Source organism: Lepisosteus oculatus, chromosome 6, assembly GCF_040954835.1.
Source record: "Lepisosteus oculatus isolate fLepOcu1 chromosome 6, fLepOcu1.hap2, whole genome shotgun sequence".
Classification (NCBI taxonomy): Eukaryota; Metazoa; Chordata; class Actinopteri; order Semionotiformes; family Lepisosteidae; genus Lepisosteus; species Lepisosteus oculatus.
Genome location: NC_090701.1, coordinates 58,491,209 through 58,635,387, shown reverse-complemented (window position 1 = coordinate 58,635,387; position 144,179 = coordinate 58,491,209). Strand labels below are relative to the sequence as shown.

At 37.3% G+C, this 144,179-nt stretch overlaps 1 protein-coding gene, 1 long non-coding RNA gene and 1 pseudogene across 2 annotated transcripts; 1 reads left to right on the top strand and 2 right to left on the bottom strand.

Annotated features, from left to right (window-relative positions):
• Window positions 1-29,413: 29,413 nt before the first annotated feature.
• On the bottom strand, window positions 29,414-33,883 carry LOC138239475 (uncharacterized; annotated as a pseudogene).
• A 7,569-nt stretch (window positions 33,884-41,452) lies between these two features.
• On the bottom strand, window positions 41,453-106,963 carry cdh2 (cadherin 2, type 1, N-cadherin (neuronal)). Its single transcript, XM_015353840.2, has 16 exons — window positions 106,760-106,963; window positions 103,895-104,003; window positions 61,908-62,128; window positions 57,192-57,365; window positions 56,431-56,586; window positions 55,526-55,670; window positions 54,265-54,437; window positions 53,184-53,321; window positions 51,316-51,501; window positions 50,776-51,029; window positions 50,322-50,464; window positions 49,342-49,575; window positions 48,791-49,024; window positions 48,436-48,575; window positions 46,631-46,795; window positions 41,453-42,767 (listed from the first exon to the last, which is right to left on the bottom strand). Exons 1-16 carry the CDS (start codon window positions 106,814-106,816, stop codon window positions 42,561-42,563), a joined length of 2,736 nt encoding a protein of 911 aa, XP_015209326.2. The 5' UTR covers window positions 106,817-106,963; the 3' UTR covers window positions 41,453-42,560.
• A 297-nt stretch (window positions 106,964-107,260) lies between these two features.
• Window positions 107,261-113,750, top strand: LOC107078151 (uncharacterized). The gene is made up of 3 exons (XR_001479140.2): window positions 107,261-107,374; window positions 108,643-108,717; window positions 112,796-113,750. It is a non-coding gene; the product is annotated as an uncharacterized lncRNA (long non-coding RNA).
• The last annotated feature ends 30,429 nt before the right edge of the window (window positions 113,751-144,179 follow it).

Genomic DNA, 144,179 nt, shown 5'->3' with positions numbered 1-144,179 from the left:
TTGTACATGCCTATACAAACTGGAATAAGAAGCAATCATTAACCATTACAACAATATCAGTTTCAGGCTCCTTATTACTCATCACAATATTCCTGTTAAAGTGTCTAATATAAAAACTGCCATATATGATAATATATGGTATTTCTTTCGCTACATACCCTCCTGGCCTATGTATATATATATGTATATATTGCCATATATGATAAGTATTTGAACCATTGCAGAATTCATATAGAATGAGAAAACATAAAAACAACATAAAACAATTCACATTCAAAGATTATATACTGTATCTATTCTAACAGCTGTAGCAATGTGGAGGTTTTAATTTACTGTAACAACCAGAAATTGGAACGGTTAATTGTGAGAGTACTTGACAACATTTAGTAATCAATCAAACATAATACTTTACAGTGTAACACATGGATTCTTGTATTTAATTTATTCTAAATATATAATATACAATTTATTAACATGACTCCAACATTATGCATAAAAACAACAAACATAATAGAACATATCTTTGAGACAATCTGCTGTGATATGAAAGGCTGATTGTTCATTCAGGGATGACAAGGTTTATAACTTCAGGGTTAAAAGATATTAACAATAACGTGTCATGGTATGCCTCAGTTTTAATCAGTCTCATATAATTACAACACATTCATATTCTCAGATATAAGTAAATATGGAATAATAGTTCAAATTTTGATACTTATAATGTAAATAAAGGTTTTATACTTAAAGATCCGTTGGCCAAACATCCTTAAACTTCCTAGTTAGAGGACAGAGTTGGGCCAAACTAGTCCGTGGTTGTATTTTGCAGCTGCTTGTTCTTTGCTGGGATTGTGCCGGGTGCTATCAGGTTCTATCAGGACATAAGTGAAAAGTAAGGGCCTTGCTCAGGGGCCCAACAGAGTAGGATTCCTCTACTGGCAGCGGGATTTGAACAGGCAACCTTCTAGCCACGGGCACAGATCCTAAGCCGTAATTTGACCACCACCCTCTTCCTTAGAGCCGGGGACAGGAAGTTACCTTCTTGCTGTGCTTCGAACATGTAGCCCCTTGCCCTCAGCCTCTCCAAGCTGCATGGGAAAAAAAAACCTTTCAACTATCATGCCCACTGTTCTATACTGGTTCCTTCCAATGTCATGGCTCTCTGGAGCTTGGACACAAACATGCGAAGGCCACTTCCTGTCCTTCCCCTCTTCCTTCTTCACCCATTCTCATACCAACAAGCATCGGCAAGCTCTTTCTCACTATCATTTCCTTCACCACATCCACATTAGGTTTACCGAGCTGACCCCAGTCTCATCCTGATGTCTAGTGATCAAGCCCTAGAGTGGTGCCCTTTCCAGTACCTACCTTGCTTATATCTGAACTGACCAGGTAAAATGCACCACAAGCACCACATGCACTGTCATTGAAGAACTCATTAAAACTGTTAATGGTGTACTAAGGACCAATGGACTCTGACTTGATGTCTACTTGTTTTACTTGATCTTAGTGCTACTTTTATTATAATCATAACCCTATTCCTAAGAGCATCAAAGACTTCACACACTACCAGTACTGTTTTCATTTGGCTTAAACTCTGCCTTAATAAAGATCACCTGAAGAAGGCTCCACGGCCGAAACGTTGTGTTCTCTTTCTTCTTTTTTTCAGCATGGAATAAACCTATTACTTGTTCCTTTGCAGCCTACGCATGCTGACGCAGCTACCCACCTTAATAAAGATAGTTAACTTTGCCATATATTTTAATTGCAGCAGTTGCTGCTAACCAGTCTCCTCCAAGTTTCTCCAAATCATTGAGAATTATGCTATTGATCATTGCTTTAATGTTTATTTCTGGTACACTAAAATGTATCTTTTTATCAATAATGATTCTAATACTAAGCTGTCTGTTCTGTGCTGATGTAATCAAGAAAAAACCTGGGTGCATCAGAATTTAACAATGTATATAAACAACATTGCCCACATTAGATTTAATTTCTATTTTCTTTGATTCTGAAAAAATACTAATGCTTTTATCATCTCCAGAAGTAACATATTTTTAATTTATAAGCCAATTAGATTCCACATTTCATTTTTTCAAACCTGTGCAGCTGCTGAAATTACTAAATCTAAGGTCTATAGCCATATTTTGGTTACATTATATTGTCTGCTTGTTAGATGAAGAGCTCATTCTAAGATCTTGCTTTTGACTTATAAATTTATGAAAGGCTTTTTCTTCTGCACTTCAACCAGCTATCAGTTCACTCTCCAGCTGTTCACTCTTTACGCTCAACTGATGCTGTGTTTCTCAGAATTCTTAGGACATGGTTGCAAACTGTGTGCAAGAGCCTTTTCTGCCTGTGTGCCAGGGCTGTTCAACACACAGTCTCAGAAAAGGATAAGATCCTCATCGAGGGATCATATTATCACTGTGCATTATTGCTGAAATTAGTTTATATATCTTTTGAATATTTAACTGTTAATATTACTGCAGAATTTATTGCACTGTGTCTTTAAGGCAAGAAAACACTTTTACTTTTAAAGTGTTCTTTAATTAGAACTGCCATTGCTATTTTTATTATATATTATATACAAACCTAATTTACAGGTGCAAAATGTAACTTCCTCTAACCTAAAAGCCAATAGTAGTAAAATAAGATTCACCTTATTGTGTTTTGCTAACATATATAGAAAATAATGTATAACTTATTAGTTTAGTCCTCACTTGCAGTGCATAATATATCCAATTAGCATCACCAGCTGTTCCCATACAGCTTGTAGAAAAGCAGAAGAAAGAAGTGAGGCTTCTTGACAGCAGAGCATTCTGATATTTTTAACCTCATATTATGACAGAATTCGCTCAATGGAATTACAGTAAAGTTATGATAGAAATTTGGGAGGAAGGTTACATCCTAATCTCATACACTTCCACTCACACACACTTATGAGTCTTGCACCCAGGACTTCCTTTCACATAAGTCTATCACAATAGCCATTATCTCCCCATCTACACTCTTGCAGCAAACAACTTTGCTATCCTTGCAATATTAATGGAGGTTTGGACAGACTATCCCTTAGATAGTCAACCCTCACTAAATACTTTATACTGTATATATTCATCTTTCTCTTGCACTCATTAGAATCTAACCAAACTACTGCATAATGATCTACCAGAATTATTTGTGGGTGTGATTTTGCTTCCACTCTACATACTGCATTTTAAGACAGTGTGATGTATACTGAGCATCAAAAGAATGCTATCACTCTATTTAAATGTTTGTTTTTTACAAAAATAAAAAAATAAGTAGATCTTTGATTTAATCTTGATTTAATTTTTTGGCATAATTTTGATTGATTTGTCATTCATGCCTGACTGTGATCCACTTAAGACGTTTTAACTGTTGCATAAGGATTATATCAATTTGTTAGCGAAACAGCTGACTAGGTTGTTGTGAGGTAATTTAATTTGCTGAATGTCAACCCTGGTTCAAATCAAGAATCAAATCAAGAAAGATAAACATTGAAATGTATCAATGTAATGGAATGAAGTCCTCTTTTAAGAATCAAGGTTTTATCTTGACCACCTTGCTGATTGACGTTAGCAAGTGTGGTGCAAACATGCAGAACGACATGTTAATTATTGTGTACAGCAGACAGATGTGGAGGTTCTGGTGTGATGGATTGGGCAGGATTGTATAATCAGTACAGAACCTGACTGTTAGTAACTGTTGGCAAACTGACTTAATCTTGTTGTTTTGATCAATTTCTGGGATCTTGCTTGCATTCATGCAGGCTGATCCTGAGGAAATCCATCACTGATCATACACTGCTGCGGGACAAGTTATGTTCTCTCACCGCTTTAATAATGGCTTTCTTGCAAGATACGAATGTGGCAGTCAAACTATGGATGTCTTACTTTCCAGAGATGAGTGACTACCAACAAACATCTAGGATAAAGTGGCATCTAGAGTTCAGAATATTGGGAGCAGACTCGTGCATGTCCAGGCTCTAAAAGTCAATATCCCACAAGACAACCTAACGCAAAGCATGTGTCACAGATGTGCAGCTTGTATTTATTCTAACAGTGGCCACACATACTGGCCTGTGACTTTTCACTGCAGACTCCTTGTTGATTACAAATGGTAATTAGGATGATCATGTTAATAATAATAATTGCTTACACTTATAGAGTGCTTTTCTGGACATTCCACATAAAGCTCTTCACAGGTAATGGGGACTCCCCTCCAACACTAGTGTATGGTGTAATACAAACCTAGCAGTACAGTTAAAAAAACAAACTCTCAGACCCAGGCCCACTCCTACTCAGTCCTGCCACTATAGATAATAATAATAATAATAATAGCTTACATTTATATAGCGCTTTTCTGGACACTCCACTCAAAGCGCTTTACAGGCAATGGGGACTCCCCTACACCACCACCAATGTGCAGCATCCACCTGGATGATGCGACGGCAGCCATAGTGCGCCAGAACGCTCACCACACATCAGCGATCAGTGGGGAGGAGAGCAATTAATTAACCAATTAATTAATTAAGCCAATTTATAGAGGGGGATTGTTAGGAGGCCATGATTGATAAAGGCCGCTGGGAAATTTGGCCAGGACGCCGGGGTACACCCCTACTCTTTTCGAGAAACACCCTGGGATTTTTAATGACCACAGAGAGTCAGGACCTCGGTTTTACGTCTCATCCGAAGGACGGCGCCTGTTTATAGTATAGTGTCCCCGTCACTACACTGGGGCATTAGGACCCACATGAGCCGCAGGGTTAGCGCCCCCTGCTGGCCCCACTAACACCTCTTCCAGCAGCAACCTTAGTTTTTGCCAGGAGGTCTCTCATCCAGGTACTGACCAGGCTCACACCTGCTTAGCTTCAGTGGGTTGCCAGTTGTGAGTTGCAGGGTGATATGGCTGCTGGCCAGATAGAAGAAGACTGTGCAATAACGACACTTAACTGTTGTGCAATACTAGTAGATGCTGCCAAGAAAGCAAATAGGGTATTGTGTTCTCATAAGAAACCTTTTTTTTTTCATCAAGGGATATCATCATATTCTTGAATGTGTGGGCATACATACTGTCATATCAAACACAAGTTGGTCTCCATGGTACTCCTTTGAGTTCAGTGCGGTTAAAGAGCACTTTCATATGAACAAATAAAAGCAAGCCAGGCTTAAATCTAAACAATGAGACAGCCTAAACTTTACATTTTTCAATTGAATTATTAAATTATTTTTTTACTGAATATTATACATAAAATGTTTAAAGTACTATAAATCATTATGAAAGACAGTTTTACATATCAATCACATTTGACATCCAGCCTTTATTGAAGCAAATCGTCACATTTACAATTACAAGATTTTTAATTTTATAAGCTTTGGTGAATGTTTAATGTTCCTAAATAGTTTTCACAGATTCATTTTATTTTGTTTCAATATGAAATGTATGAGTTCACATTAAGGCACACATTGGGGTAAGTTTGTCCCGGAGCAAAGTATTAGTTCCGTAATTCTGGTAAAAAGAAAGGGGTAGAACAAGTAACACAATATGGGTTGAGTGAGACACAAACCCTGCTAACTAAATTAATCAAATGAAAAAGATAGTATGATAAACTCTTTTTCTTCTATGTGTGTCAGTGGAGATTATATGCAATTCAAATTGGGCATTCCAAATGTGTGATGGAAAACAGAGGGGATGTAATTAGACTTTCTAAATTAACAAATAAAAATAAAAGAGCAGAGCTTTGTTGCACATTAACAGGTTGTAAGTATTAGGCAATTATTAATTGTTTTCCATAATAATTTCAGTTTCTACAGTTTTCACTCCACAGCCCCTGTTCTTCTACTTCCACATAAGCGACATTAAGAGAAGGATTAAGCAGGATGTTTTCATTTGCTAAACAAATGAATTTGTCAGTGAATGCAAATAAACTGCAAGGCATTTTACTTGCAGTCACATCACATAGAAAAAGAAATGCTTGCATAAAAAGCTTTGTAAATTACTTAAAGTTTTGGTAATTAACATTTAAGCATAAGGTAATTTACAGCTGGAGACAATTCAACAGTCCTACTAAATCACCATTAAATGCTTTATGAGAATCAAGCAAACAGTGCATCTATTTATGAATTCTTCAGAATTGTTGGGAAACATTTCTTCCATGGATGGGTAGCTTGTTCAATATTACAATAATCCTTTGATTAAGTGAAAACATGCCTCCTTTTCTCAGATTGAAATTCTACATGATACCCACCAGAAGAAGCTTTGGGAAGATAAGAAGGGGCCCATCCTCTTCCTCAATTGTTCAATACTCTTTTTTAAACCTAAAGGTTTAACATCTAATATATGTAATTCCCTCCATCTCCTATTTTTGCACTGCCTTCACTTCCAGGTTCCCCCGGTGGAAAAGTGAAGCTCACTTCAGTGCCAGCTTGTCCCCTTCCAGCATGAGTCAGAGGAGAGCCCCAGACACATGGACCTTTCTACCTCTACTTACCAGTCCTCCTCCTCTCTCAAGGCCCTGAGGGCTCAGCTCCCAGTCATGATGCAGCGTTTCTCGAAGGTGCTCTTCCTAAGCTTCAGGGATTCCTTCTGCTCACCTCAGAACTCTCCTCTCACTTCTATGCATTGAGGACTCCGTACCCAGTCATGAGGCAGCACCTTTCGAAGTGATTCTCTATGAGTTAGGAGATGTCATTCTTCATCTCCATGCAGCTCTCTGATCATCCTGCTCAGATAGGAGTCCTCCAGCTACTCCGAAACTGATCTTGGAAGGGGTATCTCACAGCAGCGCAGCAATCTTCCTTCTCCACCCCTCAGCGATTAGCTCCCAGTTGTGAGGTAGAGCCTCTTGAAGAGACTCTCAGCAAGTCAGTGGTATTTGTGTTTTCAGGCCCTTGGAAGCTGCCAAGCCGACCAGCCCACTACATCACTACATCACTATCTACACTAGGTCCACTACATCACTATCTACACTAAGACCAGTATGGTCTTGGAGCCCCTTCCCTACACTCTACGAACTGTGACTTGTGCCCTCTGCTTTATGTGTCACTGTTGGTTCTGAAAAAGTAATTTGGCATTTAGTAGCTAATTGATCTGACTGTTCTTGAAAGAATCGGCTTGGACACCATGTCTGTCTTAAGTCTCTAATGCATTTCTCTGTGTCCGCACTTCCTTTAGTTTGTTTCTCAATGTATTCAGAAGAAGTCCCCTGAGTTAACCTTCATAGTCTTTTAGGATTTAATATGGGGTCCCTTTCAATGTTTAAGACTAAACTGGTTCAGTTCAGTGTATTTTGAACCCAGGAATGTGTTCAGTTACTTTTCTCTGGACTAAAGAGTAACAACATATTTTTGGCAATTTAGTGATCTGCATCCCTTGATTTAAATTCTACACTTTTAACTATATATTCTAACATTTTGTTTGCTTTTTTTGTGCTTGTCCATGTCTAGAAGATAAATAATGTCAACAGAAACACGTACAACTTTATCATAAGAAGCCTCTTCAAGTGTTTCCATTTTGTATTTATGGTTTAAGATTTTACTGCCTGCATTTAATTACCTGTACTTGTCTATATTAAATGCCATATGCCAGGTGTTTTCCCAGTCTTGAATTCTATTTATTTTTTCTGATTTTGTGATGAAAATTCTGCTGCTTCTATATTGTTTGCTAATCCTACAACGTTTGTATCATTTGCAGACTTGACTAGTTTACTATTAGTATAAATATAATATAAATTAGGAAGAGCACTTCTCCTAAGTGAGATCCTTGTAGTAATTCAGGAATTACCTTATTTCCAATTTGAACATTTATCATTTATTGTATCTGTACTGAAATTGTGCGATCAGTGGGTCATACCCCTGCCTTAAGCAACCACTGGAAGATATGTCAATGGTTTCTAAATTGTAGTTAATGTTTAATTGTAAGTGCAATTACAAAATATTACAATTTATAGGATTGTATCAATTGATACAATTGATAGAGACTATTTATCCCTGGATATTTATTAATCATGAGTGCTTTCAATATCTGAAAAACATCAGCATCTGTTACACTAAGAAACGTACTCGTACTCGTACTCTTACTCTTGGGGTGGAGTGGTGGCTCTGTAGCTAAGGATCTGCACCTGTGGCTGGAAGATTGCTGGTTCAAATCCCACAGCCAGCAGAGGAATCCTACTCTGTTGGGCTCCTGAGCAAGGCCCTTAACACCAGCTGCTCCAGTGATACTGTACAATGGCTGACCCTGTGCTCTGCCCCCATGCTTCTCTGCATGTCTCATGAATACCAAGCTGGGGTATGTGAAAAGGCAAAATCCTAATTGCAAGAAATTGTATATGGCTAATACAGTTATCTTATTCCAGCCATCTTGCCAATTTGCTTATTCAACCTTTTGAGGCTAGCTTACATTCAAGAACCTTACTTTTTCAAGTCATGTTCTACTGCCTCTTCAAAGAACAATGATTTAACAAGACAAGAATGGGTCTTAACAAAGGTATATCACTTGAAGCACAAGCGTGGTAAATTCAGTGCTTCTGTCATTAGACATTGGAAAATGGTGATAAAAGGTTAGACACAGGAAATATACCTGCTTTCGTCATGACTGGCAGTTGTTATTCTAATAAAAGAATTTATTCTAGTTCAATTTCAACACCGCAGTTGGTTGATAACATCCGAAAAAAGAGAATCTGCTGGAATACAGATCTTGACTAATGCAATATAAATACCTCATAGATTCTCTTTCTTCTCTATATAGCCATCTTGAACAATGTTTTTTGCAATAAACATCTGGCATTGCAGTTGGATCTGTTATGTTTATTGCTATTGTTCTATTTCATTATTGAAATTTGGTAGCCCAAATGTTTAGTTTGGTAGTGTTGGGGCACAATTTGCAGATCTTTACTGGATTGCATTGTCTTAAATCAGCCTTGTTTGGCTAGTACTATTGACCCCTATAATTTGCTGGATGGACTACGAGACTGCAGAGCTGTCAGTGACAGTTATAACACTTCATTCAAAGTTATCTCTGCTGTAGGCACTGTCAAAGCAGTTACCTCTGACAGTAGATAGCCCTGATTCCTTTCATGATTTTACAAGTATCTGAGTCATGAAACAATTGTTCTAGACAATTAGCCATTACAAATTGTGTGGGGCAATTTGAAATTAAAAAAGAAACCTGATTTAATTACATTTAGTTATAACACTAGCAAAATGAAAGAGTGGGTTCAAATTGTGTCGTAGTTTGTCACAATTTCTATAATGATGATGAAGTTTGTTATGCAGGGAGCAATGAATTATCCATCCATCCAATTTCAGTAACTGCTTTATCTTTAGAGGGTCGCAATGAGCCAGAGCCTAACCCAGCAGGTGCAATGAATTATCATAATTTCAGATGGTCTTCTTAAATTGGCTGTGTATGAAAAAGACCTTATTAAATTTGTCCTTTGCATTTTTCTTTAAACAACTAAATGCATTTTGATTAATTCAAAAATTAACTGTTCCATTAAGCAGCAGATCACATATTTCTACAGGACATACATATTTTTAATCTAAGGTATTGTCAAACTGTTGTTGAATCAGAAATGCAGTAATCTATTCAACAGTAATTATGTAACACCCATTATTTAACTATGTGTTTTGATTAAAAAAAAGGTGAGAACAAGAAATGTGTACAGGATAATTCCACACTGGAATATAAAAATAAAGAATGAAAAATATTCATTGCATTTATGTATTCATTGTCATCTTAAAGGATGTTTTCATACACTACCATCCCCACTAAACAGCAGCCCAGGAAAGGAGGTGAGAATTTACTTCAATTGAGTTTAGAGGGAGCTTTCAGCAGGTCTGATTTTGCAAGCTCAGAATAGAAATTAGCCAGGGCACAAGTGTTAAGATCCGTCCATTTTTTAAAAAGCATCTTGATCTTTAATGAGTAACATCTCCTCAAAAGGTCAGGTGTCCTACAACACAGTGCCCCTGGTTACCATAGGGGGCCGTTGGACTGGAAATTATAGTTGCCAAGACCACTTGAAATAGAAGCTTCTTTACTCTTTCCCGGGGGTCTCCCAACCCAGTACGGATGAAGTTCAGCCTTACTTGGCTTCTGAGGTCTGACAAGACCAGGTTAAAAGGTGATAACACTGCTGTGAATGCAGCACCAGAAGAAGGCTTTACAGACACATCATTGTCTTTCATTTTACTTTTAGCATGGAACTTAACTCTGGTTGTTCTCTTGCAGCTCTAAACTCTTGAGAACAACAATAGTTATACAGTGGTGTGAAAAAGTGTTTGCCCCCTTCCTGATTTCTTATTTTTTTGCATGTTTGTCACACTGAAATGTTTCAGATCATCAAACAAATTGAAATATTAGACAAAGATAACACAAGTAAATTTCAGATCATCAAACAAATTGAAATATTAGACAAGGATAACACAAGTAAATTTCAGATCATCAAACAAATTGAAATATTAGACAAGGATAACACAAGTAAATTTCAGATCATCAAACAAATTGAAATATTAGACAAAGATAACACAAGTAAACACAAAGTGCAGTTTTTAAATGAAGGTTTTTATTAAGGGAAAAAATCCAAACCTACAAACCTACCCTGTGTGAAGTGATTGCCCCCCCTGTTAAAACATAAATCAACTGTGGTTTATCACATCTTTGAAAAGCTGAGTTCAATTTCTCTAGCCACACCCAGGCCTGATTACTCCCACACCTGTTCTCAATCAAGAAATCACTTAAATAGGACCTGCCTGACAAAGTGAAGTAGACCAAAAGATCCTCAAAAGCTAGACATCATGCTGCGATCCAAAGAAATTCAGGAACAAATGAGAAACAGAGTAATTGAGATTTATCAGTCTGGAAAAGGTTATAAAGCCATTTCTAAGGCTTTGGGACTCCAGCGAACCACAGTGAGAGCCATTTTCCACAAATGGCGAAAACATGGAACAGTGGTGAACCTTCCCAGGAGTGGCCGGCCGACCAAAATTACCCCAAGAGCGCAGCGACGGCTCATCCAAGAGGTCACAAGAAACCCCACAACAACATCCACAGAACTGCAGGCTTCACTTTCCTCAGTAAAGGTCAGTTTTCATGACTCCACCATAAGAAGACTGAGGCAAAAATGCGCTGCGTGGCAGAGTTCCAAGACGAAAACCACTGCTGAGCAAAAAGAACATAAAGGCTCATCTCAGTTTTGCCAGAAAACATCTTGATGATCCCCAAGACTTTTGGGAAAATACTCTGTGGACTGACGAGACAAAAGTTGAACTTTTTGGAAGGTGTGTGTCCCATTACATCTGGCGTAAAAGTAACACAGCATTTTAGAAAAGGAACATCATACCAACAGTAAAATATGGTGGTGGTAGTGTGATGGTCTGGGGCTGTTTTGCTGCTTCAGGACCTGGAAGACTTGCTGTGGTAAATGGAACCATGAATTCTGCTTACTACCAAAAAATCCTGAAGGAGAATGTACGGCCATCTGTTCGGGACCTCAAGCTGAAGCGCACTTGGGTTCTGCAGCAGGACAATGATCCAAAACACATCAGCAAGTCCGCCTCTGAATGGCTTAACAAAATGAAGACTTTGGAGTGGCCTAGTCAAAGTCCTGACCTGAATCCGATTGAGATGTTGTGGCATGACCTTAAAAAAGCGGTTAAGGCTCGAAAACCCTCCAATGTGGCTGAATTACAACAATTCTGCAAAGATGAGTGGGCCACAATTCCTCCACAGCGCTGTAAAAGACTCATTGCCAGTTATCGCAAACGCTTGATTGCAGTTGTTGCTGCTAAGGGTGGCCCAACCAGTTATTAGGTTTAGGGGGCAATCACTTTTTCACACAGGGCCATGTAGGTTTGGATTTTTTTTCCCTTAATAATAAAAACCTTCATTTAAAAACTGCATTTTGTGTTTACTTGTGTTATCTTTGTCTAATATTTCAATTTGTTTGATGATCTGAAACATTTCAGTGTGACAAACATGCAAAAAAAATAAGAAATCAGGAAGGGGGCAAACATTTCTTCACACCACTGTATATTGAAACATCTACTCCCTCCATGTTTTCAAAGTTGTTGCTAGTAAAGACTCCTAAAGTAGAGCTCTCACACATTGTTATAATTGTTCTGAGACATATTTAGAAAATGTCTTTTTATTAAACACTTGCATAGCATACACCCATATCCAGGATAACATTTTTTGTTTTGAACTGTGCAAACATGGTTAAAAGCAGGATCAGTGATGAGTATGTGGTAATATAGGAAATATATTAAAAAGAGCAATAAATTAGTGGATAGTGATTGGTGCTTTTTTCTAATAATCAAGAACACATTTCTATCAATATTGTTACAAAACCATGAACAACAGCAAGGCCCGGTTAGTTCGAGTTCACTGGTATTTCTTATTTATTTTATCACACTAGTGCTTAACTAGCTCTCACAGATTAAGAATTTAGTCTCTTAAGAGTTATATATTTGTGAACTGGACTCATAAATGTGAATCTCCGGAAAAAGAAATATGATTATAATAGCTTAGCCTCACTGTTCTGCCAGATTATAAAGTACTTCCTCAGGTTTTAAACAAGATAGGAAATCCAACAATTGGGAGGAGGCCATTCGACCCATCTTGTTAATTTGGTTGAGAGTAGCTAAATGATTGTACGATCTCGTCCATCCATTTCTTGAAAGATGGGACTTCTTTTAGGATTGAGAAGTTAAGTTATATATGACAGTTCTAAGAGTTTTGAAAAATGAAGAAAAGATATTCTCTTGGGCTGCTGTTACTTTTATTAGTTTTAAAGTGGATGGATTGGTAATTTCCTATATGCTACATCTATATCTGCAAGTAAGTATTGACATATTGTATTTTCAAATTTTTCTACTTAACTTTTTCTAAAGCAGCAAATTAAACAAATGTGGAGGATTGAATGACTTCTATTAGTTTGACAACTGTTTTACATTCCTGTGTTTAAGTCCAGGCTATTTTTGTGTCTGCTATGGTAGAAGGTTTAAACTTTATAACCATTATCAACAAACAGATATCCAGTACCCAGGGCTTAATGAGGCCAGATAGTTGGTCAGACATTAATCACCTCCTTGATTACAGTCTACTTATAGAACAGCTGATTCACAGTCAGCACCCAAAGCATTTGTAACACTCAGTCTGTGGAACCAATGAAATGACTACTGTTAACATTACCAGAACATCTACAATAAATGCAAAATACATGCAAAATGATTTTCACTACATTAGAAAAATAAGGGAAATTATTCTCAAGGTCTTTGAGTTCTCAGTTAATCAGTTAGCTCAGGTACGTATCTTTGACCTTAATTTATGTTAGACGTATTAAATTCCTTTCATTTTCAGACATTCTCTGGAGTTTCCTGATGTAGATCTGCAATTGTCAGTGCTATTTGTGTTAAATCTGTGTCCAAAACAACTCAGAAGAGATTCACGAGGGAACAGTTTGGTTTCTGCCATGTCCACATTTTAGCATGTCACCTCACCTTCCCTTCTGTTCCCAGTAGGGGTTTGCTGTTGATTGCTGTCTCAATATCAGATGTATTTGTGAATTGTGACAAACTGTCCAGATGGCCAGGTAGGTCTCAGTTGACACTCGGATGATCCCATTTGTGCAATGTAACCTTGTAGGTGAAAGGATGCAGAAGTGTCTGGCACAGTTAAGTGCCGGGGAGGCTGTTGCACACCTTTGGGAATTTGATTGACAACTTTGATAAATCTCCACTTGGATTAGAGTGAGTACAAACCAATCTAAAAGATTAGCATCTAAAATAACTTAACTATGCTTCTATTGCTTTACAAATATTGTCACAGTCTTAAATAAAAATAACACATGGTTTATTACCATACTATTAAAACTATTAAAAGCTCTAGTGAGGAAATCCAAAGGGTTAAGAATTTTGTACTCCGAGAAAAGAACAACAGGCACTGTTCTCATAAGCATCCTTAGCCTTGGTGAGGAGCTGGCTGATACCTGCAATCGCTCGTGACTCTCTTTTATCGGGTAATATTCCACTGCGAAACTAAATGTTCTCTTAGTTCACAAACAACTGAAACTGTCTAAAAAAAATGTTTTTCTGCTGGGATATCTGCTATTGTTTTGGCTTTAATTTTAGTTGTCAAAGTTAGACATATTAGATGATTTACACTTCTGCTGTAGGTGTTATTTATCTAAAATTGAGAACTAGGGGTCTAATTTAGGAAAACCTGTTTACAAAAGACACTGCCCTCTGACAGATTAGTTTGTGCCTGGTGAAAGTCATTTAATATCCTCCAGTAACCATGGAAATCTGTTTCACACCTTTGATGACTGCAACAGCGGTACCTATCTACCGTGAAATACAGTATCATGTTTTATTAAATGAATAGACTTACTACAAATTCAATTTACTTTCAGAAGGCAACAGAGGGTATAATAGGGATTATTGTTACTTTTGAGACCTGAGAGCAGGAGATCTTTGTGTACTTTCATAATCCTCTCATGAAGAATATGAAGCTTTTGATGGAATTATCAGTTTTGATACACACTCTTTGACCCCATTACAAGCTTGGTGACCAGTGCCCTCCACAATCTAGAATATGCTAACACACATTTCTTTTGCTACCTATGAATAAATATGAAAAGTCTGTGAAAAACAAAAAGCCCTTTTTTCTCAGAGTGAATCCACCCAACCCATTCAATAACTAGTTAGTCCAATACAGGTTCACAGTTAACTGTAGCTTAACCCACCACCCAAAGGGGAACACACACATTCACTTACATTCCCCTACAGGAGATAATTTAGAGCCTTCAATTAATTTAGAATCTTGCTGGATTAAGAAGGAAAGTACATGTTCTGCATTTTTAATTCAAGCCAGGGTGACAACCCTGGTAACATACAAAAGTTAAAACTGGGCAAATATCTGGCAAATATTTATTATAGACTTGGCAGAGGATTTCATGCAAAACCATAAACTATAATTATAAAATAGGAAAAGCTGAGCTGGAAGACATCCTTATGAAAAAGGTGTTTATGTTGACACATCTCTTTCACCTTCAAGACAATGTGGGTAAGTAATAAAAATGAAAATCAAATGTTAGAATATATTGTGAATACTGTACAAGTTAAATCTACAATCTTCCATGTTATAAAAAAAGATACTGCTGGAATCAGAAGAGAAACTGGATGCATTCAGGTATGTAAAGGAACATCCTATAGTGACAGGGTGAAGGAACTGAACTTGTTCGCCTTGAACAGAGAAGACTACAAATTCAAAATCCTCATTGTATTCAAAATCCTCATAGGCACTGACAAATTAAACTTGTGAAGCACACACCAGACGAAATTAGTGGAAACTATGTGGGTGTGTCTTTAAAACTGAGAAAAGGATGCAGTTTTTTACACAAAGGCATGTTAGGCACATTGCTGAAACCGATATCCTGGAGTTTTTAAATAACTAGTTGGATGAGATACTGAGATCAATTAGCTACTAGGAACCAAACATGCTAGCTGAGCTGCATCACTTTCTCATGTTTGTAACCTTTTCAGTTTTTCTGGTGTTACCAAGTAACAGTGGAAACAGTACAGAGCAGAATGTTCTGCACCAAAATAATTCATAGATCACTCACTCATAGTTTTGTTTAATCTTATTTCAGTCCTAAATTGATTGTGTGATGTGCTGAACATATCTGTATTGTTTTCTTTTGAGGAGAAAACAGGTAGTCATTTGCGACAGAACAGTTTTTAGGAATACAAGTCTTTGAACTGAATAATTTAAAACTCTGTGTATTGTAACTTCTCAAAGTCCTAAGGTTAACCTAAGGTTGCGTAGGATGACAGCAGCCAAGTTCAATCAACCTCAGCTGTTAGTAATTTGGTTTAGCTTATTCGTGATTTGGTCTGGCCTCTCTTTGCCCAGGTACCCACTACCAAAGTACCCGACTACTCAGTGAGGTCTTGTTTTTATATTCTAATGGATACTCCTGGTTCTGTGTCGGTGGTGTGGAAAATGTTACAGGGGAACCTGGAGACAATGTTACAGGTTTAATGACAGTTCCCTTTTCATTACCGTGGAGTTTTCTGATCACAGCGCAGGGTATCAGCTGTAAAGGCAGAGAAAGTGCAGGCTTCCTCTGGAGGCAGAGGAGGGGTTCATGTTGTTTATTTTAGCTGATATCTATAAGTATGTGATACTGTTGTTTGTTTTAGTTGATCAGTGTTATTTTAATTAATTTAAAGCCAACGCATTTTAATTATTATATAAGGGAGAGTTACTTATGTCTTTTAATCATACAATACTTTTATACAATACATACTATAGTACATTATACAACAGTATGGGGTGGATTTGGTGATATGAGAATTTGACTATCTGCCACAGTTCTCTGCACAGAGTCCTTGCAGATGTCAAGATTCTACTGTATGTAGTTCATTAGTATTGAATATAGCTTTTAATATTGTATACAGCATTTATGTACTGTTTAACCCGCTAAGGCATAATTACACATTAAATACATCTCAAATGATCTATAAAAGAGAAACAACCCCACTGTTTCTCATCAATGGAGTAAAATGTGGTTTTGTTTATTGCTTTTGTCCCTCAGAGCTACTATACAGACTCTGTACCCTAAAGCAAAATAACTGAATGAATAACTATAATAGAAAATGATTGAAACTCAGTAGACAGTGAAAGTGACCCAGTGGCCTCTTTCTTACATAGGCTTTAGTACAATCCCGCCATTGTATAATTAGAAAATAATGTTCTTTTACAATATTCTCCCTCTTTATGAGAGAAGCTGAGTTCCCTCACCTCTGAGACATGCCTGAGAGTTGATTTTCACTGGAGAATTTGAGAATGTAACAAAAACAAAGTTGCTTATCTGAAACCCTAGAGGAGAACTGCTTCCAAGTCTGGGAAAGGGCCAGAATCAACCATCCAAAATTTTGATAAAATAAAGAATTTCAAATATCCATTAAAGTCTAATAAGATGGGGAAGAAATTGGTTCCATATGAAACAAACTAAAGCCTGGAAGTCCCCCAAAGTTGTCATGGTAACAGCTGGCATAGTTTACCAAAAAATCCTCTTTATATCTTCCTTACATGGATTAGTGTATAGTGTAAACTGGTGTTTTCTTAGCATTAATGTTACTGATTATCATTAATGGCAATGTGAATAATAAAAAACTATAGCTACATTATATTCTAGCTACAACCATATACTGTGATCAAACAGTACAGAAATAATTGCTTTAATCTTATCTTCTTCACTCTTATAAATGTAGTATTTCTGAATATTTTAGCATTAATTTCTTTTTTAAAGAGCATAAACTATAAAATCTGTTGTTACAGCTCTGATTGTTATCAAAGCTTTTCATTGTAACTGTAAACTAGCATTGCACTCCTTCCAGTTTAGTACATGCCACTCAACATCTCCAGTAAAATTACAGCTTTTATTTATGACAATGGTTTAATTTATTTGTTCTAATTAGCAGATAACCACATAAGGAATGTAAAGCAGCATTATCTTTTCTCTGTGCTGATGTATGAGTGGGACAAAGACAGAAGCAATTTAATTAATTATTCTACTTACTCTTTTCTCAGAGGCGATTGCTCAGGATATTTCTGTAGTTTCATGTTTTTTTTGTTGTCGGTGTTTGCATAATGTGAAGTGAAGTTTTCCCATGATTGTGATTACCTTGCATTGTTGTTAGAGAGAATTCACCCAGGCCCTAGCAAGCAGAATATTTAGAAAAAGACAGATAGATGCATATTTAAACCTTTTTAGTATTTAGTCATGTGTTCATTGGTATTAACATTTTTGTACCTCTTGGTTTCCTTCACATGATCTAAAACAGTAATTAAAAAAAAAATTTGGCAAAGATGCATGGAGGTTAGTTCAGCTGCCTTACATCTCTTGGGACATGGGTTTGATTCCACACTGGACCTCTCTCTCTGTGGAGTTTGCATGAATTTTTAGCTTGATAGATGGATGATGATAAAAAGCAGATGTTTACTATTTTTAATTATACAGCTGTATTAATGATGCAAAAGGGAATTTTCTAACACATGTAATTGCCATATGTTCTGAACTTTATGATCTCCTAATTTGGAATTACCAATTGCTTATCAGTTCAGTTGAGAATTAGAAATGCAGTCTTCCGCTCACCTGTCCCCACTAAATATTTGACGTGTTGCGAGATCGGCAGCATCTTCTAGCCGCTATATCACCCTGCAACTCACAGCTGGCAGCCCACTGAAGCTCAGCAGGTGTGAGCCTGGTCAGTACCTGGATGGGAGACCTCCTGGGAAAAACTAAGGTTACTGCTAGACGTGGTGTTAGTAGGGCCAGTAGAGGGTACTCACCCTTCAGCCGGTGTGGGTCCTAATGCCCCAGTATAGTGACGGGGACAGTTTACTGTAAAAAGACTCCAGAAGAGGAGGGGTGTTATCCCAGCATCCTGTCCAAATTTATCATTGGCCTTTACCAATCATGGCCTTCTAATAATCACCTTCTATGAACTGGCTTCATCACTCTGCTCTCCTCCCCACTGAGACCTGATGTGTAGTGAGCATATCGGCACACTCTGGCTGCTGTTGCCTCATCCAGGAGGGAGTTTCACATTGATGGTGGTGGAGGGGAGGCCCCATTGCCTGTGCCATTATTTAGCACACTGACTAATGTCACATGTAACCAGCACAACTGGCTTTGTTGCTGCACTGAAAGCCAAGGAAACCTACAACATCATTACTGGTCAGGAGGTCAAAAAAGGATCATTCTGGCCCAGGTGACACATTATAATCTCAGTTAATACTGTTCTTGTTGCATTCTGCTTTAATACTCTGCAGGACTCCAAAAATGGTTGTAATATTTAATTTAAATTGAATATATAACTGAATGACTTAAAAGTAAAGCTAACAGGATTCTGTTTAATTCTGTTAACTTTTAAAGCATTTTTAAGCATCTTTAGAAAAAAAGTAGAGAGCAAGAAAAATCTTTTTTTCAAGATTATTACCTTATTTTATGTCTCTCAATTAAATTAGACAAAAACAGTAGTTGCATACTATCTGGTTTTAAATGTTATATTTACTTTTATTTTCTCATGGTAGGAAAACAGAGCTGATCTAGATCGCAAGTTTATAGATTATAAGGGGTTAGCAAACCCCTGTTGTGAAACTGCTGGATTGTGTTTTCAAACAAAAAGGAAGACAGCAGCTATGTGTACTTTGTGCTCAGTTACATGATATTGGTTTTTAACAAATCCTGAGCATCACCATGAGAAAGAATAATAAGACATTTTAAAAAGTCAAGAAGATGTTGTTTTCAATTATTTCTAGTAACTAAGTAGACTTTCTCAGCAATTAATATAGTGCATTTCCAGTCTGTAAGTGTGTAGTTCAAGTTAATTACATTTGTTTCTCCTAAACAGTTCTGACACTGTATACTGTTTTTGTGCAGCTGTGAAGCAGTCATGCAAGCTTAAACACCTGAAATGTAATCTGTTTGATTTTGTTTTTAAAGTAAACCATCTTTTATTCTATAAAGGATAGCACAGGTCACAGGTGACTTTTTAAAGATTAGCAGCAACACAACAAAACAGGAACATTGATGACAGAATAATCAGCAGACATGTCTTGAAACAGAGGATTATGAGAGTTTAAAACTAGTGGTTGATGCTGAGGCTTGTGCTACTTAAAGAGTTAGATGTTATGTATTTATAGTTACTAGCAATGAAACAGAGGAGCATGATGAAATGGCCTCATCTCATTTTAAGCCATTTTCATGTTCTAATTATTGGGATCTTCTATCTAAAGATATTTGAGCATATTTCATCAATAGGCTCAATGTGCTACTGATGTTTGTCATTAAAATTTTCATTTATTTCTTTATTTTATCTTTCATTTTGCATTACTTGGCCCCCATTTCACCAAATCAGCCTAATAGTGACCAGCCTATAGTGAACTACAGCTTACCATGAGAGACAAAGTGCTTTCTTGTATGACAATATTATATCATCCTTAAGACAAAAAACACAGCACAATTATGTTTTGCCTGATACCATTCATACATAGTTTTCAAAATTACAATTCCTGAACCTGTTGATGGTAAACATTTTCCTACATGAAAAACATTCCAAAAAACTTGAAACTATCTTTGAAGAGATAATCGCTTTCAACTGGAACAATAAATTATTCTTTAATGTAACAAAACCACATTCTAGGTTTTAATCTGACAAGGCCGTAAGCAAGTGTCATTAAGAAAGATTAAGACTAAGATGTTCCTTATGATCTTGGGTGACTAAGCAAGAATACGAATTCAGATCTTATTCTGGGATATAAAACTGAAAAGGATTTGCACATTTCTCAGATCCAGACTACTTTTTCACCAGAGAGACAGCTTTTTGGAGTCTCTTAGTGTGTTCCTAGAAGTGTGGGAGAAATTCTTTTAGTTTTCTGTTTGGAAAGAAAAAAAAAAGCCACAGTTTCTTTAAATTAAGATGTGTGGGCAGAACTGTACTGGACATGTGGAGATGATAGAAAAAATACAGTCAATCAGCAGAATGCAATCCACAACAAAGTAATATTTCTGAAAGTGCACTGAAAAGAAAATTGCTCTGTACTCTTTCACATTAAATGGACAGTCAGGAAAGAACATCTTTGAAGTATTTTCCAATTAGAAAGCAATATGAAATGCTTAAGACATGGAATACTTCATATCTTCCAGAGACAGTTATAGTTTTATTGATATACCTTGTATATATTTTTGTATTTTTAATATTGCAGAACTAGCCTGAAGCTTAAGAACATTTTTTACTTGCTGGTATGTATTTTCATAATGTTTCTGACACATAGTGAACAAAGCCATTGCTCAATTGTTCTGTTGAGATGCTTGCAGAAAGTGCTACTGGAGGACAGATAAGCTACAGCATATTTACTACATGAATATGTGGAGGGATATGAAGCCACTCTCCTTCCTCCTGTTATTTTTTTTTATTATTTAATTTTGTATGAAATCAAATGTTGTAAAAATAACAAGGTTAATGATAATCAAACATCCCTGCTTTCAATTTGGGAACTTGCCAAAAGAAATAATGAAAAATGTATTTCTTTACTCTTTAATCATTAAATGTTATGCATAATTACTAATTATTATCTCATGATAATTTTGTCTTGTATGCTTTGCTTACATATTTCAAAATTGTTATATCGATTTGATAAAATATGTAACTTTACAAATACAAACTTCCATCCAATAAAAACACACAGACCCTTAACCACATGTATGACTTCCTTGCTTAAGATCAGTCTGAGAACAGGAGATTTATAAGCTTCCCAAACCTGCTAAAAATACTTTTGGAAGGAAATGTAGTGTTAAGATAAATACATCTAATGCATCAGACTCTATCCAACCCTCTAATTTAATGACTATTCTCAGAAGTAGTGGGGGGAAGTGTCGTTCACTAAACTACAGCTGATACAACAACAAAACAATTGGAGCTCTTTTCTTTTTAACCCCAAATGTATAACTATTCACTTGTAGACTGTTTGTATTAAGATATATTTTATCTGTAAATGTTTTAACAAAATAACATAGCTGTGCCAAATAGAAACTTTCCATTATGACCTTTATTTTGTTTTTATGAGTTACTGTATGTGAAACTGATGCACTGTACTAAAAACTAAAAATATCAGCAGTCTGACAATATAATATATACAGTTTTCAAAGATGATACAAGTAAAGTAATGCACAAGCACTTAATAGCTGTTTTTCTCACTCTTTACAAACTATGTGAATTCCAGATGAATTAAAACTTTAGCTTTGCATTAGCAGCATGCCAAATGAAAATCACATTGACTTATACTTAAATAAATCTCCCTGGCTGTTTTGAGGTCAAAGACTTTGATCCATGTACTGCTTATAATACTGTAAAGCTGGGCTTTCAAACAGCTTATGTTAAGATACTTTAAAGGTTATCAATAAAATGTATTGATATTTTACCTACTTGTAAGCATCTCCAAATGATTGTAACATTTTATTTCCAAAAGCAAGATCACATTCTAAGATGTGATTTGGTCCTTAAACGAAGATTAAGTGTCCATAAACTCCAAAATGTAAATCTATGTATAATGTATACTTCTTTTTAAAATCCCCTAGAATTAATTTAACCAAACATTGAGTAATATTAAAACATATGGGGATCTTGACAAGTAAGAAAATGTATTTAATGTGATTTAATATCATAGATATAGAAATTAATGGTCCCTGATGGAGATGAAAGCCAGACATGCATACCAGAAGTAAAGAATAATGGTCAGAGAAGCATTATGTATGCTACAGCAGATGATACAATACGTAAATCAGTGCAAAGAAACTTTGCTCTTCCTATTACACAGTACATAATACAGAAAATGCTTTTGAACCTTAAATATAAATACAGGGATTAAAATAGGGGCAGAGCGGTGGCACTGTGGCTAAGGATCTGTGGGTTGAAGGTTGCCGGTTCAAATCCTGCAGAATCCTACTCTGTTGGGCCCTTGAGCAAGGCCCTTAACCCCAACTCCTCCAGGGGTGCTGTACAATGGCTGACCCTGTGCTCTGACCCCAAGCTTCTCTCCCTGTCTGTGTGTCTCATGGAGAGGAAGCTGGAGTATGCAAAAAAACAAAAACAAATTCCTAATGCAAGAAATTGTATATGGCTAATAAAGTGATCTCTTATAATTTTCTACCATGATACCAGTCTAATTCTAAATAACCAAAAATGTTTATATTTAATAATTAAGTGTTTTAATATGGAATGGTGTATGAAGTACAAAACAAATCTAATAATCAGTGTATGTGAAAAAGTGACCCCCCTAGTTAGGTTAGGGTAATGAGAATCAGGTGATGAAATAATTGGGTAACAAATAAATGAGGATTGAGCTTGGGCTTCTCTGTCCCATAAAATGGTTGGAAATGTTGTGTCTGGTCTTTAGTTACAGGTTATAGACAACACATCATTGTACAATCAAAAGAGCTTTCAGAGTACCTAGAAAAAGAGCAACTGATACTCCTCAGTTTAGAGAGGGAGAGACTTGACAAAGGGAAAATATTCAGGATCACAGTAACCCTACCCGTAAGCATTCATCCTGCCAAGATGTCCCCAAGAGCAACCAACAAAATAATTCAGGAAGTCACAAAGTACTCCTGATTAACAGCTAAGGATCTGTTTAGATGGATGTGCTGCTCTCGCTATGGTAAATGTCAGTATTCATATCTCAACCATCAGGAAACAACTAAACAGAAATGGTTTTCAAAAGGAGGAGAGGTAGGATGAAACAACTGCTCCCTAAAAAAAACATTGCTGTCCATTTCAATTTTGCAGACTGGATATTTCACAAGATTATCAGAAGAACGTTCACTGGACAGAGTAATAACATAAACTTGAAATATGATTTTTGTAATACAGGCTTCTGTTGTAAGACCCTCATCCTGACTTCAAGCACAGTGGTGGGAGTTTCATGGCTGTGGGCTGCCTTGCTGCCTCAGGACCTGGATGGATTGCCATGATTGATGGAACTATGAATTAGACGCTGTACCTGCGGAAAATGTTATGCCATTCCTTTGTCAGCTGATGCTGGATGAAACTGGGTCATGAAGCAAGAAAATAATCCTCAACATATTGTACAAGCAGATGTACAATTCAATGGCCGAAGAATAAATGTCACATTTTGTATTATCCAAATGAATGTCACACCTACACCCCTTTGAAATGTTATGGCAGGACATACAGGAAACCGTCACCAATTCTAAGCAGTTCTGTAAAGAAGAATGTGCCATAATTCCCAAATGACGATTACAACAGTTACAGAAAATAACTAGTTGAATTCATTACTGGTCACAGAAGTACCACCAGCACCACCAGTAACTATAAGTAAGCGTTCACATGCTTATTCACATGAGGATATTCGCTCTTGAATCGTTTTCTTAATTAAATAATCAGAATATATCTTATGTCTTTGTGTTATGTATTCAAATTTAATACATTTAATAATACATCATCTTAATCTTTTATTAAACTTTTCATGAAGATCTAATTATGTTTCAGGACTAAAATATACAAAATATAGACCAACCTAGGGGGTTCAAAAACTCTTTCTTGGCATTGTAGATAAGGATACAAATAATTGGACTTTTAAGGACATTACAGTTAGGACAATAAAGAGTGATTTAGATAAGATTCAGAATTTGCCAGCTCAGACCTGCAGAGTGCACAATGAGAAGCACAGTCACATAATCTTTAATACAAATAGAGGTCTTTTTATTAAACTGTGCGAGTAGAACAGGATACTTTTAGATTTCACACAGGCACTCGTTCAGTGATTTAGATGGTACAATATGGCCTGTGTTGTCACCAATGTGTCAACTACCTTTCTGATTTCTAAAGCTGCCACCTACAATTATGATACGATTCTTTAGCGGTGTAATATTATAATTTCTTTGCCAGTGGGAAAAAAAAATCACTTCAGATGTAAAGCACTGTAATGCATCCCAAGCTGAAACAATGTATTTTAATATTAAAGAAAGAAACAGTGATTAGATTTACAATTGGCAAACAACATGATTTTATCTCAATCATTAAAAGTCATTAGAGCAAATGTTTTTTTCAATAGACCACTTTTTCTTTCATGTTCTCCATCTAAACATTGTTCAAAAATCTCTAACATTTGTTAATGTGTTAAATTTGTTTTGATTCTGAAGGATAAAAAAGTGTTTTTTTTGTGGTAGCGATGTACAGTACCAGCAGTCCCACTACAGAGTGATGAGGCAGTGAGAAATTGCTTCACCAATTTATTCTTACTCTTAGAAATTGTGCATTGGGATCTTTAATGACTAATTATTTACCTCTTACAGCACATACCTGGACACTGGTCCAGAAGGAAAGGTTCCACCCACTTCAACCTCGTTTTATTTAGAGCACATACTTCACTATACAGAACTCTATGCAATCTGTCCTCAACTTGCGAATTAAGAACTTTCTTCTGGACTAATTAGCTCTTGATTTGTGACTAGTTTCTGAAGAACAGATGCAGGCGATAATGACAATTTCACAGGCACTACAAGAATGAGTGTTTTTCCAACCACATCCAATGGGTCATATTTCAACTATCACACCTGAATGACGATATTTCTGTAACTTACTAATTCAGTACATGGTTGATGCCGATTACAAATTTCAATCAACCTTTCAAGCCTCACATAGACAACTGAAATTGATTAGTTTGTTATTAAGAACTTGGCTAAAACAAGCTCAGAGGACGCATGGTTCCCCAGGAGCCTGATTGGGAATCAATGTCGTAGAGGTCTTCTATCCTATAGTGCCAAAGCTCAGTCTCGCTGTATTATAATAGTATGCTTATTTTTAAGTATGGTTATGATTAAAATGATTCATTAATTCTATTCTCATTCCAGAAGATCAAACAGTTTTTGTATTCTGTCAGAGCAACAGAGAGAACTGTATATGGGTTGTTTAAACTGATCTAGTGTGTTTTGAGAAACATTTCATACTAAGACCACAGACCTTGCAATTACCAAACTGAATATACCCTTGCCAATACTTGCCAATCTTTAGACATTTTTATGTTTCTTATTAAAAAATGAATATCAGAATATGATCATGCCAACAGTATAGGATTTCAGCAGTAGGCTGGTTTTATACTGCCTTATGCACAATGCGCTTGTCACAAATTTCCATTGCATATCTGCACTATTCTCCATATTTTATTTACAAAATATACAGGTAAAATATAAGATGCATTTCATTTTTTATTCATGAAAAAATAAAAACAAATAGCCCTATCACTTTATGCTACTAAAATGTTTATACATCAGTGATTGACAGGGCTGCAGTTGTATTCCAGACATGGACTGTAGTCTATTTTCAGAAGCATTTCTCCTGTTTTACATGTTGGATTCAGATGCACATCGCATGCATATAAACACAATTACACTTTATGTGTCCACAGGACCTAACATTTTTATGACAAACCATTTATGATGACATCCATTTATTCCAAGAAATGACAATCATGAATGATGCATACGTTTAGCTTTACCACTTTCCAATGAGTGTAAAGTTTCATTAAAGCAGATACGTATATTGAACATATTCACCTTTCAGAAACCTAACTTAACTGTTAGAGCTTTTTATGGTATATATTCAATGAATAACCCCAAGCTTGAGTTTTAACCTTACTATACTGGGTGCTTTATGTCATAGATGGAGCAAAAGTATATGCAGAACTGTTGAATAACAGTGAGTAAAGCCTTGATATCACTGTCAACAGTAACAGTGAAACTAAACCCTTGACAGCAGAAAAACATTCTCATTAATTCAGGCAAGATAATTAAATGTGGCAATTATAAAAATTGAGTCCAAGGATTAAGGTCAGTGTATATCCCAGAATGTTACTTGTACCTTGGTGTTTGTAAACAATTTGAAAGCATGCAAAAATAAGTAAATATTTCTGCATTTCTCTTGCTGGTAGGGCATTAGAGACTTTACTTTCCTGACTTGGAACAGAAATTCATATTCTTGCCTTGGACAGATGAGCTTTACTCAAATAATTAATATTCATGATGTCTGTGCTTAGTGCTTTAATGAGTAATGCCATGTGCACTTAGAAATCTTATTTAGAAATTCCACTAGTTTCAGATGTAGCAGATTGAGTATTAGGCATTCCTGGAACACATCATATGAACAGAGCACTCTAAAATGTTTACATTCAATGGGGTGGGGAGCTCCCGTATTCTATGTTATCTGGTTGCTAAAAACTAATCTATAAATAATACTAATTCTTTACATTTATAAAGTGCTTTTCACATAGAAGGGGACCCACTTCTTTCACCTCTGAAAAGCCACTAAAACCTTGGTTACACATGCGAGTAGCTCATGTGCCAGGAGCCCTACTACACTATTACAGATTAGGAGGGGAACTGAGAAATTAAAATGGCAGCACAGGGTCCCTACTCACTGCACTGGGGTAGGGGGCCAGCTTCTGGTCCACCAACACCACTCACTGTGGCAACCAGGACTTCTTTGGAGGACATTTATCAGAGACTCTTTTGGCCATTCCATGTAAAAAGCAAGGAATCAGCTTCAACGGCCCCAGTAGTTTGTTCTTACCAAAACCTTATTCTTACAATCTTTCTATGCAAAAACATGCCTCCTGTCCTCAGTTTCTAAGGTAAAAGAATTGCCTCCAGTACTTAGTTTTGTATTTGTGTTTATCGGTTCATGTTTCACTGTAGATTCTCAAATCCAAGTGGCTGACTTTTTTATGTACGCTTGAGGATTGTGAATACCAGAATCTGTTCCCCTCATAATCCTCACTTTTCATTACTTAAAAGCTTCAGTTATTTTAGCATGCCAAAATACAAACTTTATCTAAGCCTGGGAATATATCTGGTTGCTCTAAAACCATGATAACTATCCTCTCCTACCATACATACGATGATTTTGTTTAGTTCTAATTGTTTCAATAAACTTACATGTACCAGAAAATTTATCAATCTAATTTCTAGGTTTAGTTTTTCTATACTTTTAATAGATGGGCACTACATCAGCCAATTTTCCTGTGAGAAAGAGCTGGAAGGAGATTTGAATGGTTATAAATAACATTTCTCATCATCAACTTTCTAAAAACTACTATGTGATTATTTTTATGAGGGTTAATGTTTTATATCTTCATCATGAACTTATACTGAATGTGTACTGTATATACAGTCCCTTGCAAAAGTATTTTCACAAGATTTTTATATTTTAAAAAATAATAATTTAATACCTGAATGCTCAAACTAAAGATGTCTGAGAATAAGATGTTACTGTCATTTTCAGCACAAATATGAATGCAAACGTACATAAAAAAGGTTACAAATGAGAGGATGCCATTCAGCTCATCTAGGTAGTACCTGATTGGCCCAAGAATCTCATCAAGATGTTTCTTGGAGGAAATATAGTATGTGAAAACTATACAAGGTTCCGAATACTTTTTACAAGACACTGTTTATTCTTATGTATATTTATAAGTGTTTAATACATACCTGTATGCACATCCAGTCTTCTTTATTTGTTGGGAATAAGTTCTCAAACTGCTGGAGAATAATGAAAAATACCTATACTAGAAAACAAAAAAGTTCTTATAATACATAAACCATTTGTATAACTAATGCACCATGAAAAAGCAGCATAAATATGCTATATAACAAAATAATGGGACAGAAAATAAACTGCACAATTTTATATTGTAAAGGAACATTCCAAAAATGAACATAAAGCTGAACATAAAGACGTCTAACATGACATCTGTGCTCAAGAGCCATGTAATTGATAATCACATCTTGAACATTCTGATAGTGTTTCTTGCTTTGGCCATGATTTGTTCTAGTCACTGCCATAGTTATTCTTTCCCTGTCCCCAGACTATCCTGTTTAGCAACACGTGGAAGTTGTCTCTAGGTAGGTCTGTGAAATGACTCACAGTTTGGAAAAAAATCTTCCAAACAAGAAAATGTCTTAAACCCAATTTTAATTGAATTTAGGATTCAATCACAAAACACATTCCACCACATTTTAATGTTTTGATTATACTACATCACAGGGTTATGGTTTGACAGAAGTTTGCTTGCAGACTTTATTTTAACAACAGTATTTAAAAACATGACACCATCAGTTCCAATAATTAAGAGTGTACATATTCATGGGTAATAGTTTCCATAACTGTAATATTTTCATGCATAAATCAGTGTATGAGTCATAAAGGCTACTTTGGGGATACTGTGTTTGCAATACAGAAAAGAAAGAATGTGGATACACATTACAAAAATCAATATTTGAATAGCATTTGCATTTACTGCACCAAATGCCACATACTGTACACATTTGAAAACTGCTGCTGTTGGGAGACATTGGTGCTGCTCTAAAGGCCCTTTGAATAATATGGTGGCTATCGCTTGCAGTGTCAGTTTGACAGGACCAGGGAGACATTAAGAATGTTTAAAGTTAAAGTGGTGCTTCTCAGTAGTGATGCTGATTTTTTTACATGTACATTGGCGTGTGGATCCATCTTTTGAAAGTGCACTACAGAACTCAGTTGTGTAAAAGTAACATGAGACATTAAAAATTAACAACTGCAACTTATCGGTGTTTGTGTTACAGACAGCTATATCATGGTAGAGTGAGTACGAGTGTCTAAATGTTAAAAATAGTAGACACCCATCCATCCACGTTCTAATGGCTTTAACTAATACAGGGTCATGAAATGCAGGAGCCTTCATGGTAAGAAACAGGTGCAAGGCACAAAACTGGACAGGATGCACATACAGGACACACACTCACACCAGGGCCAATTTTCCCAGAAGTCCATTAACCTAACAGCATGTCTTTGGACTGTGGAATGAAACTGGAGCGCCTGGAAGAAACACACAGAGAACATACAAATTCCACACAGGTCTGGAATCAAACTCAGGGCCTCAGTGATGTGAAGAGGCTATACCAACCACTGTGCCACCAATAACTGTGACACCAACTAAAAAATAGTGGACATATGCACCCCAGATTAAACTGAAGACAGAAACAGGCCCCAAAGGAAGAAAAAATAGAGCAGTTGATAATGATAACCTCACCAGACATCACAGTTTTGCTTTAGTCCAGAACCTAAAAAACAGTTAAAACTTGGAAGTTCAAGACTACAGTGTCTTCACATCCAGATACCAATATCTTTCAGGAGACACAGACACCAAAACCACAGGAAAAAGAAGACAGTGGCTGTTCAAGACCTTGTATTCTTAGTAACACTGCAATGGAGATATAGCCAGGATCTAGGGTCAACAACAGTCTTACTTGAGCCAAGGTGCCCAGCAATGTTCAAAGAATACACAAGCAACTAGCAAATGCAGGTGAAAAGTCAAATGTTTTCCATGTTGGGAAAAATACACTGACAAAGAGTACATGTTTAATACAAAATAAATTCAAAAGTATTCTGGAATAAGGCTGAAGAGCAAGACAAAATTAGTCTTCTCAAAGTTCTTAACTGCACAATGCAAAAGTGAAAAACTGCAAATGTAATGACTGAGGCCATGATGTGCTGAAAAGGGCTACAGCCTTCTTGGCAAAGGCTATTTGTATAATAGACATGATAGATTACATACAGTATGCATTAAAGTCTATAGCCATCGGCTAAGGAGAAAGAGCTTAAGAGAAATTCCAAAATATTTAATTTGGAATGGAAGATAGGAAAATCCAAAGTAAAATCTGCAAGGGAGACAGAAGGTAGAGTCAAAGAGAGCCCAAGGGAAAAACAAAACATCAAAGAACCAGGTAAATAAGTGCTTATACCGAATTGCTAGGTTATTAGGAACAGAATTCAAGAGATAGAAGTTAATGCATTAGGAAATGATTACAACATAATTGGAATCACTGAAACATGGCTAACAGACTGATGGTGATGAATACAAACTTATTGGATGCACAGAACTACAGAGAGACAGTAAAGATGGAAGAGGTAAAAGTGAAATATCAAGTAAATTGAGTATTGTGGGAAAAAAATGAACCTAGATGCATACAGGGTTTCAGAAACTATAGATCTGCCTAAGAAAAAAATAAAACTGCATTTTGTTTGGAATTTTCTACAGACAAATACTCATAATGCCTTAAAATGCAGTAATCATTTACCAAGGATGTATGCATAAAAGATGTACTATGGGAGATTTTAATATTCCTCACACTGATAAAAACCAAAACCAAGACATCAACAACTGAAACTGAAATAGTAGTCATGCTATCTAGTTTTGTTGTCATAGAACAATGCCAGTGTCGATTGAGTCTTTTCTGATGGTTAGAGAACTATTATAGAACTGTGACCCTAATATAGTATACAGTGAAATATATTAACTATTAAAAAGAAGTTCAGCACTTTTATGCATATGGTTTAGCATGGTTTTGGAAATTACTTAAAACTCCTTGACTTGTCCATTTATTTAGCATTTAAGACTGATCATGATACACTTGAGTAACTACTACAGAAGGACTAAAGTTCACGAGAGCTGATTAGGCATAGGTGACTCACCATGCTGTCAAACCTAGTGGAAAAAAAAAACAGAAAAAATCAAGAGAAATACACTTGAACTTGAACTTGAACTTTATTGCCATATGTAACCGGTACTGGTACAATGGAATTCTTACTTACAGAAAGTCTCTCGATTATAAAACAAGTGTAAAAAACAAAACAAAGTGCAAACAGTGCATCAAGACAATGTACAAACAAACAATAGACAATGTGCAAGTAAACATGCAGACAGTTTGAATGTAAACAATACAGACGTGTAAACAATGACTGGAGACGTACAATTAATAAATTACAATGAGGTAGATGGTGATGGTGTAGGTGTGGTCCGAGGGGGATGGCTAAATGTGTTCGCCAGTCTCACTGCTTGTGGATAGAAGCTATTGAAGAATCTAGTGGTAAGTGTCCGTATGCTCTTATATCTCTTGCCTGAGGGCAGTGGGGTGAAGAGCTCATGCCCTGGGTGGTGACTGTCCTCTGTGATGGCCAGAATTCTACCACGGCAGCGGTCCTCATAGAGCTGTTTAATCTCGGTGAGACCGCAGCCGATGATCTTCTGGGCCATATTGACCATTCTCTGCAGTGCCTTTCTTTCTCGCGAAGAGGTGTTGCCATACCACACGGTGATCCCGTTGGTGAGGACGCTCTCGATAGTGCAGCGGTAGAAGTTCACCAACACATGTGTTGGCATCCCCCATCGCTTGAGGCACCTCAAGAAATAAAGGCGCTGCTGAGCCTTCTTCATGATAGAGTCAGTGTTCACAGTCCAGGTTAGATCTTTAGAGATGTGAATTCCCAAAAACCTAAAGCTGGTGACTGTTTCCACTTCCGTTCCATCAATACTGAGTGGGCTGTGAGTGTGTGGCCTGTGTCTCCGAAAGTCCACTATTAGCTCTTTCGTTTTCTTTATGTTCAAGTCCAGGTTATTGTTATGAGACCACCTAAGCAGCTGTACAACTTCATCCCTGTAAGTGGACTCGTCATCATCACTGATCAGTCCTATTATAGTGGTGTCATCGGCAAACTTGATGATGCGGTTATTGCTGTGTCTTGCTGTGCAGTCGTGAGTAAATAGGGAGTACAACCTTGGACTCAGACAGCAGCCTTGTGGGGTTCCAGTGCTCAGGGTGAGTGGTGTTGATGTTTTATTGCCTATCCGCACCACCTGTGGTCTCTCGATAAGAAAGTCCAGCAGCCAGTTGCAGACAGAGTTGCACAGACCTAATCCCCTGAGCTTTGTCACCAGTTGACAGGGTATGATGGAATTAAATGCTGAACTGTAGTCCACAAACAGCACTCTCACATACGAGTTCTTAGTGTCCAGGTGTTCCAAGGCTGTATGCAGAGCCAGGGAGACAGCATCATCCACTGATCTGTTGTTCTGGTAGGTGAACTGCAGGGGGTCCAGGGACTCTGTGATGGAGGAGTTGATGTGTGACAACACCAGCTTCTCCAGGCATTTCATCACCACAGATGTTAATGCTACTGGGCGGTAATCATTCAGGCATGTCACTTTTGTCTTTTTGGGGGTTGGAACAATAGTGGTTTTTTTAAAGCAGGTGGGGACCATGGACTGTGACAGGGAGGAGTTAAAGATGTCTGTAAACACTGTGGTCAGCTGGGCTGCACATGTCCTCAGGACGCGAGGTGGTATCCCATCAGGCCCTGCAGCCTTACGGATTTTCACCCTGCTCAGAGTCTTCTGCACGTCCTGCTCTGAGAGTTTCAGAACAAACTCGCCCTGCACGCTTGGGGTCTTCTCGGCAGTGCCCGTGTTCAGAGCATCAAAGCGGGCATAGAAGTGGTTCAGCTCGTCAGGCAGGGATGTGTTGTTCGTGTCAATCTCCTGGCTGCAGCCCTTGTAGCCTGTGATTGACTGTAATCCCTGCCACAGCCTCCGGGTGTCAGCGCACTGCATTTCAAGCCGCACTCTGTAGCTCTGTAGCACAAAAAAGTTATTATTGCTGAACTCACCAACACTGGAGACAAGTATCCATTTAGTACTGAATCAAGACTTTGAGTAGAGTGATGTCAGTATGGTACAAATGTTTAGAACAATTAATTAATTGTTCTGCACAACACGCCAATCTAACTTTCTAGCCGCTACAGAACATCTCTTGTATTGACTACAAACAGATTTTGGCAGGTTCCACTTGTCAGCACGCCCATCTCCATTTAGCACGGTCATAGATGTCTTCCGGGGCGACGTTCACTTTCCGCATGTCTTCAGTGATCCGATCCATCCACCGCTTCTTGGGCTGCCTCACGCCCATTGACCCTGAGGGCTCAGTCTCATCGCTGTCCTTGCCATTGTGTGCTCGCCACTTCTCATCACATGTCCATACCATCGCAGTCTTCCCTCTCGCATCTTCTCCGTTATTGGCGCCACCCCCATGCGTCGACGGACAATGTAATTGAGGACGTGGTCAAATCTTGTTACGCCGAGACACCACCGGATCATCCTAATTTCCATGACATGAAGGACCTACTTGTGCCTGGAACTTGCTGGCCAGCATTCCGATCCATACAGAGTGACAGGGTGGACAACGGTCTTGTAAACTTTGGCCTTGTCGGATTGGCATCCGGCGATTGCAGAGAACGCCGGTGACCTGGCGCCACTTCATCCACGCTGCGTTCACTCGGGCCCTGGCGTCTGGGAGGGTGTCGCTGTCGCTGCTGATGTTGGAGCCAAGGTATTTAAACTGCTTCACCTTCTTGAGATCTTCACCGTTGATGCTGATAGTTCCATCCGTTTGAGGACTGCACTCCATGTACTCGGTCTGTTTGGTGTTCAGCCACATTCCTTGCTCGTCCAGTCGGATCTTTTATCTCTGCATTTGGTGTTGGAGCTCTTGTGTAATGTGTAATCGCAAGGCGTGCCAGATGAGTTTATGTGGGACCCGATCAAACGCTTCTCCAAATCCAGGAATGCCATGTGGATGGAATTGTTCTTCTCCTGGTGCTTCTCCAAGAACAACCGGGCAGTGTGGATGGCGTCTGTCGTCCCACACCCTTTGACAAAGCCACATTGGTTTAATGTGACACTGATCGTCTTGCGGAGTCTGGCAACGAGGACCCGCTCAAAGATCTTCATCGCATGGCACAGAAGGCAAATTGGTCGGTAATTTGAGCATTCCATGGCGTCAACTTTGCCCTTCCACATGGGCACCGTGGTGCTGGTTGCCCAAATCGGTGGGACTGCGCCTTCGTCGGTGATTCGGTTGAAGAGGCTCACGAGAATGTTGGCTCCTTGATGGCCGAGGATTTTCCACACTTCAGCTGGGATATCGTCGGGTCCAGTCTCCTTGCCATTCCTCATCTTCTTGATGGCAGCTTCAACTTCCACGGTGGTGAGGGTCCAAGGATGGGGTCAGCGCTTTGAATTGGTGGGTGAGGAAATTGTTCATTGCAGATCCTCGCGAAGCGGTCGTTCCAACGCCAAAGGATGGCAGGCGGGTCTCGCGGGACCTGGTGGTCGTCGTCCTTGACTTGCCTTACTGTGTTGAGCTGTGGTTTGAGCTGGCTAGACGGTAGATCTTATTCACTCCATCAGAAGTGTCCAATTCTTCATACAGCTGGTCACAATGCGCGGTCTTCGCCACAGCCACTGCCCGCTTCGCTGCCGACTCGAGGGTCTTGTAATGTTGGTAGTCCAGGTCGTTGTGAGATTTGAGCCACGTCTTGAATGCCATCTTCTTCTCCTTGCTGACTCTCTGCAATTCTTCGTTCCACCACCATATTTGCCACATTAATCAAGTTCTGGGAACTCATCTCAAGGCCAACACAAATCCTTGTTTTGCTCATGTACTAACGGTATTCTTGCAAGGTGAGAATTATTCACTGGATGACCTACTAGCCAGACTGTATTGAATATTTGCGGGATGATACGTGGCAGACAGAAACAGAAAACGGGCACATGCTTAAGCAATGTCTATGACAGGAACTGAACAGAATCTCAATAGACAACATCAGCACTTGGTGCAAAGCATAGAATGCTCTTATACAGTTTATATTGCTTTAGGGGTGGAGAGGTGGCTCTATGGCTCAGGATCTGCGCCTCTGGCTGGAAAGTTGCCAGTTTGTATCCCACAGCCGGCTGAGGAATCCTACTCTGTTCGGCCCCTGAGCAAGGCCCTTAACCCCAAATGCTCCAGGGGGCCCCATATAAATGGCTGACCCTGCGCTCTGACCCAAAGCTTCTTTCTCCCCAACTGTGCGTCTCATGGAGAGCAAGTTGGGGTATGCAAAAAGAAAAATTCCTAATGTAATAATTTGTATATGGCTAATAAAGCAATCCTATCTTATCTTAGGTGATAGTTACACATGTTACTAGCTTGTGACTTCCACAGCAGGTCCCTGTAGACAACAAATAGTAGTCAACATAATGAATTTATTATGCGAGCTCTGACAATAAAAGGAACTTGTCATGATATATTTATTAATTTGCTGGGCTCAAAGTCATTGATGTTTCTTTTGATGCTATTTATTTTAAAACTACAATAGAGAACAAAACAAAGATTTACATCTTTAGAAAAACAACTATGAAGGAATGAGAAAGTTAGCACAATGTCATGGCATAGATGTGGAACCTGTGGAAAATGGATGGTAATTGTTTAAGAATATTCTGTTTCAATCAAAGAACAGATTAATTAAATTCAAACAGTAAGAAAATTAAATTAAACAAAGCATGGTCACAAACACTTTAATAAAATACAAAATATGATGAGAAAGAAAGCACATTAGAAAAGGATTGAAAAACAAAATCCTTTTAAAGAAAATCAATATCACGAACTGCAAGCTTAGGAAAAAAGGAAAGGGATATTAGGCAGGGAAAGGGAGAAAGAAAATATTGCAATGGAAGACAACATATATTTTAATCTTTGTAATACAAGAACAAATGAACAATGGGGGATGAAGCGTCTCAGATTATAATGGAAAACTTTCAGAAGAAAGAGATCTGAGGTATTACACAGTAATATTGCATCCTGGTGTTTACTAAATCTTTTACATGCCTCAAGTAGAGAAAAGAGAATTAACTATTAAAGAAAATAATTGGCATTAAACAATACAAGCATAAAGATGTAGAAGTGTTACAGTACTAAAAGTGCTCAACACACCAGGGCCTATTTATATTCTACCAATTCACTTAAGGAAATGTGATGTACTTTACAGGCCAATACCAAATCTCTTCCAAGTCACTGAAGACAGGAGTAATATGCATTGATAGAAAATTGCTAATGAAGCTCATATTCATAAAAGGGGAGTCAAAACTGAATCAATATAAGACCATAAGTCTTACTTCAATTACATGCAAGATTATAGATATCAGAACTAAATTCAAGAATCATCTATTTCGCAATAAGACTCTAGAGGACGGTCAATTTGGATTTTCATTATCTGTTATTAAACAATATAAGTCAATTTAAAAAAATCTAAGCTCAATTGAAAACTTGGAGACTAATATTAGGGTATTTAATATAGCAATTATAGTGTTGTACCTTGCTCAAGGGTGCAGCTATTAACTACTCTGAAATACTACTCAATGTTGTTGCCCCTAATGTAGATAGTAGGTCTTGCTTACCTAACTTAAAAGAGTTCTTTGAACAAGTAACAGTAGTACTTGATACAGAGCATGGCATGAGTATATTTAAATTTTCAGAAGGGTTTGATAAAGTTCTTTATAAAAGGTGTACATATTGTAGGCAGCAGGCCTTCAAGATAATGCATATATTTTAGTTGAGAATTGGTTAAAGGATAGAAAACAATGAAGAGGAGTAAATGCTCATATTGGGAGATAATCAAAGGAGTAACTCATTTGAGATTTATATTAGGATCATTATCTTTCTCATTATCAATGACCAGAATCCAGTATATTAAGTAAACTAGTCACGTTCACTTAAAATGACTTGGAATTGAAAATGGCCAAACCATGTAGCCAGCATTGTTACTACCTTGGAGTCTGATATTTCCCTCTGAGATGACAGATCCACCTCTTCTGGAAAGCAAGCTTGCTTCTGAAAGTGGTATAAAATGAAGTTTTCTATATTCCCCCTGGACTACAATTTCTAAACCAGAGTCATGGCATGGTGACTGGGTACACTGCTGCAGAAACTGCCACACTTTGCATGTGATATTAAACCAAGATCCTGACTACTCAGCCTACACTGGTGTCCAAACTAAATTCTGCTTACCTACTGTTCACATTAAAAAATGACCCTTAACTCAACTAGTGAAGCTATTTGTCACATTTTCACACAGGCAGATACACATCTCACAAGGAGACTGAAGGATTTAAAAACAAAGTGACGTACTGTTAAAATTGCAAATGATCACTGACAACACAGTGTGCAACTTTGATTACCATGTTTCAAAAAACACATTCCTGTTCTGGAATCAGTCCAGATAACAGTGACCAGATATTCCTGGGCTTAAAGGAATATGTGCTGAACCGATATTCAGTTTCAGAGCCTCTTTTCATCTGGAGCAAACATTGCAACAGGGCGACATGATTCAGACATTTTTTATGCAAAAGCTTGTGGGAGTCTGGAACAAGCTTTCCAGCCAAGTTGTTAAAACGAATACCCTGGATTCTTTCAAGAAACAGCTAGATGATACTATAAGGTCAATTAGCTTCTACCAATAAAATTAGCTAAATGGGAGAAATCACATTTTTATTTGTAGCCTGTTTGTATGTTAACCACCGGTATTGGATAAAAAAATGGGCACACCTGGGTTTACTCAATACCTGGTGAGGAAAACCAAGTATACTGAAAGAAAGGGCTCCCTTGTGTGAGACTCATGCATTAAGCCAGGGTCAGTGACCAACGACATTCATGCCATTATCTTATCATTATCTTAACACGCAATAAGTCCAGTAAGCGACAAAGAATTTAAGTAAAAAACTAAGCCTGACTCTTCTGTAATTCTCTACAGCATGCTATCCAATGAAAGCTTTGTCATAAAAAACAATTCACTTGGTTTATTTACTGCACTATTTTAAGCAGGGGTTTCCTATTATTTTCACAGAAAAGCTCACAGTCCGTGCCACTGAAGACATTTTTCACACTTAAGTGTGAAGTTAAACATTTTGGACAAAATGGTGGTGCTAGAAAAGCAAAGCTAGATTGTGCACATTTGCTCATTTCAGCCCTTTTGGGGAGATGGATTTGGATTTGTCCAACATAAACATAGTGATTTGTTGTAAAAGTCATTTGTGGCAGATTAAGTGTCCAACGACAGGCAAACATTTCAAGGATGAGGTGGACAAGGCTGAGTCTATCAAACGGGTCATAACGTACAGAAAACAAAGCGCTTACTAATTTCTGTGGAATGTTCTGGGATCTGCAAAACTTTTAAGGCTACTGAAAGGTATCATCATAACCTGTTGGAAGTTCTTCCAGTGAAATAACTGAAGAAAATGTGTTTTTTTTCACTTCTCTCAGCTGTATCACCATACATTCGTGAACACGAATTTTCCCCCTTATAGCCAGTTTACAACTGAACACTCGGAGGTTTGTGTTGCTTAAAGTGCTCGGCAAGGGAAAGCGGGGGCAAGGATCACTCCAAATAGAAGAAGTGTATATTAATTTATTAATCTTTGCTAATATTTTAATATTAAATATTAATTACTCAAGATTAAGGCTATTACTTACATTAAAACAGTATCAGTGGCACACAAACCTGTCAAAACAATTGCGTTAGCAAACACTTTGCACACTCTTTCTGAAAGGTTGCTAAACCTTGCATTAAGCAAATTACATCCCAGTATGCTTAGTATCATGTATAAAAATGCTGTACAGGCCTGGTTACTTATAATTATGTCATGAAAGGCTGCACATCAGGTCTCTGTGACTACATAATTGTTCAGGCATATTTGAGAAGAGCTTCAGTGACCAAAACATCTGGACATGCTGATGTTTCATGAGCAATAGTGTCTACGATGTCAGCATGGAGCTCAGAGCGCAAGACATCATCGGCAAAGAGCAACAGTGGGTGGAAGTGCAGACTCCAGGAATTGTGATATAATGCATTGATACTTCAAGTACAAGTCAAAACAGGCTAACAACTGCATAGCAATTGAAAAATTCAACATGAGTTGCGAGAAGCCAGTTTCCTCAAAAACGGTTTTCAGAGAACACCACAGCATGGGAAACCTTGCTTGGGCTGCAGTGCACAAACAATTCCTCACATCTGGAAATGCACACCTGTGAGTACAGCGAGGTTAAGACACCGGGTAATGGACTACCAAACAGCAGAAAAATGCAATTCATTTCAAAATACTTTTCATCCCCAGGGAGAAAATTTAATGTGGTCAGATGCAATATGATCAATGCACTTTGGTCAGATGAATCATTCTGGTTTGGTTGCATTTGTTCTCTCGAAGTGAGCTCATTGCTTTCATTGTAAGGTAATTCTAATCACTAACGAACAGTTCTGAGTGATGTACTTAAGGAGTGATCTAGCTTAACCCCAAGTAGCAACATCTTTCCTGCTGGTAGGGGTGTCTTCTAGGATAACAATGCCCCCCATGCACAGAGCATGTGGTCACACCATGGTTTGATGAGAATGATGCCGAGGTTATCAATTTTTCACGGCCTCCTCACAGTCACCAGCTCTAAGTATTCATGGGGCATTCTGCAACAGTAAACAAGACCACATCTCATCTTCAGGTGCGAGGTGACTTTTTTTCAGGGAGATATGGTCTTAACACTGAAAATGACATTCAGTTTGTAAATACCTCCCATCAAAACTACATCTTCAAATCACATCAAATAGGAGCAGCAATGACAAATTTCAACACAATGTTAGACATCACTATTAACCTTAACACTGTGGTTAACATACATTAACTAGGTGTGGAAGTTGTAATAAACCATTTTGCGGTTTTAAATGTTTTTGCAGAGTACTGTATAGGTATGAGATCTCACAATTTAAATTATATACTGCTCTTAAAAAGTGTGCTGTTAGCCACTTTGTCTGCAATTTCTCTCAAGGACCATGTGTTTTTGCCCAAGGCTGCTAACATCAAATTGCCTGATTAACTATTGGATCAGATGTGGTGTCAAATTCAGAGCATTTTAATCATTTGCTTTGCACTAACTTTCTAGCCTTACACCCCATCAATACAGGATCTGCAAAGAGTTGCAAAATCCTGTGACCACTCTAAAAGTTATCTAAAAGCTTAATTTCTCACAGAATAAGCAAACATGGACATAGAAGCGACAATATGGTGGAGATGCAGAACTTTCAAAACAAGTAGATATATTGCTAAAATAACAGTCAACTGGAAAATTAGCTCTGATGGGCTAAATTATCTATTCTCATGAAGTTTGTTCTGCACATAAGTAAGAGTATTAACTATGAATTATGTAAAAACAATCAGACTGTAAAATGTGCATAAAGAGCTAAAACCAGAGTGGCTTCCATAAAACAGCATTATCCTGTCTCGCAGACAAAGCATACCCCACTCTTGTACCCTTTATTTGCTTTATATATATAAAGAAAACAGGCATGTACTTATTTTTCCAGGGCAGACCAGTTTAATAGAACTTGCTAGTCTATTCCTTTCACTTTTTGCATGCACTGCCTTTATACTGCAAGACTTACCAAATCTTTTCTTCTGCATGATGTGGTATTTAGTAACATTTTATACTAGACGCATCACATCAGATGTTCTGCTTCACAGGGGCCAGAGGTAAAACAATTAAATCTATTGAGAAAATCATAGGAAACTGCTAACCAGCATTTCACATTAGATTTTGCAGTTTTGTGTAAGAAGACTGCAATCCACAATCCATTTTTTATTCCATTTTGCGTTTCTTTCAATTTGAAAGAAATAATGTAAGCTACCAGAACACTTAAAAACTTGTATTAAGTGTTTAAGAACTTAAAAAAGGGTATTAAAATATCAAGACCACTTTTTACCATTTTTAATACTGTTATACACATTAAAATTGTATTTGGCTCTGAAAAATGCAGATCACTTATCAGTTGGAAATCTCAGAATATGAAGAAGCATGGTTGTTTCTTTAAACAAAACGAATGTATAACCTAACATTTCCCATCTCATCTAGCATTTCTTACTGAAACAGAACAGGATAAATCGGAAAACAATATTAAATTTTAATTTTGTAATCAAGTTCATTTAAAATAAATGTTCATCCTTTTTACCATTTACACCACAACAAACGTGAGACCAGCAGAAATCATCATTTAAAAGGGAAAACAGAAAACCAAAAGAACAATCTTTTGCAAATAAGGCTCAGAAGCATGGAACTTTTCATTATATGTAAAGATTAAAAAGTGATGTAGAGCAAAAAAAATCAGAAACAGTCACTAGCTCCAAAATTAGCATTTTATTCGGATGGTTGGGGTCAGAAACGTATAACTCGAATTCTGGTACATAACATTATCTGCAAAGCTGCTGTCCAACTTTTCCAGTCTTAAAGCTGTTTCAGTTATTAGTGCTGCCGGTGTCATAACACCCCCTTTTTGGTACAAATTCAAACAGTTGTGCTGATAAGATTTGTTTTTACAAAAGGCTATTTCCTTCTATGTCATCCATTCATGTCAATGTCTGTTTTTGTAAATACATTTTGGATACCTTTTTATAATGAAAAGATAAAAACATGCAAAAAACTTGAATTTGTAGTCCAAATTATACATATACAAGGTCTGAATTTCTTGCACTTCATAGACTACGCCAAAAAACATTATGTACACGCATTTTTTTTTACAGTGAAGTAAAAATCAAAGTACCAGAGGTTGACTAAGGCAAAGAAAGTGTACATGGATTAGAACAAAAAGATCTTGTAAAATACTATACCACTTCAGAAAAAAAATTGATTTCGCTACAAATCAATGATTTGTGACTCCCTTTATTTGCAACCAGCTGCATAAGTTTAATTTTTAGTGAAAAAACTATCTAAAATTCTAGCGAACTGTACATTGCGGTTTTCAGATTTCTCTCCATCCAAGCTAACAAAGATTACTCAATTCTTCTTCAGGTCATTTAAATACATGTATTCAACAAACAGCAGTATGGTGTAACCAAAAAGCATGTAGAAGCATACCATGTTTTAACATACTTCCTTAGTTTTGAATCACTCCAAAAGTAAGTACCATTAAAGCCTTAAACATAAAACTAATTATTCAGATCCAAAAATGTACAAAAAGGCACATAAAATCCCAGTGCTTCTGTACTGTGAAATTCAAGTGTAACTGAGCGCTCTTAATATCAACGATCCCAAACAGTGTCAGTTTACCAATGTTCCCTCTGAGCTCAAAATTTGATTGCAGCCTATGCCAAAGCCTTCAACAAGCATATGTGCTAGTAGACTACAAAGTTAAAGCCTAGCTTTTTTTTTTGTTGTTGGTTCTCTCTTCAGGAATATTGGTTTTAGAAGCTGTCCTTGTCCCATACAAAAAATGGTGCCACTCAGGCATTACTTAGTCATCACTTCCACCATACATGTCTGCGAGTTTCTTGAACCTTGGCCCCCAGTCATTGAGGTAATCATAGTCTTGGTCGCCTCCACTACTGGAAGAGTTGAGGGAACTCAAAGAGCCTGCTGTGGATCCACTGCCTTCGTAGTCAAACACCAACAGGGAGTCGTAGGGAGGAGCTGTCGGGTCATTGTCTGCAGCCTTAAGTCCCTAGGAAAAAAAGCAAACCAGGGTTTCATTTCTTTAGAAAGCCCAGATTCAAAGTTAAAATTTGTACCGTTTAACAAATCAACTGTTACATTTGTAAGCCAAAAACCTCTTTCAATGGTAACTTTTAAAGTAACAGGACAATCCATCTGTTCTGAATAAACTAATATTAATTCTACATATGTACTAAAATAGTTCAACTGAGTTGAAGATCTCAATTGAAAATCTCTCCTAATTTTCTATTACCAAGAACACTGACATTTTCAGAAACACTGTAACCTGTATGTGTGCAACAAAAATATGCCACCACAATTTTAGGAACTAAAGCATATTATTGAACGCACTGACATAAAAATACACAATAGATAACTAAAGAAGATCTTAAAAGATCCCATAAAAACAAACCACAAACAAGACTTTTTTCAACTTATCCCTTCTGCCTTCTGCAGAGAAGACTTCAATCCAGCACGCAAGACAAGGTCTGGCCAGCACACATTTTAACAATGTCAGGCTACCCAAATACAGTCAAACTGAAAGATTAAGAATGTAGTCGGAGAAAGATGAGCACAACCTGACAGAATGCAAACGCTTCAAACAGACGAATTTTCCTCCCACCCTGCTGCATTTAGATACAGTAGTTACATAACTACTCTTTTAAAAAACAGCCTCATTCAGAATGGAATTATTTCCCCCTTGCTAGCTCTAGTTAAATGTTTGCTCTAGGCAGCAGCACTAACACTTTCATCCAGGATGTGAGTGACAGATCTTTCATTACAATTCCAAGTCATCAGTGCTCTAGTGTGTAACTTTTCCATTAAATGTGGTTCAAGATTCTGCAAACATGCAAACTCCAAGGTTAAGTCTGCCAACTAGTTTGTAATTGCATTAAGACAGTGTGGTGTGTGCATAAGCAATAAATTCAGAAATCTGCACCAACAATGAACACCTTGTGTTATTATAGTACCCCAGGTATTCCCACCAACATTCCAAGTACAGCATGTTTACAACTGATATAGGTGCCTAATCACAGCTTGAGTCTATCAGGAAACATTACTGAGAATAAAGGGGATCTAAGAAAAAAATATGAAATGTAACGCCAGTGGAAAGAAAATCCAAAATGCATGGTTGCTATCAAAAAGGCCATATATGTTCTCCACTGGACTGTTAATTTAAAAAATCTGATCAGCCTTCCAAACAAATGAGCTGAGCAAGATTTTTTCACATGATAAAAAAAACAAATGTGAACACTATCCAGTGTCTGTAGCAAACTTGGTGTTTTGATGCTGCATCTCCTTGGGCAGGTGCTGATCACTTAACATGTAAAAGAAACTTGTTGATAGTACTGCTATTGTTCAGTAGCCCAGCGTGTACAGAAATATAAATCGTTTGTTGATCTTGCATTTTTGCAGCAAGATATTACTATCTGGCACTCAACTGGCCCGGCAAAGCACTTTAGTGGTATCTGACAATCCACACAGCTCTTGCTATGGAAATCAAAGATGTGCTAAAGGAGAAAGTGATTTTCTGCAATCCCTTGTAAACTACAACAAGTGAGCGAGTCAAAAATGACACTGTAAAAAAGATTTGCAAAACTTGAAGCAGTACCACCTACACAAAAGTATCAAAAATGTACACCAATGAGAAGGTCCAATGCTTCAAAAGATGTGCAAAAAATGAAAAAAATTAAAATACTGCCAGGGTGATCCATGAACATGAATTAAGAACTAAAAGCACATCGATGAAAGAAGTCTCATCTTGAGGTAATTAGTGAAGTACAGCAGGGATATGTATTATGCCCGCTTCTCTTCCTATCCCTATAATGTAGATGCAAAATGGAGGGGGGGGGAAACAGCATGAGAAAAGACACTGAATAAATGGCGTTAAAGAGGAATAAAAGGTTAGGATAGTGGTGTATATTTTAAAAATCCTATAATGCACTAGACATAGAGCTTCGATTTTTTTTCAAAGATTAAAATTCTTCTGAGAGCAGGAATATAATCTTGGATAAGCTTTTTACAGTTTGAGCCTCAACCGTAAAAGTGATTAAAGTTTTCAAACTTCCAGGTTATGGAAGTCCTACAGAATTACAACTCAAACAGAAGTGAACAACAAAGGTAAGATCAGGTGCGCTTATGACCAACACACTCGTGGGTTACAGATGACTGGAACGAAATAGATTGCCACTGCTGAAGCTAGATTTCTGGAATTCTTCTTGAAAACTAAAAACTGTAGATTATGCAAAAAAACTCTAAATGTAGCCCAAATTCAAAACTTGACAAACACCTGTCAGGTGCCATTTAATGAAGACAATTAAAAAAACTAAAAATTTACATAAAACAGGTTGAAGAGGTTACTTATGAGGTAGATGTAGTGTGAAGCTATAAAATGGCAGTGCTAGAACTAAATAAAATTTAAATCAATGTTAATTTTGGATAATACAGAAGCAAGACCACATTTAGAATATTCTGTACTATTGTGAACAATATTACCAAACAAAAATATAGCACTGCTCAAACATTTAAAAATAAAATAAGCCCAGGAATGTTTAATGTTTCACGCTGCCAGGCTGACAGAACTGAACAGAAGTTTTATATTTAGTTTTTTGACGGCACAGACTACAAGGGGACCCAATTCATGTATTCAGAATCCTCAAAGGCATTGAGGAAGTCAATACGATGGTTTTCAGCATTAACATCAGACCACATAGATAACGAGCTAACTGATCCAATTATAAGCCCATTTGGTTGCTAGAGGGGCCTCTCTTATTTGCTGCTAATTTTTTTTAAAACCTAAATGAGACTTTGTATAACCATAAAAGAAACCAAATTAACAATACAGGTCAGAATGTTCATGACAAGAAAATTCTTAATTTGAAAGCATCTATACTGAATGGTGAAAAGCATTCACAAAACAAGAGTGTTGCCCTTGCTCAGAGAGATCTGCTCTCACATACCACTCTGCGAGACTACAAACCAAAGGCATCGTTTTCTATTGAAACTAGAGAAAAAAACATGACAGTTCTGTTCTAAAAAATTCATCTTTTATAGCCACAATTGATGGTTGCCTGAGGCAGCTATGAAATGTTCAACAAAAACCCTTCTATGGTAGCCTGATGGGCTAATGGTCCATCTATCCTATTAAAAAAAGTTATCTGTAGCAGGGCACCAGCACTCAGATCCAGTGCTGAGGATAAAGAAAAGCTTAAGATGTCAAATAAGGAATTGAATAAATGCCAAAGCATCCTTAAAAAAAAATAGCCGTGCTAGACAGGCATGTCTTCTCAATAGCAGGAAAACGTTTAACCCTTGTTAACCACAAAACATGCAGGAAACGCCACAGACGAGAAGCTCTTTGGAAATGGTTCTTCCAGAAAATACAATCGCATATGGAGGGTTAAATCTCAGATAATGTGCAGTTTAAATCAAGGATAATTACTATAAGTTCTCCTGACAGGGCTAGTGTTTAATTCATTACCAATTTAATTTAACTGTGTTCCTCACTAATCTCATTTGAGTACTAGAGTGTTGCCCTATTAAGGATATTAAATTTCTTTGTCTACAGTTATGCTGTAAAGAAAAGTAAAACATTAAAACTTGATACATAACACATGAGATGACAGTCTTGGCCATAGTTCTGAAGATCTTACACTGATACTTTGATCACTATAGAACTACTGTGGCATATATCATTTTAACTTGCAGGATGAAATCAGATGCATATACATTCAAAAAGTAACAACGGTTTTGCAGATCAAAGTATCCCCCCACCTTCCACTCTATGGTAATTAAATGACTTGTGCTTTTTTCTCCAGCCCTACAAGAATAAAAGAATCTAACAACCAAGAAAAGCAGTTAAGTTTTTCTTACCTCATTAATGAAGTCGCCAATATCCCCTGGGTGAGGAGCAGCTGATCTTACTGGATACTGTGGCTCGGGATGAATTGGTCTCTCATCAAGGCGCCTAATTCCAACAGGCTTGATGGTGTCTGGCTCTACTGTATCAGGCTGCTGAAGCTGGCTCAGGTCATAATCCTTTAAAACAGATGGGAATCAATGAAAGGCCACCTGGCCACTGCAAGCAAAAAAACACGTAAAAAAACTGGCTTCCATTTCCCTTAACATATATTGATTCAGGTTGAAGAATACAGAAAAGAGCAAATAGTAAAAAAAACTATTAACTAAATGGTGGTCACAGTAAAACAAAAACCATAACATCTGTAACCATTAAACAAAATTGTAAGACTAATGAATACAATTACTCAAAGAAATACTGAATTCTGTAACTTGACAGACAAACATGTTATGACTGCAGATCTGTACAAGTCACATTAAGGTCAGTCTGAACTTCAAAAATGTCAGTAATTGGTAAACATAAATGGGTAAACCACACAAAATTGAGCGGGCACACTACCCAACTTTGATAGCCTTTTCCTGTGCATAAAATATGGTGCAACCTCAGTGCAGTGCATGCTTCTTTTGGTACAATACTATTCAGTCATTCAGAGCTTTTGCCACAAAAATAGTTTTTATGTCTAGACAAATATTGCCTGAAGTTTTAACATTGTGAATTACATTAAACCAAAATCAGAATAATTTGGTTTACTTAAGCGAAGCTGTGTAGTTTAGAAACTAAATTCTTAAGCAAATACTACCATAATGTCAAGATTGCAATATGATCACTAGGCAACCTTAAATAACAGGACATTGAGGTTAGGACTGTCATGTCATCTAGATGTATAACTGAAATGTACTAAACATTGTGCAGCAAATCTACAAACATTGCATTTTCCTGTAGAAAGATACAGTAAATCCTTGTATGTAAAGACTTAATTTTTATTAGATCTGGCAAACAACCCAGACTGTGAAAGGTTTGTGGAACCACTGAACAACTCATCCAAAATGGGGGATTTATGACGGGAATCAACAGTAGCAAATGATGCTGATAAACACTCATCACAGTATCCTATAGCATCACTTTAAACTGCTCATTTTTAGTGGCCCCCTTCAACAAACTCCCTAGGCTTTTTATTAATAGCCATCACGTCTGTCACACAATTATCCTAAAAATATTAAGTGTCCTACACAACAATTCCAACCTCACTTACACCAGAAGATGCCCAGCTAAATACAAATGTTATTGGTAATCAGATGCGTTTCTATTACATTAACCATGCAATTAACAGAATTACAAAGTAAATTATGACAAAGATTAACTATCCCAGCTTGCCACATAGCAGCTCTTGATCAAGACTTAGCCCTAAGGCATGAAAACTCAATTTGCTCTATTAAGAGATCCCTTTATTGTCCATATACAATTGCTTGTATGAGGAATTTGTCTTTTCACAAATCCCAGCTTGCTCTCCATGAGACTCACAGACAGGGAGAGAAGCTAGGGGTCAGAGCGCAGTGTCAGCCATTGTACAGAACCCCTGGAGAAGTTGAGGTTAAGGGCCTTGCTCAGGGGCCCAACGGAGTAGGATTCCTCTGCTGGTCGTGGGATTCGAACCAGCAACCTTCCAGTCACAGGCACAGATCCTGAGCCACAGAGCTACCGCACTGCCAATTACTGGGTCTTGCTTTGCAATAGTAAATTATTCCCAGTATTAACTCCGGACTTGATCAGGAAGTTGATTAGACCAACAGAGAAGTCCAAAGAGTACAAAGCCTCATACCTGGTCTTCTTCTCCACCACCCTCCTCATCATATTTCAGGATGTTATCTCGCACATCGTCCTCTGGATCAATCAGCAGCTGTTTGGCTTGCCGTTCTTTGTCGCGACGCTTCATCCAGACCACGAACAACAGGACAAGGACTGTTCCGAAGTTAAAAAAGATAATCTGAATAAGTAAAGCATATGCAGTTTTGTTCTTAATTCAGACTTTTTTTAATAAGAGGATACAGCTTTTAATGCTTGACACAAGCTTGATCAGCAATTTGGTTTTGATCCATATAATCTGGAAGGATTTCTCTTAGAGGATAACTGCATGTAGCTGCTTTTGGCTAAGACCGTTGGCACCGTTCACTTACTGAGCAAGATAATGATGCAGAGCAGAATGGCAATGATGGCTCCCGTTCCCAGGCCAGCTGCAATAATGCGCTCCACATCAGCACAGTCTCCATTTTGGTCACACTGACACACCTTCACTCGCAGATACGAGGTGTTAGACATTTGAAGATTACCAGAATCTGCAATCTCGATAGGGATCTCATAGATGCCACTTTCAAGGAAACCAATTTTAAGGCTTAGCTGGGCAAAATCACCTGCAGACAGAGGAAATACAGTTACCAATCCATTAGAGAGCAATTTACATTGTATTGCAATAGAATGTGCATAAAACTATATGCAACTATAAAATATGCATATCAGATGATAAGGCTAGAAAATCAATAGCTCATACAAAACAAGCTATTGTGCCATTTATAAAAATTTACAGAAATAATCCATTTCATTCCAAGAATCTGTCTTTCATATTTGCAAACATACAGCAGCTAGACTAATATTATATTAAATTTAACCAAAATTACATATTAATTAGCATTTTCAATTCAAATGCAAGATTAATCAGACATCTACACACCACTCAAGCGAGTGATCGTCCAGTTCTTCTTCACATCTGGAGGATTCCTGGCAAGTTCAAAGGCAAAGGGACCAGCATTTGGGTTCAAGTCTGCATCAATGGCTGTGATATTGATGGCATTTGGTTCTGGCTTTTCACAGATCTCTGCCTCTTGAGGAAACACTTGTGGAGCATTGTCATTGATATCCAGCAGGAAAATCTGCAGTGTTCCAGTTCCAGTAGCAGGGGGAATACCTGAAAAATTTTTATATTTGAATACCTTCCCAAACAATTAATTTTAATACTCTGAACTACTTCAAGTTTGTAATTTCCTGAGCAAAGGTAAGATATTTTTATTGATTTACAAAAAAGTGGGGTGCTGCATTATTCGTATTTAAATATAGCTTTATTCAGTACAGGTTGATGCTTCTAAAAATGTACAGTTCAACATCACCTTTAACGAGCTGTCACTACTTTGCAATTACTCCCCACTATGGTATATGGAACATTATTTTGGAAAAAATAAGTTATTTATGCAGGACATATGCCATATCAAAATGTTTACTGCAAAACCAGGTCACTTCTACCCATCTTGAGTATCGCAACCGTTTTAATTACAATGTGAAGAATATCCCATGTGGGGAAAAAAAGGACAAACAAGCACATATCCTTTTGGAGTCACAAAATACGATTACAACAGAAACCTCACACTAATGGTGTCAAACCTCGCTCACATTAACTTTAAAGGCTACTTTTCAAACAAAGCAGTCAGCCAATGCTTTATTGAAATGTACCTATTCCTAGATCAGCCATTTCTCCAAGTACTGGCGATTTTAAGTCAGTGAACTCAGGCTGCCTACTGCAGGGCACACAGAGATGGAGCACGTAGCTGAAATGCTACTTGGAAAAAAATGCTTACATGCCTATAGATAATTAAATCACTGTCCAACATCTACATCATGGTTATTCCTGCGCAGGCTACATTAAAAGTATAAACATACCATTGTCTGCTGCAAGGAATGTAGCATTATACATATTATTCTTCACATACGGAGACTCTCTGTCCAGAACCGCAATAGTAGAAATCCGGCCACTTGAAGGGTCAATTTTCAACCATTTTGCTGGATCTGAAAGCTTAGAGTACCTACAAATACGCAAAGAGCAGAAAATAAATATTAAGGTCTGAGTAACCACTGCCAGTAAAAAGACCTTTAGAAGACCGCAAAAGCTTTCACTTGGGAATTTTTAAGCAGACTGGTGATTTCTTCCTATTTTGTTACAGTATGTAGAATCCATATAAAAAAACAGAGGTGCATTGTTTACATAAACCATATTCTAAATTATAGGGGAAAAACCTTCACAAGTAGTATTATCCATCTTGGACTGTATAGACTACTGCCAGCTAATTTACAAGTCAACACAGCATACAGAGAAAATCAAATCTCAAAAGTGTACCTTATCGTCTGCTGCATGTAACGATCAGGGTCCTGAGCAGTAAAGGTTGTTAATGGCGAGTCCGCCGGTAAGCCTTCCTCTAGCTTGATAAGCTTAGGGTTTGGATCAAAATAAGGGCTCTCATTCACATCAATAACTCTAATGGAGACTGTTGCAGTTGACTGACGAGGAAGATGGATGCCCCTGGCCAGAGGCACTTGATTTTCCGCAATCACAGTTAGCACAAACGTCCTACTGATCTCATAGTCAATAGGCTGTAAAAAAAAGGAAGAAAGAACAATGTCATGCTTCATTGGGGGAACAAATCATTCAACGGCCATCATTTAAACGTCTAGAAAAGTATTGCAGTATCATTTTACATAATTCTGGAATAGAATACAGGAATTTAAGTATCAATCAAGATCCTTTTAATAAACTATGATCCTCTTCAATTCCTACACCTGCTACCACAACAATTTCTATCAAACCTCACAGAAGTGGGGGGGGGGGGGGGATGTAGGGAAGCTGGCGCTCAATTTAGAAAGGTCAGATGTAGCTTACCTTGACAACGGTAACCAAGCCCTCATTAGTTTTAGGGTCTGTAGGAATAGCAAATCTGCCTGTAGCATCCCCTCCAGTTATTCTGTACACTGCATTCCAAGCGGGCGTATTTGGCTGGTCTTTATCAGTCACAGTTAAATTGGTAACAATCACATTCACTCGATTTTCTGGCACATCTCCATAGAACTGGACAAAAAAAACGTGAAGACGTTCAGACAGGTACAATTTTATACTTAATAAGTGTTCTAATTGAGTAATGCTGTCCTACTACAGAATAATTCACTGCATAAATAAGTGATTACAATTGATCAATGAGACCTTCCAATACACCTTAAGGCTCAAAGTATAACTACTTCAGACTGAATTGGTTAGTCTAATTTACCATAAGCTGTAGAACACTACATAAATCATGAGTAGAACCTTTAATCACACTGATACAGGAAAAGTTAAACTGCTCACATTCCTGCATGGTTTTATATTCAGCAGCCTGTTGCAATCCTTTAGATTTTACAGAAATGGTTACTGCAAAGCTAAGTAAACGCATGTAAATAAAAATAATGATCATGTCGCATTGCATGATTTGGTATTTCAATGGATACATCAGTTTAATCTGGCATCACTTTAACCACAGTTTTTATAAGATCTAACATTACAAATGTTATTCAAAACCTTTGCAAGTGAAAGTTATTAACATGCATGTGATAACTAGACTACATATTGGTGACAAAAGGACATATCCTAACCAGTATGAAATATTGCCACTTAAAGGTTAGGTATAATGTTCATGGTATGAATACAGAACTGTTTTAGATGAGAAAAAGAACCATCCTCCACATTCTAACCACTTTATCAAACACGGGGTCGTGGGGGAGCTGGAGTCTATCCCAGCAAGCAACGAGTACAAGGATGGAACTTGGACAGGACACAAGCCCACTGCAGTCTAAAGTAGGACCAATAAATATTTACAGTTTATACACATTTGACTAATTAACTGAATACTCCTCCTACATAAACAATTTGATCATACCCAATTTTTTAAATAAGAGAATTGAAAGAAAAAAATTTAAATAAGCGCTTTGCTTTAAAAGTAAACAATAAGCTAACAAGTAATGTGATACAATTATATGTGGACTGGCTTCTTAACTGCATTACAATGAGTGATGAGAAGATTAATTAGGGAAACAACAACGGGAAAGCCAGAACCCCCAATAAATATCTATTTAATCTCCTCAAATGGATTAAAAACCAAAGGACGCTGCATAATGGGTCTCCAATATTTTAATATTTCATAAGCAACTGAACTAACTCCAGTTCTGTTAGCATCCAGTGGTCTCTTATGCTGTAGACTTAGACTCTGCTTCTTGGGTTTGCATTGTAATTGTTAGCCTTTCTACCGAGACATCTAGCCAAATGTAGGGCAAACAACAAAGGCAGAGATGTCAGTTTTCTTAATAATTTTGTTCCAGATTGGTTGCTAAATAAGGTTTAGCTCCTCTGTGGCTTAAGGCCCTCTTATCTCCAAGTAATAATACATCCAGAAGTTCCAAAATTGCTCACTGAAACAAAAGGCAGATATGTAGGTTATTAAAATAAAATTTTAATTAAGATGAAAGAGACCTCAGCTCTTTTTGTGCCTTCACCCCACCTACAGAACTGCATTCCAATTCAAGCAGAGGATTAAGTTCAAACTCAAAACCAATACGCCTTTGTTTGATCTAAGGGATCTGCGAGTCTAAACCACTCACAGGCTCTAGAATTCTTACTTCTTTATGGTTCTCTAGGATTCCTCAGCACAAAGGGCATTGAATAAAATGTAATGCACTTTATCAAACAAAATTGTCCCCAACAATTATTTTATATTCACTTACAGTATCAGCAGTGAACTCAGGAGGGTTGTCATTAACATCTGTCACTCTGATAACAGCAGTCGCGGTGTTAGAAAGCCCATATGTTGGGTTTCCCTCCATGTCAGTTGCCTGAATTATTAAAGTGTATTGCGGTACTTTCTGGAAAAAAAATGGAACCCATCATCAAATCCTTTGAGTTACAAAAAACTCAAGTTGCATCCAACTGGCAAACGTTGAGACCAAACAATACTGCACAAACACAAAACACACAGATAGGGCTGTTGATTTAGTACGTCTTGGAACATGCACATTTTTCTTTTGCACTGCTTGACCCAACATAAGAGCTTTAATATCAGATAATAAATACACCTTCCTCGTTAACTCATAAATGTGCAATGTCAATATTATGGAATAATGGTGGGAGTGCACAGTTGCTTGTTGGTTTAATATCCCAGAGCCTGCGGGGAGGTTCTGATCTGGCAGCTGACTCCCTCCCTGGTAAAAACCATTCAGGTACTGGTTGCTAGGTAATGGGGAACAGACAGATTATTTTCACAGTGGCAGCCGTCCCCCAGCCATCGCACATGTAACAGAACCCTGGGGTGTAATTACCGGAACAGGAGGCAGTCACGCAGATTGCCTTTGCCTAAATTAGACCAACTGACCATCTATTTCAAGTCCGCAAGTCATACATATTACAGAACAAACTGATGCATTTTACAGTAAAAATGACCATCCATTCATTCATAAATCTTTACCTCTGCAATCTAAGGCTATATTAAATAACCTGCAGGTTAATACCTTGCAGCTTGCTATTATTTAAACAGGAGGAGGGTAGAGTTCATTAGTTCTCCAGTATTTAAATCATTAGCACAGATTAAATATGCTTAACGGAAAGTGTGAAATTATTTCTGTAGAAATACAAATTAATATAATTAAAGTTTGTTAGCTCTTTCAAAGGTAGACAAAGGGATAGTTTGTTTCTTACAAAAACAGATGCCCATCAAGTTATACATGAGGAATATATACTATACTACAATCTGAACAGTACTCCTTAGCCTTTCATGCTTAAACCAATTGACGATGTATAAATGGACTGTACCTCTCTGTCAAGTCCTGCTGCGACAGTGATGATGTCTCCAGTCTGGTTGTTAATGGTAAACATGTTTGAAGAAGGGCTTTCGGGATTCTGAGACAAAATCTTGTAGCGCAAAATTCCATTGGCAGTATTGGGGTCATCTTTGTCCATAGCCGTAACTGTCATCACAAAAGTTCCTGAAGAAAAAACAAATGTTGACATAGCGCATTTATTCCCTGTATTACTGTATAATATTGAGAGAATTACTCACAGGTGTCTATATAGAAGCTCTTGGTGAGATACACGGAAGAGCTAAGACAATTTGAGTTTAAATACCAGAGGTAATATCAAGGGACGAACAAAAAAAGTACAGTGCACAATCATGACAAGACCACACAATGTCCCATCACATGTCGTGGAGGTTATAAAAAAACTAACTAACTTCGACTGAAAAATGGACACCCCATTCAAAGCACTTTACAGGTAATGGGGACCCCCCCCCCTACCAGTGTGCAGCCCCACCTGGATGAAGCGACAGCAGCCATAGTGCACCAGAACGCTCCCCACATACCAGTGAGGACAAGAGCAGAGTGATGAAGCCAATTTATAGATGGGGATTATTAGGAGGTCATGATTGGCAAAGGCCAGTTGGAAATTTGGGCAGGACGTCAGGGTAACACCCCTACATTTTCACCCTGGGACAACACCTTTCTTACAGTACAGTGTCTCAGTCACTATACTGGGGCATTGGGACCCACATAGACTGCAGGGTGAGCGCCCCCTGCTGGCCCCACTTCCAGCAGCAACCTTAGTTTTTCCCCAGGAGGTCTCCCATCCAGGTACTGACCAGGCTCACACCTGCTGAGCTTCAGAGGGCTGACAGCTTTGAGTTGCAGGGTGACATGGCTGGGGACAAACAGAGCTATAACAAATTCCCCCACCTTGCAAATTTTAGTTTGGAACATATAGCGCTCTCTGTATGCCCTACTCATTACTCAGTTACAGTTTAAAGGCTCGATCAACTCCACACAAATTACACAAGTAACGCAGTGCATTAGTGCAACAGCGCCTGTCCTCAAATAGTTTACACGGGTCCAGCACTGTAAAATTTAAGTACTATTACATAAGTTTCTTCAGACTCACAAATGCTAATAGAAGTCTAAAAAAGCAGGCTCAGCATGAATAAAATAACAAAGAACACTTCCTGGGGTAGCAGTGAAAACAACCCAATAACACGCAAAGCACTGCATCTGTTTTTAGCTGCAGCACAGAAATGAAGTTATACCTGGCTTGGACCCTTCAGGAACAGTTCCATTCCAGATCTGGTGTACAAACTCAGGTCTGTTGTCATTCATGTCGATCACGTTGATTACAATATCGATGGGGTTCTCCACCTGGTTTCCATTCAGGTCCACTGCATGAGCCCTCAACTGGAAAAACCATCAACACCACCCCAGGATTATATACACATTCCGCCAGCTTCAAACAAACCGTGGGAAGACTAGTTACCAGCTCTGCAACACTCTGAAGTAAACCTCAATGTACAAGGCCTGTGCACAACTTGAGCATTAAATTTGCATTGTCCCACAGCTATTTTCAATTCTTAAACATCAGCCTTTGGTGTCTTTATCACTTTCTTCAAAGTGCAGATTTTTGTGAATTTAATTTCCATAATAAAACACTAATTTTACTCATTTCCCCAAAGGTCTGGACTTAGAGAAATGTCTCCAATTTCTCATTGCTCAAACTAGAAAGTAGACGCCATGGCATCTGGCTACTTTCTCGCACTCTGTTGTTGTGGTACAATAGATAACAGATACTGACAAAGTCATATTTATAAGGCAGCAGCTCTATAACCACACCTTAAAAAGTCATGAAATGCAAGTTTTTTCTTTTAACGTAATATTTTATGCCGTCAGGCTGGAGGAAATCTCAATTCAAGGAGACATCATAATGAAAATCTCTTTGCATAAATTTTGATTAAAGATATTTTAAAAAAAACTAATCTTAAGGCTCCTATCCAGCACTTTTAGTTCAAAATAACTTCACATTCAAATAAAACACAGGACTTCCAATGCAATATAAAGAAAAACAAATGCAAAAACTAAATTTGACATGTAAAATCAGGTATATGTCCAGCATGAAGTGGAAACAAAAAGGGTACACTATATCACCGGCCATTGTGCTCACATGAAAGTTAGATATATGCTCCCGATCCAAAGGCTTAGTCACAGACAGCTGTCCTGAAATTGGATTAATGATGAAGATCCCAGTAGGAGGCTGGTCTGCACCAGGTCCTGTGACACTGTAACGCAGGGAGCGGTTTTTATCACGATCTGACCTGATCTGTTAAAGAGACAAGAAAAGGATGAGAGGTTCATAAAACGTCAAACTGCAATACATATTTTCTAGAAGGGGGGATCTGAATCTATTAATTACTTGCCAGGGTAGATTAGCAATAACCAGTCCTCCCAAACAGTGCTGTTGGCTCCAGATCACTCAACAGGCTGTACTAGTTTCATAATGAGGACTCCTAGACCGAAAGGTTAATTATGTTTTTTTTGCTCTATTTGATTGATTGTGAACATGACATTCCTAGTCTTTTTTTAAGCCTGTTCAGACCATTATCACATGCTAAAGCAATTCATTAAACTAATAACTTCTTTAATTCAATGATTAACAATTACACAATACTACATGAATTTAATAAAAAAAGATGTTCATTAACATTTTTGCAAATCCATTACTAGTACTATATATATATAAATGTACATTAAGCATTAAACAACTAAAGTAAATTATCGCAGCATAGTGGCTGGGAAGGGGGTATGTCTTTTGCTCTGAAAGGGAAAATATTTCATTAAGCCACCTGAAAATTAATCTTTAAGATGCCCCTTATCCGATCAGTACAGTTATTTAAATGTGGTGGGGAAAAAGGTTCCTAGTCTTACTCTGACAAGCTCCAGTGGGAAAGGGCCTCTTGAGTTTTCTGGAACATTGATCGGGGGGATGACCCAATCTCTCTTCATGCGCTTCAGCTGCCCACTGCTGCCCACACCCTGCTGCGGAAATACAATTTCCTGGACCTGCCGTGACACCTCTGGAGTCTCAGACTTCATTCCATGCTGAAATTTGAGAACAGTTACATCAAGCTGTTATGTCCAGCAAAAGCATGTGTGTGTTTGGGAAAACTGTTCTTACGCAAGCACACTTCTTGCTTCATCTCAGATACTTGTGTACAGGACCGCCTCCTCCCAACATTCTCAATGACCTTAACTTCCCAAGTCATTCTGCACAATTCAAATGTATTGCTTAGAAGACCTATAATTGGGAGATAATGGGGGGGGGGGGGGGGGAGAGTGAGGACTCGACATATAGCTCCAGCTTATACAAGGTGTACATCTAACCTCTTGCTATAAGCTAGCAAGGAAAACTCCTCTGTACTTATCCAAGGATCATTTACTGTCAATTGCACAAAATTCATGTGACACTAAATGAAAGTGCTGGTACCTGCAAGGCACATGTTAAATACGCAGATGCCTGGAAGTTTCTGCCATTCCTTCGTAGGCGGAAATTGAAACACAGCCAAAAGTCAGAGTAACCTTCAAGATTGTTTCCTAAAAAGGATACTGTTTCAGGGCAAGTGATGGATGACAGCTGCAATTCAAGCAGAACAACCATCCATTTGTTTGGAAGCTCCCCCCACCTCTCGCCAGTACGTAAAATCCAAACTCGCAAAAAAAGTAAACTATTTTTAAAACACCCTAAACAGATCCAAAAATCAAATGTTCAGTTTTCTTCAGAACTCCCAAATTGTTAAGACTACTAAGACTAATCATGTTTGAAATCTGGATTATAAATTTAATACATTTAAATTCAGAGAAGCAGGCCTATGAGCTACCAGGAACATGACTCAGAAATATTTATGACCCTATTAAATTCCCGAGAATTAATGCAGTAATTATTTGGGACCTGTGTCAGGAATGATGGATGCTGTAGATGGCTTGCTTTGCAGAATGGACATTCATCTCTGTAGGTGGATATGGCACTCATTTCTATCCTTTGCCAATAACAGCACTTCAGAGACTGTGTACTGCTCGGCCAAATTCATTTCCGACACCCTAGGATGGAAAGGAGATTTCCCTCCTTACACATGCAAAGCACACAAAGCTTTACCGATTAGCCTTACTCAAGCTGTCCATTTAGGTATTTTACAAATACAGGATAATGTTCATTTATTGCTTTTAACATTTAGTGGAGATGACCTGAAATGTTTTGACTGCATGTCAACAGTGGCATTATTTCCAGGTCTGCCCGGCTGAATTTAATAAGCCACACCTAGATCTAGCTAAGAGGTTTATGCTCATCCCCAAAAAAGCTGGAAGTCCATGAAAATGCAGAGAAGGGGATACTGCTACATGGTTTAAAATGACAACAAGTAACTAAACTTCCAATTTTAAACAGGAGGATCATTCTCCACGAAATCAAAAGCCATTGGCTTCTACTATTGAAATTTCTATTCGTAGTGTTTTTGTTCCCAAAGAATTCAAAGCTACATTCCAAGCTTTCTAGATAAACAGAAAGAGACCCACATCATCCACACTGTTGTGTAGCACCCAACTGGATTTCGAGTAACGGCCACTACACTGTAACAGCCCCACTACACAGGATATATGATGGGAAGGTGAGGGTTATTTAAACATTGTATTCATGGGATGGTAAGTCAATTTGCAAAAACCCAGATCGGAATATAACCAAGATACCAGGGTTAACACCACTATGTTTTTAAAGAGTCTTGTAGGATCTTTAGTTGCCAGATAGTCAGTTCTTCAGTTAAATTATCTCACTGAAGAACGACAACACCCACAGTGCAGTACTTTTTCACCATACAGGCCCAATGGTTTGAAAACTTTAGTCCAGTGGGAAGTCTGCCACCTACCTGTCCACTAATACCACAACCTGGTTTTATTTGGAGGTCTCTTATCCTAATATCAACCACAATCAGAAGTACTTTATGCTTCCACACTTCAGCCAACCTAGATATTACAACTTTAAGCAACTTGTAGAACTATCATTTTAATTGGACAGGTTGAATATCACAGCATGACAGATTGGTTGAGTCAGTCACTAATGTTATTTTCTTACTAAAGATTACCCAAGATAGAACTAGAGTCAACTACAATTGTATACAATTACAGAGGTGTACCAAAGCTGAACCACAATTACATTGCAGTTAAGGCATCTAATTCATATAATTGTTCAATTACAGCTCAACTATACCCTTTAATTTTCTGTGCATCATTTTCAGAATCTTAATGTTTTCCACTGCTTATCGGGACAATTTTTCTGAATGACTTACCGTGCAACAGCATTGCTTGACATTAGATGCAGCTTTAACAAATCAAGCCTGATTGCATTTTGGTAACAACAAAAGAACTATGCCTTGATCAGAGGATCAAAAATCCAAATTAATTACACTTGAATTCAGATAAGTTTGAACTGTTATCTATGAGTTCTCTGTAAGGACAACTTTCTAAACTCTCATTTACAGGTGCCTATCTTTTTATACAGACATCAATCCCATTCAGATTTCAGCCACCATGTCTCAAGCATGCTGCCAGCCCAGCACCATCCCACACTGATGACAGGCCCACGCTGACCTGAATACCTCCTGAGTCTCACGTGCCACATGTGAGGCACGTCTGTCATATGCAACGAGCAGTCAGGCTGTTGAGGAAATCTGTTCATGACCCTAAGCATCTGAACAAAGCCGAGAGGTTTCTGTAAATGTAATTGGGCTAAACTAAAATGGGGTCTGCTCTTGTACCACCAGGAGACTCGGAACGGTATGCAGAGGAAAACCTAAATCTTTACTATAAACAACATACTGAACAGGTGCATATAGAAGGAAAGGCAAACAAATATTTATAATAGATGTTTTTCCAGCATCATTACCACCTTGTAGCCTGATCCCGACTAATCTTAGAGACTGGGCGTGGTCAGTACAGAGAGAGGAGACTTCCAACAAAAAACAGGTAGCTGCTGAACTTGTCTTTGCGCCAAGCTACAATTTATAAAAAACAAATCCAAAGTACAATGAAAAAGACAGTTGTGGGATGTCAAGCCAAGGTCTGACATGGTTATTAAAGACAATATCACTTCTTCTTAGTGTAGTGACGATTCCTGTCAGGTTTACACAAATCAAGCCTACTTAACTTCACTCCTTAACTCACAATGTGACCAGATTTCACACTCCTCCACCTGACCTGCATTGTGGTGGGGCTGTGGCACCACTGTGGGTGCCGTGCAGCTCCTAGGCAAGTGGCAGACTAAGGAAGGTTAAAGCAGCACTGCTCCTATACAAAAAGCACTACATAAATGGCAGGAATTAAACTTTCACAGTATATACACTACATCTACAGACATTGTCGTTTGCATTTCTGGAAGGCTTGAGGATACAGGAAAAACAGGTAAATCAATTACCTTCATTGAGAAAGGTTTTTTTTATTTAAAGTGCACCAAAACCCCTATATTCCTTCAAATAAACAATTATTGAAGTTGAATCTGACATAAGTGAAACACCATTACAACTAACTTCCTGAAACAAATGACCTCCTACTCAATTTCTGCTTGTGATACTTCACCTTGAAGTTTATACTATTTTGAACATCTGAGTGGCACTTATGGTAGTAGGTAAATACTGCTAATGCACTTGATCCTCTCCTTTTTAAATAAACCAGACTGTCAGATGCTTTTACTATAAACACTGTGGTATATTGCCATCATATTACCACCATAAAAAAGTATCTTTGTGATCTTGATTACAATACTTACAGCTCTTACAAAGGCCTACTTCAACACCAAAATGTGTTGCACAAAATACAAATGGATTCCTTAGAAATAATTTTCTAAATCTAAACAATGCAAAAATCTGAAGAAAAAAAACAAGACGGGATAATCATAAGGTCTACATGATCGCTGATGTTTAAAATTACTAAAGTGATCAATAACCCTACGTCATACCCGTCAACAGAGGAAGAGTTAACACACAACATACTATGCTTTGCTACAGTGCCACTACATTAATTCTATAGAATTGTTATTACATTTGACTGATGGCTGACTTGTGGCACACTTGTGTTATATTTAACCATCCACAAACTTTTTAATGGAGCAATTCAATTAAACAGAATGCAGCCAGCCTGAAACAGGGCATATGAGAAATGGGTGCTTTCCACACTTTGATAAGTAGTGAGAAGGCAACAATACAAAAGTTAAAAATTGCATTCTAGCTAAACATGCTCTAACAGATATAATCTATCAATGTTTTACAAGTGCCTTTTAATTGCAAAAAATAATGCATGATGGGTTTATTCTTTGAATTAAAAACTAAGATCATTAAGCTAGATCTGAGTATATTTCACTGTTTTTACATCTGTTGGATTTCTAAGTATTTTACAAATGCACAGTGGGGTGCATTCTCTCTTCAAGAGAATTTAAACTGAAGGCTCATTTTAAACGAGGCTGTCATTCACACCTTTTATTAAACCAACATGTTAAATATGCTGGGGATTAAGTCAATTAAACTATATTTAATAGAAGTATGCATAAAACATTTAATTATGAACATAACTTGGAAACAAACCAAGAAAAGTTGTCAGGTTTACCTGAAGAGGCTGGCTCAGCAACAGCCTTCTGATCAGTCTCACTTCTGTCTTCCACTGCTCCTGGGTTTCTGTATCCTGTGCATTTACCAGGAACGACTGCTTGGGAGAGACGTGAAAACTCTTTGCCGCGTAAACCACTCCATCATCTCCTATCTGGAAGACTGCTGGGTCACTGGTTTCATACCGAAGTAGTCCGTTTTTGCCACAGTCAACAAATCTCACTGGAAAAGAAGAAGGATTGTACATTGTGAATGCAAAGAGAAACATGATCTAGGAATGCAGGCAATTATTCACTGTGACACCGTGATCTGTATTGCTTTCAGAATGTAATTTCGTAAATTAATGAAACACGTATGGCTCCAAAGTGAAAGGAAATGTTGAGAATCCCATTTAAGGAAAAGAAATTGATAAGTTGCCAGTTTTTTTAAAGAACTAGAGCATCAATGTTTAATCAAGATAGAATACTTATTATGTAATTATTAAAATCAAGAAGTGTATCTTATTTTACAACACGTATTTATAAAGTATATGCATGCACATTTTTTACAAGCCTCAAACAGCTCGGGAAAGGAGAAACCAATGATAACTAATGAGGCTTGCTGCAGGAACTTGTTAGTGGCAGGCCCGTTTTTTAGAAATACCGCAGCTGTATTAGAAGAGCATAAATACATTTTATAAGAATGCACACCACAGTAATATGCTTCTGGTAAATTCAATTATTCAACTTCTGTAAAGTCTTGCATTTGAAATTCTGTAATGCAAACTACACTGCATACATACACTTACAACATGGGTCTACAAAAATCTGCATAACCCAGTTTAGAATTTTGAAGCTAAACTTTGAGAAAAGGACCTTATAAGAACGCATATTAAGTATTATTACTTTTAACATCTAATACAGATTGATTACAGATTTAAGTCTATGAAATGACAATGATTAAACAGTCATTGTTTGATCTCTATAAGGAGAGAAAAAAATGTCACAAACATTTGATAATTGTGAGCAAATGCCAACAGATGGCACATCTTATTTCATCATAAGCACACTAAGTTTTAAAATCTTTTTGGAAATTGCATATAGCAATGACTTAATATTTAAATCAAAGGAACAGGCATATTAACTTCAATCAGAAAAGTAAAACAATATTTGGACTGGAACCTTTTTACTTTTCAGTGTTGAATTAACCTTATTTTGTACATCTCACACACTGATGCAGCTTCATGCTCTAACCTTTAAAGCAAGTGTAAGTGAAGAGTTCCTCACTTTGATCCTTAGGGTTCCAAATCCAGTATGCTTTCTACATCTCCTTAAGTAATAAAAAGCACTTCACCTGGGGGAAGTGTTAAATTGACCCAATTAAAGTTTAACTGGACCAACTTAACCATCTCCACAGCCAGAAGCTTTCATACAATACAAAAGATGGCTGGATTCAGGATCTCAAGGCCCAGAGGTGTGAACCCTTGCTCCAACCAAACAGCTTCACAAAACCAGCATCCCACAGTTAAAATTAGATATTGATGCATAAAATAAAACCAAACTAATTTGGTTTCTCTAATTTTTACATACGTTTAAAGTTACAATCTAAAGTAAGATTTGAAAATGCTTCATACCCCTGGAATGGGCATGTTCCCCATCTACTCAGATGTTTCTCCCATGCAAAAGACTACATTGCTTCTACAGAAGTATAAACGTAATCTGAAACATCACCTACTAGGAAAAATATTAACCTAGTCTTAAAAAAAAGAATCCAATTTAGGGAAAGGGATGTAGTAGAACAACTAGGCTAATTAAAATCACTAAAATTTAACATTGCAGCATATCTTTAAGGGGTATAACCTCCAATAGGGCAGATGTCATTGAGGTACTTCGCTCCGGACATTTTTGGCCCATTGCTCTTCCTGATCTAAAGTGATTTAATTTGTGTGCTAACTGTGCGAGAATGTAAATCTGTAGATAATTAAGTGAAGTGAAAGATTTTTTATATAGATCATAGAAAGTCACAGATGTGGAAAAAAATAAAAATTGGGCATATAGCAAAAGGGGTGGAATAAAATCAAGCTACACTAAAGCCCTTTCTAGCAATAATTTAGAGAAGTATTCAATATACAAAAAGTCATTGCCTTAGAAAGTTAGAAGAAAAACAAAGATTCTGCTCTGAGGGAATTGTCATACACAGACTCGGGATGTGACCAAATAGTCAATATTTATATATATATATGAATGCATTGATACTAATAAAAAATAATAATCGGTGATAATTTAAATAAGGAATAACAAACCCACAATGACAACTGACAAGGAGGTGGACATTTGACTTCCTACATCTATTACATAGTAAATTACTGCATACAGCAAAGAGCAAGATGTTTTCACAGAAGCAGTACAGAAAGTCCGAGAAAATAAGACCCTCGGCAGTAACCATATTACCCATTATGCAAAGCTTAAAACACTTTAAACAAGCTAATTACTTCAAGAGGAGTGGACAAAGGCAGACAAGGTCTACAAGCTTCACAACTTGTTCAGCTCCTTCCAATAATGAAAAATTATTAGATTTGCACAATGTTATTTATCTTTAAAAGCACAGACTACAGAAGAGGGCAATTATCTTCTGGAATGAATGCAAACTTCTTTGCTTTCTTAATTATTTTGATCAATCTTGCTGCATTGACCCTTAGTCCCTTACAGGGATCCACAAAAAGCCTGTTGTCCATATTGGTCACCAATGTTCACAGGGAGCATCAAATCCTCAATGCCAGTAGGAGCCCTTCCTATCATGTTGGGTACAATTTTCAAAGCAAACTGAACTAGCTGGTCACTGCACAATGCAGCAAAATGTAAGAAAGCAGAGGAAGTATTAAACAGGATAATGCTAATAAAGCAGCGTATTGGCTATTGCCAACAAATAAGAATTTTATAGAAAAAATCCATTATTCTTAATAGATTCAAGCCAGAAGACAAAAGGCTTCCATGCTTCAAGGTTAAGAATGATCAACTACAGACCAAAATAATAAATTAAACAGTTATTCCATGCATACCAAAAAACACAAATCATATGAAGGATTAATCATCAAGGTAACAAGGTAAAGAAACTGAATGTCAAGAGAACTCCTCATAGCATGCTTGGAGCAATATTCATCCAGAGGGCGAAAAAGGTCTTAAGTTTATACTGTAATTACTGATACACTATCAAATTATCTGTGGTCTTATTCCTGTGACAAATTTAAGGCTAAGTAACAAAATATTAAGTCGTGTGAAAATTTTCACACTTAAATTCAAATGCATGAAAATTGCTATATAGTCAAATTATAGTAAAGCACAATTACGGAATTAACAAAACATTTTCCTCCTGTATAGTTAGTGCTTTTATTTGTGTAATGTGCAGATACACTAAGGTTTTCCAAAATGTTATTTGTATTACCCTTCTACAAATGTGTGTATAAATACACAGACCGATGTAGTTAACTCATGAGCAAGATTTGAACTGTAGAATATCACCACTACTCATGGTCAAAATACATTCAACCTGTTCACAAAATATTTTTATTTAAACTAAACGTGGCAAAGCGCATCTTCTGCAAAATATGGGTAAACACAAAAGCACTATTCTTTTATTCCTTTGTTTCCATCACAGGTTTGTGTGCCCAAGCAATTCAACATTAATGGTTTTCTGGACCATCATCTTCCTACAGTTTGTCAAAATGCATTGCCTGAAATTTTGAAATTTTATTCTTAAATTTAGGAAAATGTTTAGGGGTTAATTTGGTAACAATGCTTAAAGATAGTCTGCTTTTGATCGTTAACAACACTGACAGCTCCTACATGTTTGTTCTACTTTCAATTGTCTTATTCGCTTTTGTACCCGAAAACCATGCTACATTAGACACGTCGTAATGGACGCAGAGATAAAGGTCTTTAGTTAGGACTGAAATGCCTATGCAGCACTACAGAATGGGAATACAGGCTGTCAGCAAAAACACAGATTTAACGCCTAGAGCAGAGCCAAAATTACCAACGATTCAATGATCACATTCACAGCTAACCCCTGCTGCTTACAAATACAAAACCTTTCTAACCTCTCAAGTGCCCTTTGTCTGCTGTTATCACATGATGCCACCAATACAAATGGGCAAAACAGAAGGTTCTTAATTTCTGCCCAAGCTGAACATATCTACTAGAACATCTTACCTTCTGGTTTTCTTAAGGACAGAAATCAGATCAATGCACTGGACCTAAAAGGCACGCTTGGACAGTTTTGAGTGTAGCTACACTGGTAGGAGTAGGGAGGGGAAGGACTGCTTATAAATCAAGACCTTTTTCTCACAGGCCGAAAAACATCTAAATGTAAATCAAAAGCCCCCTTGATCAACAAGTTGTTAGAAGAACAAAAAAAAAAGTACTCCAGTGAAATTCCAGTATCTCTAGGAGTTCTCTGATGGATCTTGGGAAATGCACCACTGCAATAAAGGCTACAACAATGTTGGTCTTGTTAACATTTCAAACCAGCAGCATATCTGCTTGAAACACATGCCATAAAAGGAGTTCTCCAGCCAGAATAGTGTGGGGAACCCCTGGGTTAAGTAAAATCAGAACAAAGTCTCCTCAAATTATGACTGACAATTGCTTCTAGTCATGACTAATTGAGTTTCTAGCTGGAATGCATCTTTTTTGATTAATGAAGAACCTGCATAAATGTTAAACATTCTAAAATGTTATATATATATATGTATATCCTATCATCTAAAGTATAGTAACATATACTATGGCTAAGGATCTGCGCCTGTGGCTGGAAGGTTGCCGGTTCGTATCCCGTGGCCGGCATAGGAAACCTTATCCGTTGGGTCCCTGAGCAAGGCCCTTAACCCCAACTGCTCCAGGGGCGCCGTATGATGGCTGACCCTGCGCACTGACCCCAAGCTTCTCTCCCTGTCCGTGTATATGTGTCTCATGGAGAAAAGCTGGGGTATGCGAAAAGACGAATTCCTAATGCAAGACATTGTATAGGGCTAATAAAGAAACAAACAAACAAAATAAAGGGCCTGAACTGAAAGTCAGTGAATGGTGATTAGACACATGATTAAGGCAAAAACATCCCTATACAGTTGAGTGACTACACAGAGTACATCAAGATAAATTATGATATAGAAAACTTTGCTAAATTCTTGTTTAAGCTTTATTTCATTTAGTAAAGTTTTTACATTGTGCAAAAAATGTTTGCTAGCTTAAGAGGGCTCCAAGATAATGATCAAACTTGTCAGTAACAGGAAGTAGATGTCAGAACATGCAAAGCACTGAAAGGACACCATTGTGGACAGCACATTTCGCTGACATTCCCTGAGTTCTTCCATTATTGTCTAAAGTACTAGGCTCAAGATAGATGTACTGAAAAACAGATCTGCGTAAATGTAGCATTTTCTCTGCATTCACCTGCTTTTGAATACTAAAAACTATTAATACATTTATTTTTAAATGCACTTTAACATTTTTAGGTGTCCTTATATCCTAAACAAAAGGTTGTAATGCAATCTTTGTCCAGACCAATAACATGCCAGCTTTAAGACAACTGAACTTATAATGAGATTTATAATCTCACGCCAAGCTTTTTGTAGCTGTAGATCAAGGAGCTGAAGAGAAATGGTTGTTATTTCATCTACTTATCATGGCTAATCTGACAGTTGATTTAAAAATGGTTACTCAAAGGACATAAAAATGCAAGACTTTTTACAGCTGTTGCACAGATCCTCACTAATGAAACTTCATATTCCGGAAGACATCATTCTCCATGTGGCAAAATGTTACATTGCTCATACTACCCACAGTAAAAATGGCACCATATATAATGGTTTCCTTTACTGCAAGGAGACATTTTTAAGCTTGTCTGATAATTCATTTTAAAATTAAATCCCTAGGCATCCTTCCATTATCAAAGCAGCTTATTCCATGCAAGGGTTACAGCAACCAAGAACCTATCCTGGAAGCTCAAAGTAGAGGTGGGACTGCACCCTGTATGAAATGCAAAACCATTGCAGGGCATGCATATTCAACCTACAGACCCAGCATGCCTTTGGGAGGCTGGTGGAAAACCGTGCACCCAAAGAAATCCCAAGCAAATACAGGGAGAACATGTAAACTTCCATACTAAAAGCACCTTAGGCCAGAATAAAACCAAGGACACTAGGGCTTTGAGGCAGAATTGTTCTGCCAGTATCAATTCATTTTCTTTCATATCCACATCATCCACAAAGGGCATAGTAATAGAAATCTGATACATTAACTCTGTGTGCGATCTCATTTGCATATATAAATGCTTTAATATAATTGATACTCTATGGAATGCACTGTTACAACATTTCTGGCATTAGATGCGTGAAACAGTACTATGTAAATTGTTTACCATGAGAACAGGGAGTCTGGGACTTGAGCTCCATTTAAATCAACAAGTATCATTTCTTGAAGGCATTTACCAAGGCACCTCAAGTACAACAGCAGTGCTTAAATATTCACTTTAACTTAGATGTAACAATTCTTCAAATGTTATAGGGAGATGAGGGCTGCTTCTATAGAATCCTAGCTGTAGTGACAAGTGAAAAATAAGCCACTTGATCAAATTAATTCTAAAAATACCAAATCCCAAAAAGCTGTCCTGCTGGTCAAATACTGCAAAAATGCACCTGATGCAAGCCATGGACAAATGGCATTCATTCTCATTATAAAGCTAGCTGCTATTGAGTACCAAAGATGACGGTCTAAGCATCGCCTGAGCTGAAAAACAGGAAATGTTCAAGGCATGTTTCCATGTTATTTTTGAGAAACTGTTTACAATCTGCTCTGTTTGACGTCAATAGAATAAGTAAACCTCTATTTGCTGTTGGCTAGAAGTACACAGCCACTGGCTTGGGGTTTAAAACAGTATCTTCCAGTCTGTTCTCTTCCATTAATCCAACCTATCATGGATCAATTCTGTTTAACAAGGTTGCTTTCAGGAATTAGTCATGCATTCTCATATGTCTTTCCACCATTCTATAGAAGACAAGATGGACTCCATCCCCTGGTGAAAAAGCTGTTAAACCATACGTACACGTGCAGACTAAAACCTATGATCAGTTCCATTTGTATTCAAATACCAAGTGTTGTTACTTTGCAAATATGTCATTGTACCAATGCAAAACTGGCACTTAAGTACGGACGTTGCCCGATATGGACGGAGAGGTGCTCTGTGGCTCAGGATCTGCGCCTGTGGCTGGAAGGTTGCCGGCTCGTATCCCGCGGCCGGCAGAGGAATCCTACTCCGTTGGGCCCCTGAGCAAGGCCCTTCACCCCAACTGCCCCAGGGACGCCGTATAATTGGCTGACCCTGCGCTCCGACCCCAAGCCTCTCTCCCTCTCTGTCTCTCTCATGGAGAGCAAGTTGGGGTATGTGAAAAGACATTGTATACGGCCAATTAAATTATCTTATCTTATGTAGATATTAAGAAAATTATCTGCCAGTCAAAAATGTACCATAGAAATGTTTGCTTTTGGAGACATGAAATATGAAATTGTATTGTGAAAGATAAGCAACACCTTCAGGGGTGGGGATTTCACTATTAAAGAAAGTGAAATGTGGTTACATTCATAAATGGGATAAAAAAAATTCAAAACATGTCCAGTAGTGTCATACAAACTACTTGTAGCTAAACCACATACGGAATGTACTTTCCCCAATCCCAGCTCCCTCCCTCACGATAAAAGATCATGATTAAACATGCAAACAGTTTCGGTAGGTGTTCTTCAAACAGAAACAAACTGTTTATCGTTAAACAAATGAAAACGCTTTAAATGCAGAAGTCTAAAACAATTACACCTTTTATACGAAAGCTTTTATACACTTTACTCAGCTGCTTTAAGAACATTGGTGTTTTAACAAACTCCCTCCCCCACGCTTTCCACCCCATCTCAAGGTAGGGATTCAAAGAGACTTCTTTGCAACCATAGAGTCTGCTGGATTATATTATCAGGGGATCATGACCAGTGGACCTTGGGCAGATAACACTAAGCTAGAGCGGCCTGCAGTTATCAACAAAAGCCTCTGGGATTTTGTTTTCCAAGCAATTATGACAAAGTCTGATGGTGAGGCTAAACAGTTACTAAACTCAGATCTTGGCATTTTAACAGAACGGCATTTTCAGTTGGCACCCTCTATCCTCTCCACACACATGCCAAAGAATTACACTCTAAACAGGAGGTTAACTGGACCTAAAGCTCAGCTTACAGAAAACTTAAAACTAAGTTTTATGGCATGTGAAACCTTTTCCATCTTGTGCATACTTGTCCAAGCTCATCAATTGCCAGAAAATGTATGAGGGACTATTTTAGCACCATTTTAGTACACTTTAAAAACATGGCATGCTGTCTAAAGGTCTCCTTTAACAATCAGGGGAAAATGTTCTATTGACATATGGAAATTTATAAACCCATATTACAGGAACAATGTATACAGAAAACTGCACAGAATTGCGGTCAAGAAGGAAAAATTTTTCCTAAAATAAGGGTAACATTCATTTAACAGCATATGCGTTACAATGATTAGCATATGACCATTTTATTACTTCAAGCATGTAGCTTTAAAATGTTACTAAAATATATAGCACCATGGAATTAAAACATGATTGCATTGAGTAGACATACATCCACACTCTAATCACTCATTTAATTTGCTAAGGCAAGGACATGGGGCAGAGCTCTGTGGCTCAGGACTGTGCCTGTTGGCTGGAAGGTTGCCGTTTCTGCAACTGGCAGAGGAATCCTACTCCATGGGGCCCATGAGCAAGGCTCTTAACCCCAGCTGCTCCCAAGGCGCTGTATAAATGGCTGACCCTGCGCTCTGACCCCAAGCCTCTCTCCCTCGCGGTGTCTCTCATGGAGAGCAAGTTGGGGTTTGAGAATCAAACTCCCATTACAAGAAATTGTATATGGCCAATAAAGTGATCTTATCTTATTCAGCAAGAACTTCTGCACATAAAGGTTATGGTTTCCATCTTGTCCTATATTAACACAAGCTTGGAATGATGACTGTGCATTTTCAACTGGACCAGCTATTAGAAAGGTTTTACTGTAACTCTAGGTACTCAGATAGTATGCAGAGAAAGGTGCTCATAACAGCTTGTTGTTCATGGGGATCCAGCCAACACTGCTGAAGCACTCAATCAACAGTCCCCAATGCCCTACCTTGCTTACAAAACTCATCCATTATTTGACATTGCACATGCACATTCCCATCATGATCTCCCAAATGCGTAAAAAAGGGGAAAATGCCTCCCTCAGTTTAATTTGCCTAATTAATATCGTTAGTGCGCAAAACCGTATCCACAGAGCTATATGCGAAATAAGCAAGTGAAACTTGAAGTACAACTTCACTTTAGCAAAGTTTTTCTGTAACTATAGGTTCACGTAGTCTATAATACAGGATTGACACCATCAATACTGATGTGCAATGTATGCATTTATAGCTTCTTTAGATCATTCCTGCCTATGGCTATGCAAGATGGAATAACACACAGCTAATAGCTTATTTCCATGAGCTGCTACCCTGGTGCTACACCACACAGCGTGCTGTTGCTGCTCAAGATTTATCTGCTGTCAAACCAAAATTCTTCTTTCAGGCTACAGCCTTGGTATCAAATCTGGATTAAACTTTCAGGACGCATTAAAACAGATTACTACATGAAACACTTATTTCATTCTATGCCACCCTGAAAATCTATATATATAGTGCTTTTGAACCGAGTATCAAAAGTCAAATTTCCCAAGCAATATTACATATGGGCTACAGTGAAAAAAAAATAGCCTTAATGTGAAACGGAGCAGGAATGTCATTCATCTGCTTTTCAATTAACTGACATGCCCCTACTGACTGCCGTATAACCTTAATTCATGGTTTAAAAACATTTCAACTCCACCCCGTTAATTGCAAATCTCTACCCTGTTCATAAAGGTCATCCCATTTTAATTGCCCTCCCTCTATATTATTCTTTAATGGCAGACATTTCTCATCCTGTCTCATCTACAGTACCTATAATGTGAGCACATGAAAAACCAATCTATATACTATTAAAGCACAGGGGCAAGACCCTAAATATGTGTTTTTAAATACCTCTTGAATAAAGCTTTTTCATGCCAAATCTCTCTACACTGTGTGAAAGATGCAAAAATTTGTCCAGACAGCTAGAAAAATCTATCCAGAAGAGAGAGAAAAAGATTCCCCAGCTCTGTACATAAGAATCCCTCCCAATAAGCATTTACCTCCAGGGCATTTTTGCTTTTTAGCTAGTACCCATAAAAGCCTCGAGATGTATGACTATATGACGCACTGGTCATATTCAGCTCTGCAACAGATGGACCAGATACACCCTTAATTGTGGAACATAATGGGTACAAACAAGAGGAGGCCATTAGGCCCATCTAGGTCATTTGCTTGCATGGATCAATTAGCAACAAGGATCTCATCCAATTATTTGAAAGAAACCAGGGGTCAGTTAGTACAACTGATCTGGAACCCAACTGAGTTGTATTAAATGCATCAGGGCTCAATTTGAGTGCAAGTTCTCATCCTGCTTTCAAGCAGCATTACTGCTTGATCTTACTTTTGTAAGTATCTCAATACAATTTACCAGTCATACACCAGGTGTATATATAGCTGTATACAATAAGAAATTACAGATCAATTCCACATTATCATGTTTGCAAGTTTAGTAAACCGCAAACAGGCGTAGCATAAGCGAGGGTTTCCCTAGAAAAGGCACTGCAGCATGTATGCTTACATCCATTCGTCCCACATTCACATACCGCAGCAGGAGGCAGCATGTGGATGGACAATACCATACGTTTCTCACCTATCACTAAGGCTGCCATCGTGACTGCTTGCAGGAGTTTATCACATTACAAGGTAAGCTGCTGCTGTCCTCCAGGCACAACCGCACTCATTTTGCTGAACTGAATTTAGAACAAAATTTAGTAGTTGCACACTTTGCATGAACTGATGTATTTTCTCTTCCTTTTCTTTCTGGTTTGGACACTCCTCACACCCAAAAACCCAAGGAAAGCCTGCTCTAGTACTGTAATTTAAGCACTTTTAGACAACCCAATTGTGAAAGGTGCTATATAAAAATAAATTGAATAATTTATTGAATTCCTCTCAAAACTTTCAAAGTGAAGACGATTTAGACAGGACAACCAATATTTTTCCTAACAATAGATCAGCTGATTGTTTCATTTCATTGCAGCTTGTGCCTCAGGCTGGTTACAGCACCTAAAGCCGAGTATATAGCTGGATGTCACAAATTTCATCAAGCCTTCTATTTCTTGTCGCATTTTCACAGATTGCTCTATTGTGCGATGGCTGCGATTTTTATACATTGTCTTTACACTGAGCTTCTGACTGCTGGTTTTGAAGCCACACAGCTAAACACAGGAGCTTGAATAAGCACTGAAAATATAAAACCACCACAGGACACCCCCACGTCTGGAGCTGTGCACCTCATTTGGTCAAGGGAGCACTTGCAAGAAAATTCTATGGTAATAAAACTTCCTGTCTGCCAATGTCAATTGGTTACCTAGAACTAATTTCATAACCATCTGGTACACTTGTGACCTTTTAAAGCAGAAGGCAGTTACTACAGCAGTTTAATGCAATTTAAATTGAGAATTAATAGAGGCTTTGATCTGAAAATGCCAGCTTCTAGCAATTTCAAGCTCAACAGTTTTGGTCAAGTTTTCCTTGTAAAAGCAAAGGAATAATGAAAAGTCTATTGGTTCACAGAAGGCTGCTGTGTCACTGGAGTCAAAAGAATTAGTTCCACTCTGGGTCACAGGATCTCTTGATAACCTGGCTATTGTAAGAGATTCCAGGCCGTGTTCTGGGAAATGCAATACACTATTTTACTGCATTGTGAAGCTGAGCGCTTAAAATCACCTAGATGTAGTACTTTAAAATTGCCTACTGACAGATGTAATGATGAATACAGAGGAGGAGACAACCTGTGCTTCTGTAACAGAAGAAAGTGCCAATATTAAATATGAGAAGTCAAATCCAATCAGGTGCAAATTCCTGTTTTTTCCCCAATGGGAAAAAAAGCTAAATATATGCTCTTTCCTCCTCAGGCGAGGAGAAAATTAAGGCAACAAGTATAAAAAAAAGATCCCAGATAAATCAACTAAGCACTGTACGGATTAATAGAGGGATGATCATGGAAGTGATCAACACAAGATGTCCTAGGCACCTGAAAGTCAGTTTTACTAATCCTGACAGAACTCTCCAAATCGCAACCTAACCACAGCCTTTCACACCATAAAAGGCAACAGGAGTTTTCCCTTTCCGTTTACAAATGATAATACAAACTAGAACTTAATGGTTTTAAAACATAAAAAATAAGTGTTAAGAGATCGATATTCCTCAGTGTAGCAACAGCATTTCTCAAACCTCATTCATGACGTCATCATGAAAAACACATTAAGAGTATTTTCACTTGGATACATTGAGCTGCTTCCACAGTATGTGACTCTTGTTAGATGGTGAAATGCAGTTTTATATTGCTTTCAGTAAACTTATGAATTGAAGGTATGCACACAATTGTCAGCCTAATGTATTTTAAGTGTTAATAAGTTTAAGAACCTCAGCCAAGTGCAGGCTTGCATTCATTTGGCAGGAAAGCAACATTTTACAGAAGGTGCCCTTTATTTATTGTGAAGAAATGCTATCAAAGGAACTCTATCTTTGGAGTTCGTTTTTAAGACCTCAAAAATACATACCATTTATTCGGTCAAAAAATATGCAGGAGAAGTTAATGTAAATATGAAAAAAAGACTGATTACATTTTTCCTGACCAAACCAGATGACTCAACCATATTGACCGATACTGATAATGTAGGTAAGATACTTTAAATGCCTGAAATAAGCTAGTTTAACCTAAGAACTTTCTTTAGGTTTTACTTCCAACAAAAGGATCAAAACTGTTGTGCATATAGTACCGAGTAAGTGAAGCTATTCAAATTAAAACAAGATGAAAATATCAAATCAGAAATAAAAGGGACTTTTGAATTCTTATGAACTTCCTTTAGTTAAGAGTAACTTTGAAAACCTACCCAATGTCCTGTACAATTGTAGCTTCACACAGGTGCAAACAGAACCATAGCCAATGCAGATCAAGACTTGGAAAAAAATGAAAAGGTTGTTGCAGTACATTTAACAGTAGTAGTCATTCATATTAATAAACACTGTACAGTTTTGGCAGTGTCGTTTCAGAAACTGACTGCTAAGCAGCACAATGAGGTTTCAAACCTCCAACAAGTCAGACAAGTCCGGTTATCCTCACAACTTAATCTCTAACATTTATTGCTGGAAGTAATGATCTCTTTTCTTCTTCAGTCCGGCCTTCCTTAGGAAATACTTGCATATAGCAGGGCACTGTGCATGAGGACGGCATATTAAATTAACTGCACTGGTATCATCATACAAAATCAGTGCAATTGCTAACAAGCAAAATGATTGAGTGCTGTGGTCGTTACAAATACATTTATATATATATGCAACAAAGCTCAGGTCACACATTACACACTACAGCAAACAGTTATGGTGGTAAAAATGCCAAAGATGAAGATACTCGTGCACAATATCAGCTGTAATAAGAAATACGACCAACAGTTAATCTGTCCATATAACTGGTACCAGGCTGATATCCTACCTCATATGCATTGTATCCCCACTAAAGAAAAAAAATACAGAAATAGTTATTAACCTGAGAACTATTGTGGGGTCAAAATACGTTAATTTTAAAATGCTTCTTAAATTTCAGTTGACTCTATAGGATCAACAATTTTCTTGGAAGTTTTATCTACATAAGAATAGAAAATAATTTATGTTTCTGTATGACAATATAATAATCCAAGAATTTCTACATCAGCATATTTTAAAGTTAAATCCTACTTCCTTTAGAGGGAAAAGATGAAGCAAACTTCTTAATACACTGATGCCGTGAGTGTACAGTAACTTATTCACACCCAACACACCCTAGAGGACATGACGTGCTCCTTTAAACCCAGAAGTAGCAAGTCAGATTAGTAATAATTATAAAATGAGCAGGTGGAGGTATGGGCACTGCCTTAGGTAAATTAATCGAGCAGATTTATCAAACATACTGTAGATCAGATATGGTTAAATGTTCTTTACATGCAGCTCATTAACAGCATTCATAGTTTATTTCTTGCCACTACAAGAAATCGGAACAAGTCAATGTCCAAATGTATTCCTGTGAGCTCCCTGTACTGAAAAAGCAGTCTGAATGTTAATCGACAATATTGGCCTTGAGGTGGCAGACATATTGGCTACTGGCTACAATTATTTTTTTCATATGGCAAATCAATGATACCACAGGTTTCCCAACTGCAGAAATCCCCAGTCTACGGAAGAAGATGTCTGCTGCTGAAGCTTGCAAAATCCAAAAGGTTACAGTATCTGCTACATCAATAAATTGAGATTCCTTTGTTTTTACTGCTTCATAATATTTTCCATGGAACCCAGAGCAAGGTTTTACCAGCCTGCTGAGCCAGCATGGTGAGACTGTTTGTTTCACATACGACCTATATACTGAACTGGATGAGGATTATCTAGACACAAAACTGTCACAGCTAAGTCGGGTAATACAGTACTGTCACATAGTGCTAACCATTTTCTTTAAGCTTCTAGTAACATTCATTAACATCAAGATTAAAAAACTGTAGGCTACATTTTACTGTTAAAGTGGAGGGTAGAAATTTCTAAGGTTTACAAAGTAAGTTTTACATAGTACAAAATGTCAGTATTTCAGTTCACAATAAAGGGTGCTGGTATTCAGCAGTGGTTTAACCCCCCGATAAAAGTGGGTTATTCATGTTTATAGGCAGTGATACCTTTGTCTTTAATAACCCCTGTTTACTCACGGACCAAATCATTTTTACAGTATAAAAAGGGATCTTTTACACTTTAATGCTGTCATACTTGAAAATACTGCCCCTCTAATGTACCCATGTTTGGAATGCAGTGTGCTCAAGGACATTAAATTTATTACAGAATGGGTTAAGATGGCACTAGTCAAACTGCATTATCTCCTACAGAAACTGATCAGTTGCATTGTATCCTGTTAGAACACTATAACAGCCCAGAACCAGAACGGTCAGAACACTTAAGAAGCCACTAGAAAATAACCATCTGATCATGGAAGGTCCTGAAGAATAAAATGGATACCAAGGCAGTTTTGAAGGCTTAAAATGTCCTTGTTTAACAACTGCAGAATGACCAGATGTTTGTTTAATCACAATTATTTCCAAAACACATGCAGCATACAGTTAGTTCACATTTACTGATTATACAAGAACATGGTGTTCTGATCTTAAATTAAACATCATAAATAACATTTGATTAGTATGATTTTTAAAATCTAAGTGGTAAAGTCATTTTGTACTATTCCTATTGATTTCAAGTAAGATTAGTATGGTTGGTAATACACACAAACATACTGAAATATATACACACAATTAAAAAAACAAAAGCTTTGAAAAGAAATTAATCCTGCTTAAAAAAAACCAAAACCTATTGTGGCAAGACAGTAAATCATTCTTTGCTCAAAAGGATAAAACAATGTGTTACAAAGAAAAACAATAGGCATTGTATTTAAACTAACCTCAGTGGAACCCCTGCTGAACCTTCTAAGTAGTTTTGGAAGGAAAAAAAAAAATCGACAGAAGGTTGTATTAAAATGGCCATTCTGGAGTATTTTCAGTACAAAGTGAAAAGCAAAGGGAAGAAATCAAATAGAGACCAGATCAGATAAAAACCTTTTGGGTTTCGCAGGAAACCAACGATTTACAATTAATTTCACTGTACATCGCAGGAAGAAAATACCATAATTAAAAAGACAGAACTTAATCCCGCACAATAATTCATTTCTGCAGTGCAGTTCAGCAATCTAATAAACAGACCCAGTTTCAAAAACCTGCACACTTCAAAACAATCATTAAAGGAGGGAATTCTTCCAAGAAGGGATTGAACTGCCCGCCAGTAAACACCATGCAGGAGCCACAGCACATTCAAATCAGTAATTATCAAGCAGACTCAAAACAATTAGCAACAAATACACATTACTGCTCAAGTAAAATGGATGAAAACAGACCACTTCTCTACCCCAAGGGCCATTCACTTAACATATGAGCTTCCTTCAATATACAAAACATGCAGCAAGGGTGAGAAGGAAATGGCACTGGTGGTGGCAATAAGCAATTAAGACATGCTCCCATAGCTGCCTTAAAAAAAATCCCATCAAGATCATTCTTGCCACCCGCTCAGAATTAACTGAACTAAAAACAGCTCGAACGAGCAGTTCACTTCTCCAGTGTTACTACTAACCTACTTTGCAGGGAGGTCCCCCCCCCCCCCCAAGCTAGTTTCTTTAAAACAGATCAACTGGGTACAAAGCAGTTGCAGGAGGTGGGGGAGGGGTATTGAGGGTCATCCATCTGTGCTAAGAATTAATGCATCTGCGGGGGCAGTGAGCACTGCTCCCCAGATCAATACAATTGACTGTTGCAACATTAAGTATGGTGACAGAAAATACATATGTAAATATCCAAGATGTTTGTTGTTTGATTGCATTGACAATGCAGTTTCACGTTGGATACTTCACTAAAATTAAGGTTGCAAATCTTCAAACTACTGGTTATCTTGATCGCCTTACAATACTGGACAGAAGTAAAATGCACCATAAATAACAGAGAGGCTGATGGGTATATCTTTCCATTAGACTGCCTGCTATGCTTGACTTGCTTTACTTAAGAACTGAAGCCTTTCATCTAAGGATATGTAAGCAAACAAGCAAAGGATTGTAAAAAGTTCCTGTTCTAAAATGTATTTACTTTGACAATGCTTGAAACTCTTTTTCCCCCCCCTTCAACCTACTTAAGGGCACCCTCGACTTTCATTAAATTATGCTCATTATAGTCAGTCATAAAATACCGTAATAAAAACATGGCCTTAACATGTTGTATGCCCAATATAAATGCCTTACAATAAATTTACTTGCTTTAACCCATTTAACTACGAAAGCTTAATTTAAAATGGGTTTTTCATTTCATCATAACATTAATGAAAGCAAGTATTCCTTAAAGCCAAGTCAAAACTATTTCAGACAACATGCGTCTTTCCCCAGTGTGACAAAGTCACAATTTGAAGGATCTTTAATTTTTTTTTTTACACAGAAAAGTAAACTCGTTTTTTTTTTTTTTAAACGAAGCCCCACAAACTTAAAACAATTGGCAGGCACCAACAAGAAAATAAGAAAAAGGTCAAACTGTTTCACGGTATTGTATGTGCTAGAACAAAAGGTTGAAAAGATACCAAGCCTATGCATATTCAAATATACTGTGCTCAAGGTTAATACATCATTTGTAACAAGACTACTGTGTTTTGAGACAATATGGTAAAGTGCTGGTAAGACAAACCATGGTTAAGATTATAATTGACTATTTTAAGTTAAAGGACGTAAAAAGACAAACCTCTAAACCATTTCCAAAATAACATATTATGCATTTTCACAGATGCTGCAATAGGCTTGGAAATCAGTTATACCTGTGAAAACTATGGTTAAAATTTACTACCTAGATGTACAAATGCAGCAAACAGGGGGAAATAAAGCACTTAAGTCAAGAAGCACATTATCCCTTGTTACTAAGAATTCCCTCATCTAAGCATTCTTAACTCGGTAGGATTGCTTTGTGATGTTTTTGTAAAACCACTGCACTCAGTGACAATTCATATTGAAAGGTTTAAAATCTTATTCATCCCAACAGAAAGAGTTAAGTGTAAGACACACAGCTGGGTTTATCACATCCACAATGGGGAAAAAAAAAAAAGATTAGGAGCTGAGAGTACAATGACTTAATCACATCTGTCCCCAGTTTATGTCAAGTAAACAAGCCACAACAGAACTACAAATAAATCTTTTTTTAATTTGTTTTGTGCATGGTTATTGGGGATTAGTTCTGCCATGGTGGTAGAAAATCTAGTTGAGGATCAGAATCTTCTATTTTCTTCATCCCTGAACACTGTAATGGCTAAATGAAAACCTTTACAAAAAAATGCAATAAACATACTTAGATCTTAATCAATTTGCTAATGAGGATTACCAACTGTAAAAATCTTAATTTGCACAATTCCCCAATATTGAGGATCTTCAGTTCAATAAGTGTACTGCTTAATTTACAATCAATTCTTGTTAAACAATCTTGTTAGTTGAACTTTATGACATGGACACATTTTAATACCAAAAGGTAGAAGGATCTAGTTTGCATCATTCATCCAAAGTGCATCTACTAATTATAATTTATAAAGCAGGCACCCTTCAGCACCCTACAAAAGAAACAAAAGGGTGAGATTGCAATAACTGCAAGAGAGCATTAACAGCAGCACAAGCTACACCAGATAATATTAAGAACTGGGTGGACACCACATATTAAAAATTTGATATGGATAAGTACACGTTATTACATTCAGGAGACAGGCAGCAGCAATATGAGAAGGATCTAGGAGTTTGTCAACTTGCTTTCTTCAACAAGAAAGTGGGATAGCAATGAAAATGTCAATAAAATGGTTTGGATACATTACAATGCAGAACAAACTGCACTAGGAATATAGCATGAAGTATTGGTCACCACACTACTAAAGACAATACTGATACTAGTGAGCCTCAAACTGAATCTTTATAGTCTAGAGAAGAGCAGGCAGAGACATAAATCACATATTCCAAGTGGTCAAACTTATGGGACATGAACTACGGCCGTAATACCAGGATTTAAAGATAAGTTAAGAAATTTTAAAACAGAAAACAGACTACTCTTTCCTCACAGAACTGTAGAAGACCTGGATACTCCATTGTCATGTGGTTGAAATTAACTCTGAGAGATCCTTTAAGAAATGAATTGACAGTCAGTTCTTGCATATTAAGAGATCAACACAAACACAATGGCAATCTGTTGTTTGAACTAATATAGTTCTTTCATAACTTGTGTAAACATTAACTCTAAACTCAAATTAGGTCAAACCCTCTCATGAAGCATTCCCTCACCTTTACATAATTACTATGCCCCATACATCACTATAGACGATACCACAGGTTTTATCAGGGTCTTTATAAAACAGAACAAACTACTTGTGATCAATGCATATTATTCAAGTCACCAGTTCACCTACTTCTCATTTAAACTCTACATGCACCATCATACTCCACACAGCTGTACAGCAGTTTACTTATGCCTTAATCTGCATCCTCCACCGAAGCAACCAAAACCACTGGTGATTTCATATCTAATTTTAGACACTTGCATTTGAAGATACAGCTTCAGATGTACTGTAGTATGGCTAAGTCATGGTGCATCCTGCAAAATGTGTTGTATAATAGTACCCATTTCAGGAACAGTTGAATAACTACTGATTGGCAAAAAGTGTTGGCCTAGAATCATACTAATGAACTGAAGAACTGTGAGAGGGAAATACATTAAATGATTAAAAACCTAAATTTAGAGTTTGTGCCAGAACATTAATAAATTGGAACCATACTTTAAAATAGAGCACTACTGCTGACAAATCAAATATATACTTTCTTTTAAAACATTTTAATTCAGCACATTCTTCCAACACGGATGGTCTGTCTCAGACAATAGCCTTGGTTGTGGAAAAGGTCAATGTTTAGTGAGAATTTTATTCTTATTATAAATGCGTTACTGAAGGAGTTTCCATCAGTACATTGGTATATCAAATAAGATAAGTCAGTGAGAGCTGGCTCCATCTAGTCTGCACAGTTTGCATTTCATTTCATTCTTAAAAACAAAAAGACTAAGCCGAAGCCTGTTACATGTATAGCTCATGTAAGATGAGCTATACACGAGACATATTGACACTACCAGGGTCCTGCAATGTTTATGTTCAGCGTTTTGAAGTTCATGCTCCTGGAGCAACTTGATAGCTAAACACAGGTGCTCAAATCCACTACAATCTTTCCGCGCCAGCCACCCGCCAGAAGAAAGAAGCAAGACAAAAACAGTCGGATGCACCAGAGACAGGGTGGTACTACAAGGCCTGGGTGAAAATAGACTGCTGATTAAAATGAGTCAGGTGGTGTCCCATTTTCTTTGTCCCCTGCTACGCCTCAAGGTATTAGAATAGCAATTTAGTGCTCACATTTATAACATTGCTTAATACAAGCTGGGAGCTTACCCTATTCATTTAGAAATCTATTAACTTAAATATGCAAGCACAATTACAACATTTGCTGATCAATCTCAGTACTGGCGATAGCGACTTTCCTTTCCTAATAAGGGCATATTCTATTTTTAATTGACAGTTGTACATTTCATTGCACATAACACGCTATGCTGATTGGAAATTAAACCTCTTATTGCGCTAATCTAAAATTAATCTCATTTTGTCAGTTTCATATTTTTGCACTCAAGCTTTTCACTCCATGCAGTAGTCTAATTAAAGCTTTCAGTAGATTTCAGACAATCTGAGACATTAGCAATTTGTAACATTAGGTCAAATACACAGAGTATGTTTTCTAGCCATGATTTCAAGCAGAACAGATGTTTTGGTTATTACTTTTGGATAAATGTGATTAATCATACTTTTTAAAGATTAAACATTTTTCACTTCTTTACTAAGCTATCTAGCAATGCTTACACTAATTTTAACCAATCTAAAATACAAAGGGTGGGACTACATTTTCAGTCAGGCAAAATGAAATTATTTAGGATTTTATATGTACTCAACAATGGGAGAATAAGGATGTAGCCCTAGATGACCTACAAAAACCTGCAACATAAAAAAATGTAATACAAAAATATACCGCTATTAGACCTGTGTCTAAGGATCCGTGCATGTGGCTGGGAGGTTGCCAGTTCGTATCCTGTGGCCGGCAGAGGAATCCTACTCCGTTGGGCCCCAGAGCAAGGCCCTTAACCCCAACTACTCCAGGGGTGCTGTATAAATGGTTGAGGTATGCCAAAATAAATTCTTAATACAAGAAACTGTATATGGCCAATTAAGTGATCTTATCTTATAAAAACACTGGTCTAATACAGTGGTATACTGGTATATTGGTTTTAACATTGGTAAAAACATTTTTTTTCCCCAATCCAACCAAAGGTAATCAGTTCATTTATGTAAATGTTGCTTTAAACACAGCAAATTCAAAAAAGTTCAACTGGACTTCTCATTTTCAGAACTTTGTAGCACCTGAGGTTTCTACAGGTATTTGTAAAATTGAATTATCAATACTTGACATGGTAATTTCCACTCAGATAATCCCAAGTAATTTTTATCCAGAGCAATAACATTACCCAATCAATAATCACTACCCTAAAGGCAGAAATAAAAACCTTAGGCTTTTTTCCATAATTTTCATTTGTTGGCCTGCTTACCGCTACAATTTTTTTGTTCATCTAAGTTCAGAATCTGGACAGTTTTAAACCATCCAAAGGGATCTTACGTTTTACAGTACATTCTGCAATACATTACTGCTGTTTACCGCATGCTGGGAGCACTGGGTTAAACAAGAAAGGAGTTTAGACATGAAGAGAGGCAAACCCATTCCTTGTTAAGCATACCTATTAGCAATTGAACTAACAAATCTAAGTATTTTACACCACACAAAAACTGTGCACTTATTGGTATCAACAAATCAGTACTACCTGAAATTTTTATAATGCTTGGTTTTGAGTATCTCTTTCCACTGGCACCAAGCATTGCAGACAGCTGAATTCTTGATAAGCTCACGGTCTGTTATTTGTCACATTCTACTTACTGTCTGCAAAATTCCACTCTTTTACAGACAAAGCCCAGAAAAACTTGTGCATTTTCCTTACAGCAATTAAGTCAGAACATCTGGTGGAGCATACAAAATCAACAAGGCAAACATGAGGTTTCATTAAAACGGGTTTGGCAATGCAAGAACAAAACAGATTCCAGTGCAGTTTGCAACCATTATGAAGGCTAATTTACAAATTGAATAAAAAAAACAAATGCTTATTTACCATTTGTGTTATGAAAATGCCTTTTTTAATACCCTCTTAATTTTGAATCGTCAGTCACCTGTGCTTTACGTCTACAGCTCTCATTCCAGAACAAGAGGGTGCATTTAAAAAAGCTGTTTATTAAGTAAAAGCAGGTGATCGCAAAGCTAAGGCAGTCCAGGTGCATGCTTCCCTAGAGAGGCTTTTTTGTATTTAAAATAGACAGTCTGGGCATAAATACCTTCATGTCCCAAGTATTTTCTCCTTAGTTGACGCGCTTATCTAAAAGAGACTCAACTCTGCTGCAGAAGTGATGTCTTCTGACCCATATTTATTATCATATCCCCTGTGGTTCTCCATAGCGCAACTACCCATAGGGAAAAAGTGCCACAACACATTTGTGTGTGCAATGACACAAGATTGCTCAATAAATCAAAACAAATACACATTTAAAAAATGTAAAAAAAAAGCCTAGTGCCATAAGGTGACTTTACGCATTGTCAAGCCAGAAGTAAACATCAAATCCCAGTGTTCTTTAAGCGTCTGAAAGGAACCACTTACTGTATGACTCATATACCATTTAAAGTTACATGAAACTGGGGCAAAATTGGTGTAACGGTGGAAGATGAATATTAGTCTTTGAGCTACCAATAAACTGATGACTTAAGGTCTATGAACAGCTGTGAAAAATATCAGAACTATTTTAGAAAACAAAACTGAAGTTTTAGCCCCATTTAAAATTTGTGAAGATCTGGTCAGGTGCAAATGTCACAGCAGTCAGTATATACACCAACACACTCCACGTAAAAACTACCTGGGACATTTTAAGGCATCATATGATTATGTGTACTATAAAAGTTTACTCATTGTTAACTCAGAAATTCGCTGCAGAGAGCAAGGGCAAGAAATGACAATCTTAGGGGGGTACTTATTTTCATATAAATCCTTCATCTGTGTGGCTCTTAATTCTCATCTAGTCTTGACTGGGGTTAGGCTTCCACTTCACATGTGCCAAAATGTCAATATTTAACATGTGTTCGATTTATTCCACTTGCCAGATGCCATCTCAACCTACGATTGCCTCCTTTCAGATTTTATATATAGCTATTCATAATTGTGTGGCAGAACCCGAAGAACTGTTCGTGCAAGGAAACCCCCAAAAGTCAAAGAGCCGAAGCAGTTCTGTAAGTAAGAATGGGATAAAACCCCTAATACCCCAGACACTGATAATTACAGGGAAACATCCAATTGAAGTCAGTGCTGTTGAATGAGATATCACTAGTTACTAAATCTGGGGGTTCAAATATTCACACACAGATTTAATCACCAATCTAAGGTCTTGGTGTTACACATTTAATGAGGTTGTTTTTAAGTTTTATTAAGACTTTCATAAAGATCCAATTACATTTTAGTATCTTAATAATGCAGAAATAAGGAACAACCAAAGGGGTTCACTAATTCTCAATGCTAATTTCCAACAAGTCCATAACTTCCTGCTTCTTCCTCCTTTATTCTTAAAAAAAAAAGTTATACAATTAGTTATAAAAGATGAGTACCCCAAGCAACAATTATTTCTGTAAAGATGCTCAAATAAAAAATATTACACCCCTGCTGCTCCAGGTTAAGTGTGGGTACAGTTTCTGTTAGTGAAGATCTCAAAACACAGCAAAAGCCAGCATTTACAGAACTTTACTATAGTCTACTTATCTGCATAATAAATTCAGGTTTGAGGAGAATTAAGGGGGGAACCCACTAGCAGGCACCCCAATATTCAGGCCATGATCATGTCTGTGACCCAGATCGGACAAAGTGATGTCTAGACTCACTTGAGTGAACAAGAGACTTACATATTTAAGCAGCACTGGACTCTTCTAGTTCATCTTTATACCTTTATCAAAATCCATGTATTTAAATATAGCCAAACCTCAACATAAGACAGTGCCCAAATAAGACTAATAGAGTATAGCTCAAACCTAGGCAATGGAATACCTGTAACTCATCAGGGTATTGAAGATTAACAAACACTTTCCTTGGGGGCATCGAGAAGGAGAAAAATCATCCAAATCAAAATTGTGCTAAATAGTTTATTACCTACTGCAGAAAGTGTCATGGAGCAATATCCTTACTCTCTGCTTTCACTGAGCCAGTGAATCATAACCCATAAGTGTCAGTATCCGTGATAGAATGATTAACCGTATGTCAATGAATCATGATTCTTCCTCGCATGATATGTAAAGCAATACTGAGGTTATGTATCATAATTTATTACCATATATTACCAAAACCACTACAAGGGAAGATCGGGTTTGAAAATGAATCTTGAGTGGCATACAGCAATCCATTAATTCTGCGAACGCATGTTCAGACAGATCTCACTTGTCAATGCCTTTACACATCAGAAAACAGTCTGCACTAGACTATAATATACTGTGCCTGATGCACTGCAATATGCATACTGCCGATAAATGTATAAAAAGAAATGTGAGAAAATTTAAGCATACAAACAAAAGCGGATTATACAGATTTGTGGGGCAATGATTCCAGAAGCTTTGTGTGCTCAAGTTTGCCTGTTAGAGTGGATTACGGTTCAGTCGACCCCTTCTCTCACCTGCAGGGTGTTTATATGAAGCAGAACAGGAATGCTAATTAAGTAAAAAAACACGACACCATAATTAGGGGAAGCGGCTTCAGTCCAATTGTCCTCAGAACCAGATTTTTCAGCAGAAATCTCCTGTTTCCAGCACAAAGTTACCATAAAAAAAATAGCTTTACCTTTCAATTAAGCAAGGGTTTCAACCGAGAGGTTGCCCATACAGTCCATTCATAAAACATTCCTTTGAATAAAAGGGATATCCAATACTATGTGGACAGCAAAAATATCCAAAAGCAAAGAACCCGATCAGACTTTTGCCATTTTGACAGTTCAACATGCTGTTCCAAATCCAAAAAACGCAAATGTGGTAAAACAGGTTTCTAAATGCCCACATACCATATAATAATAAATATAGACGTTTCAATTAAGAAAAAAATTGAAAAGGCAAATAACACGTGCTCATTTCCAGAAACTCCAGCATATTTAGGGGCTCTTTAACAAGCCAAACCCAATAAATTAAAAAAACAGACTTAAATATCTAGGCACCGAGTTAAATGATAATGGACAGCATGACTCAAAGTTAAGAAAGTGGATACCCTGAATAAACCAATTTCCACAGAACATACACCACAAGAAAGTAGCAGTGGGGAAAGTTCTCAGAATCTAAACAAGCAATCTATGATTAGAGGTTAATTCCACACTAAAAAGTAGAAAACGCTGTTTTGGCTATTGATGTTCTTCAGTTGACACCTGAGGGAGGCTCAGCTTGGTGTTTTTTTTACCTTTCAGCATGGAAATAACCCTGGTTTACTCCTCCAGTTTCCCTATTGACACAGCTCCCCCTCCTGAAACGCCTCATGTAAAGTGATTGTGAATAAATGGTATTATCTTTTACTTTCATTCCTAGTACTGACTTGTCCATGAGTAAATACATAAAGAAATATAAAGGGCAGGGGAAAAGGCTGAAATGGGCTATTTATCCTGCTACAACACACCCTTACGTTTCATAAAAGGCTGAAACGTAAGGCTGTTAATATTGGGAAAATGATACAGACATGGAGGAGACTACAAAAAAATGACATAGTAAGGGTTAGTGACGGTGTTAGTAATCTGCTTCAGTATAGGAGGCACTAAGTGATTATGTTTCTTCATACAGTGAAAGCTTACACCTTCTATGAAGAGGATGACTTACAGCCATTTAGTGGGAAAGGGCGGGGACTATAAACCAAATGCTTCTCCATATTCAATTACTCTTATAACCCCTTCTGTTCTCCACACAATAACAGCATTTGGAGGCTGGGGGGGATCTCTGGTTACTCTTTTCAAAAGCTAAAAAGCAATCATTACAGCTTTTCTTGCTAGGAATACTGTCTTGGCAATCCTTAAAGCTTAAAAATAAAAACACATGACTGCTCCTCTTCTAGGCCTCCTCATTTACATGTAGTAGGAGGGGGAGCCAAAGGTTACCCACATCCTGGAATTCTTTAGAGGGTCTCCTCAATGAGGCCTGAACAGCATGCCTCTAGCTTTGTTAACAGGAAGGTAAAAAACAGCAGCGTTGCACTGAAGGCAGGCAAGTTTACTCTCTCTTCTCCAGGGCTCAGCTATTTGACAATTCCCTTTTCACCTCTGAGAAGTATCTTTCGGCCAGCATTGAAATTCGATGCAGTCCTTTGGTGGGGATCAGTTTTCAGGAGGAGAGACAAAGAAATGCAAAACAAGAGAAGCATAGCACACAAAAGAGCCTTAAATCAATGCTAAAAAAGGCCTAGTCAACATATTGTCTTCGCTGTCCTACAAGGCTGAAGAAAAAGTATCCTCACCTCTTTGCTTCCCTATACATCTATCCTACAGTGAAGCAACCTAGTCAGATAACAGTTTGACGACATATAGACTATATAGCAGTATAGATATCGAAGCAAAGCAAAACCTGATTGTTATGAATTAAGCTTATCGGAGGCACATTTAAACTACAGCAATTTTTGTATTCGCATTCATAATCTCCACCCACATTAAAAGAAACCATAAAACAGTATACAGAAGTACAGCTAAAATTAAAGTTACACTTTGAGTAACGCAGGGATATTTGTGGTTACTGTACATAATTACAATACTATCCATCTATTTTCTAACCACTGTATCCAGTATAGGGCTGCAGGGGAACTGGAGCCCATCCCAGCACACAGGCAGGGTACACCCTGGATAGGACAAAAGTGGGTAAAATATTATACCACTTTAAAACCTAAACATACGCATCACAAAGTTAATTGCTTCAACACTTTAGATATCCACAACTGCTGGTTTATCTGCAGTTGTCGTCTGAGGCATGCAAAGTTACTACTCTTACAATGGGTCTTTGTACACTGCGCCCATTGATGAACAGCCCTGGCTGCTCCCGGGTATGAGCAGGAGGGCTCGGAGGAAGTGACAGCTGCGGCAGAGGGAGATAGCAGGCCGCGCCTGGTCACGGACACTTGCCTCGGCTGCACTGGAACCCTCTGCGAGAGCAGCAGCCAGACATCCTGCAACAAATTCCACTGCAGATATGCCCGACTCCACTTTTAGACAGAGAAACGGGTTGCCGATTAACCAGAAGTAAAACTGAAACTTACCGATTTTTAGATAACAAATCCAATACAATCCGCTACTAAGCAGAACAAAACCAATTCAAAGCAGCATATCAAAACTGATTGACTGAAATACCTGCACCGCAATTATGCAAGACCTCAACATCCTAGATGGTAAAGAGCTGAATAAGAAAAAATGTCAAGGTTTGAATAACACCAAACACGTGATGCTTTAAATTCCAGACCAATGATAATTTAGAGACTCAACAACCAGTTCATGGTTTACAACAGATTGTGGTGCACCCCTGTTAAAAACATTAAAAGGTTTTATTACAACATCAGTCAAGTAACAGATCTCCAGACAGGGCTTCTTAGAACCCCCGCTTCATCAGCTTTTTTTAGGCTGGGGGTCTTATATTACCTTTCTTCCCCTTTTCAACACTAACACAACAGCGTTGACTGTATCAAATCAATTAACAATGCTAGCAAAGCCTCTATGTAGATTCTTTGCTTGAGAAACTCCCTGCAAGAATGTCCCCTGGAACAAAAGCAAGTTTAAAAACCTGATAAATTTAACCATAGAAATCCTGTTTCACAGAAAAGCAATGTTTGCAATTCACTACCACTCTCTTGCTGTAAAAAGAAAAGAAGGGTGTTTTAAACCGCACATTAATAACAGTCTATGAAGTATTTTATCAAGACCGTTTGCTTTTGCACACCACGGCAAAAGTAGCAGAGGGAAACTAAAAATAAATTTAAAATAGAACACAAAAGAAAAACCATCCACAACGTTGTACATCACTTTTCCAATAGTTATTTCTGCCCAAGAATTCATTAAACAATACCTGCAGTGGCTCCTAAAAGAATTACACACCCCATGAAAGGAAAGAAAATGAATAATGATAAGGCTGTGGAACAGAGAACAAGAAACAGTTTGGAGTAGTCCTGGTAAGCCCTTGGCCACTGAAAAGAGGATTTTGTATAAACACGTTAATCTCCACGCTGTACTGAAGTGCTTAAGACTGCCGAGCCTAAATTCCAACGAAATAAATCAGAACAGAGTGAACAATGGCACCCCACACATTTAATCCCTTTTAAAGTAACTGTAAAAAAAACCAACCTCCACGTCTAACTCAAAACAATGTTAATGATTAGACTAGAATGTACTTGCAATTTCAAAAGCTAGAGAATCCTCTGTTCTGCATCTTTTACTGCCACACTTCCAACTTGAAACAGATGGCTTCTACCAATTAACACCTCCAGTACCTCTCTCCTTCCTTTTCTCAGTACAAACACACCCTCCTCTACAAGAGGAAGGTGATGTCCTGTTTTTGCAAGTGTCCATCCTTTATTTTGACAAACATCAATACATAGTCACATTCACTAAACTGAACTCACTACCGTCTACTACACAACACCAAAATCCTGTGAAGGCATCACATGGAACTTGTTTTATGAAGAGCTCTGTATCATTTCCCTAACAAACAGCCCCTTGCATACAGACGTTGTAAAAAAAATAATCAAACCTTGGAGTATGACCTACTAGAATTAAAGCTTCTCCAATGTTCAAAAGGGACATTGCATGAACTTTTACCTTGGGGAAAAAAAAAAATTGTATTTGCACATTAATTCCAAGCAAAAAAAGAAATTTGACTGCATATAACTACTTGGTAGCTCACCAGCATTATGAAACACTTGCTAGACATCGGCAAAAAAAGAACATGCTGCTACCCAGTCCGACTCCTTCATAGTTTCATGTACACAGCCACTAAAGGAAGAGGGCATAATCGGTTTTGTTCTGTGCTGTAACAAGGCATGTTTATTAGAGAAAATTAGCTTTTACATTCAAATTTTGAAACGCTAACCCACCACATCTGTAAAATATTAAACCATTAAGGATGTTCATAGTAATTCTTAACACATGCCCTTATCACTTTGGTCTGAGCCCCGATGCCAAAAGGAGACATTTCTACCTTCCCCAACCACAGTAGTAGTGTGACAGAACGACTCTGGCAATGTCCAGAAACGAGCCCAGCTGTCATGTCTACTAACAGATGAAACATACTTTAACACATGGGAAACACGCCAATCTTCACTTAGCCCGACAGAACAGTGCTTAGATTTAGTGCGCAGCTGCTATAGGATATGTTCAATCCCTTGTTGCATGAGGCACACCACAATGGTAGACGAACCAGACAGAAAACGATTTGTCTGTCGGACTGTGGGTTTATCCAGGCCTCCGAAAGCTAAAAAAAAAAAAAAAATTAAGTGGTGTCTGTCTATTTATCCATTTGCTAAGACAACAGGTAATACGATTAAACTATCGTTACAGCATCTTTGGATCTGCCACTAAATGCTTCAGATAATCACAGGTAGAGTGAACAAGACTATTCTGCACAGGGCAGAGGCTGTGATGGGGTAACATCAGATACTCTTACAGGGTGTATGTAACACAAAGAAGCTAAGGCTCCACATTTAATTTCCCTTATAACTTCATTGTCTGGTGTCTAGAAAAGCACAAGGAGCTGCCACCACAAATTAAGGGTATTCTATAATCCTTTCCAAGAGCAGCTATTTCCTGTTCATGGTTTAAGATATATACAGACTATATCCCACTTCCATGGACACTGTATCATATGATTTTTCATTGTAATACTTTACAATCGAAAAGGTACTGAACACCCTTCGCAAGACAAAACCTGCCACATTTCTTCAAAGAGCATTTTCTAGAAATAAATTAAAAATGTGGTTCACTTCAATCCCAAAAACTGTATAAGAAACCTATTATGGCAAAAGGAAAAATGATCACTGACAACTGCTCGGCCCTCATTAAAACATTCCCAGTTACTTTTCCAAGCCCAACACACCCTCTCATGTATCAAGAAAATACATTATAACTTAGTAAGCACCAGAAATTGCCAAGCTAAACCCAAGTGCATATTGCAGCTGCAAGATTTGTGAAGTCCACATAAGAAGCATTTTATTAGTTTTCTTTGTTTTCAATATTCCATCAAATCACACCTACTCCAAAAACACATGGCTCACAGACCCGTTTGTGTCATTGCTCTGCAATGTGTAGACTCAGCATACTTCATGGTCCTGTCACTTGCTCAGTAATAAATGGCTGAAAAATTCAACAAGTAGCTCCAAATGAGAAAGGAAGCAGATAAATGCTGATCTAGGCGGAGCTCAGCAAGAGTAACCGTTATATGTAGCTCTAGTAAGATTCGTCTAGAGTTAACAAGGTAGTGTTGAATCACAAAAACTGAGCACATCTGTGTTCCAGTAGAAGTACTGACACTTTCTATTAACAGATTCCACAGGGCAAATGTGACTTACTTTTAAAGGACAGCCTTACAGTGTGAAACTTTTGAAGAATTCCAATCAAATAGCAAGTCTAATTAATCACTTGGATATCAAATTCTTATAGAAAAAACAATCTTAAAAATGATAATGTATTCTCTTCCCCAATGACTTATCAGCAAAGGTTTGTAGATTATAGAAGCCCTTAAGCTACTGTAAAAACCTCTATAAACAAGTAAAAAACAGTCTTTATTAGGAATACCTTTAGATAACAGGACTCTGAGCTTATATTTTTACCATCTCAACCCTATAAAGCCTTTGTTTTAAGTAAAGAACAAAAGCTTCAAATGGGAATCCGATGTAATCTCTAAAATGAAAGACTAACCTTTTTATACGTGTTGAAACCTTTTAGCTAGATGTTCAATACAGTATTTAGAGTACAAAAAACTAACCAGGTTTTAAAAAAGATGTGTTGTGCTCCGAAAGAGGCCAATGATGACTAACTGCAGCTTGTAACTTAATTCACACAAAACGTGTTGCAACTGCATTTCAAAAACTCCTCAGCAAGAGATTATTTGCATCCTGTTCCGAGTGACAGAAAATTAAACCAGGCAGTCAGCAGGGTATCTGAAATATTAACACAGTAGATACATTAACATGTCCTGAAAATAGACACTAACAAGTCAGAGAAAAATAACTATTGTCAGATGTATACAAGTTATTTAACTTATATACTACCGTATCCCATGTTTCACAAGTAGATTCTGCATTTACCAATAGGAATTAAAGATCAGATCTAACTTTGGGGGGGATTAAAAAGCAAGGGAAATCTTGTGTGCCTTATCAATCAATGTGTAAAATTAACAACACCAGCAATATTAATAAAATGTAGATATTTCGGACAATTGAAGCTCTAAATAATGGCATCTAAGCAGATCCACTGGTATTTTATGAAAAGGTATTGGTGTCATATTTCCATTACCAGGATGAAGCTGGTAATTCAACCTTTCCCCTTTTCATGGTTTAGTCAACCAAATACAAGGAAACCTCACCATAAGCATTACTATTAGATTCTAGTAATATTTCAGAGTTTTTACAGGTACAATTGCTTTTAAGCTACAAAGCATGAAAACATGTTGCCAGAAATGAATGACTAATATTCCTTTATTCTAAATCCACAAATACCTTCTATATTGATAAATGAAATGCCAACAACCAAGGTCAAAACTTTTCTATAATTTCAGATTGACTCCTGATTTCAGATTGATCTTGTAATGCAAGTTAATACAGAAGTATAGTTTGAGACAAATGGAATAATTACTGTTTAGCTTGGTGCGGTTTCTAGATGGCCGAGTGTGCAAATACCTTTATGTATGCTGGTACTAATTTCAAAATCACTATCGCACAGCTTTATTAATGCACTGCTTTAAAAAAAATGTAGTATAATTTTGACCTTTATAACTTGGCAAACCTAAGTTTGCACAGCTGATCCAGATAGATAAATGCCATTGCTACAAGTGACTAAAGTATGCAGGAGCAGGTTGGTTAAAAACAGGTATTATATATTTTTTCTATAGGATTGATGACACCAGTGACAATTCCAGAGACCTCTTCAAAAGCACAGATCCAAGGTTTGGTGGAAACAAAACTTATCTTAAGAAACAAAGATAAATAAAACAATAGCTTGAAAGCTTCAGTTTACTGGTTAGCCAACAGCAAAAAGTTTTGTAAGCCAAAAAAAAAAATCAGAGATCCTAAAAAGCCATATTATGACCATCACTGTTTATAAAACATTTTTACTGATGATAAATACATTCTCTGGAGTATTTGGGAGCTAGTTGTTTGATAAAATAAACATTCTAATCCAGAGCACTGATCTGTTTTCTGCTGACTGCAGGACAGAGGCAGTAATGAGCACTGCCAGTATTCTGCTGTGTCTGGGATTTCAAGAATGAAAATATAACAGCATGTCTACTGAAAGCTGGGTCAATGCTGCTCAGGTGATACTGGTGTATGGGCCTTATTGCATATCAAGATCTGCAATCCCCTCTTTAGCTTTCACTTAAACATAGTAGAGTGTTTCCACTGGAGACCTTTTGTCAAGCAGTAGAGTTTATTGTATATTCGGCTGAAGAGAAGTACCCTCCCTTCAATTAGGAGGATGGTTCCAACAAGGAAAGTTACAGCTGGCATTTAATACACTTACTTGATAAGGAATACAAAGAGCTTAAGTCTCAAAAAGAAAAACTTCAATCTTAATTTCTATTGGTTAAGTAAACGTCTACTTTAATCAGATGTCTACGTAACTGAACTATATCCGTTTGCTTAAAGCAGGTAGTAACAATTGGCCTTGTACACAAAAACAATACTTTGGGATTCTTAAAACAAGCATTCTTTGTGTCCGCAGGCCTCTGGTCTTATCAGCAGCAAATACATTTAATGTTGCAGCTGGTGTTTTGCTGAACATGCTTTACGGAGAAATAATTTTTAACCCTTCGACGTGAATCACAACAAAAGGCACAAGTCCAATCTGTGGATTCTGCCAATGCTCTCATTCATTAGCAGACCTGATAAAAGTGAAAAGCTTTTAGTTTCTGAGGATGATCCTCCTATCTAACAAATTTTGTTTTCAAAAAACATGCACAATCCCCTGAACTGAGCAATGAGCAAAGCAAAATCTAACTCAAAGCACACAAGTTCCATTTAGTTGCAAACACCAAGCTGGCGAGACAATCTTCATCTTTGCAGCTGTATGGAGCTGACAAACATCAATAAAAAAAATAATGAGTTTGGTGTTCCAAGGCCTTAAAATTGAAACCCAATTCTTGATCTCATTTGATTAATATTATGTGAAATATATACAGTCGGCTTCACATAAGAGGACCTCTGGCCACAGCTGTTGGCTCTTGCTTTGGGAGCCAAGATCAGCCCACGGGCACTGCTGCCGTCTGCGTTTAATGGGCTAATTATGTGCCAAGGACAACTTAAAGAAACACTGTGGAAATCTCTACCAAATATTCATGTCAGTCATATTCCTCTTTGAAAAGTGTAGCCTTTTCAAGCCTCAGACAGATAAGACTGCTCAGCCGGGGGAAGGTGTTAACACAATGTAAACCTCCTTATCAGGACCGCATACCAGCCAGTACACCCATTTAAAAAATACAGGCAGACAAAGTACAGACTAGACCAGATAGCAGTAACTAGCTAAAGGTCCTACATGAATAAAAATACTCCCCACCCCATCACAGTCTGGAACGAGCCTTAAAACGGACAAGAACAAAGATTAATCACAACTGGGTGAAATCAACATGAATATACTAAGTTTCAAAATAAACCCACTGGATTCATCCTTGAAGTTTACCTTATTGAATACACAATAACAAGCCTAAAAACACATGGAGCTATTTCTTACTGTAAATTTCATGTGGACTATGTATTCTGAAAGGTTGAGGACATTTTATAACTGCGTAGAAAGTCGCCCTGGATAAAGGCATCTGCTTATAGAATTTTAAATTTTTGAGCAATAGCTATTCCAGCATAAGACCAAAAAGGACCAAAGCATGAGAAAGAATAAAACATCAAGGTAATTAATATCATGTGTTATTTCAACATAAAGGAATGCAGAGTAAGATTAGATGTAGATTTATTTTTTAACTGGGGCACTTGCCACGCAAAAAAAACTCAAGACTACTACATGACAAATGTATTCACATTCATGTTGGTACTCAGTGACCTTTATCACAGCCCTTGATTCATCCAGAATTTGGTACAGAACATTTCAGTTCACATGCAGAATCATCCACAGAACACAATTAACCAACGCTGACATACGGCAATAAATTTTATTGTGCTTTATAACATGGAAAAATAGCCCTATCCTCCAATCCCCAATAGCAATGCTTAGCTGGGAATTGGAGCAGAGACTTCATTACACTGTATTGATCAGGCCAAACAAAGACCCTGGATTTATTGATCAGTTCAAACAAAAAAAAATCCCTGGCTGGTAGCCAAGGTTGGAAAGTAGCAGCATACCCCTTTAACAAACAAGGTTCCAAAGAAAGTGTTGCTTTACTGAAGAGAACAATTTTTTGAGCATTTTCAAGAATTGGTACAAACCTGTACCATGTGTTTTCTTTCCAAACTTCAGCAAGAAAAATTAAAATTTCTACTGCTATCTCTAATCTATAAACATCTAGATTTGGCCAATCCATGCTGTAGAATTTCAAGTCAAAGACCTTATTTCTCAAAAAATAACTGAACTTTGCCGCTTCAATTAAATGCGAGTTGGAAACAAGTCCTTAAACAGACTGAAGCGATAACACTAAGTATAAATACCTAAATTAAGTCAAAGTCTATTTATCAAATGCACAACAATACAGCATGCAGCAGTAGTTGCTGGAAAGGACAGCTGGTAACTATTTTCAAAACTGTCTCCAATGACATTAACACTAGAAATCCTGCAAAGGAAAATAAATACTAAGTCTAAAACTGTTAAGAGTTTCAAAACAGAATTAGAGTGGAATACATTTCTACAATTAAAGAGTAAAATTCAATTGTTTCTTTCTCCCATCATCAAGAAGATGAAACTTGTCATGCACAATGAGTCGGGAAAATGGAGGAATAATAGCATTAAAAGGAGTGATTTTACTAAATTCACACCGTCACCAACACCCCGGCTTCAGGATTGAGTCTAAACCATACAAGAAATTTCTGCGAAGTCTAGAAAAAAAATAGTTCAGGTGGGTAGCTGCTCACACCTGAAGAAGGCTCCATGGCCAAAACATTGTTTTCTTTCTTCTCTTTTCAGCATGGAATAAACCTATTACTTATTCCTTAATAAGTAATAGGTGCTCTGCATTTTTAGAATAGCTAGGATGATAGTGGAACTAAAATACAATTATTTCTATTTTGGGCGTTTGAGAACATACCACTCATTGCGTCTTTAGCGAATCCCAGTTTAGTAAGAATTCATTGCCCTCCTAGGTCAGGAAGTTTATCATTAGGTATTCTGAATACTTTAGTTGGAAACAAGTGTACATCACATCACTTTCAACCGGCCATAACAACAGTGTGCAATCCTACATATCTGTCAGTCCTGCAATTTACCAGTTGATAAGCAAATTAAAATGGGCTCCACAGTTATAATCAAGTCACCTATAAACGTAGACAACAGTTGACCTTCCAGAACTAGATTTCTGTTCATGTTTTGTTTAAAAATGGGATAAATCAAAAGTGCAGAACACTAAATAATGCAACACTTTGTTATAGATTTTAGAAACAAATTCTTCTTTAAAATATGCACTGTCCTAGCAGTGTAAGGCAAGCTGATTCTTTAGCTGTGAGTGCTCACCCACTGAAAATGCACGCCATGTTTGCTTAGTTGATAAAGAGCAGGGATGTAGCAAACAAGGCTGAATGTTCATTAACCACACCAAGGCAGTTATTCATTTCTGATTCATTGTTCCTTTCATCAAAGGGTGCACATTCACAAAGCTCTGGGCAACACTAAGTGCAGATCTCTGGAAAAAAAAAATTAACCCGGCTCCGTTTAATCACCTGAGCATACCTTATTAACCAAGTCGGGAACTTGAAACCACTCTAAACAAAAATTGGGGTGGGAAGAGGCACAATCAAAAATGCATTAAAATCAAGGTGACTTTAGGGCTATTCATCAACCTTGTTTTTAGATTAAACTAGAATTACAGCATCTAAACAATGTAATAAACCTGAGACTACTAGATCTAGGACTGTTTAAACACAGAGTAATGAAGCACGACTCCAATCTAGGCATTGCAGTTTTTTCTCAGTTTAAATGAGTATATTTCTTTATACAGGATTCAGGCATTATCCCTACAAACAAGCAACTTCAAGGTGAACATTCAGAGTGATGGTAAACACTATTATATATTCATTTCACAGCTGTCAAAAACAGCGATTCAGGCTGAATCACTTTAGAAAACTTGTTCCTTTAATGGTTATTTTTGCATGTTCGTGACAGCGTTCTTAAGAAAAACTTTGCCAACCTGAAAACATAAAAAGGAAAAACTTGGAGTGGTATTTGAAAAGACCTGCCCCTTCTACAATACAATCTGGGATACTTTATAAACCTGTCCAGTGTTAGCAGTTCAGCCTACATGAATAATTGCAACATATCAGCAAACTGTATATTAGTTTATTTGAAATAAAATTAGTATAATGCAAAAGACCTACCTTAGTAATAAAATGTTAAACAAGAAACCCCATTCAGCTAAAAGCAATATCACTTGGAACTACATTATCTATAGACTGTGGAACTGTCAAACTACCATGGGTCCTATACCCTCAAACGCCATAGGTGGCTTTCCATTTCCAAACATGGAACATAAAACCCTCTGTTCTGGATGCAAACAGCTGCTAGCTAATCATTCTGTTCCTGCACTTTTCTAATAAGCTTTATCAAATTAATCTGAATTATTTCCTTTGAAAAAGTCTACGGCTACAGTAAAGCTCATCCAACTTGTCTTACAGAGCACAAATTTTTGTAGTACAGTTTTTTAGCATGTATTAAATAACAGAAGACCAAGAGGCAAACGTTTTTTTTGGCTTTGGGGCCAAAAAGGGTCAGCTCATCTGAGAAACTCCTGGCCCAGTGCCCACAGAAATTCCTAGAAGCATAAAGCAAAGCCCTTAAATCAAACCTCCAAAAAATACTTTGCTATAAACCTATTCCCTCAAGCAGGAGAGGTTTAATTTTCTTATCATTTATTATATGGCCAATGTAAACTAAAACTCCCAGCCCCACCCTATTCCATTATGATAGATGTTAAGTGAAATGAAAATTTGATTATAGATCCACTGAAGTATTTCTAATGAGTTAAAACCACATGTATCATCCTAGCTATGTTTACAAATGGAGCTAAACGAATCAGATTATAAAATGATTGTCTCTTTAAGAGAAATGAACCATTCATTAATAGATGAAATTTCACAGAGCATTATACCAGAGCATATTACAAAAAGCATCACCTAATGGGCATATTAGGAAGCACAAAGGGCAGTGCTTTGTCAAGCGATCTCAATCAAGACGAAAAGGAAGACCATGTTCCCAATGGCAATGTCTCACTCACAATTGAAAAGAAAAGGCAATTCGTCAGCAGGAAGATCAAACACACGTCACATACAGGTAACACCCAAGTCAATGCCCCTTGATCCCTGGCTCTAACCTAATCAAACTGTGAAACTTGGAAAGTAAGTGTGAAACTCAATGCCACTGGATACCTATTGTTTAGATTGCTCAAGGCTTTCACCCAGCCCCCATTCTGCATGGTAGCGATACCCGTGTTGTTTCCCTGATGAATCACGAAGGTTCCCAGAAACTTCTCCTTCTTAAACAGCAACATCATTAAGCACACAAGATAACGGCACCACCTATAAACCCTATGTGGTAGAACGGGATAAAACACTGAATATAATTTTTAAGTTAGTTCGTTTAGGAGTTTATAATATGCTGGGTAATTGTTAGCACATTGTTGTTTCCTTTTATCTGTTTTTAAGACCAACGGGCAGAAAATGATCTTGGATGCAATTACAAGATGGTTATGCTGCATAATTAAGTTTACTTAATTAATACCCACATTGTATAGAATTATGCTTTACTTTTCTTTTTAGTTATTGTTCTTACATTGTTTGCAAATATGCAGCTTTAACTCACCAAAGGGAAAAAATATGCAGCACTACCCCATGATGAAGGTAGGAAACATAAGTACTATCATTTTTTCTCTGACGTTTACAATGCATACAAGTCCAAACAATCCCACTGCAACAAACAGTATTTCAACAGTTTCAAGTTTACCCTGCACCACAGTTTGAACTGTATGTCCGTGTTTAATTATTTAATACAACATACAATTACACACATAATCCAAGGACATTTTAACAATTGTAGTTTGTACTTTGCGACGTGTTTTTTAAAAAAGAGGAACTGCAGACTCTTTACAATGCAAGCCTCCCTGGGTTTGCAGAGTAATAAAACTTTTTGCTTTCTGGGATGAGCTGAGACCCTAAACTATGGGAATGATGAAGACTACTTGAGGGGGCTCCTTCACTCAATCAACACTATTATTTCGTTACTGAACACATCTCGGCGCCTGCTAATGTCCCCTCCCCCTAATAAATCCAGGCACTAAGCTACAGTATACGGCAAAATGCTTTCACACAGACCTGAGGCTTGAACCAATTCATCATGATCAAACAGTAAAGACCCAGCTAGCAGCCACTAGTAAGACAGCGAACAATATCAGTCATGCCACCGTCAATGAAAACACTCCTCCAGCAATCCCATCTTCAGAAGCTGAAATGGCCTGTGTGCTTTCATGCGCTAGATGAATGAAGGGGGTCCTTGCAAGGTGGGAATGGCTATTTTCATTGCTGTCATTCTATAGTTTGGGGAAAATGTTTGCAAAAATTCCTGGGATGGGGAATTAAAGTGTAAGCAAGCCTCCTGGCTCCAAGTGCTCTCTCTAGTTCTCCGTCGGTAAGGGTACTCGTAAGGGGCTCTTCCCTCTGCATCTGCCAGTTTGTTAGGTCTCCACACACAAGTGATCTACCTAGCTGACTTTTTATTGCTCTCAGCATTCAACATCCAATGACATTTCAACTGATGCCACCCATATGATCTTTTGAGAGAATATTCCCTTCTTTATTTGATTTAATCGATGACTTGCTCTTAATTGCCCTGTAGGCTTTTAACACTCCACTGACAAATATGATTCTAATTGAAGCCAAGCACATAAATATAAATCAACTTCTATTGAAATCTACTCATCTTTACACATGACGTAACTTTTTAATACTTAGAAAAATTTAGATTTAAACAGAACAGATTAATGCAATTTCCCTATTTACTTCAGGCATGAGTTTCTAAAATAATCAATTTACTCCCCCACATCAATTTTTCAATTCAGTGATTCCGCTCCCTCTTATGTACTGGACTAAACAGCACATAATCTATAAATCTGTGTGGAAGAGGAAGTGGCCACATCTCAAATCCAAGACAAGAAACCACGAGAACCATAATGATCAGGTGTATAATCTTCAAAATCATTTTACTCTTAGTCACAGCTTAGGTTGATGTTAGGGAAAAAAAAAAGGCCCTTCCTTATAGATTACAAGATTTCGTTTACTCTGGAATTTCAGTGTAAATTACAATCTTGTTTTTTCACCTAATCACATGAGAGCAATGTTTTTCTATATCTTATAATACTGCCCTTTGGGTTTTGCAATCTTAACCATCAATTGATCCATTTTAACTAAACCTGTATTGCTTCTCAGCACTATACGTTTAACAGGTCTCACCCTAGACACGATCTGTGCCTCAGGAAGTGCTGGTCTCCTTTTTCCACATGATGGAAGAACAGCCAGACACAGCTGGATGCTGGTATCAACTACTGTGGGTAAATATCTGGAGCTGGGAAAGGAGGGGGCTGCCAATTGGACAGGCAAGCATCAGAGACAACTGGATTGTAGTTTACATTATACTGAACACAGTATAAACATCCAGTATTTATTCTAAAACATTTTATACATTTACAGAGTTTTCTCAGCTTATAGGCTTGCTCCTTATGTTGTCTCCTACAGCTGATATTGGGTCCCACTGACTACCTCCTCAATCTGACTCGGCAGACTCCGTTTTAATATTATGGGGCAACAACAACACTTTTATGTATTGATCGTAAAATGAAAATGGTCCAAAATCACAATTTAATCACAATGGTTCAAACGGCCTTGGAAAAAATGGAGGGGGACAGGGTACTAGGTTTTCCGAGGATAATTTAATTTGCACACTTTAATGTGTAACAGCTGTTATAAGATTTAAAGAAGTATAAAGCATTCATCTTTTAGACGATCTAAGAGATTTGGTTTCAGAAAGTTAAATGGATAAAACTAAGCAAACTATTATGATTTTTTTGCACTTCAAAAATGCATCCAAAAAGGAGTAATCTACTTTTTTTAATCATATCACAAAACTAAAAATGCCTAAAATATCACACATCAAAGACATATTACAGGTCTTCCATTTAATGGTACTGTACTTGATTGGTAGATACTGCATACGATTCTGAATCTTTATTTATCTACAGAAGAAACCCACCTAATCCCTTGACTTAAAGCATCATAGCCATTTTATGTAAGACACCAGGGTAGTAGCTTCAATAAAATGGCTGGGTAGGTTGTTCCTTACTCCCACAACTCTTTGGGTAAAGAAATGCCTCCTGTTGTCAGTTTTAAATACACTTCCACACAGTTTCCACCCACGTCCTTTGGTTTGTGTGACAATTTGCTTTATTAGTGCCTTTTCAATTTCTCTGCCTGTGTTTGCAGGATTTAACCCCGCTAGCAGTGCACGTTTATGTTCTTACAAGAAGTCACTCAAAGAAAAACCTAATCTCTTATCTTTAGCACAATGCTTTTTCATCTTAAACAGCATGCTTTTCATTACAGCATTCATGTTGTCCATCAGCCATCTCTATACAGTATTACAGGCACTGCAACATGCATTCTTGTCGCTAGAGTGGCCTTTTCTCACTCCGTCCACCACATCCAGTTCCAGTTTATCAGAGAAAACTGGAATTCCTCCCGTCCTGTGTACCCTGTACTGTTCAAACTGCACTACATGTGACATGGAACCCTACACTGTTATGACCATGCTCAGCAATGAGTTGTATAACAGGGCAGCACTGCATCAAAAACTGGATAAGTATTAAGCTCAATTTCATTTTTCACTTTGCACCTCAGTTTTATATCAGTTAATTACTGTATATGTGAATAGGTTGTTAACCCCAAGTACAACAAGTAATTAAAAATGTCCTCATGTAAGTTATCAAATCATACAGTAGAATGTGGCTTCATCTGCCATCCTGAAAATTGTCAGCTCCTGAATCAGTTACCATTTTCCAAAGCGTGCTTTCAAACAGGAACAATATAATAAAGGTAGGGAAAAAAACACTGACAAACATATTTCACTTTGATTTAAAATTTGAGGTAAGCTAAGTTTCTTAAATTTTCCATTGATTAACATATGTATGAAACAAAAGGGTTTGTTTTTCCCCCAGTTATTCTCCTTATAGTTTTATGAGTCTTCAACTACTGGACATGACACATGACAACTCGCCAATGATGTTAAATATCCTATAGGTCTTTCACAGTTAAATATTCAAAAACTACAAGACGAATGTTACACAGTAAACTTTTATGATTATAATACGTTCAAGTAGGTAGAAAACTTTTCTTTATGTTCCAGTATGGAATGAACCTTTCCATGTTTGTTTTTATAATTATAATGCTGTATAAATGCTTAAAAAAATCAGAGGTGTGTGTACACAGAGTGGAAATCCGATTTATTTTTCAATCTATCATAGAACTGCATGGAGTAAAATAAGCTGAATGTGTCAGTGTTGTTTAAAATGTCAAAGAACATTACCATTTAGAAGAGGCTGCCCTTCAAGCACATTCTCGGAAACTGCTGCAATGTACACATCTTCTGAAAATCCACGGGTGCACAACAGAGATCCAGTCCCCTCAGCTGAGATCTGGGGAGACAAGAACACATTTTACAAAAACAAACTCCACTCTGCTTTCACGGCCTCAGATTGTTTTTGAACCCCAGGAAATACAAAAAAACATCTGTCCTTAAACGGGGCGCAATTAGGATAATGAGGCCAAAGGGTTAAACATTTGCCATGGAGCATGGATAAGCAGGAACAAGCTCCATTTGTTCAGGGAGGTCTGACTAACACCAGCCTAGCTCCTCTGATCACTGGACACGCAACACAAACACCCATTTGAATTCAAGTGAAAAGGGTAGGCTACAAACAAAGGAGAACAATCTGTAGTACTAAAACAGTTGTACATAAAACTGTACATGCACTAGAACCCAAATGTCAAACAAGTCAGGCATTAAAGTAAAAATATTAAAATGTTTTGCTAAACAAAACATTTTAGGTCAGCTTCGTTGCACTTTCAGATAAATTTGGAAGTTTCCCCACAATGACAGGACTTCAGGCTTATCTTTTTTAAATCAGCTGCTGTTGATGGCTGGTCTTAATACCAGAAAGATTAAAAAAAAGATGACAATCTAATTTTCACTTTAAAACCCAAATCAATTGGCAAAAAGGTTTTCCCAACTTAAATTGATAAAGGTTTCTTTTTAATATATGAGCTGATTTCAGAGTGCACAGAGGACAAAGAATGCCCCACCCAACAACGTTCAATAAAATGTCTTGCCTATTCCAAATATTCCCAGAGGGAAAGGGTTAAAGAATCTAGTCTCCATTTTGGATCTATTAAATGTATTTGGAATGTGGTCAAAAATATTGAGGGTTTGTTTCCAGACATACAAAAAATGTATGCGATTTAAAAGTGCAGGTCTCCCTTTTTAAAGACTAAAGCGTTTTTTACAAATATGAAACAAGACTAACTTAAAATCGTATGGTTTATGTTTAGTGTATGAAATACAACAGAATACTAATGTTTCACATTGCATTGTAGCTTTTAGCCAACTTTGACACTCAAGTGTCAGTTTCAAACAGCGCAATTGTCGAAATTATGCTTATAGGAAATACCCGAACCTCGATTTATTGTCTAGCCACTTTTAAATCCCATATCTTGACAAATGCAGAGAGCAAGAGCAAAAATTGAGTAAAACTGTCCATCTTAACCTGCAGCCTACACGGGTTTCATGGTACACCGCGAACTGGTTTTAAAAGAAAAAAATGCAAGAGGGGCTCTTCGGTTGTCCACACAGCCAATGCGAACGTGCACCGGGGCAACAAACAGAACCCATTGTCCTCTACACTACAAGATGGGATAAATGACATGCCTGCAGTGATGAAATAGACCATTTCAAGCGCCCAAGAGGACGAGAACAATCAAACCGCGCAATTAAATCAAAGGGGGGACAAGCGGGACGATCCGAAGGGCTGAGGCCATTAGCATGCGCCCCTCTTCCCGGAGCCCCTAATCTAATTTTCTGTGCGGGACCCTCGGAAGAATGCGGCGCGAGCGGTCCCGTGCGGTGCAGCATTGTGGGTATCCGGGCCACTGGCCTTCCCAGCCGCTGGAATGCGTCGGGGGGAGAAGGACTCGCATTGTTGCACCGGCCGGAATGCGCGGAGGGGCTCTGGAGCCGCCGCACTTCCAGCACCACCAACTCGCCCAACTGCACCACAAGAGCGGCCAACTTTTCACGCAACGGGGAAGCGCCGGACTACGCATCTGTCTACTACACACCTGGGGGGTGAAGACAAATACGGCCACGGGTAACCCTTCCAGGCCAAACAACTCGGAAAAACGTGGAAGATAAGGGGAGGTCGAAAACTTTATCGGCGCAGTGAGATTTACCAACATAATAACTGAAATTCTCTCCCACGTTTCAGACCTCAGATTTGGTTGTTGGTTTTTCTTTAAAAAAAAAAAGCTCACACAGATAAAAGTTAAGCACAGGATAACCACGGTACTCGTTCAAAAACCTGAAAAAAAAATCAACACGATGCCCACTTTTCTTAAACGATCCTTCAACGGCCATTGATCTTAACTGGCTGCGGCACTGTAAGAGATTTGTGAATAATAATAAACATTAAGCACAATTAACAAAAGAAAAAAAATAAGCCCAGCAAATCATTTTGACCCCCCCGCACACACACACAGCACATGAATTTATTGGTTGTTTTAACCTTCACCCCCTAGAGAAAATAACTGGTCTCGGCGCAGTTCAACAGCCGTGAGAGCGACCCGGTGTCCGGAGCGGCGCGTTTCTCCCGAGCTAGCCCCAGGACACCGGACACTTGACTCTCGTACCTTGGACAGTGTCAACATCTCGCTTTGCAAGTTCAACATACGCGAAAGAACAGCCCCCACCGAGTTAAAGTAAGACTACGCCCGTGAAGAAAAACTTACAACGGGGTATTTGCAACGACCACGAACCGAGGTAGTAAAAACCCCCTACGCAGTTCGGAATACAGGCGCCGGAGCCCTCAAGCACACCACAGATAACAGCCAGAGGTTTGGCGTTTGATTCGTGCTTTTCCCCACCACAATTCATAAAGTAAGGTGTCCAGCAGAGTTGATAATCACACACGGCTTTCAAGTGTTTAATAATCGAAATGTTTTTGATACATCTGTGCCGACATCCCAACGTGGGGCTTGACCGACAGGCTTTATTTTTTTTATTTATTTGCACGGGCAGTTTCATCAGCATCGTCGCGGAAAAACAAGAAGCCGAAGCTCGACTGAACTCAAACATTTCACAAAACCCCGGAGAACAACAACCGAAATAAGAAAACCTTACCTGCAAAGCTGTTTGGAGCAACAGCAGCAGAACTCCTGCGCCTCCTTTTAGGAACATGGATAACGGTTTAATTTCCCCCTTGATCGGAATAAGTATGTACGGTCTCCTCTCCCGCTACGGACCGATGTGTTAATATTCTTTAAAACAAAGGCGGCAACAGCAGCACCATGTAGCAACCTCTCTCCTCCACTCTCCTCCCTGTACTGAAATCACAATATGGTACTGAGGCTGCAACACCCTCCCCGACTAACCAATACCGATCTCCTTGCTCAAGCACCTCTCTGTCTCTCCCTGCTGGTCACACCGCCTCGCTTCACGTAATTCAGACTAATGGATTTACCCCCCCTCCTCCAGTCTTGAAGGTCCGGAAGCTGGGATGAAATGACTAACCCCTCCTCCCTCCCTACAACAAAAAGAAAAGCTGTCTGGTTTGTCTCAGACTCCCAGTCTCCACCCAGCCCCCCTGACCGCACTCCGCGGGTCCATCAGCGGAAAGGCGATGAGATTGGAGCGTTTGAAAACGCGTCCTGGCCCGTTTTCCCTTAGATACTTGGGATTGGAGATACTGGGAATTGCTGACTGTCGGCTCAACTGTGAGACTGATGCCTCGTTTCGGTAAAGTTACAAGCGCTTGCAGCTGTGGGATTGTTGAGGGGGGTTTAGGACTTTAAATCGGAGTGCAGCCTGATCCGCCGATGCTAATGAAGTCAGCTGAAGTAAGAGCAAAGCAGGTGTCGTGCAATTTCGTCTCCCTTGGAGATTGGGCGCTTTTCCAAGACTGTTTGGTCTCCCGTGTTAATTTACATCAATCCTAAAGATAAATTAACCTGGGTAACCAAATTGAAATCAAACTAGACTGAAGCAGCATCTCATTCGGAGTGTGTATGCACGCATATAATTTATGGATAGCTAAATAAAAATGCGTTGCAAGTTTGCGTAGATCCTGGATGCAGTGCCGATATAAATAGGAAAAATAGGCGGTGCTGTCTTCAATATTCTGGAGCACATTATTTTAAAATGGTGTTCTGGAATTGGTGAAGAAAAAAATACATTTTAGTTTCTAAGAAATAGTAAACACATTCTCAACCCCCCACTACCTATGTACTATGTATCCATTCATTTATGTATCACATGCTGTTGTTGTGATTTCACGTTTTGCTTGTGAGTTTTGTACTTTTATGGGAGAAGCCAAAGACAAATTTCCACAGTAGTGGATACTAAACTGTAAGTAATGCACAGGGCTCAGATCAACTGGACACCTAAGACAGAAGAGGTTCACCTAGCCTTTAAATGAACATGGACAAGCTGAACAATAATTGCTTGTTAAAAAGAATATGTTGATTAATTATCACTAGGCACTGTTTGAAGAAAAGCTGTTTATTAAAAAAAACGTACATCTTGAATATTTAGCATTTGTGTTGTTTCTTAATTCTATTGTGCTGATTTGTGACTGCCCATATTGCAGATTTGGTCATTGCCCTCTTCATTTGTATTTTCCTAATTTACACGGACTCTTTACAGGAAATCAAGTGATTCCATCAGATCGGTGAAATCTTACGTTCACACTAAGAGACTACATCAACAGATTTAATTCTGCTTTGTTCTCTTATCTTTCTTCAGCTGAGAGGTAACATGGAAAACCTGTCCTGTCTCCGCGTCCAGTTGATCTGGCCCCTGTTGGCAACTCTATACTAAGCTCTTGAAATACAACACCCCAGACATGTAAACAGAGACAATAGCATACAGTGCATGTGAGAGTTCATTCAGTTCTTGAAATACTCTTTTCTCTTAGGTGCTAACAATATTTCTACCCGTTTTAAATTCTAATTACTAATATATTTGTTTTTTTTTTCTGCTTTGTGCTTCACCTCATGCAACGTCAGGAAACTTAAACTGAGATCTACATGAAAACTGTCCCTTTACCACAGTGTGAAACTAAAATATTGAGAAATATGAAGGTAAGCCTAAGAAGGACATCTAAGGATTTCTTACATTTGAACAAATAAGGTTTACAGAAAGTTATTAAAAAGTTAAAAGGTTTTCCAGACTGTTATCATGATTGTTTTTGAGTTTTATTTCACAAATAGTCTTGTTGTTTGTATATGAGGTTATCATAGATTTAGAAATGTATTGATCATAGGAGTAGACAATTATGTTAGTTAAATCATTATTTTAGTTGAGATATATTATATGTTCCCTATCCCTGGCATTGTTTCAGTTGTAAGCTTTCTGTTCCAGTTTTTGTTACTATAAAAATAAACAACAGATATTTAAAAAAAATAGATTTAAAACTTTATCAGGTTTGTTTTTCTATATTAAAAAATGAGATGCTGCTGCAACCATATTTCCATTGGGGAAGACAAGCATTACTGACATGTATTCTCTGCTACATTTCCACCAGTCACACTGCTTTACTGTCCCTTAAAGAATTAACATTCTTAACAAATTTTGCATGTTTTACTATACGTTAGTTTTATTTTTTTAATAGCATACTCTCATAGGAATATGTTTTTTTTTCCATATATGCCATGAGCTATTTTCCTCTATACAGTTTTCTTAAGTAAGCATCTCTGAGAACAGGAGAACTACATTTTTAACATTTGTTATTACATTGTGAGCCTGATTCAGTGTTTCTTATGACAAAGATCAGGAGCCTGCTATGAAGTGCTGTATTCACAAAAAAACAATGAGAAGTGTCTTAAAGCATATGATACGCGTGAACACACATAATTTAAAAATAAGACCAAGTGAACATTAGCATCCGTGAAATGTGCAAAGCATATGCTAATATATTCAAATGATATGGAAATACAGCACTAATAATGAGAGGACCAAAGTAAGCAAGGTATTCACAAAACCATAAAGTGCACCTTAACTCATATCAAGTTAGCAGTGAAGGAGAGCAGGTGTAATGAACTGAAATCCTTCTTAGAAAATTCTGCCATGCAGTACGTAAGTGTTTTACTGCAACATGGAGGAACTCCTTCAGAACAGTGAAAAGCTCTGTTATCAAAGGAATGAGTAATACGAAAGGTCCAGGAGCCACAGAAGGACAGTGATAACCAGACATTACATGGCAAGATAGACGTGGTTTGTTATAGAAGAAATTCTCACCAGATTCAGAGTTTAAAGCACAAAGCTGTAACAAAGTGCAGTATAGATGAGTCAGCTTCTATAACTTAACATCACTGAGTTGGTAAGAAACATCTTACTCCGAATCCTAAGTAGCAGCAGGACAGATGACTATTTCTGGTTCTGAAACTCAGTAGTTTAGAGGTACATGAGAAAGTAGTTTGAATCTGAAATCTCACTCTGTCTGAAGCAGTGGGAATACTTACAGTGCCAAAGCACAGTGAATGCCACAGTAGGTGAGGCATAGGGATTTTTTGGAGCCTCTTTTACTACAATTATAAAGTGAGAAGGGTGGGTGTCCTTGAACCTTTAGTTCTTGTTTGTCATTAATTGTTTTTCATATATACACACATTATGTTAATATGTATCTCACAATGGGTGATCTACCCCTTAAATGGGGACTTTTAGTTCTTGAATTTCTAAAAATAATAATAATTATAATAATTGCTTACACTTATATAGTGCTTTTCTGGACACTCCACTCAAAGCGCTTTACAGGTAATGGGGATCCCCTCCACCACCACCAGTGTGCAGCCCCACCTGCATGATGCGACAGCAGCCATAGTGCGCCAGAACGCTCACCACACATCAGCTATCAGTGAGGAGGAGAGCAGAGTGATGAAGCCAGTTTATAGATGGGGATTATTAGGAGGCCATGATTGGTAAGGGCCAATGGGGTTACACCCCTACTGTTTTTGAGAAACACCCAGGGATTTGTAATGACCACAGAGAGTCAGTACCTTGGTTTTACATGTCATCCAAAGGATGATGCCTTTTTACAGTATAGTGTCCCCATCACTACACTGGGGCATTGGGAGCCACATAGACCGCAGGATGAGCACCCCCTGCTGGCCCCACTAACACCTCTTCCAGCAGCACCTTAGTTTTTTCCAGGAGGTCTCCCATCCAGGTACTGACCAGGCTCACACCAGCTGAGCTTCAGTGGGCTGCCAGCTGTAAGTTGCAGGGTGATATGGCTGCTGGCTCTAAAATACAGGAGGAGGGGTAGACAAAACAAAGATGTGTGTTTTAGTTTCATAGATTCATCATTGTCCCTGAAATATGTTTATATTAAACATAGATACATTTCAGGGCTAAAATAAAAAAATGTAAGTCAAAAGGTAGACTGTCTGATACCTATGTGTGTACAAGGAATCTCAATCTCTGCTGTTAGAAGCTTTGAAGCTTTAGCATCACATTTCATGGGCGTTTCTATTTAAAAGACTTCAAATGCAGCATTTTCTGATGGATGCTAAAAGATTTTACCCCTTTTTTCTGTTTACAGGAGAAGAACATGCTTTTATTGTATTTATTATTTTTGACTTTATTACTATATATTTTAATGTCTACACAATAAGAGTGAGGATGTATTTAGTACTTTGATAAAGTGGAAAATTTATCTATCCATCCATTTTCAGTATGCTTGTTCTGGTGTTATTTATAGCTGGTAAATTAATATTTCAACTGCTTATAACACGTAATACAGATATGTGTATGTACACATTCCACACTTGCAAGTGACATTGCAAAGTTTTTCTCTTCTGAATTATGTGGTTGTTGATATACCCTCACAGACAAAAGCATCTGGACAGTTTAAAGTACTAGACGATAAAAAGCAGAGATTCAGCTTCATAATACAGCAGGAAAATATTCCAAAGCATGCATTATGTGAAGAAATGCAAACATTAATTTATTAAAATTATTTAAGAATCCTTAAATTCATATTTTCCATGCTCATTCTCTGCTTAGTTTTACGCCTGAAGTCTTTTGATATATTAAATGGTTCCCTGCATTTTTCCAGATATTTTTGCCCATTCTTTAACATATACAACTTTGATTTTAACATATACAGTTTTGTTTTGCCACACCAATTTCCAAGTCAATTAATACCATCTCAATGGGATTCAAGCCTGTCCATAACTGTACTTTTTCAATACAATACAAACGTCTGAAGCCATCTTCCATACATTGGGAATATTTTAGAGTTTGAAGCATTCATTGTTCTTACTATGATACACTTTTCAAGAAAGAAACCTAAGCACACATAAGTCTCTACTTATATATACTAATAAATCTGATTTCAGTGATTAGGTTACTGAAGGCAACATAATTTTCTCACATTGTTCTTTACAATTAACATTCATTCAGTGTAATCGTAACTGCCATATTGTTTTATTATAGATGTTATACATGTTTCAGTTGTTTGTTCATTACGGTTCTCAGTTGTGTAAAGGCACAGATGACGACATACATCTGCACAGCCTTCAAAACAGCCTGCAGTTGTAGTTTAGAGTTTTCATTAAAACTGTGCGATTTCAGTATTTTAACTGAACAAATACTTTTGACAGCCACATACATACTTTAAATTTTAAATCTGCTTCATGTACATACAGTTATACAATCGCTGTGCAGCTTTTAAATTGTTGTGAGTACCCAAATCATGTCAATTATACTAACATTAATAACTTTATGAAGACAATTGCTGGGAGTTCAAGTCATATTTTATTGCACCTTTAACAAAATGTACTCATCCAACAAATTAGCCAGCGTTTAATGTTTTTCCATAAGCCTTTACCATACACTGTCTATATAAGGAAGTAGGGTTTTAAAAAAGCTTTTGTGCCTGGGGTGAGATGAATCAAGCAGCTGAGATACTTGTGTAAATTCAATATTTCAATCCAGATTGAAAGGATTTGCATACAAAATCAGGAAAATTTAAGGAATAAACAACCAATTATTCAAAAGAAGATTATATACCTATGTCACGAGGTGGAAGCCGACTATTCACACACTCCAAAAACATCCTGTGCTATAACCTTATTTAATTTACTATTCAGAGATACAAAAATTCAATATGTTATGACATTACAGTGGATTTGATTCAAGTATTTCATATCCTGTAAGGATCCTGACAACCCTAAGAACTGCTTCAAACTCAACAATGAAATGAGGGGCCAGGGATACAAGTGGAAATGAAGAAGAGATTTACTGTAGGACTGAAAATGGAAGCAAAGTAACTGACCAGCCATGCTGCTGAAGTTGGTGTTGAAGTGGTGAGCTATGACTGCTAACATACTTGTAACCAGATGCACCTGATGAGAATAATGAGGTTTTGCTTTTTGCTTATTTCCTTAAATTCTGAGACTTGATTTGATTTGAGTCCCATATAATTTTTGAAGGTGCTCCTCCTTTTCGTTTGTTCAACAGGGAAGCCACAGGCACACCTATTAGCACTCTCCATTTCCAACAATTTTGTTTACTAGTTTTTGAAGTGTAATAAATTGTTATTTTAAAGTGTGACTGACCGACTGTCAACTCATCGAGGGCTCTAAGAATTTTAACAGGTGATAAAGCTTCCAGAGGTAAACTAACTTTAAACTAATTTAATACATTCCACTGTATTAGTTGATTTGATCCCAAAATGTATCAAAAACTGCAAAGCCTTCTGTAGAGTATCAAATATACATACTGTATTTAAATTACGAAACATAAGTAAAAATAATTTTAACTGAGTTATGTAACAAAACAAATGTACTAATCATTGTCCTCTGTTTACTTTGTAGCATAAAAATACAATATTAAAATAATAAACATTGGTGCTGTCCATGTTTACAATACAGTCCCTATGCCTTTAGTTAGATTAAGAAAATCAATCATCAAGACAACATTTTCACAGCATCTGTCGCCTTCTCTTCAACTCAGATAGCACCCATGGTATCCAGTGCACATGGGTTGCTCTGGCAACCCAGGCTGTTTTAACAGTGTATGTTTTAAAGGATAAAACTAGAGTTTTATGACAGATTCACTCGCTGTTGTTTTCCACAAAAGATCTTCTGCCAGAGGAATATGTTTTGTGGATATAGTTCCAGACCATCTTTACAAGATTGTTACTTAGTATAGAGTAATTATGTGGACTTTGTTTGGGCTTTAGAGTAAAAGCCTGAAGTGATTATTTTCATTCTTGCTGAATCCAAGCGATAAGCAGGGCCATTGCTACTGTAGTTTATGTATATCCATGAGAAATATGATATAAACCTTTGCCTTGATACTACATATTATCTAGGTTAATTGAAACATCATTGAGACTGACCCTGCCTTTTGCTAAGGTGGCTCTGGGGATCTGCAAGCATAAAAACCCAACAAGAACCCAAGGTGCAGGGGGCTTTATTTCCATCTACAATCAAATAAGACCCTTGTGAAGGCCCCTTCCATTTTCATGTGTGGCAGGTCCACTGTCAAGGCACCTTCTCCATAGACTCCATCATTTGAACCCAACTGTGCAAGTGTTTGCCTGTCATTCACTCCCTAATCAAGAGTTCAGGGCTGAGGTCCAGTCAGTTCAGACCCTCTCACTGTACTACCACACAACATGCCCGTAGGGTTGGGACCCATCACCTTGCTGAACCTCTTTTTGACTCTGAACTGCTCTGTGCTCGATAGTTTGTATGTGCAATAATAATAATTGCTTACACTTATATAGCACTTTTCTGGATGCTCCACTCAAAGTGCTTTACAGGTAATGGGGATCCCCTCCACCACCACCAGTGTGCAGCCCCACCTGGATGATGCGACGGCAGCCATAGTGCGCCAGAACACGCACCACACACCAGCTCTCAGTGGAGAGGAGAGCAGAGTAGTGAAGCCAGTTTATAGATGGGGATTATTAGGAGGCCATGACTGGTAAGGGCCAATGGGAAATTTGGCCAGGATCCTGGGGTTACACCCCTACTCTTTTCAAGAAACACCCTGGGATTTTTAATGACCACAGAGAGTCAGGACCTTTTACTTTTTACAGTATAGTGTCCCCATCACTATACTGTGGCATTAGGACCAACACAGACTGCAGGGTGAGCGCCCTTCCAGCAGCAACCTTAGTTTTTCCCAGGAGGTCTCCCATCCAGGTAATGACCAGGCTCACACCTGCTGAGCTTCAGTGGGCTGCTAGCTGTGGGTTGCGGGGTGATACGTTACGTACATTAACTGCCAATGGGAATGGCTGAGAGCCAGCGTCCAATGGGGCTCGATAAGATGGACAGAAAGAGATGAGACAGAGGTCAGCCATTTTCCCATTTGGGGAAATGAAAGAAAAAGTGATGGAGACATGTGAGCCTAATATCTCCTGAGGACAGGGTGTCATGCTCCTGAGTGAGCTCTCTGGAGCACAGTTTCTCTCCAGTGGTAAGCCACTCTTTGAAATGAAAGGTAGTACTGGTGTTATTGTACATCTGTTCTGTAACATTTTATGTATATAAACGTTAACAGTAAGATTTTTAATGTAATGAAATGTCTTTGTTTATAAAACATTTATGTCTTAATATAAGAATATTTAACTGTTTAAGCTCAATGATGTTAAAAAAACGAACACATGCACCATGAGGATTATATTTTATGATGATTTTACTTAGGTTTTTAAATAATAATACTAAAGTGGCAACATATTTTATTAATGTCTCTATAATCATAAAAGTCATGCAAAAAGAAAAGCTTTAATATTTTAATAACAATTCACTATATTTATCATTGAATTAGTGAAAAAAACTGTGATAAAATTATACATGGCTGAAAAGCAAATCTGGAAAATAAAGAATAAAAACAGAAAATCTTCATAGGTGTTGAATTTAAAAAACCTAGTTAACAGTCTAGTTAAAACAGAACAGCTTCATTTTATGCTCTATTTTGTACTATTAAATTGCATATAAACACCATAGGTTGAACAGGTATGGATCTGATTAGCATTCAAGTCTGAAAATGCATAAATCTGACCTAATTTGAATACAAGATTCCCCATTGCATTACATCAATAGAAACACTGTTCTAAGGGGAAAAGACTGGTCCGTGTGAATGGTACTCATACTATAGGACAATAAAATGACAGGTTTTCTGGAAAGGAAGAATAGTTACATTTTTCATCACTTAAAAGGGGTTTTGTGGAATCAATTTTACAGTTATGCCTGTTAATTAATCTACCCATTGCCAGATTTGCATGAACTCTGGCACTCCACTCCAACACAGATTTGCATGAACAAAACTATAAAATTGACGTCAGCATTCTAAAATCTGGAATCTCTGATCACTGGAACATTTGCTTAGACATGGAGTGGATGTAGCATCTGCAAGTTCATACTTCGGCCCTGATTCATCAATATTCCCTCAGAGATGGTTTCATACAGGCACCAAGGTTCACACATTGCCTTGCAAATTATTCCTATGGTGTTTCAATTGCAAAATGATGCATACAAGTTATTAAAATTGATATTTCATTTAAAATCAATTCAGTTTGAAGATTTTTAAAGTTTAAGTTGCTGTAAATGTTAGCAAAAACGTAAACTAAAATATATTGAAAATTGACACTGGTGGGTGTGTCTGTGTGTGTAACCATGACAGACTGGCTTCCTGTCCAGGGCTGTCCTGCCTTAAAACCTGTTGCTTGCCAGGATAGGCTCCGGCATTACACATTAATAGATGATTGGGAGAAATATGTGGATTGCATGTTTTCTGACCTAGGAACTTTATATTTGATGGAAACAGCTTTGGCAGCAATTTCACCTGCAAGTCTTTTTGGTTAAATCTCTACCAACTTTGCCCCTGGCATGGTGCAATTTTTGCCCATTCTTCTTAGCACAGTTTCTCTCAAGCTGCTTTTGGATTACTTATCAACAGCAATTTTCAAGACTTCCCACTGATTCTCAATAGAGTTCAAGTCAGGACTTTGACTATGGAAGTCAAAGACTCACTTTCTAATTTTTAAGCTGCTCCAGTGTAGCTTTGGCCTTGTGGTTTGAATCATTGTCCTGCTGTACGGTAAAGTTTTGTCCCGGTTTCCACTCTGAAGCAGGCTTTCCTCTAAGATTTGCCAGTAGTCTGCTCAGTCTCCATCAATCTTCCCATTCCCTGCTGATGAGAAGCAGAACTATAACATAATGCTGCCACCACCATGCGGGACAGCAGGGATGGCGTTGACTGAGTGCTGCACTATGCTGGGTTTGCATCAGATGTAACAATGTGCATTTAGATCAAAAGTTGCAATTTTGTCTTGCTTAATCACAAAACGTTGGCTACATGTTTGCACTATTCCTTTTCTTACAAACCACATGCAGAATTTGAGATTTATTTTCAGTTCTAAACAAGCCTCTTTTGTGGAGTGACTGGTATAGTGTTGACCCATTAACATTTTCTTCCATCTCAGTCACTAAACTCTGTAACTCTTTCAAAGTCACCATTGGCCTCAGGCTGGTATTTCTACTTTCAGTCTTTCACAGCTTCTCAGTTTGGAGGAACAGAGTGCTTGAGACAGTGTCTGGATGCCTTCTGCTTCTGGATGCTCAAACAGATATTAAGACAATATGAATTGTTTTTATACCTTTTTCCCAATCTGTGCCTTCTTACACATTTATCTCTGAGCTTCTTTGGTCTTTATGGTTGAATCCTTGGTTTGAACCTTACAGATACAGTATAGGTGTACTTATTCTGAAATTACGTGAAATATTATTATTGCACACAGATAGAGGCTACTCAACTAACTGTGTGATTTCTTAAGGTAATTTTGATTGCCATTGCAAAGGATTTGAAAATGTATGCAATCAAACTTTTCCATTGTTCTTTAATATTAATTATCTATTTAATGTAATTCTTTTAGTTTTCTCTTTGAATATATGCATAATATATCAATGTATATACAGTATAAAGGCAATCAATTGCTACTATGCTTTAAAGCAAAAAAAACTGTACAATGGTCTGAACACTTTTGCAAGGCACTGAATTTTGGTCAGCAGCTCTAAAAAGCCAATCATCTGAGTTTATCTACTCTGTAAAAGAGAAAAGAGAAGGGATATCAAGAAATAATGCAAGGTGTTCTCATGCCTTTCCACCATAAAACAATTCAATGCTGAGAATCCAACACCCATCTCTGCATGTAACAGTGAAAGGTTGGTAGACAAACCTTGTTTTTATTAATACACCCTGACAAAGTGAACATAGAGTAATTTAACAGTACAGTAACTCTAATGCAGGTAGTTAATAATACAAAATAAAGAATTTGGGTAACATCTTACACTGTATAAATTATTCTTGAGATGTCAAATACAATTACATCAAATTATTTTTCTCATTCAAATGGATTAAATGGATTCCCAATAAAGAGGAAATAAACTCTTGAAATTGAAGTGCACTTGAAATGTTACATCTCAGCTATGGAGCATTTCATATTTTAAAATGTAAAACATCAGGAAAAAGGCTATTCATCTAGAAAAAAACGAGAATCATATTAAAAACATGGAAGAATGTTACATTGTGTAAACTGAATTTTAACATGTATCCTGAAAATATCAGCCTTAGTCACTGAAGATCTGTAAGGTTCATAACAGTGTACTATGTAAAGAAATGGCTGTTTCTTTTTACCTCCTAAAACTGCACACTTACATCCCTTGGGGGTTCAGCTGTTGCCTTATGACAAATAATAACAAACATGTTCCTGCTTTCGTTACTCATTTCAAATGTTCAAAGACGTGCGCTTCAAACCATGGCTGTTGAGGTGTTTTATTTGAAATTATTAATTGCAAAATATGTTTTGTTGGAACCTATTTGAAAAACAATTTCAGTTTAAAAGCTCTCTGTACTTTATCAGCTGTTAATTAAGCAAATACCTGCTGTGCTGGAAACAAAGATTGAACAACGGGCTATATGCCATTCAAATCATTTCAAGTTATTTTTTTTACCGTTTATTGTAATTTGGTTTTGTTGCTTGTACACCTCATTAAAAACCAACTAAACATTTTTAGTGATAAGTGTTTTCATTAATTCTCATTAAAAGCGAATTTCCATTCTATTTTTACAGATTCACATTTTAACACTAAATAATGTATTAATATTTTAAATATAATATAATTAAAAATTATAATCAAAATGAGCACTTTTCTTTATGATGACAGTACACATTTGAAACATGTATGTCAATTATTATTAGTGAAGAAAATAAGGCAAACCATTTTTATTGTAGTCTATTTTGAGGACACTATTTTACAAAACAGTTTTAGCCAGCATGATTCAAAAGTTACCATGCATGTGTATCAGTTTTCAATATAAACTAATAAACATATTTTTTCTATGCTTAGAAGCATTCAGTGTCTGTTTTTGTTGAATATTTCACTGAGCTACAAAGCTCTGAGCAGTGTAGTTTAGCAGGATCAGGCAGGATTGGTGATCAATTCGCTTTACCTGTATGTCCCAAGGCTATCTTTTGCTGCATTTGCTTTTGCACTTTCACTTTTGCTTTCTCTTTGTCAAGCTCCTGTCCTTGAGCTGAGACTGCCTAATTACAAGTCAATTAGTGAAACGACTAAATGACTTAGCGGTGCATTGTCTTTGGGTTGAAAGATTGTGCATTCAATAGCTGGTCAGGTATGAGTCAGCCTTGACACACAGTTCAAGTGTGTACCCTAGGGCAGTTTTGGAGGGTAATTATCATACTTAAAATCATTACTGACTTATCAGTTGCATGCTTCAGGAGCTTTTCCTAGGATGCAGATTATTAGTGTTGCTTGTACACAATAATAATGATATTTCAACTAAGACTCAGTGATCGCTCAATGCATTTTTTAGAGCTCAGACCTGATTTGTTTTTTAGAATACAACTTTTCTAAATATGAGTTGAAGGTTGATTGATCACAAACTGCAACATATTTCCTGAAGTTAAGACTAAAAAATGATTGCACGGATGAATCGTTAATATTAAATACAATCAAGTCCAGCAATGGAAGTTTTCACTGTGACGGTAATTAGAAACAAAACAATATTTGTGTTCATAAAATATCAAAACAAAGCCAATGAAACAAAATTACTTTATTTGAATTGTTCTGTATATTCTGAATGTACAGAAGTGGCTAATTGCTGTGATCTAGCTGGTGTGAGTTTAAATATACCTGAGGTTCTGAAGTTACTAAGAAAGCCATCACTAAATCTTAAATACTTTAAAATAATTTCCTAATAAAACAGCTTTGGAAGCAAACCTTCCTTTTAAAATCGTAAATATGTTTCTTTATTGGTAGTTTATATTGACATGCATTCATGTTGCCAGTACTCCAGGATTCAACCCCTTGTGTATCTCCTTGATTTTATTTTATTCACAATGGAACATATTATGTGAGTTCTTTATTTTGTTGAGGTGTGTGACAGTTCCTTCTTAGAAGCCACTGCTTTCATAACACATCCACTAATGTGGGCTTGGCTTTCTCATTGATTGCATGGCTGCTAAACACCATTTACTATTAATTATGCATAATTTTAGAGAGCAGACTATCCTAAAGTGAAGGGTCTTTTGGTGTTTGCAAACCAGCATTCCCTCCCTAACTGCTTCATGCTCTATTGTTAAGTGAAAATAGATTTTAGACTTTTTGTGTAACGTTTTACATTTTATTGGTTATGTGTTTAATTGTGGGGTGGCGTGGTGAAGTAGTTGTTGGCATTGTCAACTTGCAGCACTGGGGCCTGAGTTTGATTCTGGACCTCGGACGCTGTCTGTGTGGAGTTTGTATATTCTCCTTGTGTCCGTATGGGTTTCCTCCCACAGTTCAAATACTAGAAGATTATTGTTGGTGTCTGTGCTTCTGGGAAAATTGGCCCCGATGTATCTGTGTGCGTGGTTGTGTTTGTGTCTGTGTGCCCTCCTCCCTTGCAACCCTGTTTTGATTTAGATTTAGTTTTGATTGAGGGTTTGATTTAGAGGCTAGAATATATCTGTCTGGCTTACGATGGACTGGCGACCCATCCCAGGAGTACCCTGCCTTGCTCCCATTGCGTGCTGTGATCAGCTACAGCTCCAGCCTTGACCCTGAGTGGGAAGAGGTGGGTAGATAATGCATGAGTGGTTAAAATTATTCTGATTTTAATACTGAATAAGCCAACCAAATATTTGAAAGAAAAACATAAGAACATTTATGAAGAAGAACTGGCCACACAGATCACCTGCTCCTAGTGGCTATTTGATCCAAGGATCTCACTCACTGCTTCTGAAAGGAAGCAGGGTATCATTTTTTACAACATGGGTAGCTTTTTCCAAATGCCCACAACCCTTTGTGTTAAAAATTGTCTCTTGTACATTTTTAATTGCACTTCCCCTAGTTTCCATATGTGTCCTTTGGTTCATATTTCACTCTTGATTTTGAGATGTTTATTGTGTTAACTTTGTAAATTTATTATTTACAAATCTTCATTTATTATTTATTGCTTTTTATTGTTAATGGTCTCTATTCTAGCTAACACCTGAAGAAGGATCCACGGCCAAAACGTTGTGTTTTTCTTCTTACCTTTTCAGCAGGGAATAAACCTATTATTTGTTCCTTTGCAGCCTACGCATGATGATGCAGCTACCCACCTGAAATTTCTCAAAGACAGCTTCTTCAGGTTCAATATTTCAAATCTTTATTTATTTTTTAAGTTTATCATTGCTGTCCTGTGCACTTGTCTTTTCTAAATGTTATCTGCCAGGTGTTGGTCCAGTCTGAATTCTAACTAAATCTTTTTCAATGTCTTTTGCAGCTTTACAGTCTATGCTAATCCTCCTATATTGTTATTATTTGCAAACTTTACTAATTTACTATTTATTAATATTAATACATTTAGAAGAGCAATGGTTCTAGTACAGATCCCTGTGGTAAATATACTTCTAGTGTTCTAAAAACAAACACACATATTGAACATATACTGTATGTTTTTATTTCTAAGTATAGATTCACCAGTTTTTTCTGTTATAACCATCCAATCTGGAGTAGCCAATTGTGTGTTTTAATTTCATGGTTCACAGGTACAATCCCCAGGACTACACACAGAGGAGTAGGTAGGTAGTTTCCATTGCTTATCCACCTTCAAGCCCTCACTTGTTTTTGATCATTTCAAAGGCAGCAAAGCTCCGCATTGGAAGCACAGCGTATGCTAGAGGAAATCTGTACCAGCGTGTGCATCCCACACAGACAGTACCACATTCCTGCAAGTGTGCAGGACACTGCGGGGGTCACTGTGTCTCTTGAGTGCTGTGAGAGAGAGCTGGTGGATCACAGGACTCAGTCACTGGAGCTACTTTCAGGAGTATAGCACAGCTGGACTTTCCCTTTGGGACAGTGGTTTTGGTAACAGGTGTTCTTGTACTGTTCTGGGAGTAAAGTGTGTTATGTTTTCTGTGTGTCAGGTAGGCAGTTGTACAAATTGTTGTGTCATGAGTCCTGCAAGATGGATGGACTGATGGACTGTAATAAAATGGGTAGCTGTAATACTAATGGCTTGTGCTGATCTGTGAGTGCACTGGTGGCTCTGAGAGATAAAACAACCTGGTGCAGGGGAACCTTGCTTGGGGGTGTAGTCTACTATAAAGTTTAAAAGCAGTTCTTGCATTAAGGGGTCACCATCTATGACACAAGCAGCTCTACTGGTTGAGCCTCTTTGTAGGCCTAGAATGTTTCCCATGAGTTTAATCAAAAGCCTTTTGAATCTAAATATACCGTATTGTGTACTTTGTTTGTGTCTATTACTCTTGCAGAGCTTTAACTTGTAATTGCTTGGTCAAACACTCTCAAGAGTTAAATAAAAAAGATCCCTTTTCAATTTAAAACATGAGCACTGTATTACCAGTATTCCAGTTAATGTGTATTACCCCTAACTCGAACAACTGTTCGAAGAGGTTTATTAACATCCTATAAATTACATCTTCTGTGTCCTTAATTATAGTTGTTAGTATATCTTTAGCACCTAGAGACTTCATTTTAAATGCTTCATGTTCTTGTATCTCTTCTGCCTATTCTGCTATTGTTGTTTAATATAGATGTTTGTCTTTAGGACTCCACCTGTACATTTTTAAAATATACTTCAAAGCATATTGTGTTATCATCATAGTTCCCTAAAGGTTCTCTCATCTGTATTTTCCTTATTCAGTCTTTATTGTTTGAAGACTAAATCAATACCGGCCTTTCCTCTAGTAAGTGTCTTGACAAATTGGGTAAGGAAGCTTTTGTTAGTCATGTCTGCCTTTTCACTTTCAGCTGTTGACATCCCTGATGTTTTTTTCCCATTTTATGTGAAGAAATGTGAAATTATAACATCCCATCATAACCACATTTTTCTTTGCATGTATATCCCTGAATTGTTATATACAGTAATACAATGTATTGTAATCGATATCTGAATTTGATTTTATTAGAGTGAAAACCCCAGGTCTTATCCCAGTAGGACTTCACTATCCCAATACATCTGAAAGGCACTGCAGCACATTCTAAAAATTTGTGATGAAGCATCTTGTACAATATGCTTTACCTTGTTGTAAGTAATATGACACAGATCACCTCTTTTCAACCTAGGCCTCACTACCAGTAACCAACAATTGCTATTATGAAAAGGTATTAATTTCTATCAATACTTTCTATTAAGTTTTGTAAAGCTCAAATGCTCACAGTTATGATGAATAGTAAATGTATAATAAAATACAAGTAAAACTTTAAAACATTTGAGTGGTCCCTACACCCCTTAATCTCACAAGCTGTTCATTCAACAGCCTGATCATAATAATTAATATCAGATTCATTAAAATAATTAATAAATCACAATTCTAGTAGTTTACTTAGTTACAGAATACATACATGTAATTTACTATATCAACTATAATGCCTTCCAAAAGTATTAATATTATTCTAAAGATGTCTCCTTTTGCTGAATTACAAATTACGAAAATATTTTTAAGCAAAATTTAAACGCAAAATGTTGAAATAGTCATCACCTTCAAAGATCATCTATTCCTCTAAATAAGCTCTCAGTCTAGACATAACCAATTAAGCTAAAGATACAGTTAAACTGTATTTAATATTTAAAAAATACAAAACAAATAAGTAAAATACTTTAAAGTGAAGTTAAATCTCTCTATGCTACATACAATTATAAAAATTTTAATTCTCAAAGGGCAATTGAGTCTAAATATCTACTCCTTTAAATCAATTTTTCTTCACTCTCATTTTAGATATTAATTAACAAGTCAGGAGATCTAACTAGTGTGTCCTCCCCAAACCACAGATTTCCTACATTGTATAAATATAATCAGCCAGGGCTCTCCCTATAAACCAATTCAAAATAAATTCAGTGTACTGCAAGGTTACAAAAAGCAATTTGGGCCCATCATTTTCATCTGTGTTTTAGCTTATTGATTTAAAATTGCAGATGATTCCAACAGATCATAAGAAATCATTATACAGTATATTGTACGACTTCCAAATTTCTTCTCATTCACAAATGCATGTACTAACTGGGCCTTCATAGTTGCTGTATTGTACAGCTATTCTATTGCAATAACTTTAGTTATAATAATAATAATAATAATAATAATAATAATAATAATAATAATAATAATAATTGCTTACACTTCTATAGCGCTTTTCTGGACAGTCCACTCAAAGCGCTTTACAGGTAACTCCCCTCCACCACTACCAATGTGCAGCATCCACCTGGATGATGCGACAGCAGCCATAGCCCGCCAGAACGCTCACCACACATCAGCTAGTTATAGGCTCTTGTCAATCATGTTCATAATTGTGGGTAACTTAATCAGATTTAATCAATGTCATGCTTGATCTGGGCTAAAGACCTTTTTAATTTCATAGACCTGCCAGTTTATTACACATTCTCTCTTACATGCCTTTGGACTTGAAATTGTAGTTTCAGTACAGCATCGTGGTTGTCAGAATTCAGCCCAGCCATTGAAATAGGCTCATATAAAAACAGAGTTTGAATATAATATTGATAGATTGTTATTGATATAATTATCTAGTAGTATATGTTTATTTTACTTTTGCTTAAATCACATTAGATTTTCCTTTAAGACAAACTATTATGTGAATTTCGGGTAGTTTCCAAGACAATGGTAGCAATTACTAGTTCTATGCATCTGTGCAACTGCTATTAAAGGGATGTGATCAAATCTCAGGAACAGACTGTTTGCCGTTAGTGCTCCAGTGGGAAAGCCATGCCAGTTAAAACATCATAATTTGAAATTAACTTAAAAAAAAATTCTACATGCAAATCATTTAAAGATATTCTGTTAAAGTCAGGATAATACAGGTTCTACATGGCAGAAAATCCTAATCATAGGACATTTTCTTCATTTTCTTCATATGGGTAAGGCTGTTTTTCTAACGTAAAATGTGATAGTAAAGTCACTGTTTATTTAAAGTATGATAATACCGAATGTAATTCTCCTGGTAGGAGTCATGACAACCCACAGCATCCCAATCTGAGTAAGTGTAGGGTGCCATTTATAAGGCACCTCTGGAACAGTTGGGGTTAAGGGCCTTGCTCAGGGGCCCAATGGAGTAGGATTCCTCTGCCAGCCACGGGATTTGAACTGGCAACCTTCCAGCCACAGGCACAGATCCTGAGCCGCAGAGCCACCACTCCACAGCACCGCCCTCTGTGAGACCATGAGATGAATGCAGTATGTGCAAAGGGAGACCAAGAAGGCACCCTAATCCACAATCAAATCCAGGAACCAAAAGATGTGATGTGGCAACAGTAACTGCTTTGCCACAGTGCTACCCAACTTTCAATCTGTTATACTAAAATGCTGTTTCTTTTTCTAATTGCTGCCCACCATGATTTTTAGAAGAGGACAGTGTAAACTACTATATTCTTTTCATAGCCTGCCTCTTAAAACACATCTTATTTTTTTGTACATTATGTAATAGTGTAAATTTGACTGAATTCAATTATATTTCCTAGGTGTCTCGCTAGTCCTGAATCATATCTAAGTCTTTTTGTTATTCTCCTGGTTTTTCCATATTGTCGACATGCTGGAATATGAAATTCTGACTGATCAGCTTGTGAGCAGATGGAATCAATGTTTTTCTTTTCAATGTTATAATTTTGGCTGTATTTAAGCAATTTTCAATAAAGCATAATCTGCAAGCTCTGCATTGCTAAAGCAAAGACCAAATAATGATCCACCCACCACTGTGTTTACAGTAGGCATGAAACTTTGTTTCAAAAGCAGTGCGTATTTTCACTTACAGCACTTCCTAAGAATGCCTTCAAACACCCTGTGGTTTGTCAAACTAATGTTTTGCAATGTTTGAACCATTTTAAGGTGGTCTTTCAATGTTATTTATTTGCTGATGATGTTCTCTTAAGGGAAAAATATTTATTTTTATGACTGTTCCATAATTTCAAATTGATTACAGGAGAACAGTATACAAAAGTCACGCCAAAGAAGGCTCCACAGCCGAAACGTTGTTTAATTTCTTCGCTTTTCAGCATGCAATAAACCATTACTTGTTCCTGAACAATATACACTACTATCTTTCATTTTAAAATATTTTTTAAATAATCACTTAATTTCTAATAATGTATAAGTCTCACGATAATCATAATAATGTCTTCATTAAGTTTTTATTGTAATATCATTCATAAGAAATCAATCGTTTCCTCAGTATTTCTACACTTTGTATAGAAGAAAAGTTCAGTCTCTGTTTTAAACAACAGTAATCATGCAGCTTTTCTAGTTGAAAATGTTTCCAATGTTGAATGGTTCTTAACGCTGGCCTCTCCTGTTTAAGCTTCTGCTTGTAAATGGGAAGTAGCAGAATGGAGGCGTGATCAGATTTGCTGAAAGGTGGTCGTGGGAGGGCTTTGTAACCATCCCGGAAGGGAGTGTAAACATTGTCCAACGTGTTTGTTCCGCGGGTCGGGCAGTTGATGTGTTGATGTAGATTAGGTATTACTTTCTTTACGTTCGCACCGTTGAAATCACCTGCTATGATGAATGCCCCCTCAGGATGTGTATTCTCATGTCTGTTAAGGTGACAGTGTAGTTCATCCAGTGCCTTTGTGAAATTTGCCTGCGGCGGAATATACACCACTGTGAGAACTTCCGATGTGAACTCCTTCAGGAGGTAGAAAGGGCGACATTTTATTGTCAAATGTTCAAGATGTTAAAATAATCTCCACGTCTATACACCAGGAATTGTTTACCATGAAACATACCCCCCCCGCCTTTGCTCTTACCTAAATCCGTTGATCTGTCCTGATGGTGAATTGGGGAGAGAAGCTTGGGGTCAGAGTGCAGGATCAGCCGTTTATATGGCACCCCTGGAGCTGTTGGAGTTAAGGGCCTTGCTCAGGGGCCCAACAGAGTAGGATTCCTTTGCTGGTCGGGGGATTTGAACCGGCAACCTTCCAGCCACAGGCACAGATCCTTTGCCACAGAGCCACCGTTCATTCATGAATGATGAATACAATATAATAAACATTTGGTTAGGATTTCTGCCTCAGAGGACTGGGGCCCTGAGTTCAATCTCTGGGGTGCTTTCTGCAAGGAGTTGGAAACATGGGATTCCTTGGGGGGCTCTAATTTCCTCCCACAGTCAAAAAATATTCCCCTGCCAAATCTGGCTCTTCTATTCTTGGTGCTGATGAGAGACTTATATTTCGCTGTGTACAGGCTTTGCAATTCTGCTGTCTCAGTCTTCTGCAAGCTATGGATTTTGATACCTTCTCCAATTCTCTCTAGAGATAGTTGGTAATTTATTTTCTCAGTTATTTTACGGTTTTTCTTTGACAGCTCTGGTAATTTTTCTGTCACCACTGCAGATGTTTTTCTTGGCTGACCTGATTTTGGCTAATTGGTTATCATACCTGTGGTTTCTTTCTTTCTCAAATTTCAAATTTTCAATTTTTTGTCTTTGGTATACCCAATGTGTGTGTTATGGGTCTGACTGAGTTTTTATTTTCTTTTAGCTTCAAACGTTCCGGCCTTTCTTTAACAAAAAGTAATTTCGCTTCATTTTGACTTTTCACTGTGGACTAAAACCACTTAAATCAAAGCAACCTAGGTTGATATGATGTCATATCATTTTTCATTAATGTTTAATGTTCGGTTACCTTTCATGATAAATAATAATAATAATAATAATTATTATTATTATTATTATTATTATTATTATTATTATTATTATTATTATTATTATTATTATTATTATTATTATTATTTGAGTTCATAGCAAAAATTATAATTTAGACATCACTGCTTGTTTTTGATAGGTGATGGGGATACACAGGAAAAAGCAACCAATTCAGGTGTAACTAAAATATGATAATTTAGAACGAAACATTTCCTACAAATGCATTATCATTTGCCAAGTTTTTTCGGGGTGTATGACTGCATATTTTTTTAAAATCATTACCCATAATTTTAAATCATTTTAGAAGAAGAGTCTACATGTATTCATTGCCTACAAATAAAGACCCTACATATTAAACTCCCAGACACAAAATGTCTTCCATTTTTGGTAATTTTATAGCTGTTTTATTACTTCACTGCTATTATGCAGCTTTGATACCATGTCTGTCTTATCAATAACATGACTTTGTAATTCTCTTTTGTTAGAAAGTTATTTTATTTGAAATTCCTCAAGGTCTCTTACAACAGCCGTGTCAACTTAAATTCCATACATTCAATATATCCTCTTTGTCTGAAGTTTAAAACAAAAACCTTATTCAAATCCAGCTTTACTGGATATTTTCCTATTGGGTCTGACTTTCTGTCCACATACAGAAAAGGAAAAAAACACAAGCTTTGTGACTTCTTCAGTAGCATTTTAAAACACCATTCTCAATCCATTTTAAAATACCTCTTTGTTCTTTTTGAACTGCTAGAAATTCGATTTGGTCGTTAAGTGAACAAATGCTTTGGAGCCCTATTATCAAATTAGGCCCAAAAATATGTTAGACATTGGTCTGAGGCTGACGCTCCTCAGACAGCAACTTATATCACTCCATACAGAGGCTGTTTTGTTAATTCTCTGAAGCATATATACCCTTTGGGCAATCTCCTTACTGTATCTTTTCAATCTAGTTGTAAAAGTGGTTTCTCACAAGAGCATGTCTAATTTAATGCAGGCATTGACCTTTTTAGTACTGTGGGCAAAGGTCTGAAATCAATACTAACTTTAATCTGTCACCCACCAAATACCAAGAGTTTTGCATGTTGTAACAAAATAAAATGAAGGATGTATTCATAGTGTAAAAAAATACCAATGCATTAGGCTTCATCATATCTTCAAAAGCGCAGCTGTTCAATGTTTTTAAGAAAACCTACCAAGCTACCTTTTATAATCTATTATCTTGCTTCCTGGCTTTGACTGCATTCCTCAAATACCTTTTACTTTGTCTTTGACATGCACATGGTTCTAGTTTAAAAATAGTTTAAAAATAGCTCAATAGAATTCATTACAAGCACACATACATTTTTCTTTTTTAAGGGAAAATATGAAATATCTTGAAAGTCGTTATTTAATAATGGCCAGAACAATATTGCAGTAGTTGTTGGATGTTAATATTGTGGACAATGCAAGATATAACATCAGAATAAGGGGAGTATTTTCAAATTAATTTCCATATACATTTGCCCTTATATTTCTGAAACTGCATAATTAAAAACTTTTATTAGTTTCAAATTTCTAATTTCATCAACATTCCTGTGGCTATTAAGCAAACACAATTTGTTTAAAAAGTTGGGAATGTGTTGTTACAGGTAACATCATGCTATCATTTGTTTCTAACATGATCCACAAAACTGGAAATTATTTCGAGATTATCTTTATTTAATTTGCTTTCATTGCTTGTTTTTTTACCTTTGTGGTTTCCCTGCAGACACAGACATTTGGCTTTTCATTCAGGCTCAGTATTTTTATCTTTAAAACAATACGATCTGAGTGACAAGCTGTTTCACTTCAGTCAGACTCTTATGCCCTGGTTGCTTCCCAGTTCCAGTTGCCATGGGAACCTGGGACATCCCCGTAAGCCCTCGTCAGTCGTCCAGCCCTGTGAGAACGTGCTCAGGCCATCAGTCCGTCCCTCCAGCAGTCTATCAGTCAGGCAGCCAATATAACAAACATGCACCTGATTAATCTGCCTATTTAAGGCTCAGTTTCCTGCTAGACCGATGCACCGACATTGAGCTCTCTTTAGCCATCAGGCCAGTGGCTCTGCTTTGTTCTCCTGACCTTTGAGCACAGTGTTTTTTCAAGCATCCATCAAGGAGAGCCTTCTTTCCTCTCTCGTTCTCTGGTGGCGGCGTCCGTACTGCTTCCCTGCTGCCCTGTCCCGGGCAGCCCTCGTTCAGCTTCTTCCCATTCCCCTTCTTACCCTGCGGACCCTACTCAGCGGCTCCACGACCGACCACCCTGGACTGCCGCCGTTCAGCTGTCCCTCCTGCCTGGCAATCAGTGCACAGTGTCGCTCCTCTGCCATCTGCCTTTTCCCTCGACTGATCGGCCCTCTGTCAACACCTAATCAGCCTGCCTGCCACAGCTCGATGCCAGTTGACTTCCTGAAATCCCCTGGAAACTCCTGAAACTCTGCACCTGAGTCCCGACCTGACAGCCCGCTGTGGCACTGCCCTGAGCACAGACAGCAAGAAAATGGGCTGTTGGCAAAAAAATCCAATGTGGTTACAATTATAATTAGTCAATAGCACAAGTTTGGAAGTTCTGTTCTCTACAGTAAAAACCACAAACTTGAACCTTAATATTCAGAAAGGAAAAATAGACATTTGTTCCAAAAGAGGATGGAAAAAACTAAAAATTAGAAAAAACTACCATTAGATAAAAGGAAAAGTTATTTTCAAGCTAAAAAATAATTTTAAAATTAGCTTCATTCATTATATGGGCCACAGACTGCATCCTTAACTACGCCAGTATGTTTGTGAAGCAGGCTTACTCCAGGAGTTCAAATGTGTGCTGGAAACACATCTGCTCATTTCTCGCTAACACTTGGCTGTAATAGCGATTGATTGCTTGATTAAGGCTGGCTGTGGAGAATTGTTGAAAGCACTGAAGCTACCATCAGGTCCACTCGGTGTTATTGAAAGAGAAGTATTTGTCCCTAGAAAATAGAATAAATGTATTCATATTGACTTCACATTCCGATTGAATATTGATGGAGCTTCATTCTTTCATTTCTTTTGTTTTTGGTTTTTATGAATCACTTTAAAGGTTTTGGATTCCATATGAAAGAAATAGTTTGGAATAAGATAGTTATTGTCATACATACATACATATAATCTTAAACATTTTTATATTTCAAAGCTAAATAAACTCTGTACTTAGCTACTGAAGAAACTTAATAATGTGAGTTTCATTTCTCTGGATAGGAACAGAAAACAGAGTTCTAAATTCCCACAGTGAAGCACACTCCTAAGCATATTCCTTAAACATAAAAAACACAGCTGCTTTATTTCTGAAAGGCACTTTTTTATATAGAAGGATCAATCTTGAGAACACAAGAAAGTTTACATATCTTTCTGTTCTTATGCTGGATCCTCCCAGGTAAAAAAAATGTTTTTGGGGAAATAAAACAGCTGTGTTTTTTATCTTATAGGAATATGCCTGGTCTTCACCATAATAAGCATTATTCATAATGTTATCTCTTCCAGTTCTCCCAGTTTAATAATGATTTTAAGGTTAAACAATAAACATGCACACTGTATTTCGCAGATGTGTGAAATTCACAGCACCCACTTTGCAAAGTATAAAAAATGTTGCTTCCTCAAAGCTTGTGAACAAGCAGGACATTTATTAGACTTATAACATAGTGGCATCTTTCTAAGAGGGTATAAGGGTGAGTTTTCATAACCCAAAGTACAGTGTTAAGATTATATAACTTCTGTAGAGTTTGTTTCTTAATGATTTTAGAGTTATTAAGAATGAGACTGTTTTAAATCATCAAACTAATTTTATCATGGGTTTTCTTCTGTGAAATGCTATCAACTGTATTTAAGGCAAATATTTTCTCTGATATTTTATTTTTTGATTGACACTCAAGAAGTTTAAGTTCATCAAAGTTCCAGGGTTTCCCTTGTACCTCTTTCAATTGATTAAAAAAGGAAAGTAAATAAAAATTATTATTTGCTGAACAAAAACATTATTCTATGCATGTGTTATTATAAAAATAAAATATAGCAACTGGCAAAATTATTAAATCCTTTAAGTGTTTGGTTTGATCAATGTGCACTGGAGTAAATCTGATTATTTTATTAGCATGGAATCACCTTCTTAGTGAGAGAGCACAGTTGATGAGGTAATTTAATTTGTTTAATATCAAGACTAGTAAAAGCCAAGAAAGAAAAACCCCCGAAAAGATTCACACACTGCAGCTTTCAGTCACAGACAGTAATTACCTTACAGCCAAACACAGTCTGTCAATGACAGGCCATGCTCTGAGAGGTCATGGTCCTTGTCACCTCACCCAGATCGACGGTCCAAGGTCTACATGTGATGGCACTGGCAGGGTTGTCCACCTGTCAAAGGAAACTCCACTAACTGGGACCCAGTTTGCTGTCCTTCCTGTGGGCGGATCTTGAAGTGACAACATTCCAGCAGGAACACATGTCCTTATGCTGCTCGTGTAACGATGACTTTCATGACAGTTATGATGTGGATGCTCTGTTCACCAAGCTTTGGCCCCATTAAATGTTTGTAGGATGAACACAGAAAACATCTGACATTTAGACCAAGCTCTACAGGAGGAATAGGGCAAAATCCACAAGACAGCAATCTGCAACTTGGTTTAAAGCATGTTCACACTTGTATTGTGGCCATACAGTACATGTGACTAACCTCACATTTACTGTCGAAATTCTGTTGATGACGGACTTTAACAAATTCATAATAATTAATGCATTGCACATGCTAAAAAAATGGTCAATTCAAAATAATTTTGTGCTTTTGTAGCAGCTGGTTGTTTCTTTTGATGTTAAGTGTAAGCAGGTGACAAGGTGGTGTCACCGGAGTCAGCAGTAGTGTCCTTGCACAGGGTGATGAGTCCCCACTAGCAGCTGCAGCACTCCTGTCCTGTACCGATGAAATCCTCTGGAATCCTTCCTGCGATATTTTCTCATTTTGGACCAGTAAGCCTGAAGTAATGGGGTTTATGAATGTCAGCAGTTTTATGTTTCAGATTAGTTTTAAAGATATAGAAAGTGCATACAGGATGGTGTTGGGACTTAAATATTAGTGCTGGACTCACTTAGTTAAACATGTTAAGCCATCAGGTTGTAATGTTTGTTGTAGACAAGTTAGGTGTAATGTTATAAATTAAGTTATGTTAAAATGCGTTATGGTGTATATGAATGCTTTTAAACAGGAGAATGAAACATGTACAAGGCTAGGAGTTTTTTCCCTGCAACCAGCTGTGGTACTGGTGTCCTGTGGCATCCTGTGAAAACATCTGGAAACCCTCCCATGGTAATTCCTATTTTTTTATTAAAAAAGGATCCCATGTGGGTTAATTCTCAGAGCAGCTGTGAGAACCACCTCCAGTATAGTTCCTATAGCTAAAGCAGTCTCTGCACTATCCCAGCCAGATTTTTCTGTATCCAGGTTAACCATGATTTAAACCCCTGATACTGCCTGCTATGGGGAAGCTGAAGACAGTGAAATCGGAGTGTCCGATAATGCAATCTATGCACAGCAAGGTCTCGAATGTGACATGCAACAGAGCCTTGTCCGGCAATGGGATGGCGAAATAGATGAGTCAGGAGGCAGGTTTATTGCCCTTTTAGCTACAGGAGTATGCTATTCACTTGGGAGGGATAAGGAGAGAGAGAGAATAGGGGGAGAGAGAGAAAGGGAGGGTGCAGCCAGAGAGGAGAGAGGAAGCTAGTGGTGTCCTGCTTATATTGGGTGCAGTAGGAGGAGAACTGCATTATGTTTCCATATGACCATTGTATATGGTTTATGCTGTATCAGGGCAGCAATCTGGTTTGCCTTTTCTGCTGTCATAATGCATGAGCTCAGCGTGCCACTTCACCACCTCCAGTACTCTGCTGTTCTGTGTAGTGTATTGCAATGTCAGCAACACATGCTAATAATGCAGCTGAACTTTGCAGAATGTAAACAGCATGAAAACATGTGCAGAACAGCTCAATATGTATGAATTCAAACTTATTGTTTGCTTATCAAGTCTGAAGTAGGTATTATATCAATTACACAACAGTTACAGTACTTCACAATTGAAAATAATTGATCGACAAATTAATTTTAATTTACATTCTGGACAGGATGCCAATCCAACATAGTGTGTACACGCACAAGCACAATTTAAAGACATCAGTTACCATATCCAGTATAACTTTGAAAGGTGGAAGGAATCTAAGGTACCCAGAGAAAACCAACAAAACACAGGAAGAACACACAATTCCAAATTCCACAAAGATAGAGGGAATGGGCGCTAATAATAATAATAATAATAATAATAATAATAATTGCTTACACCTATATAGTGCTTTTCTGGACAGTCCACCCAAAGCGCGTTACAGGTAATGGGGATCCCCTCCACCACCACCAATGTGCAGCCCCACCTGGATGATGCGACGGCAGCCATAGTGCGCCAGAACACTCACCACACACCAGCTCTTAGTGGGGAGGAAAGCAGAGTAATTAAGCCAATTCATAGAGGGGGATTATTAGGAGGCCGTGATTGGTAAAGGCCAATGGGAAATTTGGCCAGGACGCCAGGGTTACACCCCTACTCTTTTCGGGAAACACCCTGGGATTTTTAATGACCACAGAGAGTCAGGACCTCGGTTTTACGTCTCATCCGAAGGACGGCGCCTGTTTACAGTATAGTGTCCCCGTCACTAAACTGGGGCATTAGGACCCACATGGACCACAGGGTGAGCACCCCCTGCTGGCCCCACTAACACCTCTTCCAGCAGTAACCTTAGTTTTTCCCAGGAGGTCTCTCATCCAGGTACTGACCAGGCTCACACCTGCTGAGCTTCAGTGGGCTGCCAGTTGTGATATAACCAAGAGCTATGAGGTAGTAGCAATAAGAACAAAAATACTTCTCCCAGTTGCAAAAATGTACATTTTTGTTTGTTTCAGAAGGATATTAATTTCATATTAAACTTCCTTATGTGAAACAATTTATTTAAAAAATACAAAAATACTTTCATGGAATGTAATTATGTTGCAACGATACACACAGTATAATGCCTGTTTAATTTGAACTAGATGTTCAACAATATTTTTATTTTAAATATAATATTCCTTTCTGTTGATAATTAGAAATATAATACACATACATTGGAAAGTTTCCTTTGGCCTCACTTAGACAACAATAACAAGTGTACAGTACATACAGAGTGCGTAAAACATTCAGCTGGTGTGTGAATTTTGCAAATGTATACAATAAATCACAAATAACAATACAATACAGTTCAAAAACATAAGATTCAAGAGTGAGCTGTATGCATATACAGTACGTATGCTGTCAATGGAATGCTCTGAAGGAGCTCATTAATCTGAGTTTTTATGCACTCTGAAACATTGTCCTGGTGGCAATTTTCCAAATTGGGAGTGTAGTGGATGGGAGACACCATTTACTATTAACACTTATTTCCTGTAAACACTCCTAGTATAGATGTGGTTCAGCTGGTTGTGTTACTGACCTGTAATTTTGTAATAGTCCCTGAGAGCTTGGTTCTGCCCCTGACACCAAGATTCACATACCAAGTGGAGATATTCTTGGCAAAATATGCTTAATAAGTTTCAACACAACTGTACTTTCCAGTATTGAGAGGGGAAAACACCCCTTCATATCAAACTAGTCACTGACTATTAAATTTGCAGCATTTTCTAGAAGAAAAAAAAATAGTTATAATCATTTGTATGTGCAATATAAATTTAAAGAAATATACTATACGCATGCTCACATCCTGTTGAACTTTCCACCCTGGGCTAAGCCCTCCCTTGATACAAAGGGTGAAACACTTTTTCTCTCTTCATATCTGTTGTATAGTGAGGCTGCTGTAGCATTTCACCTATTTGTTTGTTGGACATCAGTGAAAAGAGGAAAACACAGCAAAGTCATCAATTAATACCAAGAATAATACTAAATTATACACTAAAAACATAAGTAAAATTATATGTTATATAAAATTATATATTATATTATATTATAAAATTACATGTAAGCCGGAATTGTACTGTCCCCTCGATACCCCAGTAAAACTGTAACAGGCATAATAATATTTAATATTTATTAATTAACCATACTACTTTTAACCATACTATTTTTTGCACTGTTCCAAGAATTACCTTGCACTGTTTTTGTCCTATTTTCTCTGTTTGCGGAATTTTGCACAGTTTTGATTACTTGATTACATGTTATTTATGTTATGTTATTAGATGTTACTGTTATTGATATTGTGTTACTGTCTATTGTCTCATCTTCTGTCCTATTTATATACTGCACCTGAGTGACTAATGAGAAACACTTTTCATTATACTATGCGCCTGTGTAAGTTTAATGACAATAAAGTTTAATTGAATTGAATTGAATGTTTTTAAGCAAGAAATGTTGACAGTCCAAATGCAGGGAAATTAAACTCATTTGCTACAGTGGGTCAAATTAGATTTAAAGGAATTTTAAGTGGGCCATACAGTACATATCACAAATTATCAAAATACTAAGCACAACCATTGTATTGTTTATAGTACTGTTTCACTTTTTTGGTGTTTATTTTACAAAGAAACACCCCCCGTGAAATTAGAATTCATTGTGTCTTCCCTAGATACTAATTTAGTAAAAATTACTCATTACTTTCCGAGTGCAGGATGTGTTTTTTTTAGCATAATTAACTTAAATTATTGAAAATATGATATGATGTTGTTATTATTGTTTGCTACATAATTATATGGTCTATTGAAATGTTTTCAGGATACCTTATCTAATAAATGGTAAAAACAAAAGAGTAACTATATACATCCATCCCTTGCTATATGAATGCTCAATTCTATACAAATGTTTGTAACCATAAAGTGTTTATATTATATAATAAACTATTTTGTTCACTGTGCAAATATATTTTCTCTACGATGAATGCAAGACGGGGCTTCCTTTCATATCCACTTCCCTTGTGATCTCACGTAGTGATTTTATCATGCAATAATGCAATTATTTTTTGTTACATCCACCTGATTTGGTATCACACCTAAGTGTGATTTTCACATCACAGACTGTAGCAGGCACATGGTGGAGAATGAGGAAGTATAGGGACATTCTTCTAGATTCTCCCACCTATGAGTCACTCATCTTTCTTCAGATGTGAAATTCCCAATTATTCTTTCTATATCCGCCTAATTTGGAATCTCAATCATGTCATTAGACTAAGTGGTTGAAAAAAAATGGTTAGGTGACATTTAAAAATCGGGAATTGGAAGCTTCTAGTGTTTTTCCACATCCACCATCTGGAGAAAGGACAGATCCACTGTGGCACTTCTGGAAGAAAAAGCCAAGGAAATTACAGAATTGTTTTCTTTGTTGTGGAGCTGGTAAGCAGCTTAGATGCCTCATTACTTAGAAAGGGGACATTGGAGAACAAGTGGAGTTAGAAGCAAAAAATAGCTTAAAGTTTAGTTTTTTTCTGGTTTAAGTACATTTTTATCTCAAATTGTTTTTTTTATACCTTTTGGCTGCATTTATGTCTGTTTTACCTAAACCCGCCTATTTAAAGATTCTGGTAGAGCATCCTTTCACCAGATAAGCCACAACAGCTGTTGCACCATAGCCTTTCAACTATGTAAATAATTTACATATTTTGCTTGTTTTATACTCAATATGGTTATTAGAAATTATACCACTGTCCATCGATTTTCTAACTTGTTTATTCAGTTCTGAGTCATGGAGAAGCTGGAGCCTATCCCAGGAAGCTCGAGTACATTGGAGAAAAGACCCTAGTCAATCGCCGGGCACACACGGGTATAGACAAGGACATGCTCACTGCAGGCCCAATATTCCCAGATTTTCCATATATCTTTACATGTTTTCTTAAACACATCATGAATACATCTCCAGAGGATTTACTACAGTCACAGGAGAAATCACTGTGACTAAAATAATTGAGAGTTGGCTAAACAGTGTTTTTAAATGATTAAAATGAATTTAAAGCTTGTTTTTTTATTGGTGTTAAAACTTTTCCTAACAGTCAAAGCTCAATCAAATATTTTTTTAAATGTTTAAATGTCATTAAAGATTTTGAAAGGAGAACTTGGAAAAATCCTGTACATTCTCTAGCCCACTAAGGTGTTGTGATTTGTTATTGTATGACAGAAACAATGCACAAAGCTACTTCAGCAGCAATCCAATGCTTATTAACTTCGTAAGGAATGTGAAGCATTTTATCAATAGCTTTAGGTATTTATAGTCTTTAAGATGGCTGAGTGTCCTGCTGCTTCTGGGATGCTGCTGGTGAAAGTTCTACAGGCTGTCAAAAAAAAATGTAACAATTACAATTATGAAGTCAATTATCAAAGATTAATTTTGAATGATTTGATTTTAGAGCTAAAATCTTTCATGTTTAAATAAACAGCAAAGTGACTGAATTAAAAAAAAATGAATATCTGGTTCTGAGACAAAACTGTTAAAATGTAATTAAAATAATGTTATCTGACTATAAAATATGTAATGGCGAATTTCATTCTGTACTCATTAATAGTGCTTAATACACCCACACATACATACTGTAGACACATACTGTATGCAAACAAACAATCCTATACAATCCAATATGCAAAGATACCCTTCAGGAGTATAAAACTGGTTTAATCAAAAAAGGGAGGGGAGGTCAGTAAGGAAATATTTGCTAAAACACTAGAGGATACTGTACCTAACTAATTTCTTAGTTAATTGTGGAACAATGTATTTTAAATGGTCTTTATTTATTGTTTTAATATGTAACATTATACATTAATGCAGGGGACTCAATGGATGTGTAGTTGTCCAAAGAAGTCTGCTATGTAGTGGTAACAAACTGAAACTGTGCCATACAGAAAATTAATTTTCTATTTACTTCTTTCTGTTTTTTTTTGCTTTGAATCTGTTTTGAGGGTTGTGTTTTTAAAGTATTAATTACTACTGTAAAGTTCCATGATTTCATGCTTTAAAGCAACAAAATGCAAAAACTGCACAGGGCTCTAAATATTTTTGTAAAGCATTGTATGCAATCAATTTTTTTTATTTTATTTTCCTTTGCAGACTTTTTTGACATTTAACTTTTTTTCATTCACCAAAATCAGCAAACATTATTTGTACTGTTGAAGGAGTATCATTGGAAGGAAGTGAATACTTTTGCATTCTGTTGTAGATGATCAAATGTTATAACTGCTTTTTAGCCTTTGTCATTGTAGCAGCAAGGTTTATTACTTTACTAAGTATTTAGTGTTAGAAAATACTGTATTTTTAAAACATATGTCTGCCTCTGTGACTTTGAATGGACAATAATTCTTCCAGCTTAGTTCCATTGACTCAAGCCTTCTGGAATGCGTGCGAGTTGAGCCTCCCAGATAAGCAACATGTCCTGTCGCTAACACAAACCAGCACATCGTAAATTGTGTCCAGTGATGGTATGTCCAAAATTCAGTGCTTTTTGAAGTCTGCAGCTCCAGTAGGGTTGGTGGGGGGAGCTGAAGACCATGTGGAGTGTGGTCCTAGCTGAAAGTCATCTATCAATCATCCAACGATAACCAACCAACAAGGAATTTATGGGGTAGAAAAGTTACTACAACTCATGACATCACAACCAATCACCAACTACGATTAGCTGATTTTAAAAGGTGTCACTTTACTCTCTCTCGGTACTCTCTCTCAAATGAGACCTGGCAACCTCATCTGGCTTCTCAACTATGTGACAGTAGAACAATTGTTGAAGCCACAGGAAACACCAGGCTGAGTGAGAATGAGTACATAAAAGGAATTCTGCCACACTTGTTCTGCAACAAGAGAAATCCTGTGGCTCACAAACCAATGGTAATTTTGTCTGATCAACAAAATTAATACAGTTTGACTTTAATTAACAAGCCTGAATACCGATATTCATTAGTAGCAACTATACCCCAACTATGTTTCTCCCTGCCTTTGTCTTAGCAACTGCCAGACCCGAATTAGAATTTATACATAAACCGTGGGAAAGCCGCTTGAGAGAAAGTGAGTGAATCTTCTTCCCTTCCTTTTTTTCCTGACTGCTGCTACCTTTGGCACTGAGCCAGCGGGAGGACATTGAGCATGGTGGCAGCACCCCAGCTCAGCTTCTTCTCCCACGCATGTCCAATCTGCTTCCTCTGACTCATCGGTAAAGGTCTCCAAGATATCAAAAACAGTAAGTAATATAGCTATTTTGGATGTCTCTTCTCATTCATAACTATTCAATTTTTTTTCTTTCAGTCTTTATTAGTTTTAAATCCAATTATCCTTAAAGACCTTGAGCCCAAATGTGCCCAGAAGAAAACTCTAATACACTATTTTGAAGATTCATAAAAATACCAAATGCAAGTATATTAAAATGATGAAGACTTTTGGGCAACAGACTGAGAATGACAACAAATCTTTTGTTCTTGGTAATATTATTCATAGTAAGAAGACATAATTAACATTTAAATAAGAAGAAATTGTTTTTTGCTTCTTTGGTCCCTGCCTCAAAACAATATTGCATAACAGTTTCATGCAGATTTGTGCATTATAAATAGGAAATGTTATATACCTATTTGTATGCATCAAACCTGCGAATTTAATTGCACCCAGGTTTGTGTTATTACTCCACACATAAAATAGCGTTTCACCTGAATGCATATTGGAGTTTGCAGCTTCTACGGTTCACACAATTTCTAATTTGGTTCATCCTGAATCCACAGCTCGTTTTTTAATTAAGAATATAAATGTTATAATTGCTTAAACTTTAATTCACTTCTTTAGTTTTAAGTTCCACACCTGTGAGTATGACTTCCATGTACCAATCAGGTCCAATCTTGAGTACACAGCACAATTCGACATAAAATTTTATTTTATGATGTTGTGTATTAAATAAATATGCAGAGCTGTTTTATTTTAACTTAAAAACTTATGGTTAACCGAGATTACTGATCTGTATTACTGATTAGACATACTCCATCATCTATCATGGAATGATTTAACACTATAATTCTGAATGTCTTTACAATTATTTTTTATTTGTGTTATCTTGAATGAAGTAATTTAGCAATGTCAGGGGGTTACCATTGTAGCAATGTGAGGGTTTTAATTTACTGTAACAGTTAGAAATTGGAACAGTAAATTGCGAGAGTGGTGTGATGACTGTTAGGAGTCAAACATAATCAATCAATCAATTAATAATTTACAGTCTCACATGGATTCTAAATATACGATATACAATACAATGTATATTATGCAATTTATGTCAACAACAAATGTATTAGAATATATTTGTGAAATTGCTGTTGTATAAAAGCAGATTATTCAGGTCAGGGAAAACAAAGATCAGAGTTAATAACTTTAAAGTTAAAATACATTGACTATAACTATAAGTCTCATACAGTTAAATTACATTTATATTCTGAAATACAAGTAAATATACATTTACTATTGTGAACTATACAATCAAATGCATTTGGAATAATATTTCAACTCTCAACAATTAAAATGTGCAGTAAGAAGTTTTATACTCAGAGATTCATTGGCCAAACATCTTCTCTCTAAGAAGATGGAACTGGCTGGGTTGGTCTGGAGTCTGACTTGGAATCTGCTTGCTCTGTGCTGAGAGTGTCCTGCAGAGAGAAAGAGGAGAGAAAGCTTTATCTAGCGAAGCTGAGGACATCTCTGCCAGAAGCGAAGGTTGCTGAACTTTAGTCTTTAAAACAGTCTGTGCAATCTTCTGATGCTTGGATCCAGCCTCAAGTGAGATGGTGAAGTCTACGTTCATCCTAGTAATGACTTATACAACTGAATGTCACGGATGTCTGAAGGGACGAACCGTGGAATGGCAGGAGAGTGATAAAGACCCTATGCGTAGCGGCAAGATGGGGGTTAGCCCTGGCCCAGCTGTTCAGGAAATGTCGTATAGAAACCTATGCCCTCAGGTAGCGGACGTGGGGAGACCTGGTGCTAGGCACGTTTCAGGACATCAGAACCTGAGCGAGGAGCAGAAGCAGGAAGTAAATAGGCTACACAACAAGACACACCAGAAAGTCATGAATAATTACAGGGAACTAGGAACAGGAGAGAAATAGAGCGCCCTCTAGGTGTACTGGGCGTGACACTGAATATACTTTGTCCAACTGTGTTATTTCATTCATCGGGAAAAAATAACAGTGGGATCATGAACACAACATTTCTTCTGTTGTAGAAGAAATATCATGGGCAGAATTCTGTACTTTACTGACTCACTCTCTTGGCCTGGTGTTTTAGAGAAAGTTTAAGTCCTGACATGGACTGCTTGGAGTTTTGTCAAACTGGCAATTCAGTTGGAGAGAGAAAATGAGCAGTGAGTTAACCTATGAAAGTTGGTTAAAAGTGCATACTCACTTTTAAGTTAAAGTTGATGAGTGGCTTAGGATGTTGTCAGGTATAACTCTGGTGCCCACCCTGCAGGTATCACATTGGTGAATATTCTTTGGTTAATGACCTTGGACCTGTAGTCCTAGCAAAAAACCCACATATATCTGTATTCTGTTTTAGGATAAAAAACAGTTTACTTCATTCTGGTCTGTGGACATCTTTGAAACTCAAATGGGGTCTCTTCTTTGCTGCATAGCTGCATTCCTCTGCTTTAACACAAAGGCCCAGTCTTTGCCAAGGCAACAGAAAGATTTTTAAGAATCTTTAATAACACCTTAAGAATACTGATATGCCTTGCTGTTACAGGATCATCATCAATAGCATTACTATGTGAGTGGGTGTCATCTTTCACAGGCCGGACTCCTGGTGCTTTGGGTCCCCTGAAAGAAACCTATCAGGTAATTGAGATCTGGAAGGACTAAATATAAATGTATAAAATTGCTTTTATATTTTTTATATAGTTTTTATATTTGTTGAAATAATTATTTCCTTGGTGGTATGCACCAGGCTAGAGAAACCTTCCTTTACTGTCCTGAGTATGACCTTTGAAAAACAACATCTATACCTTTATGCTACTGAATTATAAATAAAGTATTTCTTATTTGTACACTGTTATTGTTGCCAAGACACCTGGGTAGCTAGGTCATGTTTTTATAATAGTCTGAGCCTATGCATTTAAAATTATTGTAAATATAAATCCAATAGTTTTGTTTGCAGTATTTTAATGTTTGCTTGTGTCTTTTAAAGTGTTGCCTGCTTCTCTTCACTGAAGTCACACGATGTGAAAAACAAAGGAGCCACGCGACCATGCCTTTTCATGTCATACTAGCATGACTATTGTCACTTATTTGTAACAACATTAATATTCACTTCTCTACTCAGATCCAATCATTCAGATGACACTAATTCAGTCGTTGTTGAAACACGCCTATGCACAAGCTATGGTTTATGTAACCAGAGTGGCTGTTTGTGTATTTGTGCATATATAATACATAGGAACACGTAATAGGTTTATTCCATGTTCAAAAAAAGAAGAAAGAAAACACAACGTTTTGGCCTTTGGACTAGGAGACAACACAAACTCCCGGACCACACCCAGCTAAGCTACAAACTCAAATAACAAGCACCAGATTTGCCTTCCTTGGTTTTGCACCCCTTCCTTATCCTCATCAGTACATCTGACTCTGTGGCTCCCTCTGCCATGTATGGGTGTGTGTGTGTGGAGAGTTCTGACTGTGGTACCTTCATGGTCATGCAGGTCCAAGGACAAATATGTATCTCAGATTGCATCCCGCTAAATTGCTCACAGTATGGGGTTGTCTGAAGCTCTGGACATATAATTATCTGATGAGGTATACTGTAATGAATTAATGAGAATAGGCACTTGTGCATATGGATGTAATTACTGCATCATGACCACACGAACCTTAGAACAAATTAGTGTAGATTTAATCTAATTAAATAAACTTCTATAATTAACCTCCGTTCAGTTTATTCATTGAGAGTAAATTCACATATAACTAACTAGAATTCACTTAAATGGTATCTTGCAAATGTATTCACCCCAGACAATTAATTACAAATTATTTATTATATATTATACATAAATGTACACTTGCATAATTTGTAATTCATTGGATGTGCAATATGTGCTTAATGTACTGTATATGTTTAATTATGTATACGTTTTTTAAAGTGAATACTTTCAATTAAAACATGAATGCTTTTATGGTCGAAAGTTAAATATCAGCACTTAAAAATACTGCATTTATTTAAACAAAATAAGACATTATTATAAGGGATTCAATACTTTTGCAAGGCATTTTGTATAACAATAATACAGTGGGAAATATAAGAAATACAAATGACAGTTACTCCT

What these genes read in the sequence shown, in the direction of transcription:
- cdh2 (XM_015353840.2), bottom strand. Translation starts at nt 106,816, where the DNA reads ATGTTCCTAAAAGGAGGCGCAGGAGTTCTGCTGCTGTTGCTCCAAACA. An exon ending in TCCTGAAGGGTCCAAGCCAG is followed by an intron (nt 54,438 to 55,525) that starts GTATAACTTCAT and finishes TTTTTTCTTCAG; the next exon opens with GAACTTTTGTGATGACAGTT. An exon ending in GTGGTGGAGAAGAAGACCAG is followed by an intron (nt 46,796 to 48,435) that starts GTATGAGGCTTT and finishes TCTGTTTTAAAG; the next exon opens with GATTATGACCTGAGCCAGCT.